General features: G+C 34.8%; 8 protein-coding genes across 13 annotated transcripts; 4 read left to right on the top strand and 4 right to left on the bottom strand.

Moving 5' to 3' along the window:
• Positions 1-8598: 8598 nt before the first annotated feature.
• Positions 8599-17365, bottom strand: LOC142620605 (putative disease resistance protein At4g27220). Of its 2 annotated transcripts, XM_075793953.1 has the most exons (6): positions 17143-17365; positions 16917-16969; positions 16163-16288; positions 15961-16020; positions 9503-12511; positions 8599-9119 (listed from the first exon to the last, which is right to left on the bottom strand). In XM_075793953.1, the coding sequence occupies exons 4-5, from the start codon at positions 15980-15982 to the stop codon at positions 9522-9524; spliced, it is 3012 nt and encodes a 1003-aa protein (XP_075650068.1). In that variant the 5' UTR covers positions 15983-16020; positions 16163-16288; positions 16917-16969; positions 17143-17365; the 3' UTR covers positions 8599-9119; positions 9503-9521. The 2 variants fall into 2 exon arrangements, with proteins under 2 accessions (XP_075650068.1, XP_075650074.1); XM_075793959.1 differs by lacking the exons at positions 15961-16020; positions 16163-16288; positions 16917-16969; positions 17143-17365 and adding an exon at positions 13850-13942.
• An 8754-nt stretch (positions 17366-26119) lies between these two features.
• Positions 26120-29869, top strand: LOC142636978 (hsp70-Hsp90 organizing protein 3-like). The gene is made up of 3 exons (XM_075811276.1): positions 26120-26587; positions 29404-29446; positions 29544-29869. Exons 1-3 carry the CDS (start codon positions 26120-26122, stop codon positions 29867-29869), a joined length of 837 nt encoding a protein of 278 aa, XP_075667391.1.
• A 1625-nt stretch (positions 29870-31494) lies between these two features.
• Positions 31495-38715, top strand: LOC142621848 (uncharacterized). The gene is made up of 3 exons (XM_075795215.1): positions 31495-32447; positions 32540-32631; positions 36572-38715. Exons 1-3 carry the CDS (start codon positions 31525-31527, stop codon positions 38422-38424), a joined length of 2868 nt encoding a protein of 955 aa, XP_075651330.1. The 5' UTR covers positions 31495-31524; the 3' UTR covers positions 38425-38715.
• Positions 38716-44174: 5459 nt separating this feature from the next.
• Positions 44175-54098, bottom strand: LOC142622714 (putative disease resistance protein At1g61300). Of its 3 annotated transcripts, none has more exons than XM_075796243.1 (5): positions 53884-54098; positions 52384-52508; positions 52174-52230; positions 45108-48132; positions 44175-44735 (listed from the first exon to the last, which is right to left on the bottom strand). In XM_075796243.1, exons 3-4 carry the CDS (start codon positions 52190-52192, stop codon positions 45131-45133), a joined length of 3021 nt encoding a protein of 1006 aa, XP_075652358.1. In that variant the 5' UTR covers positions 52193-52230; positions 52384-52508; positions 53884-54098; the 3' UTR covers positions 44175-44735; positions 45108-45130. The 3 variants fall into 3 exon arrangements, with proteins under 3 accessions (XP_075652358.1, XP_075652356.1, XP_075652357.1); XM_075796241.1 differs by having other exon boundaries at positions 45111-48132; XM_075796242.1 differs by having other exon boundaries at positions 45111-48132; positions 52384-52511; positions 53884-54009.
• A 7988-nt stretch (positions 54099-62086) lies between these two features.
• LOC142622828 (uncharacterized) lies at positions 62087-70564 on the top strand. The gene is made up of 3 exons (XM_075796382.1): positions 62087-63118; positions 64298-64442; positions 68350-70564. The coding sequence occupies exons 1-3, from the start codon at positions 62474-62476 to the stop codon at positions 70182-70184; spliced, it is 2625 nt and encodes an 874-aa protein (XP_075652497.1). The 5' UTR covers positions 62087-62473; the 3' UTR covers positions 70185-70564.
• An 18410-nt stretch (positions 70565-88974) lies between these two features.
• Positions 88975-91144, top strand: LOC142606989 (uncharacterized). 2 transcript variants are annotated; one of them, XM_075778378.1, is made up of 3 exons: positions 88975-89134; positions 89506-89680; positions 90580-91144. In XM_075778378.1, exons 2-3 carry the CDS (start codon positions 89570-89572, stop codon positions 91030-91032), a joined length of 564 nt encoding a protein of 187 aa, XP_075634493.1. In that variant the 5' UTR covers positions 88975-89134; positions 89506-89569; the 3' UTR covers positions 91033-91144. The 2 variants fall into 2 exon arrangements, with proteins under 2 accessions (XP_075634493.1, XP_075634499.1); XM_075778384.1 differs by having other exon boundaries at positions 88978-89219.
• An 846-nt stretch (positions 91145-91990) lies between these two features.
• On the bottom strand, positions 91991-93115 carry LOC142636956 (mitogen-activated protein kinase kinase kinase 17-like). The gene has a single exon (XM_075811247.1). The coding sequence runs from the start codon at positions 93113-93115 to the stop codon at positions 92024-92026; it is 1092 nt and encodes a 363-aa protein (XP_075667362.1). The 3' UTR covers positions 91991-92023.
• Positions 93116-98402: 5287 nt separating this feature from the next.
• LOC142619747 (uncharacterized) lies at positions 98403-111544 on the bottom strand. 2 transcript variants are annotated; one of them, XM_075793007.1, is made up of 20 exons: positions 111381-111544; positions 109725-109804; positions 107756-107860; positions 107334-107390; positions 107174-107244; positions 106627-106726; positions 105549-105619; positions 105346-105446; positions 105148-105251; positions 105007-105060; positions 104757-104812; positions 104506-104544; positions 104261-104405; positions 102473-102654; positions 102329-102396; positions 102004-102076; positions 101872-101933; positions 100748-101675; positions 99805-100095; positions 98403-98909 (listed from the first exon to the last, which is right to left on the bottom strand). In XM_075793007.1, exons 2-20 carry the CDS (start codon positions 109797-109799, stop codon positions 98633-98635), a joined length of 2859 nt encoding a protein of 952 aa, XP_075649122.1. In that variant the 5' UTR covers positions 109800-109804; positions 111381-111544; the 3' UTR covers positions 98403-98632. The 2 variants fall into 2 exon arrangements, with proteins under 2 accessions (XP_075649122.1, XP_075649131.1); XM_075793016.1 differs by lacking the exons at positions 105549-105619; positions 106627-106726; positions 107174-107244; ... (2 more) ...; positions 109725-109804; positions 111381-111544 and having other exon boundaries at positions 105332-105446.
• Between the last annotated feature and the right edge of the window lie 4186 nt (positions 111545-115730).

The raw sequence follows: 115730 nt of genomic DNA, 5'->3' as shown, positions 1-115730 counted from the left end.
AGTTGTTTTATTATCTAAAATAATAATAGCATGAATATTTGGACATTATCAACTAAGATGATTTGTCAACTAAGATGATTTGTTTTGATCATAGAAGTGAAGACTTCTAGTTGATATGTTGATGTGTCTTAAGTGTATAAGACATATTGAACTAAACCGCTGTGAGATTAATTATTCAATTAATGATTGTCAACTAAATAATAAATCTCACGACTTTAATTTACATAAACTCTTAATCTTGAGAGGATAGTGAATGCGATCTTGAAATGTAGATTGCTTTGATATATTAGGAGTGAGATCTAATTCAATGGTTAAAACCTCAGTATGTTGGGCAGCCACAAGTAATACTAAATGAACACATATTCTCAAGATGGAATTCATAGTCTCTTTGTAGAGATATAAAATATTCACTTGAGATAAGTTTAATGAGTTTGGTTATTCAGAGTGTTAAGCCTAACCACTTTAGTAAAGAGTTACTAAAGTTTATATTTTATGAAATTTGATTTCATAAATATATATGAATAACTTAAAGGATTAAATCGGGTACTCAAGGATCAAGATGTAGTAATTTTCAAATTGGCAGTTATATATTATAACTTTGTATCACTACGAATATTTTCATGAAGGGGTTAATTGTTTAGATAATAAAGTCTTGGGATTTTATTTTATTAATAAAGCCTATAGTGCAATTATATTTATATAGTGGTATTAAATATAATTAATGGTAACTTTGGGCTTGTTAAGAGTTGATAGATAAACCTGAAGCCCATTGGAGCTAGAGTTTTATTTGTCCCTTTGGTCTCATCCCAAGCCACACACTAAAACCCAATTGGGCTAGCCCAAAAGGCTAGCTCAATTAGATAGTTAGTTGTTTATTTAATAAGAGTTATTAAATAAAGTAACTACTTTTGACAGTTATAAATGTACATACGATTAAAAGAGATACATACAGTTTTCTCTAGTGACATTCTCTCTTGAACAAAAGCGTACATAACTAATTAAGAGACCACACATCTTCGGCATATGTGAAATTGGGGTGAAGATTGAAGGTCTTCCCAAGTTCGAGCTTCTTTTATTTTGAATTTCACTACATCAAGGTACGCCTTTCTATTCTTTGTTTCTAAAATTCTAGATATTCCATGTTATGTCACATGAATGAAGTAGATACTTGTATTGCTTCCGCTGTGAGTTTTGCATAAGATGCAAAACTAGTTTTTCCAACAGCTGAACACTCAAAATATTCCCTAATAAAAATTAGCTTGTGCATTGCCTTATGCAAAGTCATTGGTTCAATGTCAAGCAGCTATGGCCTTCAGATCCTTGGTACATTGAATGTAGTCCTTCTAGCCTAATCTTTCTCGTGCTATCTGTGAAAAAAATGAAGTGTGTTTAGGTTTCTGATCCAACAAACACAAAATGCTAACCAAATCCAAGTTCATGAATATGTAAGAGGGAAGTATAAATAAGAATCAAAGTGTTTGATTAGGTCAATTTGGTTCCATACCGGCTGGAGAAAACTCATGAGGCCAACATTAAAGATGTAATTGAATGGGTGATTCAACACATACATGAACGACTATGAGCAAGTGTTTATGCTTATGTGGTTGATATGGGAAAGCATAAATGAAGTCAGGGTAGGGGCAATTGGGAAAGGTTCAGCAGTCATATTGGTTAGAGCAGGCAACAGTGTGCAACAGAATTGTTGGAGGAGTATACCCAAGTTGTGAAGATGCCTGAGCCACAACAATGAATGGGTGGACGCCTCTGGCAAGAGGTCAATACAAGGTAAATGCAGTAGTAACTAGAAAAAAAAAAGGAGAGTGATAAGGGAGCCATGGCAATCATAATTCGTGATCATGACGATTTTTGTATTGGGGCCATATGCAATGTCATTGAGCTAATTGCACTCAGGGAAGAGACATGTGCCCAAGCTGTGTATTGGGCTGTTGAGTTTGCAGTTGACCTTGGTTCTCAAAGATTAACTATTAAGAATGAAGATATCTCTCTAATGAAGATCCTATGTGAAGGAGAACCCACATTTGCAGAGTTTGGCCACTTGGTGTTTGATATTAGATGGACTAGTCGCAGACCGGCGCGTTGTGCGTTATAATTTTTTAGGTAAAATACTATTTTAGTCCCTAAACTTTATAAATAGTTTTTCTTAAATTTTTTTTTTTTATCATATTCATCATAATTTTGTTTATAATGTTTCTTACCATTATCATATATTTACTAGTTGATGATTTGCATAACATAGATATTAAATAAGAGGTAGAATTGTTCTTTAGATTTTTTTAAGTCATGGTATATGAAGATTATGATTATATATATATATATATATAATCATGGGTCCCACTATATTGTTTAGCTAACTTTTACCTTTATCTATAGTATTTTCAGTAAAAAGTTTTCAATTTTAACTAAATAAGCTGTTCCCAAAGTCCTCTTAGAGTTTGATTAGTTTTAAGTTCAAAATTTATATTATTATATTTAATTGTTGATTATTAATTTATTTAAGAGAATGTAATGGTTGCTTTTATTGCAGTATAAAGTTTTCAATGTCCTCTATATAGTCATTTCTATTTTTTTTAATGGTTATCAATAAGAAATAGATATCATGGATGACTTAAATAATTATAGATGTAATTATGTTAGTGGTATGTTAAAGGGTTTTTATGTCAATTTCTTTTCTCCCTCTGAATTTTCAAGGAAATATGAATGACATTTCTCTAGTTTGGTCTTAATCAATAAGACATCCATAATATCTTAATAGAAGTAGTAATAAGCCTTAATTTTTTTTTTTTTTAATGTATGAAGTGGTTAGGTTAGTGGTATGTCAAAGTAAAAAAAAAAAAAAAAAAAAAATCCAAGGAAATGTAAAAGGTCTTATTAAAAAAAAAGAAAAAAAGAAATGGTGGCCTTTTGAATTGTAGAAATATGATTGTTTTAATTACTTTGTTTATAGATTTCATTATTTAGTTATAAACATCTAAATTAAAGTTGATAAATATATAAATGCAAAATTATATATAAAGTTACAACTGCACAAGATAAATATGTATATATATATATATATATATATATATATATATATTTTTTTTTTTTTTGGGTTTTTGATTATTCATGAATCATTATTTCATTATTTACTTATATATATCTAAATCAAAGTTTTTATTTGTTTATTTATTTTTTATAGAAAAATCTAATTAAAGTAGATGAATATGTAAAAAGGTAAAATTATATGAAAAGTTAAAAATACCCAAGATGAACGTTTAATCATTGGTAGATATGTGTTTTTTGAAGACTAAAAGTATGCTTAATTGCTTTAGCTAGAGCTATATAGCTATGCAAATATTGTTGCGAGTGGTTCCATCATTTGCAAATTATCAAGTTTGGTAGTCTTACATAATAAATATTTCATTTTGCAAAAAAATTTACATGAACTCCTCTTTCGTGACAACTTTTTTTTAATATTTTTTTTTGAAACAACTTAAGAATATTAAGACTTAAGTTACAACATTTGGTTGCTGTTAAATACGTCAGTGATATAAAAAATAGCAAAAGTTTAAATATTTTAAAAAACAATTTTAGTAGATTGTAATATAAAACATTTTTTTTTTCCAATTTTTATGTAATTTTTCCCATAAGATCAATATTGTTGGCATCCTTTAAAGATGATACATAATATTTTTGAGAAGAAGAAGAAGAAGCAGAGACGATGCGAACACATGATATAAAATTATTAAGTTTGCATGATTTAAATTTGTGGCATATATATATATATATATATATATATATCTACATATCTATTGTAAAGGTTTTTATCTAAATAATATATAGCAATCCATATTTTTTTAGTCTTGAATCAAAAAGTCCATTCTCAATAGCTTTTTAAGTCTACAAATTGCTTAATCTATAGGCCTAGACACATTCAAAGAGTGCTATCTAAACTATAAATTATATGACCCTTTATCACACAAATATTTTGATTTCTCTAAAGGAAAGTATGTGTGTGTCTGGCCATTTTCTTGATTTGTGCTGCATAATTTAATAGTGCAAAGGATGTGACTAAAATTTAATGTTGAAGAAAATAAAATGAGAAGAAAAAAGAGTAAAAATAATATATATAGCAATAAATATAAAATTATCCAAGTCATGCTATGTAATATAATAGAAGCATTATAATAATATTTAATAATAAAAGAGAATAAAAAAGATAACAACTTAAAACACAAAACTAAATCACATCAACCCAAAGTAGAATTCTAATTAACACAAAAGTACATCAACCTAAAGTATGGATACAATAAAAAGAAAAAATCAAACAAAAAATGAAAAATAAATTGAGAGAGAGAGAGAGAGAGAGAGAGAGAGAGAGAGAGAGAGAGAGAGAGAGAGAGAGAGAGAGAGAGAACCAGGGGGAGGGGGGGGGGGGTAACCTTTTTTGTGTGAGAAAACTATGCATTGGGACCCTTCTATTTATAGAAAGGAAAAATGGTCCAATATTCCTAAGTGTGACTTAGTTACATGGAATTTTTATGCAAATGTGTCTAGATTTCTTTTAAAAATTTAGTTATAATTTTAAACACTAATTTGACGATTTTTATATGATTTCATATGTTTATAAATAATCTAAATGTTATTTCAGTTTGTGCAAATTATACAACATAGAATCGGTAATTTAGCAACATAGGCATAGGAGAAGGCATGTAGTGGTTTAGGAAGAGTAGGCATTTAGTTATAAGGGAAGAGGAGTAGGTATAAACATAAGAAAACCTTAGGATGGAGGAATAAGGAAAACAAAGAGTTTTTGATGATTAACATCCCTCTATCTTATCTATTAGTCTTATTTATTACTAATTAAAATCTGTTGAGTTAGTAAATAGCTGATGTGGCATCTAATAAGTGTAATAAATTAAAAATGAAGTATTTTATTTCAAAAAAAAATTCAATTATCTTTTCAAATAAAGTGCCACTTGACAAAACTTTGTGCTCTCCCACATGAGGTCTCTGCTTATATATATATATATACTCATTCCTTGAACTGAATAATTATAATGGTTATGTGTGTGCAATTTATAACTGTTGTTTCACTGGATATTTATAGCCTTCTCAAAGTAAGATTAATTTTTCACCCTAAAAAAAAGGTAAGATTAAGTTTTTTTAAAATCATGAAACAAAAAATAAATGCAAAAGAATAACAGGACCGTGAAAATTAAATAATTTGTGTTGTCTTCACATATTTAATACTATGAAATAAAAGTATGTCCAACTGTCTCACTGTCTTCTACTCATTGATAGTGAAACATTAAAACATGGTGTGGGCAAGTGTGTATGCACGTGTCTTATAAATAATTTCAAAGCTTGGTAGAATATGGCTTTACATTGCGTACCAAATATTCTTTCTATTTATATACCCAAAACAAAAACTATCCAATCAAATTACCCAAACCTAAATCATATTTAATCTCCTAATTTAAAAAGAAAAAAAAAATACCCGTATAGGTTTAAGGTCTTGATGGTGGTGGGAGGCCAATATGACAGAGGCGACGTCCCCTCAGATTTCTCTTTCTCTCTCTTTCAAATGTTTTGTCAGTCTCAGGTCTTTTATAGTGAAACAATGTGTTTTGATTTTATAGTGAAACAATGCGTTTTATTTAACAATCCATAACATTTTTATATCTCTCTATCTCTCTCCAAGGCCTTATATGGTAAGTTATTACTATTAGTCCTTAACTATTATTTTTTTACTTTTTTTAAAAATATTAAAATGGTGGGGATGCTAAAAGACATGAGAAAGAGAGAAATGTATGATGTAAGCTTAGGCAATTAATGAGGGACTAATGAGATAACAGTAAAATAAGTTAATGTAAACTTTTGGGTAATAGTTAAAAACACTTAATGAAAAAGGTAAAAAAAAAAAAATGCTAAATGCAAAATTAGAGCATTACTTGGCAAGACCTCACGCACTTCTACATGAGATCTCTACTTTTATATATATATATTCATGATTATTCCTTTATAATTTCTAATCACTAATCAACATGAGTCTCAAAAAACTTTGTGATAGGACTTTATCATACGTACAAAATAAGTATAGATTTTTTTTTTTATCTTTATTTAAAAAAAAAAAAAAGATATTGCTATTGTGTTCATCCTTATAAGAATTTAAGCAAATTTTCATTATTTTTGACAATTTTTCTTTGATTCCTTTATAATTTATATGTTGTGTTAGTTTAAATGAATTTTTTCTTAAGCTTTCAGAGGATGGACTTTAGATAAGATGTTCATCTTTTATATGCCAAGCATTGACTATAAGTCTTGTACATGGAACAAATAGAGATAATAAATTAAGAATATGGTCCATTTTGGTCGGCCTTAGCTTGATTTGTCTAGACATCAATTTTCTCTCTTGCCAAAAGTCTGACTTATTTTAGGTGGAAGTTTCCTTGATTATTACTTGTATACAAAATTCCAGAAACATTAAATTGGAATAGGTCCCTTACTAACCTAACCAATTGGAATTGGATGAAATTTCTTCCCATTCACACTAAACGTTGTATACACTCCAAATTTTTTCTATATTTCATAATGATACATTGTTGATAGGTATCATCCAAGTCCAACATGATTGAGAGTTGTAATTGAGACTAAGGGCCAGAAGCTTTACTATTTAATACTTTGCAAGAAAAATTAAACACTCATTTGATGTAACAGGAGACTATGAAATTTGACATTGTATACACTGAGATTTGTTCTTGATGTTGTGAAATTGCTGTAGGTACTAAAAACTTTAGTTTGCTTAGTTGGCAATTCATGTTCTTTAATCGTGAAAAGTCTACAATGGAAAACTTTTTTGTTCCTACAATAAATGTTTTGGAGAGAAAATTGTTAGCTCTTCATCCCATTGGGACCCTTCTATTTATACAAAGGAAAAATGGTCCAATATTCCTAAGTGTGACTTAGTTACATGGAATTTTTGTGCAAATGTGCCTAAATTTCTTTTAAAAATTTAGTTATAATTTTAAATTCTAATTTGGTGATTTTTATATGATTTCATGTGTTTTTAAATAATCTGAATGCTATTTTAGTTTGTGCAAATTATAGAACATAGAATCGGTAATTTAGCAACATAGGCATAGGAAAAGGCATGTAGTGATTTAGGAAGAGTAGACATTTAATTTTAAGGGAAGAGGAGTAGGCATAAGCATAAGAAAACCTTAGGATGAAGGAATAAGGAAAATAAAGAGTTTTTGATGATTAACACCCCTCTATCTTATCCATTAGTCTTATTTATTACTAATTAAAATCTGTTGAGTTATTAAATAACTGATGTGGCATCTAATAAGTGTAATAAATTAAAAATGATGTATTTTATTTCAAAAAAAAAAAATCAATTATCTTTTCAAAGAGAGTGCTACTTGGCAAAACTTCGTGCTCTCCCACATGAGATCTCTGCTTTTATATATATATTGATGAATTGAATAAGTAATTGACATTCTTAATGTTTTGCTATCGTACATTTTACTCATCAAATTAATGAAGACTTTAGTTTTCTTATTAAGAAGCAATGAAAATGCAAGGAAAATATGCTAAACATGAAAAAGATTATAAAAAAAAAAAAAGTACAATTACTTTAAAGTTTTGGCATGGTCAATTCATCGAATGTCCATCCATGTAACTACATGGAGCTTCCTTGTCAACTAGATTCTTAAAACTTTACCTTTGTTTATTTTCTTTGGATCAGAAAGGTGAGGAGGTAACATGGATTATGCTTCATCTGTGAGGTCGGGATAAATGAGAGAGGGAATAAAATCTGGTGCCTGAAAGAAAAAGGGGGGGGGGGGGGGGATGGTGTACGTAGGTACATTAACAAGAAAACTTTTTATTGCCATGGCTCAAATTGCTTTGGACATTGAAATTTTAAGCATGTCAGGCATTAGCCATGAACATTCATATTGACAAATGATATCTCGAAGCAATATTTTATGAAGACAAAAATTCCTGTTATTCAGGATATCGTCATTCCTAAGGTTGGCTAGTTTGCTGTCTAATAACGAAAATAGCTATGCTGAATTTGCACCAATTGTTGATGATTGCAGAACCTGTTGAACCAAATTCCTTTGTGGAAGCTGAGCCACTGCTATAGGGAGGCAAACCCGTTTGCTGATGCTCTAGCAAGAAAGGCTATTCAGACGCAATATGACTAATGACTTCCTCATTTTGAGTACTCCTGTGGAGTTACAACCTCTTTTGATGGATGACCTGATGGGACTAGCCGTCTAGGTTGTAACCGTTTATGCACTGATACAGCTTATATAGCTGCTTCTTATTGTTTTATAATATTCCCATATTACCAAAATAATAATAATAATAAACACAAAGTTGTGGCAAAGATGATCATGATCTAAGCTGAACTCGAACGTTTCCAAACAAACATTTGAAAGTAGGAGGCATATGAACAAGGGTAGTTTTGGCTACTAAAAATCAAGTGAATTAGCAAGATTGCATCTTCTATTATTAATATAGAAAATCAAACTATAAGGAAGGGTTTCCTTTTTTTTTTTTTTTTTTTTTTTTTTTTGAGAAGAGGAAGGGTTTCGGTCTAACATTTTATTTTAATCACAAATACAAAACAATCACACGTCAATATAGTAGACACTAGCATTCATGTCATGTTAAAAAGGGGAAAGAAAAAAAAGGAACATGAAAGTATTAAATCTTACAAACCAAAAGTTGGAGCAAGAATTTTACCACTACCTTAGATAGGACTGTTGTGAACAGGAATGAAACCAAATGCACCAGTTGAAGATGCATATATATCATAATTTCTGCTCAATAGCATCTTCTTGCCATGACAATGAACTACACCATGATTAATGGCCTTCAATATGTCTCATATTAACTACGTTCTCATTCTTGAAGGGCTATTTTGTCAACACATAAATATCGTATTACACTCTAAATATAGCCACTTCAATCAGTCATCAATCCAAATGCATTTCCAAATTCCAACCAAAAGTATCTCTTTGATTTCAAGTCATTGTTCAACTCTAGTCTTAAGTGTTGAAGTTGAAAGAGCTATTCAACCATAGGAGGATATCTTCAACTTCAAACATCTGCATAAAGTTAAAGCTATTAGTTGAGCTAGGCTTCTAGTATGTACAAGAAATTTCTAAATTGCTTTTTGGAAGCAATATTTTCTATATAGCGACAAAAATTTCTGTTATTCACAAATCAACAGAAATTCATGAAATGCCTATGTAAGGTAGGTTTGGCTACCCAAAACTGAAGTGAAGCAAGGTTGATATCTTATATGGTATAACTTAAATGTTCAAAAAATTTCATTAAAGATTTAAGATAATCATGACCAAATATGAGGAAGGTTTGAATCCAACATTCATGTAATCACAAATGCTAAACAATCACACACATTCATAAGATATCTTGAAAAATAAAGAAAATGAAAATTTAAAGGAGGAGTAAACATTTCTACCATTACCTTATCTAGAGAAGAACCTCTATGAAGGAGATTGAAACCATAAAGACCTTAATCTTTGTTCAATAGCATCATCTTGGCATGCCAATGCACTCCACCATGTCTGATGGGCTTCAATACATCTCAAGTTGATTGCATTCTCACTGTTGAAGGGCAATTTTGTCAACATCTGGCACATGGAGATCTTAATCTTCTCTAAAGATGGCCATTTCAATGAGTCACTTGTCCAAATGCTTTTTACCCTTGGAAGATTAGAAAGCTCTAGCATCTTTAATCTTGGAAGTGCGTCAGGTTTCAAGCCATTATTTTCAGACTCTGCAATAATCTCTTCAATTTCAGGACAATCTTCAACTTTCACGTGTTGAAGTTGAGAGAGTTGTTTAATCATGCCACCAGAGAATATCTTCTTCAACTTCAAACATTTGCACAAAGTTAAAGTTGTTAGTTGTGACAGGCTTCCATTATGTACAGGACCTTCCCAAATGCTTTTTAAGTTTGGAACATTATTTATGAACATCTTTTCCAAGCATGTTAACGCACTTCTCTTTACTCTGTTACCATCAACAATCGTTTCAATTTCATTGCATCCTTCAATCAAACAACCTCGCATCTTGTTGATACTTTCGATACCAAAATCTGATAGTCTTGAAGTTCCCTTGTGGCCAATCAATTCAAATGCATCAGTTTCCAAAAGAACATCAGAAATTATTGGATCTACACCTTCACCATTTGCAAACTTCAAACATTTCCTAATTTGATATTCGAAGCAATCAAGAATTTTATAAAGAGTCGTGTCATGATAACCAACAGAAAATTGAAATGTGAAGCGGAAATCCTTCCACAATTGACTCGTTGAGATAAAACTCTTAAGACAATCCACAGTAGGGAAGCAAATTGATAGTGAAGTCAAATGCGTCAATTTAGCCACTCCCTCAGAAATAGTCTTCATAGTCACCTCCCAACTTTGATTATTTGGATCCACATCTATTAGTAGTTCTTCTAGTAAAAGAAGACTTGAAAAGACACTTCGGCAATATTCTATGTTACTTGAATGCCTAATGCCAAAATTCGACAATGACATACGTAAACACTTCAACTGATTCAAACGTCCAATCTGAATTGGAAAATGATTAAGGCTAGTGTCTCGAATATCAAGCACCTCGAGATGCTCAAGTCCTTCTAAGTAACGGAGTTCCATTAAACAGTTGCAAGAATGCAGATATAATGCTTTGAGACGCTTCAAGCAAGATATTGATGATGGTAATGATGTAATTCCAGTGCCATGTAAATCTAAAACCCGTAGATTTTGCATGCATCCAAAGAATGTCTCAGGAATCACTATTAGGTCTTGGTTTCTCTGTAATAACAATGTTGAAAGCTCATTGCAATCTGGCATTTCCGGTAAAGTGCACAATTTATTATCCATCAAGGAGATTCGATTTGCTTGTTGCCACTCTACCTCATTGGGGGCCTCTTGCAACCCTTCACGGGGTTTCACCAAAATCTTGAAATTACAACTTCGGGAAGAAATGTTAAGGGCCATATTTCGTATTACTTTGTTCATCCTGACATGATTCATCTTTGCACTCTTCTCTAGTAAAGAAATGCTGATAAGTTCCTCCAATATGGAATGCCCTTTGTCACGTGCAACTCTAAACTCACTTGTATCATGAATGAAACCTTCAGCTCTCCAACATTCCAACAGATAATCTTTATATATCTCATAGTCTTCAGGATATATTGCACCATATAGAAAGCAAGCCTTTTTAACCTCATCATCTAAATCTTCATAACAAAACTTCAAGTACTCAATCAATTCATCGATGCCTTGGATTTTGATACTTGGCCATCTCCGCAAACTTCTTAATCCATCACTCCACAGGTGAAAGTTATCCTTTCTTCTAAACATACTTGCTACTTTGTCTATCAATAGCGGCAAACCAGCACATTCACTGACAACTAACTTGGCTATCGGTTCAATACCTGGAAGATTTACATTTCGACCCACCTTTACCTTGAACATTTTCCATGCATCAGCTTCAGACAATCGTTTCACATCAATTTCCAAATCAGTTTCCATATCACAACAAACATGATAATTTCTACTTGCCACTACCACCTTGCTATCCTTTTCACTTTCACACATTCCTATCAGAGGCAGATCAAGAACTTCCCGAACTTCATCCAAAAGGAGTAGACACCTTTTGCTTTTCAAGTCTCTACATATTAGTTGGGCAATTTCATTAGGGTCAGTGATGCCTTCCATATTCAATTTTAACCGATCAGCAATTTTGTGTTGCAATTTTTCTAAATTCCAATCCTTTGATACAGTTACCCAAATAACAATATCAAACATTTTAGCAGTATCTTCATTGTTATTTAAGCTCTGCATTATGGTTGTTTTCCCAATTCCTGACATTCCCCAAAGTCCGATTCTTTTAACATTTTTATCCCTCAGATGGCCTAGTATTTCTTCAACATATGATTCAAGAAATATCTTGTCTTCTGATTTGGGTCCATGCATAATTATCACACGCTCTGGCAATTTCTCAACCACTATTCCTATCTCAGACTTTCCCTCTACCCAAAGATTATGCAGTTTCTTGCACTTCTCTGCCATGCTTTGGCTAAGATCTGTGCGTAACTCGCTTGACCCAATCAAACGTTGACTCCATGTCCTTTTTTTGCCTTTTTCTTTCTTGTACTTGGTTTCTAGATCTTGCACCTCTTCTTCACTCTTTGTGACCTTAGAAATCCAGGCTTCATATACTTGAGTGACCAGCTTTGTCTTTGCTTGAGCCAATATATCATCCCTGCAGGCATAAAGCTTCTTTGCTTGCTCTATTAACCTTTCATAGTTGTATTCTAGATCATAATCAGCTTCATTCTCAACTTTGCAACTCAGGTTAGTGATAATCTCTTTTGCATATTTGTAGGTCTCATCCCCTGCTGCAGTACCCACAGCAGAAGCTGCAGCTGAACCTATACCAGAAGCTGCTGCCCCCCACATATCTGTGTCACAACAATAAAAAATTTTAAACATTAACAAAAACTCTAAATGCAAATTGAAGAATGAATTTTCAGTTTAGAGAAGTAATAAGTATAATATAAAACCACACAAAAAAGGACTTTGTTATTCAAAAGGCGCAAACATGGTTCAATTACAAAAATTAAAGCACAGTTTTCACAATCTCGTGAATGGTCTTTAGACATGGAGCTTATTTTTGATCAACAACAACCAAACCGTAATTCCAAATTTGGGGTCAGCTATGGATCCTCAACATACTTGTTAGAGTCAGCCACAAGTGTTCTTTTTTGCCATTTCTATTCAATAAGAAGTTATACTTTCAGTTACTTAATTGATATGTCATTTTTTAAAATTTCTATTAATTTGGTATTCCTCGACCTTTTTTCATTCCACTTAAATTAACTCACTGTTTCTCATTAGTGCATTAATTGCTTTCCTCTAAACATAACTAAACCATCTTAAGGAGAATTTTTAATCGATGAAGATTTATTCATTCATGGGCTTATGACCCTTTTTTGTAATTTTCTTTTCGAAAATCTAATATTAAAACACAGTCATAATATATTTGTGTTATTGTTTTAAATATAAAATGGTAAAAACATTAAAGCCCTTTTTTCTTGTGGATTCAATTTGCTCAAGCACATATGATTTCCATATCAAGTTGGTATGTACATCAAAATAACCCAACTTTAGAAATATATATATATATATATATATATATATATATATATATATATATATCTCATACCAATACGTCACTGTATGATTATGACATCAGTTCACCATGGCAAAATTAATCTATTCTAACATGAGCTTTTTTTTTTTTTTTTTTTTTTTTCTTTTTTCTTTTTTAAGAAAGAGTAACATAGGTTATTATAGAAAGGGGCTTTGCTTGTTTCACATCCAACTGTGTCCACACTCTTTCACATTGTGTCCACATTTTTTCTATATCATGTGGAAAATGTGGACATCAGGTGTGAAAGTGTGAACATTTGGGAAACATTTCATATTTGGGAGTGTGAAACAATAATTACCGATATAGAGGGTGGTGTTAGGGGATACAGCCACATTTGATGAATATATTCACATTATAGAGGTAGCAATCTATGTGGAATGTGCCACATCCACTACTTTAGCCGTGCTATGTTGTTAATTGATTTTTCTTTATTGTGCTTCAAAAAAACACCCATGATTAACAAGAGCTGCAGCAAAAAAGAATAGCCTCTCAAAGAAGACCTCTTTGACAAGGTATCCAACACGATCTAACAAGAAATTGTGAGTAGGAGAAGACCTCAATCACAACCTCAACACCTAAACCATACCTTCAACCTATACCAAACAACACCCAAGCCAGAGTCACACAGCTCAATTCCCACCACACATGAGAACAAAGCCAAAACTAAAGCATCAGCAACAAATCCAGCCTGCCCAAAATGACGAAAGACAAAGGGGAACATGATCAAATTTAGAATTTTTTAAGAATTAGGGATAAAATTTAGTGGAAAAAAGGCTTGACAATTGAAAGGAATATAGGATTTCTAACGAGTAAAACCTAAGGTTTGGGTTGCTATTACAGGACTGTGAATAGTAACCCAGTGCAAGGTTTCGAACTGTTGAAAATTTAAGGACAAAAAAAAAAAAAAAAAAAAAATTCTAAGCATGACACCTAGCATTTCCTCTCATTACACCTTTTTTTTTTTTTTTTGTTGAGAAAATCCTCGCATGACACCTCATAGAAGATTATATCACACAAACCTCAAATTTGGTTTCATAACTTTTGAAAATTTATTCTCCTCTTTTGATTTGAAAAACATTATATCCATATACATAGATGATTAATACCTATTCCTAATTTCTAATCGAACTTGGACTTCTTCAAAACTAAATAAGATTTTTTATTTTTTTAAATAATTAGAAAAGAAAAGGGAGGGTCACACAAATCCCTTTCCAAAGAGTAAAATCACAAGGACAAATCTACAACATTAACGAAAGACAACAAGGGGATGGTACCTAAGGCAGTCATCTAATCATACAAGAACTTAAAAAAAAAAAAAAAAAACACTATTTGATTTCAAAATTAGATTACTCAGCACCATAAAAAAATCCTCATATTTAATTCACGCCAAAGACTTCACATAACAGTAGTGGCTTGCTAGGCAATGGAATCATCCTTGCCAACCTTCCAAGAACTCAATCACAGATTTTGGCATCATCCAAACTGTCCCAAACAATGCAGAAACAAATGACCAAATATTTGTTATAAAAAAGAAATGGAAGGGAAAATGATTAATTGATTTCCCACTCCTTTTAACCGGACAACACTAATCAAATTATCAATAAGTGCTGCCTATGGAGATTATCAATTGACAAAATTTTTCCTAAAAATGTAGTTCACACAAAACACACGCTGCCTTTCAAGGGACCCTAGCACCCTAAATGCTCTTCCATGGAAAAGAGTGGCATGTGAAACCCCTAAAGGCATTATAATAGGAATGAATCTTAAATATTCCACTCTTTGTTGGAATCCATAAAACTCAATCTCCACCAAGAGATGGAGGCAAGCACTTATAGAGCAACTCAAAAAAATTTATCACTGATTCTAGTTCTCAATCTTGAAAAGGCTGAACAAACGGAAGCTTCCCTGTCAACAACTAAGGCATAAAAATCTGGGAAAAAATGTTTAACCCGCTCCAGATGTCCAAAACCTCACTCTAGATCCTTCTTGTACGTCAAGTTTTAAGAAGTTGAAGGAATCTCATCCCCCACTTATACTCTTCCATAAACACACACCATAAGGTCCCTTAATCCGCTTCATTGTCTATCCTCCCCATTCTTCTCCATATTTCATCTAAATGACTCTTCTCCAAAGATGATTATTTTCCACTACAAAAATCCAAAGCTACTTTCCTGATAGCACTTGATTAAAAGAACTAAGTTTTTGAATACCCAAACCACCCTTGTGGGGTTTTGGTATTTGTAACTCGTTTAGGTGAAATATGGACAACAAACCACCCAAATAGGGTTGATTTTATGATGAAGGATTATGATAACAACCATAAGCTCCCACAATGATAACGAGTTACATACATCTGATGCAAAGCATTTGAAGCAAGAAAATTCATATGGCTGAGTAATGTCTTGAGGAAGCCAAGTGAACAAGTTCCATCTCCTATCTTTATGACATGTGATCAAACAATTAGGCATATTCTTAATTGATTTATAAGTTGGTTAGACATGTGGAATAAATGTTGTGTTAGATATAGTTTGTGAATATTTTAACATGTAACTAATTCAATTACACACTTGCTTAGGTGTAGTTAGTTAGTTATGATGTTGTCATCATAAATTAGTCTTTGTGTCATTGTAAAGATAGCTATTGACAATTGAATGAAGAAATTAGTCTTTGTAAATTGTGTTTTGGGTAGAGAAATACCTCCCCGCCACCCGCCACTCATAGAATTTCTGACTTCCTTCTCATGCAACTTTGATGGTTCTGCATTAATTTCAACGTTCATAAGCAACTGTATGACATTTAAATAATGTTTCAGAAAAAAATAAAAATAAAATAAAACATGTTCCACAAGGGCATTATAACTATGTAGTTTTGAATCTACATTATCAAAGAGAATACACACCTCCATTTGCTCTTGTAGCTTTACTTGAACTAGACTTCTTTAAGAATCTTCTATATCCTTTTTTCTTCCTTTCGTTCTCCTCTGATATTAAATAGTCTCCATTCTCCACTAACCTTTAGGCAGAACCTGCTTAGATAAATAAAAACTATTAATTTATCAAAACATAACCCAAATCAAGTTTGGGGAAAACAAACATACAAAAAAAGACCTTGTTGTCTAAATCAATTGGGAAATTCAATGTGTTGGGCTAGGATTTGTTCGGGCCGTATAAGTACGTTGAAAACCCTTATTTTTATTTTTATATAGTGGAATTCTAGAAAGTACAGACACGGACACAAACACGGGTACGTCATGGCAACACAAGCAATTTTTGAAAAACTATAACATGGCAGATATGACACCGGTATTACACAGGTACGGCACCAGTACAACAGCCCAAATGAAGTGTCTGTGTTGTACCGGTGTGGTACCTGCGGATGTAGGCACAGTACCAAGCCACATAAATTGTTTTGCTCTTTTTTCTTCCCATTTCCACTAAAATTTCTTAGATTAGAAATCTTCAACATACAGTCCAATCATTTTCCCCAATAAAAAGGAAGCCATTGTAAATACTGTGTAACAAGCTCAAGCAGTTCCTTCCAAACGCCAAAGGGGTAACTTCACCATTAATGAGTGCATTCTATTACTATATATGGATGAGAAGACTAATCTAACCATTTATGAGAGAGTACTATACATAGATAAGAAGACTAACCTTATAGAATTAGAGTAGATACTGAACTTCCAGCTACCACTAGCAAGCGTTGACTTCAACAAAAAAAAAAAGTAAAGTAAAGATGAGCAACAAAATTAATTTTACTTACATAATCAGAATTGAATTCCCAAGTTTGTAATACAGAGTTAAGATAAGAAACCATTTCAGCTAGCTAATCTTAAATAGGAGTAGAGTTTGTGCTGTACAGAGTGATAAGAAGACTAACCTTAAACAGAGTATTCGGTATAGCAGCGTGAAGCAACCACCCAGACGGAGATGGCGATCTTGAACTTCTTGCTCAGAGACTCAGAGTAACTAACGTTGACTTCAAACAAAACAAAATATAAAGGGAGCAACCAAATTTTATCTTACAAGTATATGGCTGCAACTTGCAAAACTAAACGCGTGGTAAAACTTATAAGTATGGATCGCGTCAATCCGGGACTGCCATGTCAGTTGTCACCTACTTTTTTTTAACTTATAAAATCTTCTATGCCACTTTTCTTATACTATTATATGCACTATAAATAAAAAACTGCCAAGCGTACATCTACTTAATTAAAATTTTATTCTTCTTTTATTTCAGTTTCCTAAGGTAAATAAAATAAAAACCAACACATCCCCTCTAGCCATTACCACTAGTCCACCACCACCAACTAGCATCGCTGCCACTTCATCAACGACCATCCACCACCACCAGTTATGTTTATGTTTCGATATACTGTACAATTTTTCGAATATGTTGGATGTCTATTCAACCAAAGTATTCTCAAGGGGTCAATGTTTGTTTTATTATGAAATTCTTCTTAAAATCAACCAAATGGACCTATGCATGCTCCCATATCATGAAACACTCCCCTTCTATTTCAAAAGCAAATGTAGGATCCTAAATTCCTAAGATAATAATATCAAAGTATATACCCAACGCAGTTTATGTTAAATACCAAAAAAAAATCACAGCCACAGAGCCACTTGATATTAGTTTTTTGTTTTCTAATATGTGTTCGGGGGTCTTTTTCGGTTGCTCGGCCACGTGTGGTCCTTTAAAGGGTGACCTTGCTAGACCCGGGATCGTTTGCGGAGCTGCGTCCCGAAACTCAACATTGGGCAACGTGGTCCAATAGCTACCAGTGTACTTTTAAGCCTACCAAACCATTAAAGCCAAAGTCTAAAAATCATGATAATGGTTGAATAAATATACAATATGCGTTTGATATGATAGCTTTGATTAGTAGTTGAAATAAAGTAGTATTTATTTAGAAGTATAGTAATCATGCACTCAATGATATAAATTTAAAGATATAGAAGCAACGTCACTTATCTTCATATGATTTGTAACCTAGCTGTGTAGCATCAGTGAGTTGATAAGATTCCAGCAGAATGCCAACAGTAGAGGCTAGTTAAGCTTGTCCCTCTTATCGTGCATTTAAATGAGTTTAAGCCTTAGTTAATAGTTGTAATAGTAGTTGGAATAAATTAATATGTATTTAAATGTGAAGTAATCATGTACTCAATAAATGTAAATTTAAAGATAAGGATGTAAAGTCACTTATCTTTGTATGGTTTGTAGCCTAACTGTATAGCTTTTGTAAGTTGATGATATCCCAGCAGAGTGATCCTAGCGGTAGAGAGGCAGTTTGCCATGACAGGTTCAAGATTGAGGGGGAAAAATGGGTGCAACTAGAGGGAAAGAGAGTATATCTAGTTGTGTGTAGGGGTTGGTTAAGCTTGCCCCTTTATCATGCACTTAAATGAGTTTTCCCATTGACAATACTCTTTTAGTTGTTGTGAAATTATGAATAGTGTTATCTTCCATGAGAAGGGCTTTTGTATGGAGTACTTGTGCCTTCTAAGAGAAGGGCTTTATGTAAGATGGATTTGTGTCTTCCATGAGAAAGACTTTGATTAAAGATCTTGGTGCCTTCTAGGAAAAGGGCTTTAGCATTAAAAGTTTATGCCTTCCATGAGAAAGACTTTTATAAGAGAGATAGAGATGAGTATTGATATGTATTTATGAGCAGCAAAACAGTAGAACTTCAAAGTGAAAGAGTATGGAAGTGGAGTTTAGATGAGTGTAGTGTGTTATATGTAATAGTGTAGTAGATGTGTATGAGATTGTGTAAGAGAAGTGGAGAAAGAGATGTTTAGAGATATGAGTGTTTTGTGGGATGTAGCATTCGTAATATGTATGGTATATGGAAGTATGAGAGATATGGTAGTTAAAGATAGTAAAAATATGAGATTATAACTGTTGGCGAAGTTGTAGAGATTGATTTCCATGATGAAAGATCTTGTAAGAGAAGAGTATGGAGATGTGTTTAGGTATTTGGAGATAGGAGTAGTAAGATGAGTGTATTTTCAGAATATGGAGAGTGAGAGAATGAGCATAAGAGAGTAATGGTGTTGTAGTGTGTTTAGCAAAGTTGCTAGGATTTGCTGTTGGGATTTTCTTCTGTAGGGTGTATGAAGGCTTATGAAGGGCATTTGTGAGCTAAGGCCTGGAGGGTTTAGTTCCTGGTTTTGAAACTAAAAACTCATAACTTCTTTAAGAGCTTGATAAGATTATTAGGGAGAGAGAATAAAAAGGTTTGTGAAAGAGTTGCTCTTCTCCATTTTGTGTCCCCTTTAAGGTGTTGATGAGGGTCCCATTTTAGCTGAGTTTAAGGGGGTATTTTAGCAAAGAATCTCAACCAAAATTTGTCCCAAATAGCAATGAATCTTCAGAAAATTGATTTTAATATTTGGGCAAAAAAAGTAGGTTTAGCTTTAACGTATTCTTGTTGTTTTGGGTAAGAGCTGCTAGGGAAAGAGTAGCAGAAAAGGAAGGTATTTTGGCAACAAAAAAAAAAAGATGGTTAGTTTAGCTGGTTTTGGTTTTAGTCAAATGTGGAAAAAAATCAGTAATGCTCAGGCTGCTGGGTCAGCTATCACAACTATTCTGAAAAAGCTGTCCCAGTTGTCAGGAAAAGCTGTCCCAGCTATCATAAGACAGCTGTCACAGCTATCATAAGTCAACTGTTGCTTTGGACAGAAGCAAATGAGGTCAGTTGGGTGGTTTTAGACTGTTGAAGAGGACATTCAGCATTTATTATATAGATTTGGCTAAAAATGGTAAGATATCTTTCAAGGGTATCTTGCTATTTTGGGTATAGCAGTTGGCAGCTGGGATTTCAACATTAAATGGCTGATGATATCACTTCCAGCCAGGTGTCAAGTGCTGAATACACTGTTGGAGTTCTGCTGGAAATATTTTCCCTTTTGGATGTTTGTGTTTTTGGTGTAAGGTTCTATTACAACACATTTCTAGCAAGTAATAGAAGGATTGGTTGAAAAATAATGAAGTTTTAGAGATTTAGTTGAGGTCTCAATGTGTTGTGACATAATCTTAGTGAGCAAGAAGAGTATTTTATACTCTGCTCTGGTAGCTGGCAGAGAAATATATGGTCTGATTATGGCAGATAGAAGCTGGGTATCAGAGATATCATGAATATTTTGCATATAGTTGGAGATTAAAGATAGTCAATTGGATTAGGCCATGTGTTTGAGTTGGATTTTAGCTGAAAGAAGTAATAAGATTTATGTAGAATAATATAATGAAGTTTTTAAGTTTGTATAGCAACAACTGAGAATTGAATGAATAGTTATTTTTTCAGCAGTTAGATGGTTAGGGATATTGAGTATGTGTCACATGATGAATATTAAGTTTTAGGAAAAGAGCAATTGGGAATTTTATTATCTAAAGTGCTATGTGATAAAAGATGCTTACTATATATTACCTGCTACACACGGACTCGTCAGAGTTCAGGGAGTTAAAAAAAACACGCCAAGTAACATGTCTCTTTTATCAACTTTAAACCACTAGAGCTTTACTGAACATACTATTAGGATTAGTGCCCTTAAATCCTATTGTATGATGCTATGTATGACATTATGTATGACTTAATATTGTGATTGATAAAATTATTTTATTATTATCTAAAATAATGGTAACATGAATATGGGACATTATCATATAGTCCATGAGATGCATTGTATGTGATTTATGTGAAAAGTCACAGAAGATGTAAATCACAAGTTCTTTGTAAACTCAGAATTTATAGTTCGTAGTCGGTGATGAAATTGGGCATTTTATCTGCGAAGACTATAATGTGTCAACTAAGATGATTTGTCTTGATCATGAAAGTGGAGACTTCTAGTTGATATGTTTTAAGAGTTAAAACATATTGAACAGGATCGCTGTGAGATTTATTATTCTCCTAATGATTGCCAAATGAATAATAAATCTCACAACTTCTATTTGCATGAACTCATAATCCTGAGAGAGTAATGGACATGATCATGAAGTGTAAGTTGCTTTGATATATCAGGAGTGAGATCTAAAGTTACGGTCAAAACCTCAGTATGTTGGGCAGCCACATTTAGTGTTGATGGAACGTATATTCTCAAGATGGAATTCATAGTCTCTTGATGGAGATATAAAATATTCATTTGAGATAAGTTTAATGGGTTCAGTTATTCAGAGAGTTAGGTCTAACCACTTTAGTAAGAAATTGCTAAAGTATATATTTATGAAATTGGATTTCATAAATATATAATGAATAACTTTAAAGAATTAAACCGGGTACTCAAGAATAAGATGTAGTAATTTACAAAGTGGCAGTCTTCGTTCATGACTTTGTATTACTATAAATATTTTATGAAGGGGTTACGTGTATAATAAAGTATTGGGATATAATTTATTAATAAGACCTAGAGTTCAATTATATTTATACAGTGGTATTAAATATAATTAATGGTAACTTTGGATTTGTCAAGAGTTGACGGAAAAGCCCAAGGCCCATTGGAGCTAGTGTCTTATTGTTCCCTTTTGGTCCCACTCCAAGCCACACACTAAAACCCAATTGGAAAGGCCTAATAAGCTAGCCCAATTAGATAATCAGTTAGTTATAAAGGGAGAAACATACAGAATTTTTTTTTTTTAAGATTAAAAAAGTGAAAAAGTGAAATAAGAAACGGTGTGTGAGAGAGTGTGAGACACACTTTCATTCTCCCTTGAAAACTGATTGAGAGACCACACATCTTGGGCGTAAAGTGGAATTGGAGTGAAGATTAGAAGTGTTCCCAAATGCTTCTAATCTTTGTTTTGAATTTCTCCACACCAAGGTACGCTATCTTGTTCTTAAATTCTGAAATTTACATTGTGCACGTTATCAATCATGAATGAAATAGATCCTTATTTGTTGCTTCCGCTATGTGTTTTGTATGAGATACAAAACCAGAATTTTTCCTTCACATACCTCTTGGCCTTCCAAACCACGACTTCCAAAATTTCCCCAAAAAGACTTATGAGCTTGGATCATAAGCCGAAGATGAGATGATATACCTCGAATTTTGTTGTCATTTTGTGTAAATATGGGCTCTTGTTGAAGAAGCCGCTTGCCATGAGTGTAAAAAAGGTAATATGAGCTGTGAGCTTTAATTCATTGCTTAAGTTCGATCTATATGTTGATGTTGATGATGTCGTAGGGTTATGCTCCCAATTGATGAAAAGGAAATGTGGACCATGAATTCACCTCTTGAAGTAAGTATCTCGCGGGCCATGTGAGCCCAATTCATGTAGTTGAATAAGATATGAGCTTATTTTGGGCTTTAAAGAGATTTACCCAAAAAATTAATAATATGTTGATGTGACATAGGTTGCCAATGAAGTAATGCCATGTAGACCGAAAAAAAATTCCTCAACAATATGCTTTATCAATTTACCAAAATAGACCATTGGTTGGTGGATTTGATGAATAGATGCTAGTTGATGAAAGGACAATGCAATTTCTCTATACTTGTTCCTAGTCATGGATTTGAAAACAACTGAGGCGTTGATAGATGGCTGTGGTAGACTTGGAGTGGCACCGGCGTTGGTTGGTGGAGGTGGACCAGTGGTAGTGATCGGTGGGAATGTTTTGGTTTTTATTTTAGGAAACTGAAATAAGAGAAGATAGAAAATTAACATTTAATTAAGTAGGTCGACACTTTATAATTTTTTATTTGTGGAGCATAAAGTGGGATAGGAAAAATTGGACAGAAAATTTGAACTCTTACACTTTGTAATCCAATACTTTGTAGTTAGGTTTATAAGTTACGGGTCCAGTTAACTAATCTCCTGAAAATAAAAATAAAAAATTCGATGCAGTTCAGTTATATTTTAAAGGACAAATTCATATGTTAGTTAATTTATACTCCATTTTTATTACCTTTCAATACAGGTGAAATCTATCAATATTTCGGTGCCAAACATTTAAGAGCACGTTAACATAAACTTATTTAATTTTATTTTTTTCCAAAGTGGAAAAATCAAAAAGGCATAGGCAAAGCCATTGGCGCCGTAACAAATTACCAGCCAACTAATGCAAAAAATTTCAACGGACAAAAAGATTGTGCGGACGAGAAGGACCCATTTATATCCGCATTTGACGGTCCACGTATCACGCCATGCATTAGCCGTACATGCAATGCAAGTAGACTCTCCAGTCTCCTGACCATAATGTCTTATGTTACGGCATAAGTCTTCATTCTTCAAATTTCAAAACAATGCACATTTTTTTCCTATTACCTTTTTAGTATTTTCTACTCAATAAACTACATATAAGTCAAGGCTTGATGTGAAATGAAACTATGAAAGGTGGTTCGTTATCAAGTTTTAGAAATTTAGTTGAGGTCTCATTGTGTTATGACATAATCTTGGTGAGTAATAAGAGTATTTTATACTTTGCTCTGGCAGCTGGTAGAGAAATATATAGTCTGATTGTGGCAGATAGAAGCTGGGTATTAGAGATACCATGAATATTTTGCATTTAGTTGGAGATTAAAGATAGTCAATCGGATTAGGTTATGTGTTTGAGTTGAATTTTAGCTGAAAGAAGTAATAAGATTTATGTAGAATAATATAATGAAGTTCTTAAGTTTGTATAGCAACAACTGAGAATTGAATGAATAGTTATTTTTTCAGCAGTTAGATGGCTAAGGATATTGAGTATGTGTCACATGATGAATATTAAGTTTTAGGAAAAGAGCAATTGAGAATTTTATTATCTAAAGTGCTATGTGATAAGAGATGCTTACTATATGTTACCTGCTACATACGGACTCGTCAGAGTTCAGGGAATGGGAAAAGACACGCCAATCAACATGTCTCTTTTATCAACTTTAAACCACTAGAGCTTTACTGAACATACCTCTTGGCCTTCCAAACCACGACTTCCAAAATTTCTCCAAAAAGACTTATGAGCTTGGATCATAAGCCGAAGATGAGATGATATACCTCGGATTTTGTTGTCATTTTGTGTAAATATGGGCTCTTGTTGAAGAAGTCACTTGCCATGAGTGTAAAAAAGGTAATATGAGCTGTGAGCTTTGATTCATTGCTTAAGTCCGATCTATATGTTGATGTTGATGTTGATGATGTCGTGGGGTTATGCTCCCAATTGATGAAAAGGAAATGTGGACCATGAATTCACCTCTTGAAGTAAGTATCTCGCAGGCCATGTGAGCCCAATTCATGTAGTTAAATGAGATATGAGCTTATTTTGGGCTTTAAAGAGGTTTGCCCAAAAAATTAATAATATGTTGATGTGGCATAGGTTGCCAATGAAGTAATGCCATGTGGGCAGAAAAGAAAGTCCTCAACAATATGCTTTATCAATTTACCAAATTGGTTGGTGGATTTGATGAATAGATGCTAGTTGATGAAAGGACAATGCAATTTCTCTATACTTGTTCCTAGTCATGGATTTGAAAACAACTGAGGCATTGATAGATGGCCGTGGTAGACTTGGAGTGGCACTGGCGTTGGTTGGTGGAGGTGGACCAATGGTAGTGATCGGTGGGAATGTTTTGGTTTTTATTTTAGAAAACTGAAATAAGAGAAGATAGAAAATTAGCATTTAATTAAGTAGGTTGACACTTTATAATTTTTTATTTGTGGAGCATAAAGTGGGATAGGAAAAATTGGACAGAAAATTTGAACTCTTACACTTTGTAATCCAATACTTTGTAGTTAGGTTTATAAGTTACGGGTCCAGTTAACTAATTTCCTGAAAATAAAAATAAAAAATTCGATGCAGTTCAGTTATATTTTAAAGGACAAATTCATATGTTAGTTAATTTATACTCCATTTTTATTACCTTTCAATATAGGTGAAATCTATCAATATTTTGGTGCCAAACATTTAAGAGCACGTTAACATAAACTTATTGGCTGAAGCATGTTAAGGGCAGTAACTATCCACTAAGCTACTACAAATGTACTTATCCGAGTTGTCCTGTGAAAAAAAAGGTTGAGCGTTCACCAGCAGGACGCATAACTGAAATTGTCTACAAAGGCTCTCATAATCATCCAAAACCTCAACAACAACTTGCTATTAAGCCTGCAGAAGAAAGTAGTAGTGACAGTGAGGGTGAAGGATCACAATGCGTTGTTGAGTTAACTGGACCAAGCGACAGTGAGAATGAAGGTGATGCAGCAGAAACCAGAGAAGAAGAGAGGGTTGGTGACGGTGATGAACCAAATCTAAAGAAAAGGCATGTTCCCAACCTATTATTGTACTTTGTACATATTCATCTTTTTATTTATTTTTTTGTTATGATTTTTGGAAATTAAAAAAAAAAAAAAAAAAAAAAAAAAAAAAAAAAAAAACTTTGGAGTGTAGGATGAGATATGGTGTAACAGAACCAAAAATCACGAAGCAAACAAGAAGTGAAGAATGTGGGAGCAATGGCAATCCTCATCAAGGTGGTAACTTATCTGTTTTTGTTTTTGTTTTTGGTATTTTTTTTCCAATCATTGCATGGTGCAAGTAGATTCGAAGAATATTTCAACATGACATTTGAAAATCATATAAATTGTGACAGAGTTACATCAACTTTGGCCCCAGTCAAATGGCACAAGAACAAAAAAAAAACAGAGGGTTGTGTAAATAAGTTACCCCATTTTCTTGATGAGAGCATTATAATAAGTTAAGATTAATTCTCATTTCGTAGGCTTGTCTTTCCTGCTGTATGGTGATTACATAATCAGTGATGACCTATGAGCCATACCTCTAAACAGCTATCAGTTAATTAAAAGAACTAAAGTGTGTTTCCTTTGGCGCTAACAATTTGATCTTCGCATGTTTTCCAAAGCTAGTTTAGTCTTATCTTCCTTCGAAGACATGTTGTCGTGGCCTGAAATGTGGCACAAGCTCACTGCGAATCCAACCACCCAGGTCTACCTTCAAAATAACGATTTTGTGAGGATGATGCATGAGCTCCATAATAACTATCTTAAGGACAAGAGGGTTATACAAGCGCTTGGGGTTTTGTTGAACGTCAACATCTGGACACCTACTTCTGTGGACGCAGAGATTCCTCAGTCTTCTTCTTTGCTGTCGCTGCAGCCGGAGAGGAAGAAAAGCGCAGAGACTGAGCTGGCAAAGGAACTGGATCTGATGGAGTTGACAGCAGATGAGGGGATGGATAGGGAGTCGCAGGCATGTAAGGAACAGGAAATGGGCAATGTAGCATACACTAAGAATGATTTCGATACTGCAATTGCGCATTATACTAAAGTGATGGAGTTGGATGATGGGAACATTTTGTGTCTCATGAATCGGGCTGTTGCTTATCTGGCAATAGGACAGGTATGACAAATCTGGTTACAACATTTTCTTGGCCAGACTGGTTTACTTTTGATTTTGATTGTAATTTGTTTGTTTGTTTTTTTTTTGGTTACAATTGAGTTTATATATATGCTCATTGGTATTATTTTACTTGTAATTTTGTTTGCTTTTGGTTACAATTTAGTTATGTTGTTGTACTTGACCAGGTTGATGAATGTCTCACTGATGTGTGTGTGTAATTTGAACTCTGTTGCTCCTTCCTTAGTGTCAAAAAGGCTCAAAAATAAAGATTGGTGGAGTTATTTAGGTTTGATTACTTGTGACAAGATGGGTTTGATGTGGAACAGCAATAATAGGGAGGTCTAATTTGTTGTTAATTTTTTGCCTTTTGTCGACAATGTTTTTCTTGATATGCCAAATTTAAAACCTTTATGTTGATGACTTGTGTGGCAGCTTAGTGGATTGGTCCACCATGGTTGCTCTCTCTTAGATTAGGGTAAAACTTATTACACACAAGTGTTCAATAATACTAAAATCATGTGTTTATATCATGTTTTCAATTTCGAAATTATGAGTTAGACTCACTATTTTAGTGTTATTGCACACGTGGATACACACACTGCCCCTTAGATTATGTTGTCTGAACTTGAGAGTTGGGTATGTATGCTTTGTGTTTAGAAGTTATAAAGTTCTCTCAATGTGGGCAGCTGTTACCAAGACTGGAAAGTGGAAAAGGTTAGAATTTTGCAATGTGTGACTCCTACCATATTGGTTCTTTAGTTTGGTGAGTTGGAGTTCATATGGATGTGGACATTGGGGCATATTATATGATTTCCATTAAGGCTCTACTAGTTATTTCTTTATCACAACGTCATTGGATGAAGAGGAATAATTCTATTTGATACACCTCAGCTAGGTCCAACTTGCTGAGTTACCTAAATCGTATCATCTTGTCAGCACTGATGAGTAACTATTATATAAATCCTTCTTGGCTTTTTCATATGCTACTTTAGTTAATGCTGAGTCTGGTATTAAGATATTTTTTTAGAAGTTGCTGTTTAAGTTTTAAAGTTTTACCTATTTGGCAACTTCCAAATTTTTGGGACTGGGTTCTTCTAGAAGCCCATTCTTTATTTATTTCTTTTTACATCTTGAGACCCTTTTCAATTTGGTTTTGAAGTTCTTAATTACCTTTTGTTATAATTAGGAGTTTTAGTCTTTTAAGGAAAAAGTTAGGGAAAATTACACTTTATTACCCTAAACTATATCTTGTATTACACTTTGCACCATAAACTTTTCAAATGGATGTTTTGTAGTCTAAACTATGACCCTTGTAATACTTTGCACCCCGACGTCAAGTTTGTTGTTAACTTGGATAGAAATCCAAAGTTTAGGGTGCAAAGTGTATTCAAAAGTATAGTTAAAGTGGTAAAATTTAATTTTTTATTTGTTTTTAAGAGATTGAGAAGATGTGCAATTGGATCTTTTCACGTGATGTCATATTTTTTGTTAGGACATATGTGGAACTTGTTAGAATATATGTCATGTAGAATTGACTAATCCTTTGACAAAACGCATTTTACTTGTAATTGGGTAGATTTATGATGAGTTTAGTACTTTAAGAAACAAGAATTCAAGTCTAGTATTGAAGCTATGCAAAATTGTCCAAGAAACAATTAAAGAAGTGTTGTTCATTAAAGCTCGACAAATAAATCTATCGAGGTTTAATGTTTAATTCTTGACAGCTCTCGACTAAATCTGTGTCTATCGAGAATTACGAAATTCAGATTTCTAGATCTGTTTTTCACGTGTATCCAAGTTATTTGTGTAGGGTTTCTTTTCTCATAACCCTAGACATATATAAGGATTATTTTAAAAGCCGTCTCAAGTGATACAACTTGATACAAAGTGATTATTCTCTCAAATTGTGACTGGAGACAATTTGTCCTAGTTCATCTTTATCTTGTAGAAGCTGTTGCGTCTTTGCTCCGAGGGTTTTGTAACTAAGGAGCTTCTTGATCTGAATCGTCTGGATGAACTAAAGAACTTTGCGGCTAACATCTGTCTCAAGTTGGTGTGTTAGTGACGTACTTAGATCTGTGCATCGATTGGTTAGTCATGTAATGAGAACCGTGCATTGAAATGAGAAATTGTCACTACATTACGAGTCCAATTGTTTATTGGGGTAAGGGTTCAACTGTAGGTTGGTATTAGGTATTAGGATTCCGTTTACTTGTAAACACTTGTTTTAATAATAGTGGATTCTTGGGTGAATTTCTAATATGAGTGAATTTCTCCTATGTCATTTAAGAAAAAAAAGTACACTCACATGTGGTTTGGGACAGTTTTATATCAGCTACCTATGGTTTGGTCTTTGACAAATACACCTTAAAACTTGAGTATGTGACACAAATCACTAGAGGGTAAAATGATGCAACCTCCCCCCAAAAAAAAACTCTACCGAAATTAATTTTAGCCAGGCCAAACCTACTGAATCACCCAATGACCTAAATCCTATCATCTTGACAGCACTGATGTGTATATAAACATGTAATCCATTTAATAATAAGGTAATATGGCTTTAATTGTGATGTGTTTGGAAATTTTGAATGCTCACATAGAATTGGCTCATGTGCCATTGTTTTAGCTTATAGATGGAGCAGCATCAGAAGGAGATCGTTCATTCTTTTTATATCTTTTTGAGCATCAAACTGTTTTTCTGACAATGTTTTGCCACCATCTAAAATGGTCCTAGTTACTGGCGACACTATACTTGTTGCCATGCAACATATGCATTGATTCTGAAACATGTGTTCTAAGTTCCATTCCTGTTATAGTTTGATGCTTACACACAGCCAAGATATGATATGAATACTGGATGTATTAAACTGTCTAATATTGTAATTTATTTATTTTTAACACGCTCTGATCCAACTACTAACATTATTGTTGGTTCAGTATGTGGAATGTATTATAGATTGTGATAAGGCTGTTGAAAATGGAAGAAAGCTGAGATCAGACTCTAAGATGATAGCAATAGCTTTGACAAGGAAGGGAACTGCCCTGGTGAAAATGGCAAAATGCTCTCAGGACTATGAACCTGCTATTAAGATTTTCCAGAAAGCTCTTACAGAGTATCACAACCTTGACACATTGAAGGAGCTAGATGATGCTATAAAAGCAAAGAGGGATCTAGAGCTACTAGAACACATCAAACAAAAAATAGAGCTACTACTAGAATCCTTTGATCCAAAATCTGCTGATGAGGAACATAAGAAAGGTATTCCCTCCCTAGAACACTAAACCTATTGTTTTATTTGTCTGTTTAATAGGGACGGAACCGAAATTGTAATCTAGGGGGCCAAAGTATAAACAATTTTTTCTTTTATGCAAACTAAAAAAATTATCAATAAGAAAAATGCTAAAGTTGCCACTAATTTTATTAAAAATGTACAAATTGATGTAGTAATGAATGTAATTAGTACCACATTAATAACATAATAAATAAATAAATAATACCAAAACTGATACAGGGTTATGGGGCGAATTTTTTGAGTTTGAGAGGGGTTTAGGAAAATAGAGTTGTAAAACAAGCTCAAGGCAATGTCAAGCTCTCTTAAGAGAAATCCATCTCTTAAAAATAGCTCTAGGCTAACCTCTCAATTTGATTATCAAAACTGTTTTACAATTTATGAAAGTCAAGCTTTTATATTACACAAACTTTGTTCTCATCTGATTGGCCCATGGTAATGCCTGTACGGCACGAACCTGTCCAAGCATACTTGGGCCTTTGGCCTAGATCTCCAACCTGGTGCATGACCCACGGACCTAGCCTTCCGATCTGATGGCTTGGTCCTGAACTGGGTAAAAACCACGGGGAGCAAGCCCCATACCGTCTTGTTGAGCCCACGACCCGTTGAGCAGGCCTTAGTCATATGCGCACATCATTGTTCATAGCCGTGGAGGTGCCCGACAAAACACGTCTCAGACGAAAACGCGACTGACCGAGAACGTAATATCTTGGGTACCTGACGTTACCTTGGTAGTGTTGCTGCCGCACATTCATCCAGAAGTGGGAAGCAATTCCCAATGCCACTCTTACCACGCTCCACTCCCAACTAAAACACCCATTTTGCAGCAATAACATTGGACTTCCAATGCCACTAACGGCCAGAGTAATCATAACAGACCACTAACCATGAGGCTATAAATATGAGAAACTTGGGGAAAGAAAAGGAATTTGGGGGGGGGGGGGGAGAGAGAGAGAAAGTAGAAAGAGAGATAGAGAGAATTGTAAGAGGGGTGGTAGAAGATAAGAGAGCATACCTAGGAGGGAGATGTACCCATATTAAGTTTCCATATCTCGAACTACCCAAAATAAGAAATTTAAAGCCCACATTATAAATAGATTGTGAGCCCAAGTGAGAGTCGGCCCATCTACCTCACTTTTGGCGCACACAATGCCTTCTAATTGTTTAATCAATAGCCTCCCTAAGTGGTTAAAAAAGAGCTATGAATCTTGTGCTGTTACAAAAGACTTAACAACTAACTAGTTAAAAAAAGGAAATTAAGCAACCTATTACAAAAACTACAAAACAGCATTTCACAATTACAAGCTTAGATGCTCCTGCATCAAAAACTGCTATCAATTTTATTGCAAAATGTTTACAGTTTACAAACTGACATGGAAATTTGTGACTCAGCTGGTTAAGTGGGGTCACATGTCAAGTGTGATGCACGTGTGTCACTTTTTTGTTAATATAACACCAACACAGACAGCAGGACATTGCAACAACGTTATAAAATTGGGGGGTCATTAATGAATCTCGAAAGCATGGAGGACATTGTAATTAGAGTAAAAGATTAGGATCGAACAGTGTAATTTATCCTAACAAAAAACTTTCTTTTCAGAGATACCCAGACCCAACACTGGCATCAATTTTCAAAGATTTTCCAGGATGGAATCATCAAAGGCATCTCATTCTGATAAGAAATACCAGGATAGTGAGCCTACCGTTGTTGTTGCTAATCCTTTCAATTCCAATGATGGGTACAACTGGCGTAAATATGGGCAGAAGCTGGTTAAGGGCAATGAATATCCACAAAGCTACTACAAATGTACATGTGTGGGTTGTAATGTCAGAAAATGGGTTGAGCAATCCCCTGCCGGAGAAATATCTAAAATTAAGTATGAAGGCAAACATAATCATGAAATGCCTAATAAGCTTGCAAAAGAAATTAGTGATTTGCAATGTCTGGCCGGAAATATGAACATTCGAAGTCAATTGGAAACAGCTTCTTCAGTTCTTGAGAAGGATCAAGAATCCACAGCATTCACTCTAACAGAAAGTGACTGTGAGGAGGAAGGTGTTGCAGAAACAAGAGAAGAGGTCTCTCATTCTAATAGGACATACCAGCCTACTATTGCTGTTAATAAGCCTACCAATGATGGCTACAAGTGGCGTAAATATGGGCAGAAGAATGTTAATGTCAGTGAATATCCACGAAGCTACTACAAATGTACATATTCAAGTTGTCCTGCCAAAAAAAAGGTTGAGCGTTCTCATGCAGGACATATAACTGAAATTGTCTACAAAGGCACTCATAGTCATTCAAAGCCTCAACCCAGTATTAAGTGTGCAAAAGAAGGTAGTGATCTAAGTGGAAATATAAATTCTCAAGCTAAGCCAAATCTGGGTTTGCAAAACCAGGCTGGAAATAGGAACAAGTCAAGTCAAGTGGTACCAGCTTATACAGTGCCTGAGAGGGATCAAGAATCTACTCAAACAGCACTCACTTGGTTAACTAGATCAAGAGACAGTGAGGGGGAAGGTGATGCGGAAACAATAGAAGAGGGGGCTGGGCCAAATCCAAAGAGAAGGCATGTTCCAACCTATTATTGTACATATTCATCCTTTTACCCTTTTTTTGTTTTTGTGATTTTTGAATATATATATTTACCTTGGAGTGCAGGATGAAAGATGCTGGGATATCTGGGGTCCCTTTGTCACACGAGACTGTGGCAGAACCAAAAATCATGGTGGGCAAAGGCAATCCTTATCAAGGTAGTAACTCCATCTGTTTCTTTTCTTTTCTTTTTCTTTTTTTTGTGTGTTTTGTTCCCACAATTGCATGTTGCAATTGGATTCTAAGAATAAATCACTATTTTTCTGACAAGAAAACTAAAATCAGATAAATTGGGTGACAGAGTTGCATCAACTTTAACCCCAGTTAAATGGCTTCTTGTATAAATAAATTACCTCCTCTAAGATGAAGCTTTAGGGTTTATATAATTTGAAGTGTGGCGAGCTTTTTATTTTTATTATCTGATCTGATTTGCAATCAACTTTTAAAAATGATTTATTTATAATTTGTCTCCCAGTTGTTTTTAAATTTAATATATATTAAAGGGACTGAAGCTTACAATCCTAAAATATGGTTAAACATGTCAGTGAGGCTGTCTCTTAAAGTTTAAGATTATTTTTGTTTTCTTTTTGGGATAGGTAACTAGTGCGTTTTTATTGGTCAATAAAAATATAAACTTTGAGTTTACAATGATGAACACAAAGGAACAAGGAATACATAAATACAAACAATCAAATTACTGGTATAACAGAAGCTAGCAAATCAAGAATGGATGAACAATCCGAGGAACCCCAATACCTGGACCAATCAAAGAAATTTCTCTAACGCCCCCTAGAAGAAATTTCTCTAAATTCTTTCCAATCTATCAGCCACAAATTTAGGGATGGTGAAAATAGTATGTTGGAAGGCTTGACAGAGTGCTTTTCAACAAAGTGAGTCTACCTCCCTTTGATAAGTAGAGTCGCTACCAACTAGAAAGTTTCTTTTCCATCTAATCCAAAATGGGACTCCAAATAGAAGTTGCCTTAAACGGTGTACCCAAAGACATTCCCAAATATTTCATTGGCAAACTACCCACCTTGCACTAAAGTATACCAACTTAATCATCCAGGTTACTCACCTTCCTAATAGGGACTAATAGGCTAAGAATGTATTGACCCCTTGTGATAAATTAACTAATTAATTAGCCAAGTTAATTGATTAATTCAATTAACATGCAAAACGAGTGGTAGCCCAAACAAATCACCAACTAAGTTAAATGCAGCGGAAAATAAAGTTGACACGGTGATTTGTTTACAAATGGGGAAAACCTCCAAGACAAAAACTCTACCGAGTGATTTTAAGGTCACCACTCCCAAGAATCCACTATAATCACAACAAGCGGTTACAAGTAAAGGAATCTCAGTATCTTATATCAACTTACAGTTGAACCTTTACGCCAATACATAATTAGACTTATTCTGTAGTGACAATCTCTCATTTTCAATGCACGGTTCCCAGTACGTAACTAACCAATCGATGCGTGGATCTCAATACGCGGCTTACTCCTTTGCATGAATCCAAGTACGTGACTAACACACCAACTTGAGAAAGATATTGGCTGCAAAATTCTTCAATTCATCAACATGTTGAAGATCACGAAACTCCTTGGTTACAAAACCCTACAGCGTACAAATGCAATAACTTCTTCAAGACAAAGATGAATTAGGAAAAATTCTATCTCCGGTCATAATTTGCATGAACAAAACCTTTGCCTCACACTTGCGCAACCTTTGACGACCACTAAAATAATCCTTATATACGTTTAGGGTTGTGAGAAAAGAAATTCTAAACACATACACATGAATATGCGTGAAATTAGATCTGAAAAGCGAATTTTCGTAAATCTCGATAGATCGGTTATCTATCGAGCAGCTGTCGAGCATCGGGCTGAAGTTCCCTTTTAAACCTCGATAAATGCTATCTGTCAAGTTTTAAAATAAAACACTTCTTCACTTGTTTCTTGGACAGAGTTTCATGGCTTTAATACTTGAACTTGAACTCTTGTTTCTTGAAGCATTAACACATCCTAGATCTACCCAATTACAAGTAAAGTGCATTTTTCATAGGATTTGCTAATTTTAAATGACATATGTTCTTAACGTAATACACATATGTCTTAACAGGAACAATTTTACTTTTCCCCACATTAACTTTCAATCCAGTAATTGCTTGGAAACATATAAGAGTCATCATGATGTAAAAAAGTCATTCCTTAGAAGCATCGCAAAATAAGATAGTGTTATTAGCAAAAAGATGTGTGATACACTCTCCATCTGTGTTATTAAGCCTCGCATGAAATCCATGTATTAAACCACGCTCCTCAATTTTCTTCAATATCTTGCGCAAAACCTCCATGATCAGATGAAACAAAAGAGGTGACAAAAGATCTCCTTGTTTCAAATCCCGTGCGCTTAAACCCAACAGGGGGAGCCATTAGCCAATGTTGAGAAATGAAAAGTGGTGACACAGGGCCTAATCCACCTCCTCCATCTATCCCACAAACCCATTCTGCTCAAAATATTAAACAGAGAATCCCGATTCACTTGATCATAGGCTTTTTCTATGTCCAGCTTGTAGGCCACACTCGGGATACAATTCTTCAATTTTCTATCTAGGCACTCATTAGCAATGAGTACTAAATCTAAAATCTGCCTACCACAAAAAAAAACAAAAAAAAAAACATCCATACTAGGTGTTCAACAATCTCAACCAAGTATCAATCACAACAGTAGCATCCACTTTGAAATCACAAATTTCGCCACAGAGATTGATAAAAATCACATAAATTCTTCATAATTACATATAACTCACATAAATTATGCCAATAAGCATGCCATGAAAAAATACACAAAAATATTACAAAAGTAGGAATTAAATTGAGATTTTGAGAGAGAGAGAAAGAGAGGTCGTGTGGGTTGGCAGTGATAGTGGGGCAGGGTGGGTTGGTCGCTGTGGGGGATGGGAGTGGGCAATGGATTGGGAACGAAAAACAGCAAAAATAATTACAAAAAAATGTTCACTGTGGATTATCTTGGCTAAAACTGGTGCATTGCTGGTCTAATCTGTTGTGTTGGAAGAGCTTTGTTGGTGGGCTCGTGTGATGGTTTCTCTTGTGGTTTGGAGTGGTTAGCTAGTGGGAGGGAGTTGGCTACTTACTCGGGGGTTGGAGAGTGTTGTGTTGTGCTCTCTGAAAATGTTTTATGTGTTAAGGCCAGGCCTAAAACATTTTAGGCCTCTCTCAATTGTGTTTTCCCACTCAACCTAAAATATTTTCAGGAAAACCAGGATTCACTTGCACCAAACACACAAAAACAATGAAAACATTTTTGGAAAGAGACAATCTTTTGCGATACTGTCTAACATATAAGGCTTCACGAACTATTCCTTGCTGGAACAAATATACAACATTTTTTCTTTGACAAGAAATACCAATTACTTCTTTAAAACAATACTAGTTTTTATTTATTTATTCATAGAGAATGCATTTTTTATCTTTTTTGTTGTTGGCCATAACAGAAAATGTTTTTTTTCTTTGGGGGGGGGAGGGGGGTTATTTAGGTCAGACCACTGAGTCGAATCCCGCTATTAACTTCAATGACCTGCTGCCTGCCGGTTGTTGGCTGGTTTTTTGGCTGCAGTTTGGGAGTTCTTCCAGCCAACTAAGGTTGGTTCAGTTAGTAATATTCTCCCCTCCCTCTCCGAACTGAACTGTGCCCAATCCAATCTTTGACCTTAGAACTGGCTTTGTGAAAAATTAACTGATAAGCATCATGCGGGTGCAGTTTATTATCATCACTTGGTATTTTCCACTGCGTTGAGTTTGCTTTCTTTAAATTAGAATTTTATGTGTCCTTTGGTCATTGCTCTTTTTCTTTTAAGATTTTTTTGTTTTGAATTTCTATTATCATGTTTCTTTATAATTTTAAAGTGGATGGAAAACTTACTCAATTAATTTAGGGATACTTGGTAAATCTCACATGTGCTTGTTCAATATATATCTTCTCAATCTTTTCTTTTACTTTTTTTTTTTTGGGATCATTTCTGTATAGGAAGTATAAATTTTCTTGAATTTTTATTTTTTATTTTTATTTGGTGCAGATGAAAACAGTGAAAAACAAATAGCATCAGAGCCTCATGGTATGGTGTTTAACGTTGAACCAGTTAAGATGACTATTTCAAGTGAACAAAAGAAAATTGAAATCGGAGAAATTGGGAATTTAGCTTCACAAGAAAGACAACCAGAGCGTATACAGGTTGAGGAAATGCAACCACAAGCATTAAGTACTCAAGGAGTGGTGTTTGATGATGGAGCAGTTAAGATCCTTAAATCTAATGGGCAGATGGAATCTCAGATTGAAGACGTTGAGATGGAACCTGAAGCCAGTGAGCAATGTGGATTATTTCTCATGCAGGGTGGTTTAGGATTAACTAAGCCGCCAAAAGATGATGATTGGAAGAACGCCAAAGAGATTTACTTGATGGACAATGAGTTGTCCATCTTACCTGAGAATCCAAGGTGCCCCAATCTGTCAGCTTTGTTCCTTCCAAGAAACTACAAATTGAGAATGATTCCTCCGTCATTTTTTGATTACATGCCAGCCCTTCAAATCCTGAACTTGTCCAGGACTGGTATCAAGTCTTTGCCTGATTCCCTTATAAGACTGGTTAGCCTCAAAAGACTGTTTCTAAATGATTGTCATCGCCTCATGACGTTGTCACCAAAGGTTGGAAATCTCAAGCTACTTGAGATTCTTGATCTTGGAGGGGCAAAGATTATGGATTTACCTATGGAGATTAAGGAGTTAACTAATCTGAAATGCTTGGAGGTTTCATTTTATGGATATATGAGTAATGGTAGGAGAGCCATGCAATCAAATGCAGTGGTTCCTTGTGGGGTAATTTCAGTGTTGTCTCAGTTAGAGGAGTTGAATATTGATGTAAATCCAGATGACGAGCGGTGGGATGTATGTGCGGAAGATATAGTTACTGAAGTATGTACCTTAACGAGGTTGGAAACTCTTAAATTCTATTTTCCAAGAGTGGAGCTTTTGAGGCACTTTCACTGTAATAGGCCATTGCTGTCTCATTTCAGATTTACTGTTGGTCGCCATGTCAAGCGCATTATGTCTCGAGTCCCTCATGATGTTGAGTTTGAGCTAGAACGATGGGAGAGATGCTTGAGATACATAAATGGTGTGGGTGTCCCTAGGGATATTAAGAATGTACTCCAACATGTGACTGCATTTTTCTTAGACAGGCATGTAACTGTTAAGAAGCTATCTGATTTTGGGACTAGAAATATGAAGCAACTAAAATGTTGTGTCGTGGGGGAATGTAATGAGGTTCAAGTGATTATAGATGCACAAGATGCTTATGGGGAAGATGGTATCAGTGAAGTAGTATCTGAGTCATATGATGCTGAAAAAATAGTTCTTGGATCACTTGAATACCTGTATATATATTATATGAAGAGTTTAAGAAGCATATGGGAGGGGTCTGTACAGAAAAATTCTTTATTCCTTCTGAAGTCCTTGACATTGCGCACATGTCCTCAGTTGACCACTATTTTCACACAAGGGCTGCTTGCTAACCTATGCAACTTAGAAGAGATTAAAGTTGAAGATTGTCCCTCCATCAAAAGCATAGTAAGCTGCGAAATCTCTGCTGAGCATAGAAGTTCTTATCTTCTCCCAAATTTGAAGAAGATTTCACTTCATTACATGCCTGGATTAATTAGCGTCTCTAGTGGTTTACAAATTGCACCAAAGTTAGAATGGTTGAGTTTTTATAATTGCCCAAATCTTAAGAATCCATTAATTGATGAAATCTCCAGTCAAGATTTGAAGAAGATAAAGGGTGAGAGGAGTTGGTGGGAAGCGTTGGAGTGGAGCAGCAGTTGTCCAAGTTATTTGGAAGAAATTTTTGTTCCAATTGACATACAGGATTGCTGAGTACTTGAAATATTCCCTGGTCAAAATTAGTGTGTGCAAGCTCATTAATTCAATGTCAAATATGGTGTATATATAATTGTAAGCTGAGGCATCCTTGGACCACTATCTGTTTGCTATATAGGTTTATACTCTTGTAGCTGCTATGGCAACGAGATCCTATTTACATTGAATATAGTCCCTCTAGCCTGATGTGTCTTTCTAATGTTATTTGTGAAAAAAAAATGTATACCGTTCGTTCAGGATTAGGATCCTCAGAACACAAAATGCTAACGAAATCCAAGTTCATGAACATGTGGGAAATTCGTTCCTAGTTTCTTACAAAGTGCATATTATAAAGCTCTAGACTAATATAGTCTTTTTGTGATGGTTGTCTATCTGTGATTGTGCGCTTTTTAATTTGGAAACCAGAATTCTATCCTGGTTGCATAGCTAAAACTATTGTATATACTAAAGTAATCGCCTAACATTATTAAACTTTTTCCATCAATTGATTTTATGGATGATAAACGGCTCTGTTTGTTGTATGGACCACGGATGTTAGTTTCTTAGATGTCACTAGGCCTTTCACCGAAAACTATCTTATGAGCTCCGCAGATATATATGCTAGTTTCTTGGATTTCACTAGATCTTAAGGTTTTCAGCGTAATACGCATGCCAATACCATAGGAAGCTTGGCCTTGGTACAGTCACCACTCACTGCTCACTATGCGAATACTATTTTTGAGTTCACCTCAAATCATTATTTTAAACAAAAAGTAAAAGAAATTAAAAGAATCACCTAGGGCATAGCTTAGTCTTCCTAACGCAAATCATAATTAGTGAAACACACTTTGATGCTTATTATTTCTAAAAACCCCAATATCTCCCTCAAAAGTTCTCATGCTTAGTTAAACATCCCTGTTCTTAACTAACTGTTACCGTTAGAAAAAGTTTATTTGCCATTAGCTGCTTTTATTTTGTTTTGTCTTTGACTTCTATTGTCATAATTTATACGCTATACATCTATATTTAATTAATTAACATCTAAAAGTTAACATAGACTTTATTTATTTTTACTTATTACGCTCTTGAGCTATATTAACATAGTATTTTCATTTTGATTCATTCGGTCCATTATGTCCAGTTCAGTACATTTGGTCCACTTTGGAGATACTTTGAGAGGAGAGATTTGTGTAGAAAGAGGAAATGCTTCATTGATGATTATGCATGGTTTGAAATACTAAAATGGTCAAATAATTGGAAAAGAGATCAATTCCCGACTTTTTTTTTTTTGTTGTTGCTAGTTTGGGGAGTTTTACGGCTCCGGATTGGTGTCTAGGTCTGATTCTATTTTTAAAACTATGCAATTATATCACATTCTTAGCATAATGTTGGTAAATTCTTGATATAATTACATTTTTCTTATCTATATATATATATATATATATATATATATATATATATATATATATATATATACATACACACACATAAAAAGTTGAAGCGTAGCTTTTATTGTTACTATATTTTAGTTAAGCCACATCAACACCATGTCATCATTTTTATAAAAAAAAATCAAGCCAAATTATAAAAACTTTATCATATTTAATGCACAAATTGAAAGGCAAAAAACCAACCAGTAGCAGTTCTAGAGTGGCAGTAGACGTTGGGAGGAGGTAGGCCTTTTTGTGAAGTCTAATCTTCATTTTAGTGTAACTAAGATGAAGGTTTTTTTTTTTTTTTTTTTTTTTTTGAGAGAATAATTGAGAGACGTTATCTATTTTCTTAAAAAAAAAATTTTGGGTAGGAAAGGATTAGAACTTAGATTAGCAGTTAACAAGTTTGTTACAAAATGTATTAGCCTTATCATAGGCCAATAATCTACCCACCACATGTGGTAGTTCAACAAAAACAACAAAGGAGGTAAGAACACTTGACCCCATTCTAGTTAACTCATCTTTTTTCTTGATTACAAACTATGGATATATGACAATGGAAGCTTTTGTTTTTCGTTTCTTCTTTATATCAGGTTGATTGGGATTGAAGCAGGGTCTTTAGACTAATACACTGGTCCTTAAAAACGGTAAGAAGGTGGGCCAAACCAACTGGTCTATCGCTTATGTGGCAAAAATTTTATAAAAAAATCTCCTAGGTAGCAGTAGCATCACATGAGACATTGTAGGAGAACTTTTTCTTAGTTTCTGTTTTTATATATAGTATATGAAGTTTATAATATGAAATAAAATGATAATGATTTTAAGCTAAGGCATCCTTGGACCACTTTCTGTTGCTATGCTTATACTCTTGGAGCAAATTACGCGTTGAGACCCTACTTACATTGAATACAATCCCTCAAAGTTTATGAAACAAAAGGTATTGCAATTTAAATCTTCTATATATTAATTTTATCAACGTACCTAAATCGCATATAATGTAACCCATGCACTATCTTTCAAATGAATGCATAATGTCCAATGTTCATACAATCTCATTAAATTAAATATTTTTATTAACAAAATAATCATAGAAATTAGATTTTATGGAACAAATCCCAACAATATAACCATGAAGGATGTAATCCCAAGTACATTATTACTACAATGGGCGTAATTGAGGTGAATTATAATTGCGAGGGGTGTTATTTGGAGTAAATAATAACCACGGAGGAGGGTGTGATTCGAAATTTCTTGTTAGGAAAGATTTTCCCTGTTGAAACAGCCTAGATTTTGGAAGTGGAAAGTTGTTCTAGGGATGATTTAATGTGTTGAAACAACCTAAATTTCAGAAAAGAAAATGTTGTACTCGGGAAGATTTTACCTGTTGAAAATACCTAAACTTTAGAAAAGAAATGTCGTTTGTGATAGAAGGAATGGTGGAGACTTAAATCAATTCCATGGATTTAGGAAATTCTTGGGATTTTGGAGACTTGTTTATCCCATGGATTTTGAAAGAATTTGGAGATTCTAGTCATTACAAGAATGATATAATTCCAGAAAAAAAAAAATGTGAGTGCTCCTACGTGAAGCACAACACATGTCACTAGTTCAAGGGATTAGGTGTCGAGATCTTAGATATATTGTGGCTCAAGTGGCATAAACCAATTGTAGACTCATGTACTTGTAGAACAAGCAACTTAACATTAGATTAGTTTAGGATTAGTCAAGTATTATCTGGTATATAAACCTTATATTGGGTTCCTTGTAACATAAGTTCTTAATATCAATATTTAATCATTAAGAGCTTTCTCACAATGGATATAAGTACTTTAACAACGTTTACAGAAAATCTAAATGGGGTTACTTTATAAACTCCAAAGGATTCCTATTAGGTTCTAAAAATTTAGGATAAATGTTTAGATTCTAAATTTATGTATGTTAGCAAACTGAGAACAAAAACACGTCTATATTAGGTGTTAGACATTGCTCAAGTTTGTTTAAGTCAAGATTCAAGAAAAATTAAGTTGCAAAAAGAAGAATTCAGATTATGTGAAGCTCAATCGATCAAAAGAAAGACTCGACTGATCGAAAATTGTATTCTGTAGATTTTAGATCAAACCCAAAGCCAGTGAAAACATTTAGGGTTTTAATCTAACACTACTAGGTATAAAAGCAAAACCTTAAATACGTTTCAGAAGTTCTTGGAAGTCTTGTGAGTTACTCTTGTGAGATTTGTGAGGTTTCTGTAGTCTTCAAACTCAACAAGCATATACTAGAACAAGATCTACAATCAAGAACTGGTGGAAACAAGTTGCTGCATAAAGATCTACTACTAATGGTGATCTAAAACTTTTGAGTAAGATCTCAAAGTTACACACTTGGGTGTTTGTGCATAGCAAATTCAAATAGAAGAGTCTGTTGAGTCGGAGCTGCACGTGGTTGTGTGAATAAGTTCTACGTGAGCTAGCTTTAAATTTTAGGAGAAATTCTATTGTAAACTTTTATTCTATCATAGTGAATTTGTTTACCTTGAGAATAGCTAGGCTAAATCCTCTTCAAGGTTTTACCTCGAAACTGTTGGTTTTATTGGTTTTCCTAGGTCATCATATTACTCTCTTCTTTACTTTTAGCACTAAATAATATGATTCAAAAAAAAAAATATATATGATTGCATGAGTTTAACCTAAATCTGAAAAATCAAAGTAAGTAACTACCTGGTCAATTAATTAGATTAAACAAATCTAATTTATAGGGGTCTAAACGAACAAACAATCCTCATTCTATGAAATCTCACCTTATTAAGCAATAAAAGAGAGGAATTGACATAAAGTAACTCCAAAATAAATTTCTTAAATCTTTATGCTGCAATGGTAAGTGAGTAATACTACAGACACAAACTAATTTATAATATTTTTATAAACTATTGATGAGCCTTTAGCATTTTCCAAATAATTATTGGTAAATAAAAATGTAATATTAGTGGTGGGTCTTGATTAGAACTAGTAAAAAATTTCTTAAAATCTTTTTGCTGCAATGATAAATGAGTAATGTTACAAATACAAACTAATTTACAATATTTTTATAAACTACTGATGAGCCTTTAGTTTTTTCCAAATAATTATTGATAAATAAAAATGTAATATTAGGGGTGGGTCCTGATTAGAACTAGTAAGAATTTGTTAATTCAATAGTTTGTAAAAATATTGTAAAATAATTTGTGACTATAATATTACTCATGCTAAATAAGAGGTGTAATTTTTGGTCCACATCATTATTTAAATAGTAGATATTAAAAATGTATTATTTAGTCAGTTAATATTTAAATGCAGATGATATGATTAACAATAAATGAGATTTTGAGAACTCTAGATAAGAAATAGAATGACTTTTTTGACTGGGCAAATTCATTTCGTTCCTTTTTTCTTTTTCTTTTTTTTTTGTCCCCGCTTGTATGACATAATCCTTAACTTTTTTATTCCCTCTTTTCCACGAACATTTGTATGAGTAGTGATCATTTTTGAATGTTTTGCTGTCGTACATTTTACTCATCAAAATTAACGAAGACTTTAGTTTTCTTATTAAGAAGTAACAAAAACGCAAGGGAAAAAAAATAATAAATAAATAAATAAGAAGAAGAAGAAGAAGAAGAAGAAGAAGAAGAAGAAGAAGAAAAAAGTTGCCTCTTTCTAAAAAAATTAGTGCAATTACTTTAAAAGTTTTGACATGGAGGCTCTAAACTGTACCATTGTCTGTTTTCTTTGGATTAGAAAGGGTGAGGAGGCAACATGGATTTTGCTTCATCTGTGAGGTAGGGATAAATGAGGGGAGGGAACGAAAAAGGAAGGGTGTACATAGGTCTATTAACAAATTGTAACCTTTTTTTGACAGATCTCAAATTGTTGGAGATTGAAATTTTAAGCATGTCGGTCATTAGCCATTACCATTCATATTCACAAATGGTTCTCGAAGCAATTTTTTTACGAATGGAGTCAAAATTTCCTGTTATTCACATTATCATTATTACTAAGAAGTTAAACAAACAGAAATACACAAAACACCTATACATCGACAAAGCGTAGTTTACCACCTTTGTTCAGTCTCTAATAAACACAACTTTTCATGCCTCAATTTTGGATTAGTCACGCTCATATGTTTAAATCATACTCTCATAATATATCGAACAAGACAAAGTTTTGGGAAAGATGATCATGAGGCAAACTGGACTCGACCATTTCCAATCAAACAATTAAAAGCTGGAGGTATGTGAAAAGGTAGATTTGACTCAAGTGAAATTGCAAGAAATTGCATCTCAAACAGTATTAACTTCATTAGAAATTTTAGAAAATCATAACCAACTATATAAAGGGGTTTCAGTCTAATATTTATTTAAATTACAAACTCTAAACAATCACATCACATGTCAATATAGTAGTCTTAGTAGATGCTAACATTCATATGTCATTTTAAAGAGTAGAAAAACATGAAAGTTTTAAATCTTACAAACCAAAAGTTGGGAGCAGACCCTCGACCACTTCCTTACACAGGACTGCTGTGAACAAGAACGAAGCCAAATGCACTACGTTAAAAATGCATATAGATCGTAATCACTGCTCACTAGCATCTTCTTGCCATAATAATCAACTCCACCATTGCCTTCAATATGTCTCAAATTATCTACATTCTCATTGTTGAAGGGAAATTTTGTCAACATTGAGCACATTAGATATTGCAATCCTCTCTAACTATAGCCACTTCAATGAGTAACCAAACCAAATGTATTTCCAAATTTCAACCACAATTATCTGTTTAATTTCAAGACATACTTCAACTCTTAAGTATTGAAATTCAAGGAGCTATTCAGCCATGCCATTGGAGAATACCTTCAACTTCAAACATCTGCATAAATTTAAAGCTGTTAGTCAAGCTAGGCTTCTAGTATGTACAGTAGATTTCTAAATGCTTTCTAGAAGCAATACTTTATATAGATAAAAGTTCTTATTATTCACAAATCAAACAAAAATTCATGAAATACCCATATAAGGTAGGTTTGGCTACCCATAACTGAAGTGAAGCAAGATTTATCTTACATGGTATAACTTAAATGTTCAAGAGTTTTCATTAAAGATTTAAGGCAAACATGGCCAACTATAAGGAAGGTTACAATCCAACATTCATGTAATCTCACACAGATTCAAACGATATCTTGAAAAGGAAAGAAAATCAATTTAAATTTTATAAACTCAGAGATGGAGCAGATATTTCTACCACTACCTTATCCAGAAGAACCGCTATTAAGGAGATTGAAACCATATAGACCTTAATCTTTGTTTAATAGCATCATCTTGGCATTCCAATGCACTCCACCATGATTGATCAGCTTCAATACATCTCAAGTTGATTGCATTCTCATTGTTAAAAGGCAATTTTGTCAATATTTGGCACATGGATATCTTAATCCTCTCTAAAGATGGCCATTTTAATGAGTCACTTGTCCAAATTCCTTTTACTCTTGGAAGATTAGAAAGTACTAGCATCTTTAACCTTGGAAGCACGTCAGGTTCCAGCCCAATATTCTCAGACTCTGTAATTATCTCTTCAATTTCTGGACATTCTTCAACTTCTAAGTGTTGAAGTTTAGAGAGTTCTTTAATCATGCCACTAGAGAATATCATCTTCAACTTCAAACATTTGCATAAAGTTAAAGTTTCTAGCTGAGATAGGCTTCCATAATGTACCGGACCTTTCCAAATGGTTTTTAAATTTGGAACATTATTTATAAGCATCTTTTCCAAGCATATTAACGCACTTCCTGTTATGCTATTACCATCAACAATTGTTTCAATTTCATTGCACCCTTCAATCAAACAACCTCGCATCTTGTTGATACCATCGACACCAAAATCTGATAGTCTTGAAGCTCCCTTGTGCCCAATCAATTCAAATGCATGAGTTTTCAAAAGTACCTCTGAAATGATAGGATCTACACCTTCACCATTTGCAAATTTCAAACAATTCATATTTTGATATTCAAAGCAACCAAGAATTTTATAAAGGGCTGTGTCATGGTAACCAACAGAAAACTGAAATGTGAAGCAGCAAACTTTCCATAATTGGCTCGTTGAGATAAAACTCTTAAGACAATCCACTGTAGGGAAGCAAATTGAAAGTGAAGTCAAATGCATCAAGGTAGCCACTCCCTCAGAAATAGCCTTTACAGTTAGCTCCCAACTTTGATTATTTGAATCCACAATTATTTGTAGCTCTTCCAATAAATAAAGACTTGAAAAGACATTTCGACAAGATTCTACATCACTTGAATGTCTAATGCCAAAATTCGACAATGACATACGTAAACACTTCAACCGAATCAAATGTCTAATCTGAATTGGAAAATGATTAAGCCCAGTGTCTCGAATATCAAGCACCTCAAGATGCTCGAGTCCATTTAAGTGGAGTTCCACTAAAAAGATGCAAGAATGCAAGTATAGCGCTCTGAGACACTTCAAGACGGATATAGTTGATGGTAATAACATAATTCCAGTGCCATGTAAATCTAGAACTCGTAGATTTTGCATGTATCGAAAGAATAAATCAGGAATCTCTTTTAGTTCCCAATTTCTCTGTAAAAACAGCGTGGAAAGCTTATTGCAATCTGGCATTTCCGGCAAAGTGCCCAATTTACTATCCATCAAGGAGATTCGATTTGCTTGTTTCCATTCTACCTCATCAGGGGCCTCTTGCAACCCTCCAGCTCCATGGGGTTTCACCAAAATATTAAAATTACATCTTCGAGAAGAAATGTTGAGTGCCATAGTTCGTATCACTTTGTTCATCCTCACATGATTCATCTTTTCACTCTTCTCTAGCAAAGACACGCTGATAAGTTCCTTCAATATTGAATGCCCTATCCCACGTGCAACTCTAAACTCACTTGCATCATGAATGAAACCTTCAACTGTCCAGCATTCCAATAGAGGATCTGTATAAATTTCATAGTCTTCAGTATATAATGCACAATAGAGAAAGCAATCCTTTTGAACCTCATCTTTCAAATTTTCATAACAAAACTCCAAGCACTCAATCAATTCACCAATGCCTTGGATTTTGATACTAGGCCATCTCCGCAAACTTCTTAATCCATCCCTCCATAGGTGAATGTTATCCCTTCTTCTAAAATTACTTGCTACCTTGTCTATCAAGAGTGGCAAACCAGCACATTCGATAACAACTTCCTTGGCTATTGGTTCAACATTTGGAATATTGAAATTTCGACCCACCTTTACCTTGAACATATTCCATGCATCAGCTTCAGATAATCGTGGCACATTTAATTCCAAATGAGTATCCATATCAGAACAAACATGTAGATATCTAGTTGCCAATACCACCTTGCTATCCATTTCACTTTCATACATTCCTATTAGAGACAGATCAAGAAAGTCCCAAACTTCATCCAAAAGAAGTAGACACCTTTTGCTTTTTAACTCTCTCCATATTTGTTGTGCAATTTCAGGCTCAGTGATGCCTTCCACATTCAATTTTAACCGATCTGCAATTTTGTGTTGCAACTTTTCTAAACTCAAATCCTTTGATACAGTTACCCAAATAACAATATCAAACATTTTAGCAGTATCTTCATAGTTATTTAAGCTCTTCATTATGGTTGTTTTCCCAATTCCCGGCATTCCCCAAAGTCCAATTCTTTTTACATTCTTATCTCTAAGATGGCCCAGTATTTCTTCAACAGTTGAATGGAGAAATGGCTTGTCTTCTGGTTTGGGTCCATGCATAATTATCACACGCTCTGGCAATTTCTCAACTAGTATTCCTATCTTAGACTTTTCCTCTAACCAAAGATTATGCAGTTCATCACACTTCTCTGCTATGATATTGCTAAGATCTGTGCGTGACTTGCTTGACCCATGCTGACTCCGTCTCTTTTTATTACTTTTTTCATCATTGTACTTGATTTCTAGTTCTCGCACCTCTTCTTCACTCTTCATGACCCTAGAAATCCAAGCTTCGCATACTTGATTGACTAGCTTTGTCATTGTTTGAGCCAATATATTATCCCTTCTGGCATACAGCTTCTTTGCTTTCTCTTTCAACCTTTTATGGTTGTCTTCTAGATCATTATCAGCTTCATTATTAGGTTTGCGCCTCATGTTATTGACAATATTTTTCCCATAGTTGTAGGCCTCCTCCCCTGCTGCAGTACACACAGCAGAAGCTGCAGTACCCACAGCAGAAGCTGCAGCCAAACCTAACCCAGAAGCTGCTGCCTCAAACATATCTGTGTTACAACAAAAGGGAATTCAAGATGCTAACAAAACTCAAAATGCCGGATGAAGACTTTTCAGTTTAGAAAAGCAATAAATAAAATATACAACAACACAAACAAGGATGTGGTTAGTCAAAAGATGCTGAGTGGATTTAGCAATCATGTTAGTAGATGATTCTCACATGGTTAAATTATAGAATCAAAGCACAGTTCTCACATTCTCATGAAGCATCTTTAGACATGGAGCCTATTTTTAATCATTGACAACCAAGCCTTAGACCCAAACTTTTGGGGTTTACCACATGAATTTTTTTCACCATTTTATTTTCTATTCAAAATCATATTTTCTGTTACTTAATTGACAAGTTATTTTTTACCACATACTTTTATTCATATTATTTTAGCATTCCTTTACCTTTTTTCTTATCAAAAAAGCATTCCTTTACTCCTTTTTTTTTTTTTTTTGCATTAATCACTCTCCTTTGAGCATTACCAAACATTCTCAAGTAACAATTTTAATCAATGAAGAATTATTCATTCATGGTCTCTTTATTTTTTTAATTTAATCTTCTCTTTTTCTTTTTTTGAAAACTTCTCCACAAGAGGATAGATGGGGCAATTCAGGTGACATCTAATGTAGATTCAACTTTTCATTCAATTGTGGGATCCAGACGGTCTGGGGGGGACCACCATGGCTTCTCTCTTCTTGAGAATCCATACATCAAATAAATTTCTTGTTAAGTTATGGACTTATTTAAAAACGAATAAACCAGCAATTCCAAGAATCATATCTTCTACCAAAATCTCATATTAAAATACATACTTCACTCATGGAGCATTTTTAGTCATAATTTATTTTTGCACTAATGTTTTAAATATTAAGGCCCATTTTTTCCTATGGATTTAATTGGCTCAAGCACATATGCATTCCACTTCAAGTTGACGAATAAATCAATAACCCATTAGAAATATATATATATATATATATATATATATATATATATATATATATATATATATACACACACACGTCACTGTATGATTTTGACATCAGGTCACCATGCAAAAATTAATCCCTTTTAATATAAGCAAGACTTTTTTTATAGAAAGAGTAACATAAGCAATAGGGGCATTATAGAAAGGGGCTTTGATTGTTTCACATCTAAGAGTGTCCACACTCTTTCACATCCTGTCCAAAGAATTTCATATCATGTGAAAAATGTGGACAATTGGTAGGAAAGTGTGAACATTATGCAAAAAAATTTACATCCAGGAGTGCAAAACAATAATTAGCCTATGTGGTGGGGTCAGGTACAACCAATTTTACTGAAAATTTTCACAAATAGAGGTAGCATTAGCAATCTATGTGGAATGTGCCGCAGCAAACACCATTTTCTTAATTTATTTTTCTTTACTGTCCTAAAATAAAATAAAACCCGCTCATGACTAACAAGGCTCGACCAAACTAACTATCCAATCAATCTCCAAAAGAGGTGGCAGGTTCATTATTAAGATTTTGCCACCAATAGTTGTGGCGGATATGAATTGCCTCTCAGAGAAGACCTCTTTGACAAGGCATCCAACATGATCTCACAAGAAATTGTTCAGTAGCGAAGACCTCAATCACAACGTCAACACCTAAGCCATAGCTTCAACCCAGACGAAACAATACCCAAACCTGAATAACATAACTTAATTCCCACCACACACACAAGAACAAAACTAAAACTAAAGCATCAAAACAAATTTAGCAACATAAGGCAAAGGAGAACAATCCAAATCAAATTTAGAAGTTCTGGACAGCTAGAATTTTTAAGAATTAGTGTTAGGTTTTTGTAGAAAAAAAAAAAAAAGCTGGAAAAATTGTAAGGTATATAGGGTTTCTAACAAGGATAAAGTAACCGTCTTGGAAGAGATAAAGGGAAAACCTAAGGTTTGTGTTGCTATTACAGGGCTGTGAATAGCAACCCGAGCACAGAACTTGAACGTTTGGGGGTTATTTGGGTCTCTATTTCATGTATGCGTGGTTTAGGGTTTGAGTTATTTGGTTGTAGGGATTTATAAGTGACAAATTATTATGAATGTGTTTGCAAGGTTTCAAGTTGTTGAAAATTTAGGAAGCAGCTTTCGTCCAATGTCCAATGACACTGGACCTGCTACGATTGTGACACGTGTCCATTTTTGGACACGTGTCACTATATCTATACTGAACATAATCCGCACCCGAAAATTTAAGGATGAAAAAAAAAAAGACATAAAAAAACAAAAATACATTCCAAGTATGATTCCAACATTTCCTCGCATCATACCTTAGAGAAAGTCATATCACATCAACCTCAAATTAAGTTTTATAGCTTCTAAAAATTTATTCTCGTCTTTTGAATAGAAAATATTAAATCCACATAAAGATGATTAATACCTATTCCTAATGAAATTTGGGCTTTTTCAAACCCTAAATAGAGGGTTTTTTTTTTTTTTTTTTCTCTCAAGTAATTTTCTTAAAAAAGAAAAGGAACGACCACATATAAATTCCTTTCCAAAAAGTACAATCACAGAGACAAAAAAATCTACAAATTAACGAAAGACAATGAGGGGATGGTACCTAAGGCAGTCATCTAATCATACAGGGGCCTCAAAAGAAACTTTGATGACAAAATTGGATTGCTCACCACCATCAAGAGTTCTCATATTTCTTTCGCTCCAAAGATTCCACATAACAGTTAAGGCTTGACACGGCAATGGGCATGTCCTGGCCAACTTTCCAAGAGCTCAGTCACAGATTTTGGCATCACCCAAGGTCCCAAACTATCCCAAACAATGCAAAAATAAATGACCAAATATTTGTTGTGAAAGAGCAATGGAGTAGCAAATGATTAATTAATTCTCCACTCCTTTTACACATACAACACCAATCAACCATCAATAAGAGCCTATTATGGAGATTATCAAATGTCAAATTTTTTCCTATAGTTGCAGTCCACACAAAAAAAAAAACACCATCTTTCAAGGGATCCTAGCACCCCAAATGCTCTTTCATGGAAAAGAGTGGCATGTGAAACCCCTAAGGGCATTATGATAGGAACAAACCTTAAATATCCCCTTCTTTGTTGGCATCCACAAAACTAAATCTCCACCATGAGATGAAGGCTAGTGTTTATAGAGCATCTCAAAAAAAAAAAATATAGCTGATTCTAGTTCTCAATCTTGATAACGCCAAACGAATGGAGGATTCCAATGCCTAACCTCACCCTCGGATGGGTTGTCTAGATAAAAGGTACTGCAGCTTCCCTGTCAACAGCTAAGGTATACAAATATGGGAACAAATCTTTACTTCACTCTAGACATTTGTCCAAAACCTCACTCGATATCCCTCTCGTACATCAAATATTAAGTAGTTGAAGAAATCCCATCCCCCACTTATACTCTTCCACAAACTAACATCTTAATGTCGCTTAATCCACTCCATTGTCCAACCTCCACTCTTCTCCATATTACCTAAATGAGCCTTCTCCAAAGATTATTCTTCTCCACCACAAAACTCCAAATCTATTTTCCTTATAGGGGTTGATTAAAAGAACTAAGCTTTTTCAAATACCAAAAGCACACCATAAGCTTCCACAATGAAAATGAGTAACAAATATCTGATGCAAAGCATTTGAAGCAAGCAAATTCATATGGCTGAGTATATCTTGATGAAGCCAAGAAAAAAAGTACCAACTCCAAGCAAGGCTATATTTAGAACATATTATCAAATATTTTAGGCATGTGATTGATTGATTTAAAAGTTAGTCAGACATGTGGAATAAGCGTTGTATTAGATATAGCTTGTGATTATTTAGCATGTGCTAGGAGTAGTGAGTTTGCTAGTTATGATGTCATCATAACTAACTCTTTATTGTATAAAGAGCCATGTTATGTCATTGTAAAGATAGCTTTTGATAATTGAATGAAAAAAAAAAAATATATATATATATATATATATATATATATATATATATATATATATATATATATATATAGTCTTTGTGACTAGTGTTTTTGGTTGAGCAATACCTCCCCACCCGCTACTCATTGAATAACTCTCTTCCTTTGCATGCAACTTTGACGTTACTACATCAAAATCATAAAACCCACATTGTATCAGCTGTAAGTCATTTAGATAATAATTTAGAATAAAAAAATAAAATACAACATATATTTTATTATCATGTATGTATCTACAACATTTTATGAATCAACAACATTATCAAAAAGAACACATACCTCAATTTGCTCTTGCAGCTTTGCTTGAATTAGACTTCTTTAACAATCATCTATATCATTTTTCTTCCTTTCGTTCTCCTTTGATATTGACTTCTCTTCATCATCCACTAACCTTTAAGGAGATACTGCTTAGATAAATAAAAACTATTAATTTATCAAAATCCCTCAATGTTTACATGTGGCATGATAATTGACACCTAGATGGCCCTCTCTATCAAAATTTGGGCATAGAATAGTGTTTGATGATGCCCGCTCAATAAATGCAAATCTATCTAGTGTGATTCTAGACAAGGCTTGGAATTGGGGCTATGCAAGGTTTGATGAACTTGTTACTACTCTAAGTAAATTGCCATGGATTTATATTGGTGAATGTGATAAGTCTGTATGAACTCTCTCTAAATCTGTAAATTTTTGTCTCAAGTGTTTGGGACTAAATTTGGCTAAGGTGACCTATTGTTAATTGGTATAAAATTGTTTGGTTTGTCAAACTCATTCCAAGGCATACTTTCATTAGTTGGTTGGCTTTGAGGGACAAATAATCTAGTAGTGAAAGGATAGTTAGTTAGGGAATTATTTGTGACATTTTATATGTGTTGTGCAGAGCAAGCATTGAAAATAGAGATCACCCCTTCTTCAGGTGCCCATTTTCTAAAAATATTTGGAGGACAGTTAAAGCTGGCGCCGTCAAAGAAGGCCTTGATGATGAATGGGATAACCTCAATACCTGGGAAATACATAACTAGAATGGGAAAATCTTTAAGGGCTGATTGTTGCAGGCTAGGTTAGTGGGTTTCAGTGCTGGAATATACCACATTTGGGCTCGAAGGAATGCTGTTAAGCATCAGGGAACTATGTAAACAGAGGAACAAATTTTAAGGGTCATAAGGAATCGGGTGAAGACCAGGATTGAAAGTAATGGTGTATATCCCAACTGTAGTGTCAACAAAAAAAAATCTACACAAGATGGGGTCTCTCAGATGTTGAATTCAAGCCTAAAGCTTGATCTGTGTGGCAGTACAACGCTCTAGTAGATTTGCAGAGTTCTTCTTGCTGATCTGCTGTGTGGATATTTGGTTGTTAGCTTTATTGCTGTGATTACCTTGTGTCTTGGTTAGTTAGCTGCTGAGATCTTGTCCCCGGTCCGTGTGTTTGTATAATTTGACTTGGTTGGGTAGTTTAGCTGGCTCTGTCTAGTTGTTGTCGATAGAAGTACGTGCTTAAATTGTAGCCTTTGGCTGTTGTGGCTGGTTTTGTTGCTTAAAAAAAGTCACTAGATTATCTGGCGGGTGTATTGGGTCTTGTCTGGGCAGCGTAACTACGTGGAATTCTTAACCGCTCACACCTGAACTACATCTCTACGTTGATTCTGCTCTTTTTTCTTTCCATTTCCACTGACATCTCTTAGATTAAAAATCTTCAACATACAGCCTAGACTAGTCATTTTCCACAACCAAAAAGAAAGCCATATAAATACTGTGGAACGGGACAAAGAAGACTAACCCTTAATAGAATCAGTATTAGCGCTAGTAGCTGCAGCTCGAAGCACCCACCAACAAGGAGATAGCGATTAGGAGCCCGTTACAGTGTCCAATCTTCAACTTCTGCCTCTCACTGCGTATACTTGTCTGGAATGTTGACTTCAAAGTTCAAACAAAAGAAAAAAGTGAAGCACTCCAAATTTTATCTTACGCTGGTCATGACAAACGTGTCGGCCCGGTCGGCTGCTAGAATTATACAATACATTAAATTATTTGAAATCGTGAGTTCAACCCAGTTGTAATTTGCAAAGTAAAACAAGCGCAGTACACATATATTTTACCCACCTCCAAAGTACAATGCATGTATGCCAATTGAGTTATAGAGGTTTAACATTTTTGCTGTGTATTTAAGAATTAAACAATTTTAAATATACACCACTATTAGCTTATTTAAAATTTTTTTTCCTTTTTTTTTGTATGTGTGTTAAAATACTTAGTATTCTAAAAAAAAAAAAAAATTTTAGCCAATTAATAAATACAAAAAGACAACTTGTAAAATTAAGGATCTGTTTGGTATATGTGTTTAAACATAGGTTTTCAGTTTTTAAACAACATTATACATATTTTCACACACTTTTTCACTCATACGTATTTTCAAAAAATACAAACAACGTTACCAAACGACCCCTGAGTAAGCTCTCTACTATGGTGTACAATATAGATCCCTATCGTTTGTATCAATTTTTAATTGTTAAATTATATAAGTATTTTGAATTCCTTTAGGGTCCGTTTGGTTGGAGGGGTGAAAAAGTGAGAAGATAAAAAATGATAAGAGGATAGAAAATATTTTAATTTCTCTCATTTTTGTTTGGTTGGGAGTGGAAAAGTGGAGGAATGGAAACAATGGATTTGTATAAATTTACTCATTCACCCTTGTTAAAAAATGATGATCAATTAAAACAAAAAAGTGACTAAAAAAAAAAAGCAACCACCTAATTTATTAAAAAATAAAAATCACGTTCTAAAAAAAAATCATATCTAGTTAAACAAAAAAAAAAAAAAAAAAAAAACTATCACACCTAGAGCCCAAAAAAAAAAAAAAAAAGGCAACGTGCCCACCCTACAGCACAAGAAATCAAAAAATGATAAAAAAAAAAAAAAAAAAAACCAACGTCCATTTTTCCAGGAAAGAAAAGAAAAGAAAAAGAAAGGAAAAAGAAAAATAAAAGAAGAGGTTGTAACGCCCCCAAAATCATAAGTAATAAAAGTCTATTCAATTTGAATAATTCATAATAAAAAATATTAAATAAAAGTAACCAACAACCTAAAATCTCCTCACAAATGTCAGAAATCTAATCCACCAAAGACAAAGCATCCTCAAAATAATTCCCCAGTACAATGTTTAATGCCATAAAAATAATAATAAAATCCTCAGTTTCACAAAATAATTCATAACTGTTGCCTTCCAAGAATATCTACTCCAATAATCTCTCTAATGTATCTGTAAAGAGAAAATAAAGGGGGGTGAGATAACTCAATAAGTGGAATTCCCCAACATTAGGATATGGGAACAAACTTTTCAAATAAATAATTCTTACAACAAATTCATAACTTATAATTCATCAATATTTTATCATCAAATATTTCATATATAAAAAAATATTTTTTTTTATTGTGAGCCATCATAATACATGTATCAATACCATCATATAAATAATTTTCTAGGCTTTTCTCGTGGTCAACGTTTACACCTCGTTGACAGGGTTGTGCTATCCCCTTTTAAGACTAAAACCTCATTTTCATTCATTTTCTTAAGGATGGCTCCTTTGGAACCTAAATGTGCACTCCCTTGCTAAGGAGCTTCCTTTTTAGATTCTCAATAGTATATTCCCTTGCTAAGGAGCTATCAAATGTGCACTGTCCCATTTTCTGGGACCATCCCTTGCTAAAGACCAGTTGCAGTATGATTGTCTCTTACTAAAAACTAAATACAATACTGAGTTTTTAATTACGACTTGCCATAGGTTTTCAAAACATGTTCAATATGCTCACAAAAATAATTCATTCATAATTCTCAAAATATAAAGATATATTCACACATACAAGTTTAAATAAATTTAGGTTGTCCCACAAGTTTTTCATATAATGAATAATCAATGTGCACATCAAACATTTATAAAATATCAATTTATATATAGAATATCAACATATTTCTTTGATATAGAATAGTTTAATAATCGACACTATTTTGGGAAAACCCCCAAAATTAGTAAGCACGACTTACCTTTGTAAAAATATGAAACCAACCTTCCTTGAATTACAACAAATCAGTAGAAGTAGGATCTAGCAACACCAAAGATTTGTCTATTAATACACAATTTTCTACTTAAAATCAGTTTTCACACTTAAATAGTTTAATCTATCATCGTTCAAGCCTATGGAGATGTTAGATTCTCGTACCACTCTGATTGTGGTCCTGAGGCTGCAGTATAATTCAAACAATATGTAGGGCCTACTTTTGCTCAAATTTCTTGTCCCTCTCTACTACGCAATTTCATTCCTAGTTAGTGGACGCTTTCTTTGCTAATATAGAAAGACAATGAAAGCATTATTTTGATGTCATTGTCATTGGAAAGGATATAAGAAATATCTAGATATTTTCTTTGTTGGAAATTTCTTGTTTTAAGAAAGCATCTCAACTTGCTAGTGGCTGAAAGGTCAAGACCATATCTGACGATGAGAATAGGGGAAAACAAAAATAACAATTATAAGTCATCTTCTCCATTAATATAAAGATAGGTGGAGATCGGCAAGTCAAACATATGCATAGAAGTCTTTTTTTTCTTTTAATATATTGATAGGTTAGGTTTTATAAAGTGATGCCTATTATCCTATTAGCTACTAAAGTAATTTCCAGCACAGCTCTTTCCTGCAAACGTGGAACAAGTCTAGCCATTGAATATTCGACTCCCTAAATTTAGAGCTAAAGGAAACCATACCTGGTGTAGTCTCATGTTCAGCCGCAAAGCAGAAAAAAATAAGTGGTTCAACCGTGTGTTGCGGCTAAAACAAAAGAAAATCTTATATATATATACACACACACACATATCTTAAGCAAGGTTACCGATATCGTACTGGTATCGGCTGGTACATACCGTACCAGCTAGTGCACCAGTACCGGTACACTTTTATTTTGTACCGGAAAAAATACCGGCCATACCGGTACAGAAAAAAACCTTTTTTTTTTTTTTAGTTTTGTAATTTTTCAATTTTTGTAAGGGCATAATGGTAACTTATTTACATTAACTTATTAGTATTATTTGTTTTCTTAGTATGCAATGAACAACTAAGCTTTCTATTTTTTATATTGTGTTTTTTTTTTCCTTTTAATTGATACTAAAGTCTAAAACTATGAATAATTTGTTCTGAATTGAGGTAATGTTTTATGATAAACTTTTATATTTACTATAATATAAGTGAAATATTATATGCTTATAAACATGGTTCTAGAGATTTTGGTGTGTGTGTGTATGTGTGTGTGTGTGTATATATATATATATATAAAATAGCGGTAAACCCGAAACGGTACACCGGTATTAACCGGTATCCGAAATATATCATACCGGTGGCCAAACCGGTACAGCCTCCGGTACGGTATTGACTTCCTTGATCTTAAGAGATAAAATGTTAGAGTTTTTAAAAGCTTATTAAGGCCTATATTCTATAGTATTTATCTTATTTTTAATATCGTAGGCCCAATTCAATTAAATCCATTTAATTGTAAGCCTCCTTTTTTTAATTTACATATAATAATTAAATTGGTATCAAAATCATGGGGTGTTACAGAAGCAACGTGCCCAGCACACACACACACACACACACACACACACACAAAAAGAGCAAAAAAAAGAAGAAGAAATGAACTGGATATAGGCATTTTTATCCATTAAGTAGCCTCATTTTCTCCCTTCAGTTTTCTCTCCATTTTAGGGAGAAAACTTTTTGGTGGACCTAGGGAGAAAACACCCAAGCCCCACCTATTTTCCTTCCTCCCCACCCAACCAAACATACTCAAAAAAGTTTTCCTTTCTATTTTCTCTCCAAAGTTTTCCATCAACCATATTTCACCTCCAAACAAACATACCCATAGGTTTTATGCCTTTATCTTATAAATTCCATTCTGATGGGTCCAATCTTAAACTTCTTCTTCCCTAGAAGGGAGCATTTATGCTAAAAGTCTTATAATTCAATAGGTCACCATAGTCTATTCCCTCTTCCACCATTGTTTTTTTATTTTAATGGATAGACGAAGAATATTATTTAGAATTGGAAAAAATAAAGTATATCATGGGAAGAGCTTGTTCAACAAAACAATGATTCTCTTTAATTCAAGTAGGGAAATCATTAATGCCTAAAGCATGTTTAGCTAAAAGATGGTCAGATCTATGACCTTGTCTCACGTGTAAAAATTCAACTCTATGAAAATCATAAGTAGAAGACATCAAACCAAATACAATGGTGCAAATGAATGAGGTAGGAAATGCTCACTCAAAGGCTGGAGGATGATCAAGGAGTCGCCTTGAAGAATAAAATCTCTAATTCCCACGTCATGAGTGAAAAGGAGGCCACTCAAAAGCTTTTGCCTCTTGAACCTATAGTATCCATAGGAGCTTTAGTCTTTTTGCTTAAAGCTACTACCACACTTCTTGTATCGTCCCTGATAATAACACCAACACCTTCACCATTGTCTATTATGGTATTGTACTACTATTACTTTGACATATATAAGTATAATATTGTATATATATATTTTACAGGAGTATTGTATGTAATTGAACATGTTATTTTATTTCTTTTTATCAACTTCGTTTTGTTAAATTCTAAAAATATAGCGCTATAAGTTGTAACTTTACACTCTATTTGTTTCAAAGTAAACTATTTTACATGTAAAGTTTTTAGTAAAACATTTTCATTTTAGTGTGCCTGATTGTAAACTTGAAAATATCGTGGGAATAATTTTAAGTGTTTGTTTTGTTTTACCTAGTTCTCAAAACCCACCAAATGCAAGCACTGATGCACAAACCACCACCCACCACCCCAAATCCAAATTGGGAAGGAAAAAAAAAACCACCAAAACCACCACCAACCATTCAAGAAATAGTCACCCAAAACCAACTGCTAACAACCCAAAAATCTAGATTAGAAAGCCAAAAAAAAACCCCAAACCGAAATCAAAAACTCAAAAAGAAAATCCATGAACACAACCTATTCTGAAAATCTAAAAACCCAACAAACTCAATGGCAGCAAGATCAGAGCAGCCACCAAAACCCCATGATCGTTGCTCGTCAATCGAATCCTAAGGAACAATACGAGAGAGAAAAGAAGAGGGAGGATAGGGGTTTGTACGAGGAAAAGACAATGATGCATTGGCAAGTGGTGGTGGTTGGTGGGTGAGGGAGAGAAGAACCAAGGTGAGAGAGTGGGAGACGGGTTAGTCAAGCAAGAGAGGAAGGGGGAGAAGAGTTGGTTGTGTAAACAAGTAAAATGTTTTGTGCTTGTTTTAAGGGTAAAATTTTTTATTTATTTTAGGCTTGGTTTTACCGTTTGACTGTAAAACATTTTACATTTAACCATATTTTACACCAAATCAAATATTGTAAAATGTGTAAAATATTTACTTCAAAACAAACGGAGAGTTAATAACATGTTTGTATTAATTTTCTGTATTATCAATTAATTGCAAATATGAATTTGATATTATATAAACTTAATTACATACTTACAAAATATATTCTCAAGTCTATTTCTTTATTTTTTGGAGAGAATACATAAAGGATATAATATTGTATATAGTTAAATTGAGAATGTATGTTCACAAGTTTGTTCACCAACAAATTATTATATATGAGCTTCGATTGTTTAATAATTAAGCTTATACTTGTGCTCAAGTTTAGCTTATTTGTTAAATAAACAAACATGATCAAGTTTAGTTGTTATACCCTTCACTTTAAGGTTATGCTTAATTTGAATAGAGAGATGTTATGTCTGCAACATTTTTACAACAAATTATAAGTAATTAGTTGTTATTGGTTCAAATTTGAACCTAATACTAAGATTACCTTTTTGCTCTAATAATAACAACTAGTAACAACCTGCCACGTAGGATTTGTTGTAAAATTATTATGAAAATGTTGTGGACATATCATTTCTCATTTGAATAACTTCGATTTTGCATTTTGTTAGTATTTACTTAAGTGCTAAACTTGTATTGGGGTTGGATTTGATAACAAGAAAAAGATGTGAATAAAAAGTGCAAAAGGCAACATGGGTCCAGCTCATGTTGACTAGGAAGCCTGCGTTGAAAATGGGGTTAAAGCATTCGCATCTGGAATGCTAAATGCCATATGTAAGGTTTATTTAGCATTTTTCCCTCAAAAACCTCCCACATCTGGAATCGTAAATGCTCAGAATTGTAAATTTTTTTACAACCTTCCTACAGTGTCATTCTACATGTAGAATGGCACTATATCAAGATTGTACAAGTTTAAATAATATTTTATTCTCTCATATGTATTACTTTTCTCTCTCTCTCTCGTTTTTCTTTACATTCCTTCTCGATGTGGTCTTGTTCTGTTCTCTTTCTCAACTCTCTCTTTCTTCATCGTTTTCTTATCTACCCTCTCTCACTTTTATTCTCTTCGGCATGATAATCTTTGGGTGGATCATTTTTAGGGTATTTTCTTCATCATTTTCTGGGTATTTTTTGTGGTTTCTAGCGTTGGAGATCGATGAGAGGGCGTGGGTCAGGTGGAGATCAGCGAGTGGGTTTGTGACTGATGTGGGCGTGGGTCAAGTGGTGCAACGGCGGCGTGGGTTTCTTGCGGTGGTGGGTTTGTGATTGATGTGGGCGTGGGTCAAGTGGTGCAGCGGCGGCGTGGGTTCTGGCGGTGGTGGGTTTCTGGTTTTGATTTTGGATTTTGGATTTTGATTTTGATTTTGGAGTTGGATTTTGCATTTTGCTATGGATTTTGGCTGGATTTTGGATTTTGATTTTTTGGCTGGATTTTGCTCAACGGAGGTGAGTGGTGTGACTGAGAAGTTGGACGGGGGTGGTGGTAGTGGTGGTGGGTGGTTGAGAGAGTAAGAGAAATAGAGATCAAAGAGAGAAGTAAGAAATATTTTTATATTATTTTAATGTGTAGTATGGTAAAATAAAAGTTGGGATGTTGAGTGTATTGTAAAATGGTATTGTATAACTGATAAAGTGATTTTTTGAGATGGTAAAATAGAATAGTATGAAGATATGGGATGCGAATGCTCTAAAGGTCCGTGTGGAAAATGTTGACTAAAGGTCCATGTGGAAAATGTTAGGATTGAGCTCAAGTTACCTAGCTCATGTTGACTAAATGAGCGTTTAGATAACTGAAAAGCATCCTGCGTTTTGCGTTTTTTTTTTTTTCTTCCTCTTGGACCAGCGCCTCTTGCACTGTTCATGATCCATGAACGTGCAAATAGGCAAATGAACAATAATTTCATTTATGAAGAGTAACCGAAAATTAATATTTTAATGTTTTCAATTTTCAATTTTCAGCAAAATAAGCGGTATCTAAACAGACCCTAAAAGTCCCATGCTCTAAAGATTGGGGATGAAGAGTAGAATTAATGGGTCGTAGCTTATGTTGACTAAAGGTCCGTGTGGAAAATGTTGGGATTGAGATCCAAGTTACCTAACACTATGTTTGGTTCTAGCTAGGAAAAGGGAAGAAAAAGGGAAAAAGGCGGGGAGGGGAAAGAAAAAATAAAATATTTCGTTTTGATGTGATTGGATGAAAGAAAGAAAAAATAGAAGAAAATATGAGAATTCTATTTTTCCTTTGTTTAGTTTCCATAAAGAAGATAAAGGAAAAATGCATGCTTTTACCTTGGTGCCCTTTTAATAATAAGAAAATTCATATATTACAATACTTACAAATTCTTAAAGCAGGAGAACTCAAGAAATTAGTGCTATCCCTTCCTCCCATTCACGCCCAAATTGGACCGATACCAAAACAGTGGGCTCCATGGAGAAATTAGCACTCCTCCTCGTCAACTTCTCTTTTCTCTTCGTACAACCAAATACTAGAAATGAAGGGCCTTCCTTGTTTTTTCCTAATATTTTATTTCCAAACACAGTGTAAGTTATTACACGTTAATGCAATACTAGAACACTTTATCTCCATCTGCTGCTCGCAGTTTTGTGAGATGGAGTGTTCTATTAATCAAAAAAAAAATTGGGCTTGTGTCCCACGTCGGGTGTGTGAGTATAGTTGTTAGTGTTAATATAGAACTTCGCGTCTCTAACTGCGGCTAGCAGTTCTGTAAGATGCATATTCTGTTCTGTTAATAAATAAAAAAAACTGAGAAAAAAAGAGGGAGACTTCAGGGCAGAGAGTAACGGTGTTTCTCTTATAGAGAGAGACAGCAACAGAAACAGAAATTGAGATTTCTATGCACCGTAGAGATCAAGAAGAGAGATGAAAACGTTGTTAGCTCTTTAAAATAGCTTGGATGCTTTGATTTAACTCAGTCATATACATCACCCAAAAAGCTTAAAATACTCAAGTTCTTGATTATGGCTTCACCATCAGTTGCCGGTAAATCCAAACAGAGTAAATCCGATCCGAATAGGGGAGACGGTCCATTGGCAACAGCCCCATCAGATCCGAACTCATCACCTGCGCCACTGAGTCGGTACGAGTCACAAAAGCGTCGAGACTGGAACACCTTCTTACAGTACCTACGGAACCATAGGCCCCCCTTAACTCTAGCAGGGTGCCGTGACAACCACGTGATCGACTTCTTGAGGTACTTGGACCAGTTCGGAAAAACCAAGGTCCATACCACTGGGTGCCTATTCTTCGGCCACCCGAACCCACCAGCACCATGTACCTGCCCACTAAGGCAAGCGTGGGGTAGCCTTGACGCGCTCATCGGACGGCTCAGATCGGCTTACGAGGAGCACGGTGGACGGCCAGAATCGAACCCGTTTGCAGTCGGAGCTGTAAGGGTTTATTTGCGAGAGGTCAGAGAACACCAAGCCAATGCCGGAGGGACTCGTCGTTATAACAAGAAAAAGGGGAAATGCCTATATACTGTACCGGACAAAACTGTCATGGCGAGTAAAGAACAAGGAGGTAATGCTACTGGTACTGGTACTGGTGGTGATGGAAGTGGTAGTGCTGCTCAAACAAAATCTACTACTACAACGAGTGACGCAGTATAGTTTAACTCATCTCTTCTTCTTTATCTCTTGTTCGATTTTCATTACTGTTTTAGCTTTTGATTGCGATTATTATGAGTTATTAGTTATATACATATTTTATATATCCGGCGATTCTCTTATTATTGGATCGACCGCATAAAGACTTCATTTTGTTTGCTCGCTTTCTTCGTACCCAGCAACCATCTAACTCATTTGACATCAAACCCAATCCAAGAATGCCTAAGTTCATTGAGTCATGGATAGTCAATTAGATAGGATTGGGCGGAGCTAGAATGTGAAATTCTATAGAGGTTTTCATGATTGAGAATTGGAGTCAATGAATTCACTTCTAGACCTTTTACACTCAAAAGTCTTAACTCTTTCCCTTGGTGATAAGGCCCCAAGGAAGCTTGAGGAAAGATTATCGTTTATGATAATCTCATTAAGCAAGGCTTCTCATTAGTTGGTTGGTGTTGCATGTGCTGGTATTAATGAGAGACGGTGGAACATTTGTTGATCCATTGTGAAGTGGCCTATGGTTTGTGGAGCGTAGTCTTTAGAGCCTTTGGGATTCAATGGGTGTTACCAAGGACAGTAGATGATCTTCTGCTTGGGTGGAGAAATTGGTTTGGGAAGCACTGATTGGATATTTGGAACTATGTCTTGTTACGTTTGATATGGTTATTGTGGAAAGCGTGAAATAGTCGTATTTTTAACGATATGGAAAGATCAACAGCTCAGTTGGAAACATTTGCTAAACATGAAATAACCTCTTATTTTTATAAATTTTATTACTTCATTAGTTTTTTATTTTTTATTTTTACCCTTCAAGATCTCATCAAGAACCCTAATTTAGTACTGGATCCCTAAAGATCCTACATAAAATTTGGTATATGAGCTCATTCAATCTTTTGTCCTGTGCCATTACTAACTGTATTAAACTGTCTGATATTTGCATTTATATTTTCAATTGCACTTTAATCCAACTTCTAATTTTTTTTTTTCAAATTGAGGAAGCTACTAAATCAAATCAAGTAAAGACAATTAACCTCCAATTAGTATGTTTACTAACCTAACCTACAATTAAAGATAATTGATTATGTGCGTGCCTGATTAACTACCTAAAAAATAAAAAAATAAAAAGAAGATGACGTTTGTGCCTCTATCATCTTATTATTATTATTATTTTTTCAGATGGAGGAAGCTATTGAAATGCAAAGGCGGATTCAATTAAACCTTGAGGTGTTGAAAAAACGACTAGATGCTAGAAAAGCAGAGGGGGAACAATGGCAGAAAGAGTGCTTTGTTACAAAATTAGCTAATGATGAACATGAGAAAGGTATTCCCTTCTAGAACACTTACCTATTATTTTATTTGCCTGATGCATGATGTTGCGGCTTGTTTCTCTTAATATAGATTACATTCCTACAAGCAGGTTCTTCTTATATACGTTGTCTTCTTATTGACTCATTTCATTCCTATTTAATTTGTTTCTTGTTATATTCATTCGAATTTGATTGCAATCATTAAAAAAAGTCTTATCCATTACATAATTAATTTGCTTATGTTGGGTTTGGGAGACCTGGTAGGTAGGTTGCCTTAGTGCCTTACCCCAAATTTTAGAGAGACTAAGACATGGACTCAAACCCGCAGCATATTGCTTGGGCAGGGGAATATAGATTTTCCAAATTTTTTAATTTATCCCCATGTCCATATTGTGTTGTATTTGTATCCTGTATAGGGTATTTGAGCTTCACAGTAGGAAAGTGTATTGGCACTTTTGGGCAACTGAGAATTTGTCGCATCAAATTTAATCTGAGTTAGATTGTTAGGCCACTATTCACTAAACTTGGATTCATGTTTGAAGTTCCAAAAAATTTTCATAATCCCCTTATTATATTGGAAAGTTTTGAAATATTCCCAAGAGAGTCTAATGTTTGTGTTGAGAAATGCACCACAAAAAGCTTGTAAGATCCAGCTAGGGCTAATGAATTTCATTAAACATTTGAGTCTGGAAAGTTGGTGCAGCAATTGTGAATCTGAGATAGGCATCAGATGGCTTCGGCAAAATTTTAACACTCACGTTGTCTGTATTGACATGAAATGTTTTCAGCTAGGATAATTGCTTATATTTCGGTGTTTGGTTGTGAAACTGAAAATTGCAACATATTTTTGGCATTTGGCTCGTAACAAAAAATCATAATTTTTTTTACATCATTACCTCCTCTATCAAATATCCATTCCAAGTGCTCAGCAATCTCAGCCAAGTATCAGTTACAACTCAAGCATCCAATTGAATATCACAGATTTTTCCCACAGATACACTGATAGAATTCACATAAATGATCATAATTGCACATATAGTTCACATAAATTGTGCCAAGAGGCCCAAGACATATGCCATGAAAAAATTCACAAAAATGTGACAAAAAAAAAAGGGAATTAAATTGAGAGTTTGAGAGAGTGACGTAGGACAAATAGGTGAATTTTTCTACGTGTGGTTGGGGTGGGTTAAGAGGTTAAGGAGGATTTATGGAAATAGGATCTAGAGTTGTTGCGGGTGGGTTAAGAGGTTAAGGAGGATTTATGGAAATAGGATCTAGAGTTGTTGCAGAAAGGGTTACGGGGTTGTGTAGGGAATTAAAAGATGCTTCGATAAGCTATTTGATGGCCATTTGGTAGAAGAAAGTATTTGAGGATTTAGGGTTTTGATAGGTAAGAGAAAGGGAATGATTTGGGGTTGTAAGTAAAAAGGAAATGGGTAGTTTTTATGGTATTTAGGGGCTATATGAACAATATCCGTGAACTATATCATAAGAGGAGGAGGAAGAAGATGGGAGAAAGAAACCAAATAGGCTGTTGTGCCTCTATGCTTAAAACATTCAATAATTTTATTATTCAATTCCACCTCTTTTGAATACATTGAGCACAAATATATATATATATATATATATATATATATATATATATATATATATATAAATAAAGACACTTTCTTGTACTAATAGCATTAGGACTCCAATTAGGACTACTAATTTAATTAGTAAACTAAAACCTAATAAAATACTAACTTGGGCATATGTCTATAAACAAGCCAAGTTGGTAATTGAACCTATAAGGTCATTGCTTGATTAATTTATTCTTTTCCCACATATATAATAAAACCATAATTAAATCTTTTTTATCCCATCATAAATCTATAAATTTTTACTACGAATGGTCTATTTATATTATCAATGCACTACAAATAATTATTTTATATCATATGAACCTATTTACAAACTTATACATTTCAATCTCAAGTCTATATGAGTATATTTTTAGACAAGTATACATATAAAAATGTAATGATTATTCATAATTAAATCGGGCCTTACGTTTAGAGCCTAAACTTGAAGTTGAGCTTGGCTAGCTTGCTAAGCAAACAAACACAAATAAGCTTTTTCATGAGCCGAGCTGAAGTTGTTCATAAATAGCTTGATTCATTTATAATCCTCTTGGGCCCAAAGAAAATAAACCTAAGATACTTAGAATCTCCTAGAAGATTCTAGACTCAACTAAATTACCCAAAATACCCTTAATTCACAAGAATTATAGAAATTACAGATTTGTCCCTAATTACAAAATTGACCATAACTAATGAAATAAAGATCCAAATAAAAAAACTGTTTTAACCCTAAAACTGTTTTAACTCTAAAAAACTCATACTTAGACCTTTAAAACCACATGATTTTTACTTCAATTGGACTCGCACATGAATCCCATAAAATAATTCTTGAATAGGCAAATTGTAAAATATCCATCTTCCATGGTTGCACCAAAGAGAGGGAGATGGATTGCAGCAGCCATTACATTCACTTATTATCAACATAGCATGGCTAAAGTAGTTGATGTGGCACATTCCACATAGATTGCTACCTCTATATGTGGAAATTTTTGTGAAAAGTGGCTGTATTCCCTAACACCACCCTTTATATAGGTAATTATTATTTAACACAATGTTCACACTTTCACACCAAATGCCCACATTTTAATTTCCACATGATATAAAAAAAAATGTGGACACAATGTGAAAGAGTGTGGACGTAGTTGGATGTGAAACATGCAAAGCTTCTTTTTATAATAACCTATGTTACTCTTTCTTTAAAAAGAAGAAGAAAAAGCTTATGTTAGAATAGATTAATTTTGCCATGGTGACCTAATGTCGCAATCATACAGTAACGTATTGATATGATAATTGACGTATATACCAACTTGATATGGAATTCATACATGCTTGAGCAAATTGAATCCACAAGAAAAAAGGGTCTTAATGTTGTAAGAAAATTACAAAAAAGGGGACATAAGCCCTTGAATGAATAAATCTTCATTGATTAAAAATGCTCCTTAAGATGGTTTAGTTATGTTTAGAGGAAAGCAATTGTAGGGTCATTGAGCCTAGGAATATGCGTGGGGTGGCTCAAGAGTATTCTTTGGGCTAAAGGCCCAATCCGAAGATCCTATAGGGAAGGGTAAACATGGTATATATAGAAGATAAGAGTTTCAAAATATATTCCTTGGTAGGCAAAAAATACAACATTACTTCTTTGACAAGCAGTACCAATTACTTTTTTGACTAGGAATAAAAACTTTTCCTACACACCAAGAAAACTCAAATAGGTAACCAAGCCAAAATAAAAATTTGAGGCCATTTCCAACACTTGTTTATGAGAGAATGTTAAAATTGTTCTTTAAAAATTACCTATTTTTTGTTATTATGACAACCAACTGGTGGTTCGGTGGCGGTTTGGGATTTTTTCCAACTTGCTAAGGTTGGTTTAGTTAATATTCTCCCCTCCCTCTTAGAAATGACCTGTGCACAATCCAAACATTGACCTTAGTTATCCTATTTTTGGGGTTGGAAATGGCTTTGGGAAAATTTAACTGCTAAGCACGTTGCCGGTGCAGTTAGTTATCATCACTTGGTATTTTTCTCTGCATTGACTTTATTTTCTTTGAAAATTATAATTTTTATGTGTCCTTTGGTGATTGGTCCTTTCCTTTGAAAAAAAATTTCTTTGAATTCTATTATCATATTTCTTTATAATTTAAAATGGACAAAAAACTTAATCAATTAGTTTAGGAATACTGAATGATACATGTAAAGTATTCAATATAGATCTTATGAATATATATTTCTTTTACCTATTTTTTGGGGTCATTTCTAAATAGAGAGTATAGGTTTACTTGGAAGCTTTTTTTTGCAGAAGACAAAACTGAAGATGAAGGAGTGTCAGAGCCTCATGGTATGGTGATTGATGTTAACAAAGTTAAGATGACTAATTCAAGTGGACAAAAGAAATTTGAAATTGAAGAAATTGGGAATAAAGTTTCTTCACAATTAAGACAACCAGAGGGTATACAGGTTGAGGAAATGCCACTGCAAGCATCAAGTACTCTAAAACCTCAAGGAGTAGTGTTTGATGTTGAAGCAGTTAAGATCCTTAAATCTAGTGAGATGAAACCAGAAGCAAGTGAGCAACATGGATTATTTCTCATGCAGGATGGTTCAGGATTAACTAAGCCGCCAAAGGATGGGGATTGGAAGAACGTCAAAGTGATTTACTTGATGGACAATGAGTTGTCTGATTTACCTGAGAATCCAAGGTGCCCCAATCTGTCAGCTCTGTTCCTTCCAAGAAACTACAAATTAAGAATGATTCCTCAGCCATTTTTTAATTTCATGCCAGTCCTTCAAATCCTGAACTTATCCAGGACTGGTATCAAGTCTTTGCCTGATTCTCTTATCAGATTGGTAAGCCTCAAAAGATTGTTTCTAAATAATTGTCACCGTCTCATGATTTTGTCGCCAAAAGTTGGAGATCTCAAGCAACTTGAGGTTCTTGATCTTGAAGGGGCAAATATTATGGATTTACCTAAGGAGATTAAGAATTTAACTAATCTGACATGCTTGGAAGTTTCATTTTATGGATTTACGAGTAATGGTAGGAGAACCATGCAATCAAATGCTGTGGTTCCTTGTGGGGTAATTTCTGCATTGTCTCAGTTAGAGGAGCTGAATATTGATGTAAATCCAGATGACAAGCGGTGGGATGCATGTGTGGAAGATATTGTTAATGAAGTATGTACCTTAAAGAGGTTGGAAACTCTTAAATTCTATTTTCCAAGGGTGGAACTTTTGAGTCACTTCCTGTGGAATAGACCATTGCTTCCTAATTTCAGATTTACTGTTGGTCACCATGTCAAGCGCATTATGTCTCGAGTCCCTCCTGATGCTGAGTTTGAGCTGGAACGATGGGAGAGATGCTTGAAATACATAAACGGTGTGGGAGTCCATAGGGATATTAAGAAATTACTCCAACATGTGACTGCATTTTTCTTGGACAGGCATGCGACTATTAAGAAGCTATCTGATTTTGGGACTAGAAATATGAAGCAACTAAAATGCTGTGTCGTGGGGGAATGTAATGAGCTTCAAGTGATTATAGATGCAGCAGATGCTTATGGGGAAGATGGTTTAAGTGAAATAGTATCTGAATCATATGATGCTGAAAGAATTGTTCTTGGATCACTTGAACACCTGTATATATATTATATGAAGAGTTTAAGGAGCATATGGGAGGGGCCAGTACAACAAAGTTCTTTATTTCTTCTTAAGTCCTTGACATTGAGCACATGTCCCCAATTGACCACTATTTTCACGCAAGGGTTGCTTGATAATCTATGCAATTTAGGAGAGCTTAAAGTGGAATACTGCCACTCCATCAAAAGCATCGTAAGCTGCGAAATCTCTGCTGAGCATGGTACCTCTTATTTTCTCCCAAATTTGAAGAAGATTTCACTTCATTGCGTGCCTGGATTAGTTAGCATCTCTAATGGTTTACACATTGCACCAAAGTTAGAATGGTTGAGTTTTTATAATTGCCCAAATCTTAAGAATCCATTAATTGATGAAGTATCTAGTCAAGATTTGAAAAAGATAAGGGGTGAGAGGCGTTGGTGGGAAGCATTGGAGTGGAGCAATGGTCGTCCAGGTTATTTGGATGAAATTTTTGTTCCAATTGAAGCCAAGGATTTCTGAGCACTTTTAATGTTCCCTAATCAAAATTAGTCTGTGCATTGCCTTATGGAAGCTCATTGGTTCAATGTCAATGACTGTATAATTGTTAGCTGAGGCATCCTTGGACCACTTTCTGTTTGCTGTGTTTATACTCTTGCAGCTGCTTTGGCGATGAGACGCTACACTGAATATAGTCCCTCTAGCCCGATGTATCTTTCTCATGCTATTTGTGAAAAATGTAGTGTGTTTAGGTTTCTGATCCTCTAAACACAATGCTAATGAAATCCAAGTTCTTGAATATGTGTGAAAATATTTCCTGGAATCCCAAAGTACAGACTGTAATGCTCTACTAACGTAGGCCATTTGTGTTGGTATTCTATCTGTGATTGTGAGTTTTTTTTTTGGAGCCAGAATTCTATCTTGGTTGCATAGCCAAAAGGCCGAAAACTATTGAAGTAATGACCTAACATGAGGAAATTTTATGGATGATAGAGTCTTTGTTGTTTTGTTTCAAGGATGTTAGTTTCTTGGATGTTGCTAGGCCTTTCACCAAAAAAGTTTTCTTATCAACCAGGTCCACTTTTCTCCCAGTTTCTTGGATGTCACAAGGCCTTAAGATTTGTAACAGAAAACACATACCAGTAGCATAGGTACCTTGACCTTGGAGTTGGAATAGTCAGTATGCGGATATTATCCTTGAGTTCACCTCAAATCGTTATTTTAAACAAAAAGTAAAGGAAATTAAAATCATCATGTTTAGTATATGCTTAGTCTTTCTAACACAAATCATAATTAGTGAAACACGCTTTGATGCTTATTATTTCAAGGGTAAGACTTAAGTATAGTACTTAGGTGCTGTTTCTTAGGTTTTTCTCTTAAAATTCAGTCATATGAATTTTTTCTCATAATATAGAAGTATATTTTTTAGTTGAGTAACCACATGACTGATTCTTAAGAGATGAATCTATGGAACAACACTTAAAATACTGTATAAAAGTTGTCCTTATTTCAAACCCCCTAACTTCTCCTTCAAGTTCTCATGCTTAGTTAAACATCTCTCCTCTTAACTAATTGTTACTGTTAGAAAAAGTTTATTTGCCATTAGCTAATTTTACATTTTTGATCGGTTCCTCGAACTAATTGAGATCAATTCTTGGAAACAATTTGTTATTCTTGTTGAATGCATACATGACTCTATGGGGCCACATTATACCTGACAACCACTGCTTTCCCTTCTGGTGTATAAACTTCAATATAAAGGCATAAGAAACCATTTCATACATTTGAGAAAGAAAGACCGATATAATGTTCTTTTTAAACAATTGTCTTGCCTTCAGGAAGTTATGCAAGGGCACCCTGTATTACTAAATAGAGCACCTACATTGCATAGATTAGGCATACAGGCATTCCACCACATTTTAGTGGAAGGGCACGTTATTTGTTTACATCCATTAGTTTGTAAAGGGATTCAATGCAAATTTGAGAAAAGCTAATTTTACATTGGTTTGTCATAGACTTCTATTGTCATTTTTATACACTATACATTATATAATAAATAGAAGTTGGATAAGTCATATATTGCACCAAATGACTTAGCGTATTGTATTACATGTTGTATAATGAATTTTTATTATGTGTCTCATTAATTATTGAAATAGTTTATTTTATATGAAACTATATTACAAACTCCAAAAAAAAAAGCCTATATTACTATATCAAGTAGCTTATTAGTTGTTAAAATAGTTTATTTGAGATAAAACTCTAATACTACGTTTTAAGAAATATAAAATATTATTCCAACTAAAATTCTATACAAAAAGTTCTAAGAAATTCAAAATAAAATTTTTAATTATTCACATCATATATTATAATTGTGTACTTTAATTTAATATAATAAAAGGTACATTCTTGATCCTACATATTGTTTGTGCTTGCTTCAAAGGTTAGGTTCTTACAGGTTACTTGCTGGTCACAAGAAACACCACTTCTCATCCGACTTGCATGTATTAAGCATGCCACGAATGTTAATGAAAAGCCACAAGATTGAATTACCTGAGATGTTCATATTCATAAGAAATCGTGGAGCCAATCTATATCTATAGGTATCTAAAAGTTAAAGCGTAACATTTATTGTTGTAACGCTCTTGTTGAGCCACATTAGCGACCATGTCAACTACCTATTTCTCATTTCTCTCCACTACTTCCAACCATGATTTCTTTTTTACCTTTTCATCTTTCCACCACTCTCAACCTTCATGTCACTCTTCATCTATCCCTTCCTCTTTCTTTTATTTTGGCTCTTTTTATTCTCATTCTATTACTATAAATATATCATTCTCTCTTCCATTATATACATCTTTTCTCACATGAAAAAGGTTTGTGTGAATTTTTTATTTTTTGTATCTCTACTTTAGTTTGATGAATTTATGTGTTCTTTAGAATTTTATTTTGGGTTGATGCAATTTGGTTTTGTGTTTTTAAGTTATTATCTTTTTTCTTTTCTATGATCGTTAAATGTTATTCTATTGCATATAAAGATAGTTTAAAAGAATATAATGTTATTCTATTATATAGCATGGCTTGGATAATTTGGTGTTTGACTTATGAATATAAATTTTATTTTGATACTTCTTCTTCTCATTTTATTTTATATTTCTCTCCCGAAAAGGTGATTATTCTCTCTCTCTCTCTCTCTCTCTCTCTCTCTCTCTCTCTCTCTCTATATATATATATATATATATATATAGTATTCTTTTTTCAACTTTACTTTAGGTTGATGAATTATTGTATTTTTTTAATAATATTATATTTGGGTTAATATGATTTAGTAGCACGTTTGATTTTTTAAGTTTTCTATCAAGTCTTCTCTCTCCCTCTTATAGCTTTTGTTTGATTTTATTTTTGACATAATACTTAGTTATTTTGGAAGTGAGATTTTAAATTTATATCAAAATACAATCTTGGCTATGAATTTGAATGTGTTTGTCAACTATTAAAACCGCCCAAGATGAATATGTATAGACAATATGTTTGTTTTAATTTTTCATTCATTTATTATTTAGTTGTAACATTAAAATTAGAGTAGATGAATATGTAAAGTTAAAACTGCCTAAGATGAATTTGTAAAGCCAATATATTTATATATTTAATATTTTCAAAAAATTTAAAGTAAAAAATAAATAATAAAAAGAATAATGATGTAGCATGTGGTGGATGAGAAAACTTAACAAGAGCATAGGCTACGTAGCAAAAAAAAATGCAATATGAAGATTGTGGGGGGCTTGGGCCCAGAAAGTTGGTACTGATTCGTTTAACTATGGCCCGAGATTGGCCTGAGTAGCCAAAACCAGCCCATAAGAGGGAAGTGGATCTCAAACTCGGTTAGAGTGGGCTCAGCCTATAACGAGTGTATTGGGACATAGAAATTATCGTTTGGGGGAATCCAATTGATGAAGAATTGGTTAAACTAAAGTCGATTATCGAGAGTTGTTAGTGCCTTTGGGAAACTCGCTACCGAAAACCATTTGACATTTGGAACAAGTTTCAAGAGAATCCTCAGAAGGCATAATGATTCCTTAGGATTCTGTCGAAAGTGGAAATGCATGTGAATTGGTGAAATGATAATGAGGAGTGCCCCACTAATGAGAGACTATATAAGAGGTGAAAAGGCAGACAAAAGAGGGTGATTGGAAAAACACTGGGAATAAACTGGAAAAACATTGGGAATACATTGAGAAAACACAGGGAAAAGAGGGAATACACACAGAGGGAAAGGAGTGCGAGTAAATAGAGAGGAAGAAGAACGGAAAGAGGATGAGGTTTGTAGGTCAAAAGGTTTTCTAGAATGATACAGCCTGGACTGTCTATTTGGTGCTTGGAGCTCTACCTGTAGGATTGCTAGAAAGCCCACAAATAAATAAATTAGTGCCCAAATCCTTAGCTTGGTACCATAGCCCAAGCAGGTTTGGGGACCACAAAGATCTATTTAAAGGCAATTCAATCTTAATAAATGAAAGTGTATGTAATTTAAAAAAAAAAAAAAAAAATATATATATATATATATATATATATATATATATATATATATATATATATATATATATATATATATCAATAGATCATGTTCTCTTTATGTTGTTATACAAATTATTTTCTTTCATTTCGATAGGTGAAGTGTTCAATTTAAGACATGAAGTCTACTTTTTTCCTATATATTATTTTAAATATTAAATTTATAATATAGTATAGTCTCTTAAGAATGTCTAAGAATTATGTAGTTCCAAACTCTTGTGTCTATATTAATAAAAAAAACCAATCAATAGTTCAAAGCTACTCCAACTATAAGAAAAATTATGAATATAATAATCTCTTTTTAAGAGAATGAAAATTTTGAATAATATATTTGAAACTCAAACTGTTTAGTTGTACTGGAAAATAAATTAGGAAAATATAATGCATAATAATATAATTTATCAAAATATGGACTGCCTAAAAAATGAATAATATCAATCAAACAAATCCAAATAATAAAATGATGATATATTTTTTGAGATAGATAAATGAAAAATAATTTTAGAAATTGCTTAATTTTTGGGAGAACAAATTATTTTCCACAAAATTTAGAGAACATGTGAGGACCTAAAGATCCAAAGACCCGATGACCCAAAAATCTGAAGACCCGAAGATATACTGAAAGGCATAAGGAGTAGAGGAGAATAAAAGTCACCTGCCCGAGGATGAAGTGGGATGGCCGAGCAAAGGACGAAAGATAGATTGATGATATATGGGGTATATTGCAAATATTTAGGTGGGGGTTGGATAACTATGAACGTTGCATTGAATGTTCTGCACCAACCATTCTGGCCGCATTGAATAGGGAGTACCAGCTTTATCCCCTGCATTAATATAGAAATGACCTGAACAGTACAAATCACAGAGCTAAAGCTTCTCTCCATTACCGACTACAAGGGAATGGACAAGTGTCAATAGAAGGGGTTGAGTAGATGGAGAGGTGTAGGGCTGAGATAGTAAGGGCAAAAGGTATGAATAAGAGAGGAGAGACACAGGAAGATGGGGACGTCTAAAGCTTTTTTGTTGCTACCCTCTCTACAAATTCATTGTATTAGGATCTTTAGTCATAAAAACGTTGTTGTGGTTGTTAAGTCTTTTACATAATTTTTGGTCCTTACAATTGGTTGTTAAGTCTTTTACATGATTTTTGGTCCTTACGATTGGCGTCGTCTGTGAGAACAATAAAGTGAGGCGTTCTGGTTTAAAGGTATATGGTGGAGGCAAATCAAGAAAGGGAAGAATCAGTAAGTTCATAAAGGAGAAACCTAACCGTATATATACAATGGGGAGTAGGAAAGAAACACACCCCAGGTATGGTGGTGGAATCGCATCGTAGTGGTCAAGTGGCTGGGCAACAATCACCGACCGAGAGGCAAATGTCTTGCGATGATGTGTTGCAGCAAATGCAGTCCGAGATAGATTACCTGCGCAAGCGCTTAGGTCAAAAGAAGCGTGGTAGAAAGAGCTCTTCTTACTCTTCCAATGATAGTTCTGAGGAAAAACTTGGAGGAAAGGAACTTCCAGCACTTGAGTCTCTTCACAGTGAGGCCCGTTTGAGTACTTCTTCGGGTGCTAGGACAAAGAGGCGGGAGGAGACGCAAGGTGAAAGTGGGGCATACCACGGTGAGGGGAATGATGCAATGGGTAAAGTTTTGAGGCAAATTTCTAAATCCCTTTTCATGGCCAGGATAAATAAGGCAAAACTCCTCCGCAGATTTTCTCAACCTATATTTACTATTTATAATGGAAGGACTGATCCTGTAGAACACGTCAGTCATTTTAATCAAAAGATGGCAGTCTATTCGAATAATGAAGCGTTGATGTGCAGAGTGTTTCCCTCTAGTCTGGGACTAGTGGCCATGTGGTGGTTTGATGCTTTGGCGGAAAGTTCCCTAAAGTCCTTTGAAGAATTAACAAGGGCATTCGGGGCACGGTTCATAACTTGTAGTAGGATCCCAAAACCCTTGGATGCACTACTATCTATGGCCATGAGGGAAGGAGAAACGCTCAAAACTTATTCTGATCAATATTGGGAAATGTATAATGAAATTGATGGAGATGTTGAAAATATGGATGTAAGAACTTTTAAGGTGGGGCTCCCCACGGAGCATGGATTAAGGAAGTCCTTGACAATGAAGGCAGCTGCAGACATGCACCAGCTTATGGACCGTATAGACAAATATAAATGGGTGGAAGAGGATCAGACTCAAGGCAAAGGAAAAGCGAAGGTATATTCGGAGAAGAAAGATCTTCAGGGAGTGGGGTTTCAAGGCAGTCGGCCTAGGCGAGACTTTCCAAGTCGTCCATTGCTAGCTGAAACTCCTTTGGTTAATTTATTGTTCAAGGAGCCTATACATCACATATTGGAGAAAATTTTAAATGAACCATACTTTAGACCACCCAACAAGATGAGTGGAAATGCATCTACGAGAAATCAAAATCTTCATTGTCATTATCATCAAGACAAGGGACATACCACAGAAGAGTGTCGAACGTTGCGTGATCATTTGAACCAATTAGCCAAGCGGGAAAGATCAATCATTTCTTGTCTAAACCGGACGGGCAAGTGGGACATCAAGGTACGCGAATGTATTGGGGAAATACTCCTCAGCCAGCTTTAGACACCATTAATGTTATTTTGGCGCAGCCAAGAAAAGAAGCCAGGGACCCTTCTCGGATCATGTCCGTGCATAGTAGTTTTGGAAACGAAGTCATGGAGGGAAACAACCAATTGGCTAAAAGAATGAGGTTCTTGGCGACGCTAGTATTGGGTTTTTCTGAAGAAGATAAGGAGGGAACGTATCAACCCTATGATGATGCATTGGTAGTAACTATTAGTATTGGGGGATATGACGTGAAAGGAGTCTTGGTGGATGATGGAAGTGGTGTAGAAATTATATATCTTGACTTGTTTAATGGTTTAAATCTGAAAGAAGAGGATTTGGAAAAGTATGATTCCCCGTTAGTAGGCTTTGACAGGAAATAGGTAATTCCTCGGGGGATGATTAGGCTGCCTGTACAGGCGGAGGATACCGCGGTCCAAGTTAACTTTAAGTTAACTTTATAGTCGTCAGGGCGTATTCACCTTATATGGCTATTCTGGCTAGGCCTTGGCTCCATGCAATGGGGGCAGTTTCTTCAACTTTGCACTTAATGGTGAAATATCCTATCCAAGGAAGGGTGGGGATATTACACAGCAGCCAGTCGGTAGCCAGGTAGTGTCTGATGTTTGCAAGTATTAGAACAGGGCAAGGTTTATCAACGGGGGCGACTCCGGAAGCATTATAGCAATTAAAGAAACCTACTCGGGGAATAGGTGTCAATGGGGATGGAGGTTCCGCCGAAGAGCTGGACAAGATATTTATAGGAGAAGATAAGGAGAAATATTTTCAGGTGGGATCCCAATTACCAGTGCTGGAAAGGGAGGAATTAGTTAAGTTCCTACAGGATAACATTGATGTTTTTGCATGGACGACCTATGATGTCCCGGGAATTGATGCAAAATTCATTTGTCACTATTTGAATGTTAGTTCCAATGCAGTGCCCCAGAAGCAGCCTCCTTGGCGTGCGTCCCAAGAGCATGCCAAGGCCGTTAAAGAGGAGGTTAACAAGTTAAAGCAAACGGGGGCAATCAAGGAAATTTTTTATCCTGAGTGGCTGGCCAACACTATTGTGGTTAAAAAGAAGAATGGAAAGTGGAGAGTTTGCATTGAATTCACTGATTTGAACAAGGCATGTCCAAAGGATCCTTTCCCTATTTCGAGAATTGATCAGTTGGTGGATGCAACTGTTGGGCACCCCCAGATGTGTTTCCTGGATGCTTTTCAGGGTTATCATCAGATCCCTATGTCATTGAGTGATTTGGAGAAGACAGCTTTTCGTGCTCCTAATGGAAATTATCATTATCGAGTAATGCCCTTTGATCTTAAGAATGCAAGCTCCACTTATCAGAGGATGGTGACTAGAATGTTTGAGTTGCAGTTAGGGTGTAATATGGAGGCATACATCGATGATATGGTGATTAAAAGTAAGAAAGTGGGAGACCATTTGAAGAACTTACACGAAACTTTCTCAGTCCTTAGGAGGTATAAATTGCGTTTGAATGCGTCCAAGTGTTCTTTTGGAGTAAGTTTGGGAAAGTTCCTCGGGTACATGATAACGCACTGGGGAATTGAAGTTAATCCTGAAAAAATCAAGGTTATCTTAGGGTTGCATCCTCCTCGAAATCCGAAGGAGGTACAAAAGCTAGCTGGAATGTTTGCGGCCTTGAATCGGTTTATATCGCGGTCTGCGGATAGGTGCCGACCTTTTATCGCCTTTGCATAAATGAAAAGATTTCTAGTGGACAAATGAGTGTAATTTAGCCTTTGAGGATTTGAAGCAATATTTGGCGAATCTGCCGATACTATCACGACCGGAGAAGGAAGAGGTGTTGTATGCCTATTTAGCCGTCACGAACTATGCTGTAAGTCTTGTCCTAATACGGAATGATGATGGGGTTCAAAAACCGGTCTATTATATTAGTAAATCCTTGCAAGAGGTCGAGCGGCGATTTACCTTTGGAAAAGGCTCTTCTAGCCGTTGTACATGCAACAAGGAAGTTTCTCCATTATTTTCAAGCTCATACGATAGTGGTACTTACCCAATTGCCTTTGCAGGTTATCATGAAGAAATCTGACTACACTGGTCGCGTGGCTAAGTGGGGAACTAAGCTTGGAGCTTATGATGTTAAGTATATACCCCGGACGGCTATTAAAGGGCAGGTTCTTGCCAATTTCGTGGCTGAATTCACAGAAAGTGGCACTAAGCAAGAAGATGTTATGCTAGCCGTAATGTCTATTGGGCTTGAGAATGTCCTTCTTTGGGAAGTATAAACGAATGGAGCATCAAATCGAAAGGGAGCCGGGATTGGAATTGTGCTGATTACTCCTGAGAAGTTAGTTATGGAAAAGTCACTAAGGCTAGGATTTGTAGCCACTAATAATGAGGCCGAGTATGAAGCTTTCTTGGCAGGCGCTCAAATGGTTAGGCATCTGGGAGGAGAAATAGTGGAGTTGTATTGTGATTCCAGATTAGTTGTCGGGCAAGTTAATGGAGAGTTTGAGGTAAGAGATGAAAGAATGAAAAAAATACCTCGAACGAGTCAAAGGGGTGTTAGGTCTATTTAAGAGTTTTAAAGTACGACAAATTCCGAGAGGGCAGAACGCTCATGCCGACTCGTTGGCCATGTTAGCCACATCTTTGGGCTCAAAGTTACCACGGACGGTAATGGTAGAGGACTTGTTGACCTCTAGCCTTACTGGCATCCCGGTAGTCGGGGTTCACAGCATTCGCATTGGCCCGAGCTAGATGGATCCGATTGTGACCTTCCTACAGTGCGGTGTGTTACCTGAAGATAAAGTGGAAGCCGAGAAGGTAAGGAGAAGTACCCCCCCCCCCCGGATATTGGCTTTCTGGGGAACATAAGTTGTACAAACATTCCTACTCGAGGCCATATTTGCTCTGCGTACATCCTAAAGCTGTTAAGCCTTTATTGGAAGAGTTACATGAAGGAATATGTGGAAGTCATACGGGGGGAAGATCGTTAGCCCACAGAGCCATGACTCAAGGGTATTGGTGGTCAAACATGCAGAAGGCCTCCCAAGAGTATGCAAGGAAGTGTGATCAGTGTCAAAGGTTTGCACCAAACATTCATCAACCAGGGGGTGTCTTGAATCCATTATCTAGCCCATGGCCTTTTGCTAAATGGGGCTTGGATATCGTCGGACCCTTTGCTTGGGCAATTGGTAATAGAAGATGGCTCCTTGTCGGCACAGATTATTTTACTAAGTGGGTAGAAGCCGAACCATTAGCTAATATCAGGGATGCAGACGCTAAGAAGTTTATTTGGAAGAATATCGTAACTCGCTTTGGAGTCCTGCATACTTTGATTTCTGATAATGGACTTCAGTTTGATAACAAGGCTTTCCATAGGTATTGTGCGGATATGGGAATAAGGAATGGATACTTAACACCGGCCTACCCTCAAGGAAATGGTCAAGCTGAGGCTACAAATAAAGTTATTCTGGCAGGATTAAAGAAGCAATTAGACAATGCTAAAGGAAGATGGGTAGAAGCGTTGCCTCATGTGTTGTGGACTTATCGTACTACCCCCCCCAAGATCAACATGTGAGACACCCTTTTCAATGACATATGGAATGGAGGCGGTAATCCCATTGGAGTCAGGCTTTCCCACCTTGAAATCTGATCAGTATAATGATGCGAGTAATCGTGATATGCTGTGCGATAGTTTGAATACCATTGAAGAAAAAAGGGAAGTAGCCAGTGTGAAGATAGGTAGCTACCAACAGAAACTCAAGCAAACATATGACTAGGGAGTGAAGTCAAGACCTTTAGTACCAGGAGATTTGGTATTAAGAAAAGTGGTGGGGACAGTGAGAAATCCTGCCTGGGGTAAGTTAGGGCCTAATTAGGAAGGACCGTATAGAATTACGTCTGTAGCAGGCGTAGGGGCTTATCGTTTAGAAGATTTAGATGGAAGGGTAGTTCATCGCCCCTGGAATGTAAATAACTTACGACGTTATTACTATTAAAGGAAAAGCCTTCTTTTGTATCAATTGTAGGCTTATTTTGTTCCATTAGTCTGTGTGTTTTCTTTTACTGGAATAAAATTTAAGTGTTAAGTTGACCTTAGGCCTTGTTCGGCTCCTTGGGCCACAAGTCTAAGAGAAATTAACAACTTATAAAAATTTAAGTGTTAAGCTGACCTTAGGCCTTGTTCGGCTCCTCGGGCCACAATTCTAAGAGAAATTAACACCTTATAAAAAGCCAAGTGTTAAGCTGACTTTAGGCCTTGTACGGCTCCTCGAGCCACAAGTCTAAAAAATAATAACCCCCTAAAGAAAAGTTAAGTGTTAACTTAATCTTAGTTCTTGGTCAGCTCCTCAAATTATAAGTGTAAGACAAAAAATGAATACTGTTTACTGTTGGCTTATATTGCAAAACTGATCATTGTGATCCATGTTATGTGTGCATGAAAATTTATTATCTTAGCGGTAAGGCATTGTACTTGGCAAATGAGTAGAAACAAAGTAAATACTTGAGTATTGCAATATGTTAACAATAAACAATATGCACGGCATGGCTATTAATTCCTTCCATTCAGTTCACAAAAAAAAAAAGGCAACAAAAAGAGCAAAACGAAAAACAACAGAATCAAGTGCTTGTTTGTTTGTCTTTAGGGTTCTTCTTCTCTGCTTCTTTCTCTTTTTTCTTCTTTTTTTCCTATCCCATTTCCTTTGGATTGGCTTCATTTCCTTCATTCATTGGCTCGGCATTAGGAGAAGGGTTCTCGGCTATTTCTTGGCCCTAGGGATGAACAGAAGATGGATCAGGATCCGGAGTGGTTGCAGCTGCGGGAGGAACGGAACTAGAGTCACTTGTAGGTTTAGGGGGAGCAGGAGCTAAATGTAAGGTAGAAGGGTAATAAACAATGTCAGGAGCTTGAAGCTCAAACTCGGTGGATACTCCGGCAGAGTCTAAGGCCCGACCCCACACTTCTAAATAGAATGCACGGGCAACCCCTTTTAGTTGAGCGGTGAGGTTGTTAGTAGCTTTCTTCATTCCAGCATCATATGCTGCTTGCTCAGCATCAGCCTTCTCCTGCTCCTTGGAGGCTAGTTCCCTTTGTGCCTGCTTAAGCTCCACCACAGTAAGAGCAAGTTTGTTTCGAGCTTGTTTTTGGGCTTCAAGAGCAAGATTAGCCTACGACTCATAACTCTGCAAGGCAGACTCTGCGTTTTTGTGAGATTTTTCTACCTCAGCTAGGCGAACGAGGGTTTCCTTCAAGTTTTGTTCCGCTTCGTTCTAAGCCCTCACAGCTACCTCGGCATTGTGCTTGGCTTTCCTGGCTAAGTCTAAGGAATGATCCACCCATTCCTCAGCCATGAATGAAGCCTAGACAGCCTCTATTGTACATAAATTATGAGAGTTATATGAGTAATGCTTTTAATAATAATGAAGATAAAATGATATAGAATTGGAAAAATACCTTAGCTAAGTCCTGTTTTAGAGACAAGAAGACTTCTCTTTTGCGGAAAGACCGTAGTTCAGCCATGTCCTTGGGAAGGCATAAGGCCTTTTCCAAGCACTCGGCCACCAAGCTTGAGCTTCCCTTTTTCGGGTCTTTAAGATTGGCATCATCAAGAACGGGGCTGCCTGAACTTAGGGTAAAGTTAGGGCGCCAAACCGATGCTTTCCTTGTTGGCTCGCTACTAGTGTCCTTAGAAGATCCAGTATGAGCGGGCTTTTTGGAAAGGGCTTTCCCTGCCCTAGTATCTTTAGAAGGAAGGTCATGGTTCTCTCCTTCTTCGATTTCTATGACGTTTTTACTACTCTAACCCCTTTTTCTTTTTTTGTCCATGACCTCAGAGGGAGGCGTACGTGTCACGGCGGGGGTGATTGGACGAGGGGGTACGACCATAGCAGGGGAAGAGCTGCCTGCATGAGCTTGAAGCAAGGCCAAAAGATCGGGTTCTTTCTCTTGGAAGCCCATATTGTTGGTTGAAGGATGTGAATTGCGAGGGGCGTCTTTGCTGTAAAAAACTTCAAAGTCTTTTTCCGTCACCTCGGGGCGACTAAGCTCAGGAGTTGAAGTTTTTTCTTCTACCCCTAGATCAGCGGATTGCTCTTGGGGGTAAAGTAATTTGGCTGCGAGAGGGGCGGGAAGTTGTGCGTCTTGAGTTCCTACTGGAGGAGGTGCAAGTAGTAAGAAGCTAGGAACTGCAACGTCAATATGAGCTAGCCTGAGATCCTTGGCTCGGATTACGTTCTTTGGACTTTGAAAGCGCTTGGTGGAAGGGGTGTAGCCGAGGATGACGTGGGCTGCCCAGAGCTGTCCGTCTTTGTGCAAGAATATTTCTGATTGGAGAATTCTGTTCAGATCTTGACGGTTCACAGCAGCTTTGTTTGGAGCAGTATGGTAGTCGTCTGCAGTGAGAAATAAAAACTATTAGGAAGAATTAATCAATGTTAGATCGTAAAAAGAAGACGGTTATTCCTAAGTATTATGTCGGTCCTTGGGAACCCTACTTGGCACCCCATCTTGGGTAGGGTAATGTAAGCCGTCATGCCAATTCCCCGAGATGATGAGGTAATTCTCGTCCATGCCTTTGCTTGAGTCAGGCAAGCAGGAGATCAACCTAACAGCTGGGACCCTACACTTCATGTAATATTTGGTTTTTTCCCCTTTTTGGCAATTGTACACCCAGTTTACATCATACCAAGTCAAGTTGGTTTCCATTTTACGATTTAGGGCATCTACACATCCTAGAATCCTAAGGACATTGGGGGAACATTGGGCTGGGGTAAGTCTATAATTTATAAGAAAATCCCGGGTCACCTTACCCATGGGAATTTCCATTCCGCCTTCGATAAAAGCGATCATGGGAATTAAAACTGACTTGGGTGGCCGGGATACAAGTAGACAATCTTCTTCCCCACAATATTGAATGTCTACATTGTCAGGAATCTTTGGGTCTCAAAAGCGGCCTTCGCCTCATCTGTTTTTACTAGTTTAGCGTACGTACCCATTAACCCTTACGACAGGAAAAGAAAAATAAACAATCAAAAAGAAGCAATAGGAGAGCTGAAACACCTCTGAAGAATGCTTAAAACTGCTCCTCGGGTGGTCCTTTTTCCTTTAATCCTTCAAAACACCAAAATGAACCTTAGCCAGCCTGAAGGTTTGCTTTTATAGAGGTAAAAAATAAAAATAAAAATGGAAGGGCGGTAATTTTCCCGCTCATAATTGAGATCGCCATCTAAGCCATATGATGCTCATCCAGCCGTAGAACGTGCGTAGGTAAGGAACCGCCTGATACCATAAATGCTCCATCGTGGACTACGAGGCGTCAGAAGCTTGTCATGGGCAGCGAAAAGACGTTCGTACGTGTGAAAGCAAAATGCACGTAAGAAGCGTGTCTGAGAAGTTAAAACTTGGCTATTAATTCGTGGTTAATAACCCAAGTGTTTAGGGGCTGTTGTGAGGACCCGAAGATCCGAAGACCCGAGGACCCAAAGATCTGAAGACCCGAAGATATACTGAAAGGCATAAGGAGTAGAGGAGAATAAAAGTCACCTACTTGAGGATGAAGTGGGATGGCCGGGCAAAGGACGAAAGATAGACTGATGATATATGGGGTATATTGCAAATATCTGGGTGGGGGTTGGATAACTATGAACGTTGCATTGAATGTTCTGCACCAACCATTCTGGCCGCATTGAATAGGGAGTACCAGCTTTATCCGCTACATTAATGTAGAAATGACCTGAACAATATAAAGCACAGAGCTAAAACTTCTCTCCATTACCGACTACAAGAGAATGGACAAGTGTCAATAGAAAGGGGTTAAGTAGATGGAGAGGTGTAGGGCTGAGATAGTAAGGGCAAAGGGTATAAAAAAGAGAGGAGAGACACAGGAAGATGGGGACGTCTAAAGCTTTGTTGTTGCTACCCTCTCTACAAATTCATTGTATTAGGATCTTTAGCCATAAAACGTTGTTGTGGTTGTTAAGTCTTTTACATGATTTTTGGTCCTCACAATTGGTTGTTAAGTCTTTTACATGATTTTTGGTCCTTACAGAACAAATTATATATTATATAATAACTAAAATATAATTATCTATTTTCACACATTGCGTGGGTCTACGACTAGTCTCTCTCTCTCTCTCTCTCTCTCTCTCTCTCTCTCTATATATATATATATATATATATATCTAAAATCTGAAGCGGAGTATTTATTATTGTTACGCTTCAATTAAGCCACATCAGCGTCATGTCATCATTTATTTATTTTTTTTAGTTTTTAATTTTTTAATTTACTAGTTGACATTTATTGAGCATCTTTTTAAATTCATGTGTTACTCTATTTCCAACTCTACTATGTGTCTCTCCATTAGCTCAAACTCTTTAGATGCCATTATCATATGGAATTTTGATAGTCACTGGTAAATTGCAACCTCCTCACCTCCTCACCTCTCTTTTCTTGTTTTCTTTATAAATTCTCAATTGTTCTCTCTCCACAAATTGATTGGTATGGCCTACAATGAGATATTTTTCTTGAGTGTTTTTCCTGTTCTTTTGGTCATGGCTCAAGTCCATCTGCCAAAACCCAATCAAATGAGTGCAAGAGACAGAGAGTGACTCTAGAGCTTGCAAACGAAACTGAGGCACATGAGAGGTGAACATTAGTAGCTCATGTCCAAAGGGTATGAACTCAATCTAAGTTTTGTTATTTGTATTATTCTTTTTTTATTTTTTATTTTTTATTTCCATCTCATAACTAGGGAAAAAATGTAATTCAAATTTGGGATTTTAAGATGAATGAGTTTGAATTTTTATGGTCTCAAAACTATTCAAATATATTTTTTGCTTTTTCAAAATTGATTTCAGCTGGGCATTTGATCATGTTTATTATAAATTGCTTTATAGTTGCCTTTCTTGAGACTGCAGGAATGTTACTCTCAATATGTTTGCTATTATGTTTTTCTAATTGATAATTAACTTCAATGTGATGTTTTCGTTTTGGTTTTTGTTTTTTTATCTAAGAATTGAGTTAGAGGAACAAATAAAAAATAAATATTTTTATCAATGATTTGAGTATCTCAACTTTGATTCAAATGAACTTTGCTGGGTCTGTGGTAAATAAATGACTATCTACTACCTCCACCAATCTGTGAAATGGGTTTTGTTTTAGGCAAGATCTGCAAAATGGGTACATGGACTAGAAATGGGTTTCAATTTTGGGGTTCTCTTGCTGTATATTTCTTTGTTGGTGTAGTGATTTTGGTGTTTGATTCAGGGTCCTATTTTGTTATGGGTATTGAGCTTGGAAATATTCGTAGAGCAATCTACCTGTTTAGAATAATTTGGTTGGTTTATGGGTACTGTGGTTTCTGTCAAGGCCTCATGGAGATTCTCAAATGATTCAATTTGGTGCACATATAGTACTTGTACTTAGATATTTACTTGCTAATGAGATGAAGGATGCTTTTAGAGATAAAATAATGAGTGCTGGTGATTTCATTCTACATATGTCTTAACTGTTACGTTTATATTTATTTTTCTAAAACTCCTCAAGTAACTGCATATTTTGGGTTTGGGAAGAACATTGTGAGAAAGTAAAATGAAATTCTATTTGATTAAAGAAAATGTAAGAAAATAAAAAGGAAAAATAAAGAAAGGAAAAAAAATTGGTACCAAAAAACAAAAAATTTAAAAGCTGATGTAGCATTTTCTGCCATCTAAGCGTTGATAGGGCATAGCAACTGATACAATCTAATTATTTCCCATAGCCATTTAAAGTTCATGACCTAGAATGCTAATAGCCATCTTCTCCAATGCAAAAACAATTGGCCCAATTCAGCAAGTTTGCCACCAAACCACAATGTCATGGCAATACAAGTGACTCACTTAGTTATAATTTGCATACTCACTATTTTGATTTTCTATAGAAATTTAGAACATTGACAAAATGAATGTAATGACAAGTGGGTGATTTGTATATGGAAACATTGATGAATGTGTGTAGTGGACATGGGCGGGTGGACATGGGTGGAATCAATGACACATTACTGTTTTACAATTTGGTCTTTGATGGAAATTGGTATAAGTAAGGGTTTATTAAATTTGATCATTTTGCTGAAGTAAGGTTTGTTTAAACATATTTTATTTATTTACCTTATCGTAAGTAAGTTTTTGTACATAATGATTCTAACCTATTAAACGTTACTTTATTTTTATTTATTTTTTATCTTATCCTTATATGTTGGCATTTAACTAAATATCACGTTTAGGAATTAAGGATGCATGTAGCTGGTACAAAGAATGCACCTAAGGAATCAAAAGAATTAAAATATGATACAATCTCATCACATGAAGAAAAAAAAAAGGAAATCTAACATTATATTGGCATGTCCCTTGATTATTGGGTTATAAATATCAAATCTAAAAATAAATTAAAAAAAAAAACCAAAATAATAAAATGATATATTTGTAGAGATAGAAATTTGAAAAATACTTTTAGAAATAGTTCAATCTTTTAGGAGAATAAATTATCTTCAATAAATTTTAAAGAGAATGAATTATGGATTATATCATATTACAAAATAATTATATATTCTCATGTGTGGGTGTATGACTAATCAATATATATATATAAAAGCAGAGACCTCGTGCAGAAGTGCATAAGGTTTTGCCATGTGTCACTTTGTATAAGTACTTTTTCGTTTAGCCTTTCACCTTCCATCTTCTTATTAACGATTAGTTTAAGCCATAAATGTAGAAAATTACTAAAGATTTAGTTCTACTCCCTTTTCCAACTTTTTGAACTCTTTCATTTTTAATATCATTAATTTAAGAAATGAAAGGTTTTCTCCATTCAATGTTAGTTTTCATGTTCTTTTATATATTCCAGTTTCACAAAATATCAAAATGCCACAAGAAAAATAGGACTGGAGAGATAGAGAGACAAAAAGTTAGAAATTAGTGTCAAAAAGAGTATGAAATTGTCTTTGGTTTCAGGTGCATATGCTCTAAACTCCTTAACAATACTATCAAAACTTGATACAATGCTTTCATAACATAAGAGGTTTCTAAAAGGTATGTGCTTTTTGTTTTTATTTATATTTTTAGAAAGTGTTTAATCTTTGTAAGTGATTAAGGTACTCAGACGTAAGTAAACTCATTAACAACACTATCAAAGCTTGATACAATCTTTTCACAACATATGAGGTTTCTAAAAAGTATGTGTTTTTTGTTTTTATTTATATTTTTGAAAAGTATTTAATCTTTGTAAGTGATTAAGGTACTCAGATGTAAGTAAAATTAAACGTAAGATACGAAATAGTATAAGTTTATATTTCCCTATTCAATTATTGTTTTATTTTTAATCTCTTGGCATGTATATTTAGTTTTAAGAATTAGAAATTATAAACCTTAAATTTTAGATGTTTAGCCTTCAAAAGTTTACGTGTTTTCTTTAAAAAAAAAAAAAAAAAACTTCTAAAGAAAAGAAAAGGAAATAATAAAAAAATTTATATTGGAAATAGTCAAATGTAAGAACTAAATATACATGTACATCTTATCAAACATAAAAGGGCATATAGTGATATTTTTAAAGTCTAATTAATTATGGTTACTTATGGATATATTGTGTTACAATTTTTTTCATTCATTATATTTTAGTGATGTATAATACATAATCGAAATTAATTTTTTAAACATTATAACACATATGAGTATTATAGAATAACTAATAACGAACACGCGCATTGCGCGGGACATCCACTAGTTATTATTAATAGTGGAACAATGTGTAAAGTTTCCCCCCAAAGTGACTCAACATGTGTTGCATGTTGAAATGTATAGATTATTAAGTCATGAAACCATATTAAAAGAAAAACTCCACAGTGTGTATGAGTTGGTATCTCATGCGCCTAGCGTATAAGAGATTTTTCCTAGTGTATATATATATATATATATATATATATATATATATATATATATATATATAATCTATACTGTTAATAGAATATATTTTCTTATTAAGATAGTCTCAACTTTCAAGTGATTCACTGATATATAAAGACAATTTCGATTATATTAATAAAATATTTTTAAAATTACATATATTTATAAATAATCTGAGGGATGACCATATGTATATTTTTCACTTGGTCTTGGTGTGAAATGATAATAAGGTGCACCACAACTTGATGTTCAAGCCGGACCAGCCCACACGAAACCAAAGCCCATGTATGAACTTCTCCTTTTTAATTTCGCTCGCTTTCATGTCTCTTGTTTCAGCGTGAGACACAATCCCGTTTACTTTGTGGCCAGGGTTAGTCTCTCTCCCACTGTTTCGAGCTTTCCTTCTACACCCATCTTTAATTCAACGCTTATAGCAAGTCCCTTTGATTACAAATGTACCCTTTTCCCATAACTCCCAAAATTTTATATCAATGAATCTGTTTTTTCATACTGCACGTTAGGTGTTTTACAAAATGCTTGACTCACAATCTTTTGCATTTCTCTTTGTATAAAAATTATTGACTGATTATCTTTCATTTCCTCATACCCTTTCCAATGTTATGTATTCGACAAATGTTATTAGTTTTGGATTCTAACATTAATTTACAATTTCTGGGTATATTGTGAAGCTTTTGGCAATTGTAATTTTTTGGTGATGTTCTATTGTTTTTTATTTTTCAGGAGGATTGCATTGGAACTGAAATAATTTGTGTTTGTTAGAAAAGGGTGCTGGGTGTTTGAAATCATGTTGAAGCATGTGCTTGGCAAGGTGTGTAACAGAGGGGTTAATGCGTATGGAGGAGACAAATTTAGGCCTTACTTGTATGTTCTCACGAGCGATGTTCATAATGGACAGGTATCTACTTTACATGTATTCAATTTTTTTTTTTTTTTTTCTCAAAATGTTTCCTTTTGTTGATTACTGCCTGTTGTCAACATTGCACGCACTAAAACTGGCTAAATGTTGAAAGAAAAGTAATATATAGATTGATAGTCAAAACTGCTTAATCCGATGTCTCTACTTAGCGTAGTCAAACAGTTGTTCTTATTTGTGTTGTGGACTGGCACTACTTGTGGCTAGGTGGAATAACAAATGGTTGAAGTGTTAGGAGCACTTATAATGCGTTAGTATGAGTTAATTGGTATCCAATGAAGTTCAGGAACTGCAATGTTGAAACTTTTTCAGATACTTAAAATTTAATATAATTGTTTGAGCTTAAATATACAGTGAATTCCTATTTAGTTATGTATGCAGTCGCCCCTACTAATTTGTTGATGGTTGATTTAATTTCTTTTCTCAAGGGATAAAGTCATGCCCCCAAAGTCCACCATTAAGCAAACTAAGAAAGGAATAGAAGGCATTCATAAATAAGAGAGAAATAGGCACTGTATCAGACACCTCATCAATAAATTATCTAAATAGCTGCACAAATGGAGCCTAGAATAGAGCAAAACATATCAGGTCTTTGTATGTTGCATTATTGGAGTTATTAAATTAAAGAAGCATGGTTGACAGTAGTCATATACACACTTTTAGGTCTACTTGGGACTTGTAGGGTTACGTTACTTGTGTCCTAGCTCCTACTTGTATGAGATATCAAATTCTCAATAGGTTTCCCTCCATTGGCTAAAATGATGAATGATGGTTTTGGAAATCACAATTGCTAAGTTGCTCATATTGGTATCATTTGAAGATTTTTCCAAAAATTGTCACAATTGAGAAACAAACATTTTTCTAATATTGCACTTTTACAGGTTCATTGTGCACCAAGAAGCTTTTTTGGGGTAGAGGATTTCCTAGATGATGATAATAGCCGGCCATACACTTACCAGAAGGAGAAGAAGTCAAAAAATCCAAACAAGCATGTATCATTCAAACAACGCACTGTAGCGTACATGGAGCCATTTACACTTGATGTGTTCATCTCAAAACGCTTTGTGTCAGCCTCACTCACCCACAGGGTGACAAGCAAGCAGGTTGCAGTTGCTGGTACCAACTCTAAGGACATTAAAGCTGCACTCAAGTCCCGATCAGATATACCTGCATGTTTGGCCATTGGTCGGATATTAGCTGACAGGGCAAGAGAGGCTGATGTCTACACTGCTTCCTATACTCCAAGGGATAGGGACAAGTTTGAAGGGAAGATCAGAGCGGTGGTTCAATCCCTTATTGATAATGGGATTGATGTAAAAATATATCTTGACTAAATTCAGTGGTTTTTGTATGTTAAATAACTTTCATATGGATCCTTGGAAAAATGATGTATGTAATTCTAGTTTATGAGTTATGAAGGCATTATTTCTAATTCTGCGAATCAAAGAATTGTGGAGTGGCTTGGTTTTCTTTCTCTTGGGGTTGGGGTGTCAGGGTAATGATGCATGCATAAGCTTTGGTTGTTTATTTGTGAAATCCAATTCTCTCTCTCACTCAGCAGAATTCTATCTTGGTTGCTTTCCCACATCTAGTGCATATACTCGAGAAGTAATGGCCTAATATGATTAAGCGTTTGGTCCCCATCAACTACTTTTTATGCAGATGTCACTGGGCTTTAATGCTTGAAACCTTACACACATACCACAGGTGTCTTGACTCTAGACCTTGGTGCAATAAAATAAATTATCAAAAGAAAAAAAAAAAAAAAAAAAAAAATTCACTATGCAGCTACTATAAATTTAGATCATGATTTCTATCCAAAAAAATTAAAGAGAAGATTATAGAACTTCATTGAGATTGAGTGCAACCCAACACTTTGATCCTTTCAGTTTTAAAACTCTCTAATTTCTCCCTCAAATTATGGTAATTACCTACACTTACCTCCTCTTAACTAATTGTTAGCCAAAGATTATTTTCCATACTCTAACCAATAATTTATGAAAATGTCCCATACTGCTCTTAATGCATATTGAAATAAGCTTTGTTGCTATTAAAATTATTGAGTCACCTGAAATTGTGATACGCATTAAGAAAGTATGAGGTTGGAGAACGAAATGAATTTCTACAAAACAAATAAAAAAAAAAGAAAAAAAAGGGAGTTAAAAAGATTAAAAAGGCCATGAAGGAGATGACAAAATTGACAACCTCTCTCTTTCTACTAGTAAGCTGTACATTCAAATATATCTCTCTTATGTACATTCAAACTTTTCTGTCTACATTTGCACTGTCTCTAGATCTACATTTGATCCAAATGTGGCATCTATTTTACAAGCTTCCACCAGACCTGACAGTAACCCAAATCTCTGATGAAGCCAAGTCACTCTCTGCCAGCTCTCCTCTTGTTGTTTCGTTGATTTCACTACAACACCTTGAAAATGGGTTTTTGCTGGGGAACTCATTTAAATTAGAACTCTCCGAAACATCCGAATCATCTGAATCATAATTTCCAATGTCCAAGATACTTGCTGGTGAGCATATATGTTCCTTTCTTGTATGCATCCTCATTGAATTCCCAGAAACAAAGGGATGGTTAAGCAATTCCTCAGATGTCCACCTTTTTTGGGGGTCTCTCTCCAAGCACTTGGCCAAAAAATCCTCACCATCCTTTGAGAGTTGAATTGGGAACTGAGGTCTCTCATTGCTACATGCAATCTTCAAAACTGCAGCTTTTGGATTTGAAATCTCTTCACTCCAAGGAGGCCTGCCAGTTGCCATTTCAATAACTGTGCATCCCAATGACCAAATATCAGAAGCGAAGTCCAGCCCTTCATTTCTCAAAACTTCAGGAGCCATCCACAATGGAGTCCCACCAATATAATTCCATAAACCTGATATACCCTCATTAGCCTTGATTTCCTTGATTCTCTTTGCACAACCAAAATCAGCCAATTTGACATTCCCTGATGAGCCTAAAAGTACATTCTTGCACTTTATATCACAATGCACAATCCCATTCTCATGAAGATACTTGAGTCCATGAAGAATCTCTCTGGTATACAATCGAATCACCTCCTCTTCTAGCACCCCTCCAAATTTTTCTGCCACATCCGACAAACTACCTCCTCCCATGTACTCCATGAAGACATTGAGTTTGTGTCCACAATTCGATCCACTCAACGTATCCCTCCCTATACAATGGACAACATACTGTGAATTCAAATTCTGGAGGATTTTAGCTTCATTCTCTAGGGCCTTAAGTCCAGCCCCAGACTGTGCGGACTTCACAACAAATAGTCCTCCAGTGGCCTTGTTCATGGCCAAATGGACAGTGCCAAAAGATCCTGATCCAACCAACTTGCCCTTCACCCATTCATCAGGCTGAAGAGTGGCACATTGACATTGGCAATCTCTGGCCATTTTTTCTGCTATTTCCCTCTTGGGAAATGTGATGTGGAAAATTGTTGTGTCTCTTGAATTGGGCTCCAAAACCCAACTCAAAACAGGAATCTCTTAGTCCTTCAAAATGCATACAGATTTGAAAAAGTTTCCCCCTTTAAAATTAAATATAAAGAAATGTAAAGAAATATCTTCAGAGGATTCAAAAAACGACAAGCAGAAAGAAACAGGTTGATCAATCTTTTTATCCAATACCCAGAATGAAATGTGACAACAAGGACAATTTAACAAAAACAAAAGACAAAAAAGCTTATATATCAAAGTTATGCTTTTCACTATGATAAAACAAATAGAAAAATACAAGTTCTATGACTTCAACATACACAAAATTCACTAAGATTTGAAATCTTACTTTGTTCCCTGCTGCAATTTTAAACATAAAAATACAAAATCAAATGTTTTGAGCGGTTTCCGATTAATCGGAAAACCGCCCTCAGGGCAAAATATAAATATATGTAAACCCCCTTCTTTCACCAGCAGGAGTCTATGTTATTTTGTTTGTTTACAAATGTTTTTGTTGGAAAAGATGATAATAATTTTGAAGTGGGGATTGAGCTTATATAGAGGTAGTTTAGTGGAAGAAAAAACGGTTGGTGATCCTAGTCCTAGACTTTTGGAACCTGATTTGGACATGCCAAGAATGAGGGTGTAATGGGTGGCTGCCATGTGGCATTCCTGTTATTTTAATGTGTGATTGGTAATGTTGTACTTTGTCTTTGGAAAGAAGGGTATTCTAGATAAAGATAAGAGTTATGGTGGTCCTTGTATTTCCGAAAGAGATGGGCCTGAGGTGGTTATTACAGTTTTTGTTTTGTTTGTTTGTTTTTTTTTATTTATTTTTTTTTTTTCTGGTAGAAAAAAGTTAGAAAATTTCAATAGGATTGCGATTTAGTGGTAACTAACAATGTACTCAATTGAAGACCACTTTTCACCTCTTAGTTCACATACCAATTCCATATAATGACAAAATTAAGAAAATTGCTATATCTTAAGTGACAAGTTGTTATTGACTGAAATTGATAGGCAAAAAAAAAAAAAAAGTAACAACTTACCACCTAAAATTTGTTAAGAAGATGTTTTGGAAGTAGCATTTCTCAAAAATTAAAGGAGTCGGTCTCACATTTTAATTGATCCTGTCAAAAGATATTCTAAACCTCTTTTTGTTTTGTAGAAAATAACTTCCAGCCAAAAAAAATGAATATGTCTCATTGAAGTTCATTCGGCACGTCTATCAAGCTCGATACAGGCATATGAGGTGCATTGCTTGATGCTTGCAAGGTTCACCGTAACATATAGAATATAGATTGGTGAATATGTGTCGTATAATCTCTTTGAATTGGCACATAGTGGCAGTTCCATATGTGGAGAAGACTAACATATATGCATGAGTAAGAGAGTGAGGTGGGATTGCAGTAAGTAGAACAATGATGAAATTACACAGAGATCAACATGGACAAAGCCTCACATGAATGGGAAGACGGGTATATTTACGGTTGCTCTTAACTTAATTTTTCAGTTTTAGTTTTGATTTTGTTTACAATTCTCATCATCAAATATCAGAGCCAAACAAGGAAAGTTATAAATGATGGGATTTTAAATAGAATAATTTACAAGCCTCTGCATAGTTATGGAACCTGATTTAAATCATAATTCTTTTGAGGTATAGTGTAAATCTGTGACTAGCTCTTTTTATGTATAAAACCAGTGAGAATCAATAGAACCCATAGTTGTAGTATAATATAAATATATATATTACCAACACAAAGCAGGAAATTCATGTCACTGTTACGGTACGAAGCTCAAATCTTTTCTGGTTCCTTTCAGCAATTTATGCTAGTCCTAGGTACGTTGAAAGGCAAGTGTTATGGAATAATTTAACCAAAGTTGCAGAGCTTCACAATTTGCCTTGGGTGTTAGCTGGGGATTTTAATGAATCTATTATTGGGGAGGACAAGTTTGGGGGAGGCTTGTCAATGTGAACAAATCTTTGTTGCTGAAGGAGTGTCTAGACAAATGTGGCATGATCGATTTAGGTTTCACTGGTCCACGTTTCACTTGGACAAACCATAGAGACGTTAATGGTTTAATCCAAGAGAGAATAGATCGGTTTTTCATTAATCCAAGTTGGTGCCTTCTATACCTGGAGGCGAGGGTGTCCCATTTAACAAGATGCCATTCGGATCACTGTCCAATCCTACTTGAAATGCAGCCTACAGTATGGGCTAATTGGCCTAGGCCGTTCAAATTCCAACGGTTTTGGTTGGCTGATGTAACTTTTCCTAAGGTGGTGGAGAATGTGTGGGGGCGAAATTCGGGTCTAATGGAAGCAATTGAAGTCTTCCAACACGAAGCGGGGGTTTGGAATATAATACATTTTGGGAATATTTTTATGAAGAAGAGGAAGATCTTGGCGAGGCTGAATGGTATTCAAAGAGTAGTAGCAATTAGGCCATCAAGCTCCCTTTTACATCTTAAGAATGAACTCCTTCAGGAGCTGGATGTGGTTCTTGGGCAAGAACAAGAGTTATGGGCCCTTAAATCGAGAATTAACTGAATGGTTCAAGGAGATAGAAACACCACATTCTTTCACGAGTCCACTTTGGTCAGACGGAAGAGGAATCAAATCTTGGCTATTAAGAATGGGGTTGGAGAGTGGTTGTATGCGGAAGCAGAGATTATGGATTTCATTAAGAGGGGTTTTAATGACATATACACTTCTTCCTCAATGTTTTCGGACAAGATACAGTCGGATGGTTCTCAATGGCAAGCCCGACTCCTAAAGGAGGAAAAAGAGAGCTTAGGAAGCCCGGTGACAGGAGATGAGATTAAGCCAGCCCTTTGGTCTCTCAAGGCCTTTAAAGCCCCTGGACCGGATGGCCTGCATGCGGGATTTTTCCAGCATTTTTGGCCTTCAGTGGGGAATTCCGTGGTAGAGGAAGTCAAGAAGATATTTAGGGAAAGGAAAACGCCGGACAAGCTAAATCAAACTCGCATTGTTCTTATCCCTAAAATCCAGGGGCCGAAGACTCTTGGGAATTATCGGCCAATTAGCCTTTGCAATGCGACGTATAAGATAGTCACTAAAATTATTCCTTGCTCTCGGGTTTGGTCAGCCTTGAAGAAGGGGGCTGACACTTTTAATCAGGGTATCAAATGGGTAGTTGGTAGTAATATTAACCTTAAGTTTTGGTTTGATAATTGGGCATTTGAAGGTCCGGTTCACCAAATGATTCAAGGTCCCTTGTCTTTAGAAGATCAGCAGCTAAGGATTTAGGATGTATTCAAAAATGGAATCTGGGATTGGGGATGCCTTTCCTTTAAGATTTAGCAAAATATCAAGTTTGTTATTCAAGCCACTCCGTGTGCTCTAAATTCCACAGGTGGGGGTAGGTTAGCTTCGTCTACCTCGGCCCAAGGTAAATTTAACCTTAGAAGTGCCGATAAAATTGCTATGGGTGAGTTCATGCTGAGGATTTTCCAGGTAAGTGGATATGGAAAGTGGATATTATTCCTAGGATCCAAACCTTTATTTGGCAATGTTTTCACAATAGCATTGACGTTAAGGAGTGTTTAGTGAAAAGGGGTATGCTGGAAGATGATACTTGTCCTTTATGTGGTAGGTATCCTGAAACAATTACCCATGCTTTGCGAGATTGCAGGATTATTAAACCCGTGTGGATCCAGTTGGGAGTGCGATGGATTGATCAGAGATTCTGGGCAAATGAGTTACATGAGTGGCTTGAATTGAATGTGAGACAAGGGAGCTGTAGGGATACCAGCGAATCTCCTTGGAGAACAATTTTTTTATTTGCTATTTGGTGTATTTCTAAGAGCAAGAACTAGGTGGTGCTCAATGGGAAAACTCAAAACCCCAGACTAGCGAGGGAAATTATGCACAGAGCTAGGGAGTTCACCTTTTGTGCATCTTCTGCTATTAATCCCAGACGCATGGTGATGAAGCAAATTAGATGGGAAAAGCCTCAGACTGGGTGGTGTAAACTAAATACTGATGGGGCAGTTGGGACAAGTGTAGGCAGGTCGGGATGTGGAGGCATCATTAGAGATGAGCAAGGGTAGTGGATCACGAGTTTCTCCAGGAGGATTGGTGTTTCGAATAGCCTCATTGTTGAGCTGTGGGGGTTGCGTGACGGTTTGGTTTTATGTTGCTGCAGGAATTTTGATTCAATAGAAGTAGAGATAGATGCTAAAGCGATATTAGATGTGCTTCTTAATCCTGGTTGTGCAAACAATTTTGTGTTGCCTATTTTGGATGATTGTAGGGTGTTGGTCTCTCAGTTTCGCTGGATTTGCTTTAAGCATTGCTATCAAGAGGCGAATCGGTGTGCTGACAAGCTTGCTAGGATAGGGGCTAGCCAATCTTTAGACTTTATTGTATACCATAGTCCGCCTGTGAACATTGTATCCTTCCTTGAGGAAGATGCCAATGGGTTGTATCTAACCAGGCGTTGTTCTGAGCTCTCTTTGCTTTAGTTTTATGTTATTCCCCTGTTTACCATATATATATATATATATATATATATATATATATATATATATATATATATATATATATTACTATAGAACTCTCTACCAAGTAGCACATTTCTTAGAACTCTCTCACATTCCTTGAAACTCTTGCTTAGGCTCCTACCTTATTAAAGTTTGCATTTTTGTCAAATTTTTAATTCATTAAATATTTCAATGAGTAAATACACATATTAATCATTTATAAGTGTGCACTAAGCGCTCGTGTGCATGCGCGCACACACACGTATTATATATATTTTTAAATGTTATATAAAAAAGCAAAGACCTCATATGGAATATTATACAATTCTGCCATGTGGCGTTTTGTTAAAGTAATTTTTCATTTAACTTTCCACCTCACCACTCTTTACATAATTTGGATTACAATAAAATTCTTTTAATAGAATATTATTATATTTACAAAGTGTTTAACCTATCATTATCATACTTTAATATCATAAATGTGACATCATACAACAAAATTAACAATGATATTACAAAAATTAATAATAACTCCAATGCATTGAAGGAATAAAAACTATGATTAAACAAACAATCAAACTTATTAGTTACACCCCCATCCAAAAAAAAAAAAAAAAACCTTATTAGTTACACAACATAATAACTAATTTCTAATTTATTTGACATTTACTCTATAGTCCAAATTCTCCACCCCCTTAATTTTGTATTACATCATTAATTTAAAATAAACCTCATCATATTATCGCAACACTACTTCATGTTATTACTTTAAAATATTTTGAATTGAAATATTTTGAATATTTTATATAATCTTCTCAGATAGCAACTTAAAAAATGATCTACACATTGCGCGGGCCCATTACTAGTACATCAAATACCTGTCTCAACTAAGATTCAGGGTGCTATATAGTATATACAACAATCAAATAGAATGATTTACAGGCCTCTGGATAGTTGTGGAAACCTGACTTAAATCCCAACCCTAGTCAAGGCGAACTCATATAAAGCCTGAACAAGACTTCTAGACTTTCCCTCTTCAGGCAACTTTAAAAGGCGAGCAACTTTTGAGAACCCATAATGGTGCACAAACATAGAATCTTCCTTCACTTCTTGTCTCACCTCTGCCTCAAGAAGGTTTGGTCTCGTTAGTGCCCACTGCATAGCCCATATGGCCAAAGGGCGCATGTAAGATATAGATCTGTATTGGTCCTTGCTGTTCCAAGCTTCCGGAGTTTGAAAAGAATAACTGTGCACAAAATGGTAACTTGTTAATAATCTAAAAGAAGGAAATTTAGGTATCACCTAAATGAATTAACCAACAGTTAACTAAAAAACTCTTCCAAGAATAAACTGGGCAAAAAATGTCTTGAATGACATCATGAATATCCAGTTTTGTGTTGTATTTCAGAATCAAGAAAAGAACTAATGGTTTGAGCAAGTAAAAAATATATATGGTTCTAATAAACAAAGATGTGAAGTGCAAGCAACCATTTAGGTTTTCTTTTTTTCTTTCCTTTAATTTTTCCCTTCTATACTTTTGCCTATATCTTGCTGCATAAGATGTCATGACCTCAAGGTGACAGCACAGAGCACGATTTATGTCAAAAAGATCATATGGGCTTTAGTTTTGAATAATAGGATTAAAATTATTACTGCGAATGGTTCAAAATGAAACTCTAAGCCAAAAGAAATATTATCAAGAAAATAAGCTAATAGCATGCTACATCCACATCCTTTCTTTTTTGATGAAAATATCCTCACGCTTTTGGCTCTTGTAAATAAAGATATAGTTATATAAAGTTGCATAAGTGATATGATTTTATCAGGCCACAAAGTCAAAGACAATATCAATTTGATTTAGGCAAACTATTGAATCTACTAACAGTTAACGACATAGATTTGCAAGAAAATTTGTACAAGATTGACAATTATATATATATATATATAGAGGGGGAGAAGTAATAGGAATATAGGATTAACCAAGCATCCTTATCAAAAACAAGGAAAACGAAACGAGCAAAGTTCACTTCTGTTCGAAACGAAACAAACAGCATAATAGCTTTTGGTTATTAATCTTGAGCTGCTTGAGTTAATAAAACAAACTAATTCTAGAAGAAAAGGCAAGAGAAGAGCTAACTCACCCAAGTCCTTCTTTAGACCATGCAGCTTCGTAGACTCCAATTGCAGTCTGAAATGCCATATCAATCATATCTTCATGGATCATTGTTGCAGCAACAGCATATGTGACTCCAGGCCATATTTCTCTTGATTGCATGCAAGACATGTCAACATTTCCATCAGGTAACATTCCATTGACAGCTCCCCACCTTCCATTCTTCAACTTTGAGACATTGTAATTAAAGACCTTTTCTAGTGCACTTTTGGCCTTGTCTTCGTCAACAATTGGTAAAAGACCGCATGCTCTAGCATACCTACAGAGTTAATAGGCAGAAACCTCTAATCCACCACCATTGTTACTGAAAGAAATAAAATAACCATGCATGACACAGTACAGGAAAAAAAAAAAAAAAAAAAGACCATTTTAAGGTCAAGAGTATGGACACTTTAGTTCTCCCACATTTTTTTTTTTAAAATACAAAAATTATTTTTTACACAATACAGCAATAAATCCATAGTCCCAAAATTTTGGAGTTGGCTGCTAGTAGAGAATACCCCAACTTGTGTCTGTAAGGGTTCTAATCATAATAAAGTGACTAAATTTTATGCTATCTGTCAGCCTACAACCCCCCCCCCCTCCTTTTCTGGGCTTAGGACTGGCTATGAACAAACTATATAAAATCCAGAAATTGTCCCACATGGAGACTATTGTAAGTGTAATGTATTCTAGAAACCATTTGGTACACATGCTAAAGATATTTCCCTGGCCTTGGATAAGAAAAATCAGAGGATTTTATCCTGATTTTAAAAGCAAAAATTGGATAAGCAAGCACACGCGTACACATGCACACACATGCACACGCACACGCGTATGCAAGCATAAATTGAAAGAACCATTCTTAATGTTCTTAAAGAATATGATATTAAAAAAAAAATATCTAGAAAATTGCTTCAGTCACAACATACCATTGTCCAGCTAATTGGTCAGCTTGAATGGAGGAACTTGAACTTCTGCCACTGCTGTCATAATTGAAGTAAGAACCATTCCATAATTTATCATATACAGCTTTTGCCTTCTGAAACTTAAACCAAAAGTAATCCTCAGATGCCTTATCACCTACTTCACGTGCCATGGCAGATGCAGCCTGCAAGGCTGCCACCCACAACCCTCCACTGTATGCACTCACACCAGAGACAGACCATGTATCATAAGTTTGATCAGGGAAGCCTTCGTTCTCAATCATCCCATCTCCATCCTTGTCAAATTGTTCCATATAAGCCATTGCAACATAAACAGAGGGCCAAACAGCTTGTGCAAAATTCTTATCACCTGTGGCAACCACATCCCTATAAATTTGGAGGACAAATTTTGGATTCAAGTCTTTCCACCTGTCAGTGTTATAAAGGCTATAAGCATTTACTTCAAACCATGGGTCATTCATTCCAATATCATGAGGAACAGCTCCAAGCACCTTTCTACCAACCCACCCTCCATCATGTAAAAGTTTCATCTTACTGGGATCATGCATCATTACTGCCGCTGCAAAGTCTCTTTGGATGCTAAGTTCAAGTTTTGGAAAAAGCATGACTAATGAAAAAGATGAGTAGAAATGGACATCGTAAGTATTCCACATGTGATATTCAATCCCTTCAAAATAAAGGAATTGCCCAATGTTTTCTTCTCCTTTCTGAAGAAGATTTGGCCCAAATGCAGAGTTTGATGAAGTTGTGGTGTGGATTTGATCAAGTACTGAAGTCATCCTTTCAAGAATATTACCAGCGGTATCATTTTGATGGGGTACATCGATTATGTCTTTCAAACCTGGCCTGGAACTATCAAGGGAAAACTTCCTTTGTACAATGCTTGCTAAATTATGAACCGGCGGTGATCCATCTGCAAAAATAAAAACTAACTCGTGGTTACTTACTTGAGTCAACAATCACAAAAAAGTTTTTGATAAAACACCACCCAAGTCTTAGTCCCAAAACTTTGGTGTTGGCTACGCTTTATTAGAATAGAGAAGAAGCCTCATGTAAACAGGATGTGCACACAATGCTGTCCTAAAACATAAAGACAAGCTCCACAATACCTGTCCAAATTGTCCCCCCTGAATTAAGATAATAGAGCTCATTGAAGAGAGTAATAGGGTACCTGTAGAAAACCATCAGAATAAGTTAGAACCTGATTATACATGCACAACAAATAACACGTCAAAACTCACCATTCAGGAAACCTCTTGTCCTCAAGAATAGGTCTTTGCCATGCATCTATCTGGGACTCCCAATGGCCATTCTCTATATTCAGAAAGAATAAAACAAAAATAAGGGCATTGAAGTAACAATTTCTTCAAAATAAAAACAATTTATTTTGTGTATTAGAACTCCCTATCAATCAAAAATCTTATGAATGTACGGGCATTATGGCCAACTTTATTACATATAAGTTGAACTATAGTTTATATTCTTGCTTTCAAACATGGAGTAAAACTTTAAAATCCTAGAGTTGAAACAAATCATCAATGTACAACACACACACTGGAACATTACCAAGAATAGCATAATGTGCAATCTTTGCAGCAGCATCCCCATGGGTACCATAGAATTTAGTGTAACGCCTGTTGATACAAATTTTCAACATATAGATAACTTTTTGAAATGTGATATTTCTCAAACAAAATTTTGGCTAGCCACCTGTAATAAGTTTTTCCACTCGAAAAGTTTACTTCAGGGCAGTCCCATGCCAATGAAAATGTTACAGAACGTACTGCATTTGGTGGAATTGTAAGAGAAGCGGCAATGGCTGCCCCAATAGATGATCCTGGTTCTGAAGGCACTGATGTTTCAGTGGAACTAAGGCGGTCAAAGGATCCATACTGTTAGAAAGAAATATGCATATCAAGTTATGTGAGAAATGAAGATAAAGCTTTTTCTTTTTATGCATAACAGAAGAGAAATAAAGATAGGTCAGATTCCTTTGAGTAAATTTGATGCCAGATGGCTAGGTTGAAAAATAGAGATAAGGGAAAAGAAAAAAAAAAAAAAAAACATGACAAATTGTACTATTCACTACCTAGAATCTGCCTAACTTCAGCACCTATGTTGCTTGCAATCACCACCAAACTTAGAGAAACATCTCAAATGAAAAAAAAAATTATTTCAAATTCCAATGCTTCAAGCCATTCTTGGAGCCTCTCTTTAATAGGCATCAAGGAGTACATCAAGCCTCAGTTACATTCCATAAAATCATGAACAACATTAAATTCAAAATTCAATAGTAAAACTCTAGAAAAATATGAAATTCAAAATTCAAAAAATTAAATCTGAGATTTCAAACAAAATTTAAATAGAAAATAATTTTGGTTGTGCTCCCAGCATCAAAATATAAACATCACCATGTACCCGAACAACCTCCCCCCCCCCCCCCCCCAAAAAAAAAACAACAACAACAACGACAACAAAAGAAAAAAAAAAAAAATCCTTAAGACTGAAGATGTCCCTTCGACAGTGGGACGGGAGAGGCAAAACTACCAAAGGTGAAAACACAAAGAAAATTCCTTTTAAAATAATTGTTAAATGATTATATCACCTATACCCAACTTAAGACTTTGAGATCAATGTTGTTTATCAAATCTCACTTAGACAGTAACAGTTTCATATTCTTAAGGCATAATGCCAAATCTTATAGTTTCTGATCTACAAACCCAATTGTCAGATTTGACTGAAATTGTAATTTATCCAAACCAAGTGCAACAGGTCTAGTCCAACCCAATTAAGGACACGTGTGGATATGACCAAAGAGCAAGACAAAAGCCACGATAGTTAAATAGTTACAAAGTAGTTGTTCAGTAGTTGGTTAAAAGGACAATCTTGAGCTTTTTACTTGATACTTGCTGTGTAAGATCCCTAGTATAAATACTAGGAGCCAAGTAATCGGTCTTATATTGAACATTGATACAAATTCCTCTATTTTCTCTCTAGGCTCTCTACCTAATCCCCTTTCTTCTTCTTTGGAGGCTGGCTACCTCAAAGAAAGTCAAATCCCACTTGATTCCCACACTTTCCTCAACCAAAATCATCAAGATATGTTATTCTTCTTCAAGCTCATGATAATCTTAGATAAAAAGGTGAAAATAAGATGATTGGTTCAGGTAAAGGAAGAAAAGATAAGACAACCAATCTGTCACCAAGAAAAAGCCAGGCAATATTAATTAATCAGGTTACAATCTGCTGAAACCAAAATAATTCTTGAGTTGTGAATACACAGTAGGATTAAAACTTAAAAGCCTAGCACAAATGTGCAAATGTAGGAAATTGATGAGATGTCTTTTATTTTATTTTTTATTTTGGTAAGGAAGGGAAAATTTCTAAAGAAGAGCCCTATAGACTTGTCTCTAGCCTGTAAACCCTACGGACAACTGACTACACCCACCAAAACCTTTCTAATGAAATGTGCATGTCAAATATGGGAAGTCTACCAACCTCCTTGATTTCCTGCCACATGTCTTTTGCAGTGATACCCTGAGAGTTACCGGATATCACAAAGTAAGGGCACTCAGAGACATGAACACCATCAGTCTCCTCTGCTGCAATTGCAAAAGTCACAGGTGGTTGTTCATTTGCAGTCCTGTAGTGGCATGTGAGGGGTATTGCATTGAGAGTATCAGAAAATATACCATATAATGATTGAACTGATCAAACAAAGGGAAGATTTGAAAAGAGCATACTTGTGATGTAGAAGTACACCATGCACACCATCCTTCATCCTAGAAGAATAAATAATCTTATGGGTTAGCATAAACAATAGGCATGCTATAAAATAGATAAGCAATCTTCACACACACGTATGCTGGCACAAGTATCTAATCCTTCACAAACAAACACGCACTCATATGTATCTAACTATAATTTCGAAAAAAAAATAAAAGAAAAGGTAAGATATATAAAGAAGAAGTCATGCAAATGCCAAATTTCTTACATTATTTTTGAATTGAAGTGCTGACCAGAAAATTCAGAAAGCCCCCCAACAGAATTCTAAAATGGAATTGACAAGAAGATTTTGCATTAGTTTTAATGACTTCCGGCACATCAGATTCTTTACAGGAATCTATATAAAATATACTCGGTAACTCCAAGAAGGAAAAAGCTTTAAAGAAATACAACTAACATAAGTATGGAACCAAAGGACATAAATTTGAAAGTGATGAACACATGAAAAGGAGACATACTGCCCATGTGAAAAGCAAGGTAACATCTGCAGCAGTCTTTCCAGAATTGTCCAGCTGAAGAAAATTAAAACCACAACTCAATACTGAGGCTAACTATATATCTGATATAGACAACCATGTATCTAATAGATCCTTTCCTACCGTGAAAGTAAAAACTGATACAGGGAAGCTGCTCTCCTTGTAATTATGGGGGATAACAGGTGAAATTTGACGACAAACCATTTTAAGTTCTGGATCAGGTTCTCCTGGATTTAAAAAGAACCGGGTGACCAATGCATGAGACAAATTATCCATGATAAAGATCATTGTAGACTGAGAAGTATACCACTTAATGATTACCCTCATATACAGTCCATGACCTTGGGAATAAAGCATGATACGTAGAGTTGCCTCCATTCAGATTCCAGTCCCAAGATCCAATCCCTGAAACATCAGTTTCTCTGTCGAAGACATAGTATTCAGTAAGTTCAAACACAAATGAAATGGGGCTCTCGAGAATTTCTGAAGCATTCAAATTAACAGTGCAGCTAATAGTTGCTTACTTAAGCACCTCTGGGCTCCCTGGGCACAACACTGTGGAATATTTTTCACCACTCGAGCGCTTAACAAAAACCTGCACAAGTATTTGTATTCCAAATTTTGCAGAAACTTGATAATAACCAATGAAAAGATACTAAAGATAACAGATGTTCTGTTCTTCATTTTATTTCCATCCAATGAAAGATCAACTATAAAAAATAGAAGCAAATATTTATCTAAGTAACATTAAGTGCTTCAACGAACTTTTCATCAAAGACTCATCCCAACATTTTCTGATCAACCAATGAAAGTCTTTGACCATTTCCCACCATCTAGGGTCACATATCCTGTATATTGTATAAATTTCTCATAGCCATGGATGACATCATCCTTCATATTTCTTTGTAAAACGTGTAAACTAGGACCAAATCAGCCACGTGCATTTTATTTAAAGATGATATCAGAACTAAATACCAAACCAAAGATCCATAAAAAAAGATATGTGTTAAAAGTCTCCTTTAATTTCTTTGTTTTGACAACAATCAAGCCTTGGTTCCAAAATTTCGGTATCACCTATGGTCCTATGGACCTTCAACAAACTAGTAAAGATTGACCACAAGAACTCTTTATTGCCATTCTATTCTATCCGGTGTCATACTCTTTGTTACTTCCTTGATTTACATGTCCTATTTTACTACTTCTATTAATGTTATTTTTTGTTTTCCTCCATCTCTTTTTGTTCCCTCAACTTAAATCAACTTACTCTTTCTCACTGCTGCATAAATCACTCTTCTTTGAACAAAGTAAAACTTTAAACCTATTTCTTAAAAGTTCAAAAACAGATTAAAACAGTTGAATCTGTCCTCAAAAGCATTATGATAATAGCTGTTTTAGGATAAATGGACCAGATAGGGCCAGGGAATGCCTCAACATATCACCCCTTTAGTTAAATTGGGAAGACAGATACAGCCTTGCATTTTGACAGCTACACAAGGTCTCTAACACTAGAAAAAACATAGCCCTATATAAAAGAATATTTATAATATCTCCTTCAACATATCAATGAAAAAAATACTTGAAAAATATATTCATTGAACTTACCGAAAATTGATTTGCTAAAACTGGTTTCTCTTCACATATTCTAGGGAATAGTTGCCAGCGCTGAAACTCACCTCTGTAACTCCTTCCTATGCTTCCTGAGCTGAACATTATATTTTTACAAGAGATGATTATGTTCTAAAACTCACTAAAAAGAAGCAATATACAATAATTTGGGTAAGATCCAAAAGTTTTCAGCTGGTTATAATTAGTAAAGATAATGCCAAACAATGTGAGGAAATATTCTCAGCTTCACATTTTTTTTCACATAAACTGCTTTTTAATCGGTCAACTACAAATGCACCTGGTGGCTCTTATACCCATAACCTCACCCTCAAACCTACTTTTACAAGGGGAGAAGGTGTCATTTGAGCTAGAGCTCATTGGCATTTTCTTCACATAAAGTTATATAATGTTCAATAATAAATATCTTCTACTAGAAACACAAATGTCTAGTATACGCATTAAAGAATGTATAATATGTATGGCTTTTATGTTACATTATATAGTAATAAACATCTATCATGAGTGATTAAGATTGAACACATACCCTATACCACCTAAGGGAATACCATGACATGATGTTACAAGGCGTCTAGCAAATGGATTGAAAGCAGACCCCTGCAAAGAGAACAGAAAGATGCTCAAGGATCCCTTACCATAACCAATGCACCAATACAAGCTGGATAGGTAAAAAGAAAGAAAGTTACATTTCCTTTAGCAGCCTCTTCTCGGACATGGCGCCACAGCCGAAATCCTATTGGAGCCTACCAAATATAACAAACAATATAGTTGACACCCATGAAACCATAATAAAGGGGCTAAGGTCCTAATGTTTGTGAATTTGTCATGTGATTCTGATGCATCAGCAAGACCATGGTAAGGATGCAGAAATATAAGCAAATTAAAAATATCTGTGAAGGAAAGCATAAGCACATACATACACAACAGATATGTGTGCGTGTGTATGGTATGTACAGATCTGCATGTATGTGTTTGTGTGTGTATATGTCCTTAGGCCTTTCAAAAAAAAAATTAACACATTTATGCGCTTGATTATATAAAATAAGGGAAGCAAAGGATTTTAAGGGTCCAAAGAGAAAAGGTATTAAATCTAAATCTGTAAGCATACCAACTGAACTATCTCTTTCAAACTTAGGGTGAACTCAGAAAGGACACTTCCCTCACTGTTTAACTTTCGCTGCCAGGTCAGTAATGCAGGCTTACCAGGGTCAACCTTAGACAAACAAAAGAAAAAAATATTAGACAAGCAATTAAGGGTTTGAAACATCAAGCTTAAAACAATCGCCAGTTAGAGTCATATCACAAAATATTGAAAAAGAATACTTGAATACTTTCTGTAATCTTAAAAGTAGTTGTGTCATCCATAGTTTTCATAACTGGACCAGCCAGTTCGACTGGGTTCACCAGAAACTGGAGGTGAAGCCGGTTTTTTCAACCAGTTTAGGGGAGTGTGTTTTGGAAAAAATTTGATAAAATGCACCTGTGGGAACTCGATGTGTCTTTATGTCACAAACTATTACATTTATATTATGTAACTGAATTAATTATTTTTATTTTGTCATGGTTTGACCTCGGTTGAACCTCAATCCGACCTCAAAAACCTTGAACCTCTACCTTTTTCAGTTCTTTGAATGCTCTGGGTTTCAAAACTGTGGTGTCATCTACTGCATCAACGATTGTGCTAAAACAATTTCAGAGATCAACTTAGAAAATGATAACTTGATGGCAAAGCTCACCTATCATGCCAATTACATCCATAAACGCATTACCTGTTGCAACAATGTCTTTACATACGTCTCTAGAACATAACCCATAGCAGTTAATTTTGCAGCTGAATTAATTGGAACAGACCTATGATCCCCCAGAAGGATTTGCAGCTTGGAGACTATAATTCTTATAAAAAAACCTTTGCAGGGTGACTTGTGAAAGATTTCTAAATAAATAAAACCTCCATAGTATGTTTTAAACAGATTTAAAGAGAACCTTTGCAACTCTTTCAGAGACAACAAACATCTTTGATGTCTAAAATGCTGAACTTTTCTGGATAAAATTGCATATGACAAACCAGAACCCTATGAAGCTGACTAAGGATAGAGATGGTAAACTGCACAGAAAAATCCAAGTAAAATACACTTTTGTACTTGTATCTACTTCTGCTATTTCTAATGGCCCGTCACTTCATTCAATGGAGTAGATGCCCAAGCACTTGATTTAGCCATGACTTACTACTCACATATTTAAAAAGCCTAAATTTCAGGGTTGATGTAGTTGTTTCCAATGATGTGAAGATGATTTATAGCATCCCCCCCCCCCCTCCAAAACTAGAGAGAGAGAGAGAGAGAGAGGTGGAGATGAAAAGATAGAGGAGCAGCAAAAAGTAAATACAAAGACAATGAGCTCTACCTCAACTTCAAGACCCATTAGGTGCATGTGTAATTTACCAATCAAAAGAAAAGGTAAATATAAGCATTGTATGCAAAAAAATCATTCAACAATCGGCCAAGTATGGGATAAACCATATCTCTGCCAACAAAAAAGATGGGATTGATTATCTGGCCTCTTGTAATGTAGTTAAAATTTTATGTTAAGTTAACAAAAGTATGTGCTAACACCTGTACATTTCAGTGTTGTTTACTTAACAGTATTCATGCCTAGGAGTAATTCTATACTCATTTGTTCTGAAAACTTACAGAATTATAGATAGCAGATAATAAAGTTAAATAAGTAATAAATAATCAAAATGACAGAAAAAATACCTAAGGTTTGCTGTTTTCTCTCTCTATAAACATAACTAGCATCATTACTAATATAGAATAAGCTATACTCATTAGCTTACAACCAAACGCAGAAAGACAAGAAAGGAATTTCTACCACTGAGTGCAACACATCTAAATGTTGCAGCAGTTTAGAAAGTAGGCAGAAAAGCTAATCAAAAAGCTTGACAACTGTAAACAGAAATCACTTCACCTTTTCAAGAACAGTATACACCATTTAAACCTTTCAAACATATAGAGAAAGTTCCATTGCAGTCCTTAGAAAGTAAAAGGGAGAAGCTGTCCCAGTATATAACCAAGTACCTTATTAGTTGAAGACTTAGAAAGTTCCCTCTCTTCTTCAACGAGACCATTTCCCAACACCTTCCCCTCAAACATCTTTCCTGTATTAAACAAAGAACAACCACATCAGGCCATTTGCATTTTATATAATTCATCACACAGTTCATATTCTTTTGAAGCCCATTTGGTTACCAAGAAGTCAGAAGACAAGGGTATAAACATAGAAATCTTACAAATATTCTAACCCCATGTGTACAAAATTCCAATTCTCTTTTCCTTTCTCCATTGTCTCATAAACCACAAATAGCATTATAATTTCTTTCCCAAATCAATTACTACAATATTTCATAGGCTGAACAGTTGTGGATGGCCTCTAGTTATAAACTTAAAACTATCATTATAATTCGTGTGAACTAGTTTGATTCTGTACAGTGCATTTCCCATCATAAACAGAGCTCAATTGAAGTTATGCTCAACATTATTTAAGTATACTGAATGCGCAGCACTGGAAATCACATTAGCAGCATATTTAAACAAAGAGTGAAAGGTTATAAATTCCAATTCTATTGCTCAATAACACATTCCCATGAATGCATATATCAATACAATAAGTGTTAAAACAGATTTTTTTTTTTTTTTAACGTTGAAAGTAAGGCAACCTACAATCACCTTTCACAGATCCCACAAAAGTGGGAGCTTTGTGTAGTGGTTACAACTTTTTTATGCCTTCAATTCACCAAAATAATATCGCAACTACATCAAAACTTCCAACTTCTGTAAAATTCATAACAGCGTGATCTCTCTCTCTCTCTCTCTCTCTCTCTCTCTCTCTCTCTCACACACACACACACACACACACATTCACACACACGCTACATATTCATAAGAATCATAACCCATTTCATAGCAAAATTCATCTGATTACTTTGCATCATAGAAACTTCATTACTCACCAATCACCTACAGTCACACACCCACAAAACCATCATATATTATCCAATAACCCATTAACTTCACATACTATTCATAATCCATTTCACAGCAAAATTCATCAGATCAAAACTCACCAATCACCTACACACACACACACACACACACACACACAAAAGCATCATATACTATCCAATAACCCATTAACTTCATAAATTATCCATAAACCATTTCCAAACAAAATTTCATCCGATTATTTTGCATCACAGAAACTTCACGACAACTCACCAATCACCATACAAACATGAACAAAAATGCACATTTACAGCCACACAAATACCCACAAACGGTAACACAAACATACATACATACATATATATATATATATATATATATATATATATATACATGTCGATTTTTTCCATAACCCATTTCCCAGCAAAATTCATCTGATTAATTTGCATCACAGAAACTTCATGACAACTCACCAAATCACCATAGACACACACATGTACAAAAATGCATACTTTCAGACACACAAATACCCACAAACACTAACACATACATACATATATGCATGTCGAATTTTCACGTCAATTTTCAATTAGACCATGAAAAATGAAGTGGGTCAAACCAAATGATTAATCCAACAAACTTAAGACAAGCAAAGATTTAACATTGTCCAATGCAACACCCATAAATCATAAATGCAAAACAAATTGGAGGATGAACCATACGATATCTAACCTGAGAAGTTTAATTGTCAGATTGATGAAACTAAGAACTGGTTTGTGCAGAGAAAGAATGAGTTTGACGAATAGTTGTTGAATCTGAGTCAGATGCGTTTGCTTGGTCTGAAAAACTTATGTAAGAGTCAGGTTTTGACCGTTTTTTTTACAATGACAGACTTTTATGGTTACCTTTTTTTCCTGTCTTTCTTATTCCTTGCGTTTTTTTTTTTATGACCGGATTCTTTTTTTAACCCCTAAATTAGAAACACACCAAATTTCACTATTAACTGAAATGAATGACTTTTATCTCAAAAAAAAAAAAAAAAAAAACTGAAATATAAGACTTTTTTGTTCATTACTTTTTATATGAGACGATCACCTACAGACTTATAGTTGACCAATTCAACAAATCAAAAGTGTTAGTTTCTTTTTCTTTTGTTTTTTTTTTATTATCAAACATCTTCGCCGTGTGATTTTACTTAATGGACTATTTAATGAGTTATATGACTTATTTAAAAGTATATATAAATTTTTTTTATAATTTGATAATTACAACAAGATGTAGATGTTTAATAAATTATCACATAATATGATAGATGATATTCTTCCAAACCAATTTGGAGGCGAATTTATAACTTTTTTGTTAATTTTTGTTTGTTTTAATGAAAAACTTGATCTAAAGATAATTTTTTGCGTTTTTCTATGTTTAGTAATATCAGGAAAAATAGTTTAAAATAAAATTATTTCTTGACTTTCCTTATATAGTTTGACATGAGATAAAGTTATTTTTCTATAAAATTTTCTAAAAAAACGACTCTATTTTACCCTGAGCTGAATAAGTAAAGTAAAAAAATAGTTTCCAACTCATTTTAAAATTACTATTTTTTTTTTTTTTGAGATAAAAGTTGCTATTAAACATAAGAGAATGAGATATTTTCAAGAAAAACCTTTTTGAACAGTGATATATTTTAGAAAATTTTAATGTCAAAACAAATGGAAGGAGACAATTTTTTAAACGAGTTTTTAAGACAAAGTTAAATCTTTGAAGTTCCAAAAAATAACACTCTTCAAAAATTCCTATTTGGTAAGGGGGTTGGAGGTTCAAACAATTTTGTTATCGCCGTTGTCTGTATATAAGAGTAATTATTTTGTTTTTTCACTATCATATTGGAGGAATTTTCATCAACAATAGTGTGTATGTATTGGGTCTACACTCATAATCAATGGTGTAAATTGACCATTTTGAACTTGGGGACTAGACCGCAAACACAAATTAAGAGGTATCAAAATGTATTTCTGCTGATCGTCTTATCTCCACACAAAAAAAAAAAAAAAAAAAAGGAAGTATTTTTGCCAAAAACAAAGTAAAAGAAACCAACTCAGTTTATTAATGTGGTATTGTGGTAATCATATACCCACATGCGCTGTGATGTTTGAAGTCTTGAAGTAAAACGAAGGGGTGAGGGATATAAGAAAAGAAAAGAAGGGTGTGATTCATGGGGTATGATCAGGGACAGACCCAGGTGGGGCCCAAGGGGCCCGGCTCCCCTGGGTCCCAAAAAATAAAATATTTTTTAGTTATAATATTTTTCATTTTGTAGTTCGGCCCTTCCAAAACCTTAGGCCACTCTTCATAAGTCTAACTAACTTTACTCAAATAGCAACTATCTAACCAAAAAATTTAACAAAAAATAATAAAAATATTCATAATGGTGATTATATTTTAGCAAAAAGAAAACTTATTTTACTACCAAAGAACCAAAAAATTATGTGTTATTGGAGAAGCTAAAGCTAAATTTTTTGCAACTATAGTAAATTAGTAAAAATACCAGTTGACTATAGCAAGTTGTTAAAAATGAAATACAATATTTTATTAAGATTATATCTCTTCCTTCAATTAAAAAACTCAAATTATCTCGATTCCTTTATTATTTCAATGAATTGTTTATATTATTTTAAATGAAGTTATAAAAATAAAAATAAAAATTTGATATTGGGTGTATTGTAAAGTGAGGTGGTAAAATAAATAAAGTAACTTTTTGATGTGCCAAAAACTAACACCTTTAGCACCATCAATATGAATGCTCTAACTTCAACAACAACAACAATAATCCTAGACAACCTAGTGTTAAAAAAAGACATTATTTTGTTTTTGTTTGTCTTTATTGGTAAATAATGTATTTAGAAACAACAATTCTAAATATTTATAATTTTTTTAATACTTTATGGATGCTTATTTGGATTTTTTTTTAATATTTCGACCCTTGCTAGTTTAAAATCTTAGGTTTGTCCCTGGGTATGATATAAAATTTATTTAGCACCATGTTATTTTTCTTATTATCTTTTACTTGACATATCAAAAATTTGTAAAAATATATTTTAAGGATGTTTAAATGTTTTTTCTTTACTTAATTTTACCATGTTATAAAAATTTACCATATATATATATTCATACTATAATCACAATTAATTACTAAATCGATTATGATTTAAAAACCTTGGTAATACATTGAATATAAATCTTTGCTAATTTCTTTTTTCTTTTTGGAAGGCCTCGACATAATATATTTAAGGACTGGATTTGACTCCAAAGTCCAAACGACTGAAGGACCTAGGCCCAAATAGCTCAACGCAATGAATTTGTTAGAGAGTGGGCTCCAAGACTAGGCTTTTATGGGTGAAATAGCGCTTACCATGGGCCAAGAATAACAATGAGACAAGGAAAAACAGAAGACAATCACAGTATTGAGAAGGATCATTCTCCTCGGCTAAGTCCGAGGAGGTTTGTTCTTGGAAATATCCCTATGAGATTTGTTTACAGTTTCAATTCTTTGTGCTACAGTGTTTTTCTTTGCTATTTCTCTGATCCCTCTCTCCGCCGGGGGGGGGGGGGGGAGCATTCTATCTTATATATCATCTTTTAGATAATCCTGGTCTTCCATTTGTTGATCACACAGGCCACCACTCAAGTGCTAGTCCCATCAGGCACATTCCTTGAACCCCTGTGAGATACGACAACCAAGGTAGCACTGTTCAAGGGTTTTCTCCACATAAATGCGGTCAGGAGGTTTGGTGAGATGCATTAAATGTGGTGGTAGCCACCAACACTTCAATTACGTCAGTGCTGGTCCCCTTTCCAAAGCTCTTTATGTACTGTAAGGCCTCTTTTTATGACGTATTGATTACGTGATCATAGAATCCGAAGACGTAGACTCCTCAGCACAGTAATTGCTTGGCCTTCTCAGCCATGCTATGACATGTGACGTAATTACCTTACTCGAAAATCTAGTACCCCACAATATATATAGACGCATGTTGGATTTTCTTATTAAACATTTCAAGAAGGTTGCTATCTGGATAACGTTAAATCTACATTAAAAATTTATTAATTTATATGGAATTTTTTAACACAAAAGGTTGTTTTAATATAGGTTGACTACGATATGGCATGATAACCAACAATGACAAGTTTATATCAGTAATGAATTATTCTAAATTTTTATAAAAATTATTATACAAAAGTTTAACAATAGTTAGTAAAAAGAATTGATAAATTTAGAATAAAAATGTAAAATTATCAAGTACCAAATCACTTTTAATGACAAATCTTTCCATAACCCATTGAAAAAAGGAAGAAAAAAAAATACTAAGTGAAATTCACACATAATTTTTTTTAAATACACTTTAATAATTAAAATTTGAGCAATGAAGTTTGGTCAATCGAATGAAATTCACACATAGTTTTTGCTGTTAACTGTCATGTTATGTTGCTAACAGAACCAAACTTTATGGTGTAAAATCACAGTTCCGAAACGTTGGGGTGTAAAATCCAATCACCCCCAAACGCTAGTACTGTACTTTGCAATTTACCTTTAAAATTTTAAAACAATGAATTTAATTTTAAAATCCAATCACCCCCAAACGCTAGGACTGTACTCGGCAAAAAACCCCTCCACCATCCTCCAAGCAGTCAATAACCCACTAGAGAATGCAGTTGGGATACATGAATAGCAGATGACCCTCCAAGCCTAATCTATCCAGTGCACCTAAGCTCTCCAAGCTTCTTGCTCCAACAGGGTTACATCGAACCTTGTCTTCTCTAGCTTACCGAATCCTGCAATAAGCCCATTGCATCAACCAAATGAATTAGTCATCTTGAACTGCTTCCCAAGCACCAAAACACCTCCTCACTGATATGGGTATGGTGAGATAAGGAATTGGCAAATGTACCTCCCAAGAATATGTCAATGGAGAGGGTGAGAGTTGAAGAATTTGGGGAATCAAATGATAAAGATTGTGGATGAGTCAATCTTGATTTTCTCTAGGGTTTCTCTCTCAAAATTCTCTTTGGAAGCTCTCTACATTT

This window comes from Castanea sativa, chromosome 1 (genome assembly GCF_040712315.1).
Source record: "Castanea sativa cultivar Marrone di Chiusa Pesio chromosome 1, ASM4071231v1".
Taxonomy (NCBI): domain Eukaryota; kingdom Viridiplantae; phylum Streptophyta; class Magnoliopsida; order Fagales; family Fagaceae; genus Castanea; species Castanea sativa.
Note: the sequence above shows the minus strand (reverse complement) of the source record. Positions and strands in the feature narration are given on the sequence as shown.

What these genes read in the sequence shown, in the direction of transcription:
- LOC142606989 (XM_075778378.1), top strand. Translation starts at nt 89,570, where the DNA reads ATGTTGAAGCATGTGCTTGGCAAGGTGTGTAACAGAGGGGTTAATGCG. An exon ending in GCGATGTTCATAATGGACAG is followed by an intron (nt 89,681 to 90,579) that starts GTATCTACTTTA and finishes GCACTTTTACAG; the next exon opens with GTTCATTGTGCACCAAGAAG.
- LOC142621848 (XM_075795215.1), top strand. Translation starts at nt 31,525, where the DNA reads ATGGAATCATCAAAGGCATCTCATTCTGATAAGAAATACCAGGATAGT. An exon ending in GGGCCAAATCCAAAGAGAAG is followed by an intron (nt 32,448 to 32,539) that starts GCATGTTCCAAC and finishes CTTGGAGTGCAG; the next exon opens with GATGAAAGATGCTGGGATAT. An exon ending in CAAAGGCAATCCTTATCAAG is followed by an intron (nt 32,632 to 36,571) that starts GTAGTAACTCCA and finishes TATTTGGTGCAG; the next exon opens with ATGAAAACAGTGAAAAACAA.
- LOC142619747 (XM_075793007.1), bottom strand. Translation starts at nt 109,799, where the DNA reads ATGTTTGAGGGGAAGGTGTTGGGAAATGGTCTCGTTGAAGAAGAGAGG. An exon ending in TTTTAGCAAATCAATTTTCG is followed by an intron (nt 105,620 to 106,626) that starts GTAAGTTCAATG and finishes ATACTTGTGCAG; the next exon opens with GTTTTTGTTAAGCGCTCGAG. An exon ending in AGTGGAAAAACTTATTACAG is followed by an intron (nt 102,397 to 102,472) that starts GTGGCTAGCCAA and finishes TTGTATCAACAG; the next exon opens with GCGTTACACTAAATTCTATG.
- LOC142636956 (XM_075811247.1), bottom strand. Translation starts at nt 93,115, where the DNA reads ATGGCCAGAGATTGCCAATGTCAATGTGCCACTCTTCAGCCTGATGAA.
- LOC142620605 (XM_075793953.1), bottom strand. Translation starts at nt 15,982, where the DNA reads ATGAGTGGCGGGTGGCGGGGAG. An exon ending in GAGTGGCGGGTGGCGGGGAG is followed by an intron (nt 12,512 to 15,960) that starts GTATTTCTCTAC and finishes GTTGTGACACAG; the next exon opens with ATATGTGGGGGGCAGCAGCT.
- LOC142636978 (XM_075811276.1), top strand. Translation starts at nt 26,120, where the DNA reads ATGTTGTCGTGGCCTGAAATGTGGCACAAGCTCACTGCGAATCCAACC. An exon ending in CTTATCTGGCAATAGGACAG is followed by an intron (nt 26,588 to 29,403) that starts GTATGACAAATC and finishes TTCCTGTTATAG; the next exon opens with TTTGATGCTTACACACAGCC. An exon ending in ATATGATATGAATACTGGAT is followed by an intron (nt 29,447 to 29,543) that starts GTATTAAACTGT and finishes AATGTATTATAG; the next exon opens with ATTGTGATAAGGCTGTTGAA.
- LOC142622828 (XM_075796382.1), top strand. Translation starts at nt 62,474, where the DNA reads ATGGCTTCACCATCAGTTGCCGGTAAATCCAAACAGAGTAAATCCGAT. An exon ending in CTACTACAACGAGTGACGCA is followed by an intron (nt 63,119 to 64,297) that starts GTATAGTTTAAC and finishes TTATTTTTTCAG; the next exon opens with ATGGAGGAAGCTATTGAAAT. An exon ending in TAATGATGAACATGAGAAAG is followed by an intron (nt 64,443 to 68,349) that starts GTATTCCCTTCT and finishes TTTTTTTTGCAG; the next exon opens with AAGACAAAACTGAAGATGAA.